Genomic DNA, 144,179 nt, shown 5'->3' on the forward strand with positions numbered 1-144,179 from the left:
ATGCTTTTCATCAAGATATGAGTGAAAAAATATCTATGATTCATAATTTCCTTGAGATACAAAGAAAAAACATCTATTATTGTGCGCCCACTGCCATATAATCAAAGTCTTAGGACACTGGCGTAAGAAGCCAGGTCAACATTTTTCCATTGAAAGAAATACTCATATTAGATAAATTTATAAAAAATAAAATCCAATTCGTTGGTTAAAAAGATAATAATTCGTTGGTTAAAAAATAATAATTATGAGTAAGATGCCTTTTGTTGTATAACACAGCCAAGAGGTAGAGGTGGGCCACTTTATTATTCGCGATCCTTGCTAACTTAATTCTCACCTTCGAAGAAACTGAAAGAGAGATTTAGACATGCCCCTGACATTTTGCTGAATATTTGAGAAACACCTATGTCTTCAAACTTATGATGTACTACCCTGGACCTCAATCGATCTATAAAGAAATACTAATGAAAATATCCTTAGTGCCCCTAATTTTTATCCATTATAGCCAAAATATCATGAATTTTCTTCCAAGAATAAGCAATCTTTAAGGTGCTTTGAACTTATAGGATAAAATTTTTTATATATTCAACCTCACCTTCGACCACTTGTAAAAAAAGTTTTGGAGTCTTTTCTGTACTCGTTTCTTTTTCTCTAACGCTCTTCTTTGGAGGTTTTGCGTAAATTTGGTTCCATTTGCAAATACAGTCCAACAATAAAGTTAACTGTATATTTAATATATAAAACATTATTGAAGATAGTGTATTTAGCTTAATTTTTCCTTAGATGATTAATTTTTTTAAAATCTTGGGGTCCGTAACTATACTGCTGTTGGTTTGATCATATAACAGTTACAAAGATGCTGATGTGTTGATGAGCATACAACACTTTTAGGTATACTTTTATGAAATGAGCACATGACCTCGATCAACAATCATATATGAAATGCATAGGAGATTTTATTTTTTAGGAAAAGTATTTATTGACTATGCACTTGACACACTATGTCGTTCACCTATTCATTAGATATAACCATCTCAATTCATGAGTCCATCGATTCGAATAAACGGATCCATTATCTTTTAATTTTCGAGAGTATACTTTATCGAAAAAGATGCTATCAAATATTGCATCAGATCCAATGTGATTTTTCTCTTGTTCTCTTAGTTGTATATATAGGTTGAAAAGGATAAGGTTGTTTAGGTCATTTTATTTTAGATTTTCAAAGTAGAAAAAGGTCAAGGTTATGTCATCAATTTGAAAACAAAAGGGTTAAATCCAATAGTCACAACAACATGGGCCAAACTAAAATTTATGAGAGACATCCTCCTCTCTTCTTCTCCAAAACTCCATTATAAATCTCCTTCACATTCTCCTCCTCTCTTTCATTCAAACAAGAACTCATCTCTCTCTCTCTCTCTATCTCTCTCTCCTACGATATTTGATCTTAAAGAATCATGCAATATGTACAGGACACACCTTTAGAGGTGACTGTAATCTCTGCAAAAGATCTGAAAGACGTAAATCTCTTCTCTAAGATGGATGTCTATGCTGTCGTCTCTCTTGCTGGTGATACTGCTACCAAACAAAAAACCCCAGTGGACAAAGATGGTGGAACAAACCCTAATTGGAATTTTCCTATGAAGTTCTCCATCGACAAAACCGTTGTCATGCAGAACCAAACTAGGCTTGTCTTTCAACTCAAATGCCAACGAAATCTTTCTTTATGTTTTCACAAGTTATGGGAACAATGCCTTGGAGATAAAGAAATTGGAGAGGTTAACATACCCGTCAAAGAGCTTCTCGACAAAATTGGAGATGGAAAATCTCCCCAACTCGTTAGTTCTCAGGTCATGAATCCCTCTGGAAAACTTAAAGGAACATTGAATTTCTCTTTCAAATTTGGTGAAAATGTTAGCGATACAGGGGAGACTGGTTGGAAGGAAACAACAGATGATGCGATTCTCAATAGGTCGCAGTCGGATCAGTACCAAAGGTATTTGGTTTCTCTCTGGATCGATTGGGTTGAATTGAGTTTTGTAAAATTATTTTATTTCAAAACATTAAGACATATATATATATATATATATATATAGATATATATATATATATAGATATATATTATATAATATATATATCAAATTTAAGTACAATTTGTTTTACTAAAGAAATGAGTTAATTATTTTTTCAAAAATTAACATCATTTTCTTTACAATTTTCAAACTTTTAATTTAAACAAGATGACACACTTTAAGTTCCAATATATAGTTTCACATGAATTTTTTTTTATTTACGTACATTTAGTTTCACATGCCAGTTGTTTCAAAAGAGAGATTCTATTTGTATTAATATTTTAACTATTTATATCCATGAAATTTTTATGAAATTGATGTTCTAGAAATGTTGCTTTGAAATTGAATAGTTATGAACTGTATTACTAGAATTGTATCTTCGTTGGATGTTGCATATGCGAGTTCATGATTTGAAAAATGCATTTCCATGATATTTAAACACATTCATGATGTTGAATCATGAATTTTATTTGTAAGGGAATTTTTTTTATGCAAAATTCTATTGTAAACGATGTGTTATTTATGGGCTTTTGCAGCTCACCCTTTTATTTTTATTTTTTTCCAGATATCGGTGAGGTTGCAACTTAAAGCTGGTGTGAAAGATTACATATTTTTAGTATTGGATATTGTTGTTAGCGTGCTCTGTAGCCATTAAATCATATCAATGTGGTTTGATGTATGTAATGTGGATGGTTAAATATAAATGTGTGGATTTGTGGATGTTAAATTTTTAGTGTGACCAAGGATGGATAATATTATGGAATGAGAATAAATATATGATACTCTCTCTCTCTTAAAACTATGGAACTTTTCCTGCCAGTAATCATGGAGTGCAGACCCTTAGAGATCACTCTAATCTCTACAAAATATCTCACAGACGTAAATCTCAACTCAAAGATGGACGTCTACGTTGTCCTTATGTTTCTCGCTGGTGGAACCAACCCTAACTGGAATTTCCCCATGAAGTTGTTCGTGGATGGAATATTAGCCAAGGAGAACCGATCAAATCTTGTCTTTAAACTTAGATGCCAATAAAACCTCCTTTTTTTTTTTTTTTTTGTTGAAAAGGTATGTGATCGAAGCCATTCAGATGAATAAATTTGGAGAGGTTAAAGTAGCCGTGAAAGAGCTTCTCGACAATCTTTGAGATGGAAAATATTCTCAATTCATCAGTTATCTAGTCAGTAAACTCTCCAAAAAAGCTAAAGGAACCTGTTATGGCGTACCCTTCTCCTTGGCACCACCTGATATGAGTGTCATTAACTCGAATTATGATTGGCACATGAGGTATCATTTATAGAGAGTACAAATCATGTTTGTGGCAACAGCTATCGTGAATGCATGTGGTCCTGCTACGCGGCTGATGTTGCAAGGGCATAGAACCGCACATCTTTTTCCTGTGTATCCCAGTGAAAATAATCTATGATTTTGTGTCCTTGTCATGTCAGCCGCGTACCCAACCATGTACCATGACCACGTGCATTCATCACGACTCACTAGATATATATGAGAATACTTCAATTTCTTACTGCTTTCACCTTTCATATTGGCTTTCTTGCCCTTAACTCACACAAGTAGCTCCTTATCTTTGATTGCTGATAATAGGAACGAACTTTTAGTGGATGCATGCTGACATGGAAGCACATTACTTTTTTTTTTTTTTAAGAAAAAGTTTCTTTCTGTTATCTGTTTTCTGCCCACATGTTTATTTTTTTAAATTTCAAATCTTAAAAGGATCATTGGGTCCACCTTGATTTTCAGATTGACAATCCAACAACACAAACATCTAGATTTCATGAAAATACTCATATTCAAAACAAAAAAAACAATTGTTTTTCGAGTTTGATCTATGGTGTTTAAAACGGACGGCTACCAAACATCCAAATTTAAAATTAAAATTCATCGGTAAAAAATAACTGTGTTTTTTTTTTTGGTAAAGTTCATATAATTTTATCCTCTACAACCCCATTGCATCGGATCATGATTTTGAATGTCACAAGGTGATCAGATCTGAAAGTTGCTTTTTTCACTATGAGTAGGAGAGAAAAACTCTTTTTTTTTTAAATAAATTAAGTGCTTCAACATCAACGTGCGTCAACTCCATCCACCAAAAGTCCGTCAAATTATCAACACTCTTATCTTTAGATGACTTTGTAGTGAGAGAACCTTTAATTGTAATAGTGTTGTACCCGTATTTTATACTTATGCAAATATTCGAGTTCATTTTTGGAGACCTCGCATTTTCATAGGTCCACGGCTATTGTATTTTGAATTTAAAAAAAGAAAAAAGAAAAATACCCATGTTAGTGACATTGGGATTCCTTTCAATGCACGTGGAGTAATGAGAATGTGGGGTGTTTCAAAATCGCACTCAAAACTGTAGTACAATTAGTCCCTTACTTAAGGGAGAAGAAAACTCAAACCATCTTAATGGCATCAAAGATTGGCACAACTAAAGTCGTGTGAGATCCTATCTTAGATTCTCACCACGGCCAACACAACAACCAATTAAAATATGAAATTCACATACCCTTCAACCTTAAATATGGGAATTTCTTTTTCTATCAAGCTTACCCAAACAAATCATCTCTTGTGGAAAACACGAATTCTAGTTCTAGTTAATAGCAGAGAACTCATTGGATTTATCAATGGAGAGGCAACATCACCACTTGAAATGATCGTCGCACCAGATGGCTCATCAACTATTGATTGTCAAAATGCATTTGATTGCAAGGAGATATTTCGATTGTTTGCTAAGAGGCTGGATAATCAGCACCAATGTTTTCAAATGCTGAAGCGTGCGGCCAGGCGCTCTCGATTAGCTAGTGCCTTGAGGTGTAAAGAGCAAGTCCAGATGCATGAATTTTTTAAATAAATATTATAATATTTAAAGTAACTAATATTGAAAATTTTGGATAACCATTGCATATTTCTCAATTTCAAAACCACACAAGCCAATTTTGAGTTTTAATCCATTACCATAAATAATTATATTTTTTATTTTTTATTTATTAATCAAAAGGTTTGTATTTAATACCTGATATATATAATATATTATATATATATATATATATGGGGACGGTTCGACGGACGTCTTTGGAAACCATGTAAGAAAACGATGTTTGTGAGACGTTAGATTTTGAGAAAACAATGGCTAAGACGCGTTCTGACGTCATTTCAAATGAGAATGTAAGTTTTACAATTTTTAAAATAACTCCCTCGTTTTGTTTTGTTTTTTTAAAGTAACTCCCTGTTTCTATTAATACAATTTTAAATAAAAACTATCTCTTCTCCCTCTCTCTTCATTGTCTCTTCTCTTCTCTCTCTCTCTCTCTCTCTATCTGAAATCAAACGAAACCCACAATAGTTTGGAGAAAACCCACTCTCTCTCTCTTACAATTGCACACATCCTCCCATGAAGACGTCAACAGTTTGGAGAAAACCCATGCTCTCTCTCTCTCTCTCTCTCCACCTTTTGATGATGTTCTTATCTTCCTTCTTTATATCTGAAAATTGTTCGTGGGTTTCATTTTATTTCCTTGTTCTAAATATGATTATTCATTTATGTAGGAGGATGGTGTGCAATTGTATGTTGGGCTTCCTCTGGATGCAATCTCTAGCTGTAATAAGCTGAACCATGTGAGAGGAATCAAGTACGGTTTAAAGGCCTTGAAACTCTAGGGGGATAATTGAGAAGGAAAACATAGGAAAGTATGATTGGTCAGGTTACCTTGATCTCGCGAAGATGGTCCAAAATGTGGGTCTTAAGCTTTGTGTCTCATTTTACTTCCATGCCTCCAAAAAATCATCAATTCCATTACCTCAATGGGTATCTCGAATTGGCGAAGCTCAACCTCATATCTTCTTCGCAGTTTGATCTGCAATAGGTAGAGAGACAGAGACAGAGCGAGCGAGCGAGTGAGAGAGAGAGAGCAAGCAGTCAAGGTTTTCGATGGCTCTCAGTTGTTCTGTCGAGACGAAAAGAAAGAACGAGAGTTCAGTCGTTCTGTCGAGAAGAAAAGAGAGAAGGAGAGTTAGTTGAAAAATCGTAAAATTCGAGGGATCTGTTTGAAATTTTCAATAACTCCGTTTCTTACAACTGAACTGACGTGAGAAAGCATCTGCGCCGTTGATATCCGTCTATCCAACGTCCGAGAAACATCAGTTTCTCATCTGGTTTTCAAGACATCCGTCGAATCGACAGTTCACATTCAAAGTCACTTTTAATGGGGTAAAAAGTTTCAAATTGAACTGATTTTTTTTTTCAGATGATCTTCCCATCTTAGAGATCATCCTCACAAAAAATCAGCTCAATCCAAAACTTTTAACCCATATTTTGAAAATTTATTAATGTTACATTGCTTTTACATATGTTTTCTCATGTGTCCCTTGAACCTGACCCATATATATATATATATATATATATATATATATATATGGGTCCCGTTCAGCACCCTAAGTTTTACCACACACTTTAACAAACGTGTTTTATCTTATATGGGTTAGAAGTTTTGGAATGGGCTGATTTTTGGTGATGATGATCTCTATGGTGAGGAGATCATCCTCACCAAAAATCAGCTCATTCCAAAACTTCTAACCCCATCAAAAATGATTTACAAAAAATGGACGGTCCACGATTTTTCAACGTGTAAACATGAGGCTAAACATTTGGGAATGGGCTGATTTTTGGGGAGGATGATCTTCTAATCATAGAGATCATCCTCACCAAAAATCAGCCCATTCCAAAACTTCTAACCCATGTAAGACAAAAAACGTTTGTTAAAGTGTGTGGTAAAACTTAGGGTGCTGAACATTTCCCTATATATATATATATGTGGGTCAGGTTCAAGGGACACATGAGAAAACATATATATATATATATGGGTCAGGTTCAAGGGACACATGAGAAAACATATGTAAAAACAATGTAACATTAATAAATTTTCAAAATATGGGTTAGAAATTTCGGATTGAATTGATTTTTTGTGAGGATAATCTCTTTGATGGGAAGATCATCTGAAAAAAAAAATCAGTCCAATCTAAAACTTCTAACCCCATTAAAAGTGATTTAGAATGTGGACCGTCGATTTTTTCCCAATTTTTGTCAATAATTTGTAAATCACTTTTGATGGATTTAGAAATTTTTGATTGAGCTGATTTTTTGTGAGGATGATCTTCTCATCATAGTGACTAGGGGTGCACATGGTTCGGATTGGTTCGGATTTTGGCAAAATTGGAACCGAACCAAACATGATCGGTTCTACAACTTTGGAACCGAACCAATCCAATTACCTTATAGAACCGAACCAATCCAATCCAATCTTAGTTCGGATTGGTTCGGATCGGTTCTCGGTTCTCATACTTAATATTTTCAATAGTAATAAAAATCATTAAAACATAATGAACTAATCTAATAGTAATAAAAATCATTAGTTGAGTAAACTGAATTGCTCCTGAACTTTAGAGTGAAAGAAATGTATCTTTAAATTAATTTTTAACTTTGTTCGAACAATCTTTAGATTAAAAATCAGGTATATAAAATTTCTATTTTGAAATTTCTATTTCTGTTCTGAAATTTATGTTTTTAAATTTCTGTTATGAAATTTCTATTCTAAAATTTTTGTTCGAATAAAAATGAACATCAGAAAGTTTCTATTTTATTCCACCTCTCCATTTCTCTGATTCATCGAAAATATAGAATTAAAAATTTATGTTTAAAATTTCTAATATATTATTTATGTTCGAATAAACAGGAACATTAAAAATTTCAATTAGAAATTTCAATTAAAAATTTATGTTCGAATAAAATTAAAAATAAATTTTTTGTTCTGAATTTTCTAGTATTCTAAAATTTCTGTTCGAATACATCAGAAATTTATATTCTTGAATTTCACACAGAGAATCCAAGAGAAACTCACACACAGTTAAATTTATGTTCGAAGGGAACATCCGAACGAAAACGAAGTCGTTTTCGAAACGAGCGAGAACAACGGCAACAAGAGAGAGAGAGAGAGAGAGTTACCTTTGTGTTTTCCGACGAGGTGAGGTAAGGGACGGAGACGACCGAGAACGGCGGCGAGGTTTCAAGACAAAGAGAGAGAGATCTCTGTGTGAGATCTCTGTGTTTTCCGACGAGGTGAGCGAAGGAGACGGCGGCAAGGTTGAGAGAGAGAGAAAGAGAGTCATCTATGTTTTCCGACGAGGTGGAGCGAGGGAGACGACCGGGAAGACGGCGGCTAGGTTTCTCGATTTACAGACTTCCCCCAAATTCGATTCGAAGGAGATGAGAGAAATAAAGAAAATAAATTTATTTTTTTAAATCATTATATATATATATATATATATATATATATATATATATATATTACGGTTCGGATTTCGGATTGGTTTGGTTTATTATATTCTTAATCCGGAACCGAACCGAATTAATCGGATTTTTTTTTCTTCAAACCGTACCCGAACCGTGGGTGTATTTAATCCGAACCAATCCAATCCAAAAGCTTCGGATTGGTTCGGTTCTCGGATTTATCCAATCCAATGTGCACCCCTAATAGTGACCATCCTCGCAAAAAATCAGCTCAATCCAAGACCTCTAACCCATATTTTGAAAAACCATTGTTTTTTCATATATAATATATATATATATATATATATATATATATATTACGGTTCGGATTTCGGATTGGTTTGGTTTATTATATTCTTAATCCGGAACCGAACCGAATTAATCGGATTTTTTTTTCTTCAAACCGTACCCGAACCGTGGGTGTATTTAATCCGAACCAATCCAATCCAAAAGCTTCGGATTGGTTCGGTTCTCGGATTTATCCAATCCAATGTGCACCCCTAATAGTGACCATCCTCGCAAAAAATCAGCTCAATCCAAGACCTCTAACCCATATTTTGAAAAACCATTGTTTTTTCATATATATATATATATATATATATATATATATGGGTCAGGTTCAAGGGACACATGAGAAAACATATGTAAAAACAATGTAACATTAATAAATTTTCCAAATATGGGGTTGAAGTTTCGGATTGAGTTGATTTTTTGTGAGGATAATCTTTATGATGGGAAGATCATCCGAAAAAAGAAAATCAGTCTAATCTGAAGCTTCTAACCCCATTAAAAGTGATTTAGAATGTGGACCGTCAAATTTTTGTCAATAATTTGTAAATCACTTTTGATGGATTTAGAGACTTTGGATTACGCTGATTTTTTGTGAGGATGATCTTCTCATCATAGTGACCATATATATATGGGGGCGGTTCAAGGGACATATGTAAAAACAATGGTTTTTCAAAATATGGGTTAGAGATTTTGGATTGAGCTGATTTTTTTGTGAGGATGATCTCTATGATGGGAAGATCATCAATAAAAAAAATCAGTCCGATCTAAAACTTCTAACCCCATTAAAAGTGATTTAGAATGTGGACCGTCGATTTTTTACCAATTTTTGTCAATAATTTGTAAATCACTTTTGGTGGATTTAGAAGTTTCAGATTGAGCTGATTTTTTGTGAGGATGATCTTCTCATCATAGTGACCATCCTCACAAAAAAATCAGCTCAATCCAAAATCTCTAACCCATATTTTGAAAAACCATTGTTTTTACATATGTCCCTTGAACCGCCCCCATATATATATGGTCACTATGATGAGAAGATCATCCTCACAAAAAATCAGCGTAATCCAAAGTCTCTAAATCCATCAAAAGTGATTTACAAATTATTGACAAAAATTTGACGGTCCACATTCTAAATCACTTTTAATGGGGTTAGAAGCTTCAGATTAGACTGATTTTCTTTTTTCGGATGATCTTCCCATCATAGAGATTATCCTCACAAAAAATCAGCTCAATCCGAAACTTCAACCCCATATTTGGAAAATTTATTAATGTTACATTGTTTTTACATATGTTTAAAGGACATATGAGAAAACATATGTAAAAACAATGTAACATTAATAAATTTTCAAAATATGGGTTAGAAGTTTTGGGATTGAGCTGATTTTTTGTGAGGATGATCTTTATGATAGGAAGATCATCCGAAAAAAAAAATCAGTCCAATTTAAAACTTCTAACCCCATTAAAAGCGACTTAGAATGACCGTCGATTTTTTTTCAATTTTTGTTAATAATTTGTAAGTCACTTTTGATGGAGTGAGGAGATCATCCTCACCAAAAATCAGCCCATTCCAAAACTTCTAGACCCAGTTTACAAGTTGAAAAATCGTGGACCGTCCATTTTTTGTAAACCATTTTTGATGGGGTTAGAAGTTTTGGAATGGGCTGATTTTTGGTGATGATGATCTCCTCACCGTAGAGATCATCCTCACCAAAAATCAGCCCATTCCAAAACCTCTAACCCATGTTTTGAAAAATGTTTGTTGCTGAACATTTCCCTATATATATATATATATATATATATATATATATATATTGTAAAAAATACAATTAAAGATTAATTATTTCAAATTTTCATTTGTATAATACTTAATACAAAAATTATTTATAAATGTACTCAACTCAAAGATTTTATTTGTATATATTATTACGTTATATTTTATTTTATTTTTAAGTATTCCAATTATATCCCATACTAGCAGTAACAATGAAATAAAAGTTTAAAAAAAAAAAAAAAAAACTTTATACACAAGTCTTTCTAAGATGGTAAAAGGTAAAGTGTAAGAAAAGAATAAGAAGAAGTTAAAAGAAGAACTGCAATATTCGGAAATATATATATATATATATATGGGTCAGGTTCAAGGGCCATATGAGAAAACTTTCGACGGTAAATAAAATTTTAAAATATGGGTTAGAAATTTTGGATTGAGCTGATTTTTTGTGAGGATGATCTCTATGATGGGAAGATCATCCAAAAAAAAAAAAAAAATCAGCCCAATCTGAAACTTCTAACCCCATTAAAAGTGATTTAGAATGTGGACCGTCGATTTTTTACCAATTTTTATCACTAATTTGTAAATCACTTTTGATGGATTTATAAGTTTCTGATTGAGCTGATTTTTTGTGAGGATGATCTTCTCATCATAGTGACCATCCTTGCAAAAAATCAGCTCAATCCAAAACCTCTAACCCTTATTTTGAAAAACGAAAGTTTTCTCATATGGCCCTTGAACCTGACCCTATATATATATATATATATATATGAATAATTTACCAAAACGGTAGAGTTTTCGAAATTAATTCCGAAAACGGTACACTGTAGCAATTAATTCGAAAATGGTAAATTTACCGTTTTCGGAATTAATATTTTTTACCAAAACGGTAAAAACAGTAAAATATTTTTTTTTATACCGAAAATACCCTTTTTTTGTTTTACATATATATTTACAATTTTAACCTTAAAAAAATGAAAATCCAACTAAAAAGATTCACTCTCTTTCGGTAATCCAACAATCATATGTATTTATAATTTTTTTTACCGAAATCAATTTTATTTTTGTAATTTCAGTCAAAAAATAAAAAAGGGCATTTTCGGTATCAAAAAATATATTTTACTGTTTCTACCGTTTTGGTAAAAAAAATTAATTCCGAAAACGGTAAATTTACCGTTTTCGGAATTAATTGCTACAGTGTACCGTTTTGGTAAATAAATGAAAAGTTGTGCATGTTTTGGTAAATCTGCCTATATATATAAGAATAAGAAGAAGTTAAAAGAAGAACTGCAATATCGGAAATATATATATATGGGTCCCGTTCAACAACAAACATTTTTCAAAACATGGGTTAGAGGTTTTGGAATGGGCTGATTTTTGGTGATGATGATCTCCTCATCGTACAGATCATCCTCACCAAAAATCAGCCCATTTCAAAACCTCTAACCCATGTTTTGAAAAATGTTTTGCCAAAATGTTTGTTGCTGAACATTTCCCTATATATGCCTCATGGATATTGAGGGCCAAACCTCAGCCGCTTTTATGTTTCAACCTGATGCGTCAGGGCATTTTTAATAAACCTCATTCTGATATGCGCCTTGAGGCATAAGCTTCACACGCCTTTAAAAATAATGATTGTCACCTTGAATGAAGATGTCTTGCTTCTTGTTGTTGGACTTGAATCCTCTAAAGAGGTATGGAACACCTTACAAGATGCTTTTGCAAAGGAAGCTCAAGAACAAGAATTTCATCTTACACAAAAATTAGAAATGTTCTTTATAGGTACATCATCCTTATCTGAATATATTCTCAAAAAATTTATGTAATATGCATTCATTTCAAAATGTGAGAAAAGCGTAAATAATCTAATATATAAAAGTAGATGACAAGACAAATCGATTATGAATACCAACATGGGCCATGTTAATCTTCTTTATATTATTCCCATTCATATATATTTCAAAGGATTTTGGACTTAATAATATCTTTCTTTTGTGAATTTGTGTGTATGAGTGATGGTAGAAAAGCCTTTTGTTTGGATGCTTGGAATTTGACATTTTATTGTGTGAGGTGAAGATCATGGATTTTAGATCTACCTAATTCTTCTCACAAGATGACCATGAGATGGTAATGTAGAGTCAAGATTGTTTCATTGAGGTTTCTGCATAAAAATTGATTAGGACTTTAATGAGTTGAAACCCTAAACCAAGGATAAGTGATCTCAACAAACAAAAGGGTTAAAGAGGATGGGAGCATGGTACTCCAATATATAGTATTACTTAACAATATTGGCCCAGAACGATATGAAACATTGACACCAAAATATTCATCAAAATGTATCAATTTGTATGATAATATTTTGAAATATTTCAATAACAATTTTCTCTGGAATATAAGAAATTAAATATTATTAGCTCATCATGCAATTCAACATTTATTTTTTTGATCAAGTTGTGGAGAAACTACAATCTTCTAAAAAGGTTTGAAGAAAACTATAACATTTATTTATCAATTTCATTAACTTATGGAGAAATTTGAATATTTACAATAATAGTATTAGAAAAGGTTAAGATAATTTTTAGGTTGATTATAGAGAATGGCTTCCTACCAGAGTAAAAGCGAACGACACAGGAAGCTCACTCCGGTGTCAATCCAAAGAGGGTATAGAATCTCATAAAAAAATTTAGATTTTTTAAGACTTCATAAGATGTTTTATATTTTTCTACAATCTTTTAGAATTTCATGGTCCTTCCAATATTCTTTAGGGAGAAATTTCAAGCTTCACGATGTTGATATAGATAACCGGATGAAATAGTAGAAATATCTCATTCTCGTGATCTCCAAACCTAAGTCTTTGATAAATTCTCTAATTTATATCTTATTATCATTTAACTATAGTTGTTCAAGTACAGAGCTACTTAGGGCACCAAGCCTCATCCTTCTTACCTTCTATAGTCCTAGAAGCCACAAAGGAGTAGAAGAAAGTCAGACCATTATCTTAAAGAAACAGAAAATCGTAGATCAAAAGAAGTCTTTCGAAAGAAGAGGATGACTAAGCCAGTACCAGCAAAAGAAAAAAATCAAGTCAACTATCGAAAGATGTTAACACGGACAACACCAACAAGGAGCTAGAAGTAAATCAAGCCCCTGCCAAAGAAAAAATCCAAGAATCAAGAGAGGAAACTTATCACATAAGTCAATGAGGTCATCATTGTAGACACCCCAATTTGAACGGCTCCCACTCAAAAAGACAAAAAAAAAAATTGATTTTTTTAGCAAATTTGTCAATGGGCCTAAAAAGCTAAATTGTCAAAAATCAAATTTTTGATCAAATCAAAAGGTCCAAAGACCCTTAAGTGTCTAATGGCCCCACAACAAGGCCTCACAAGCCCCTCACCTTCTCCATCTCCCACTGCTCCAATTCCAAATTCGATAACATCCTAAACCCACCTAAGACCCACCAATATTCCACCCCCCTAAAAACCAGCTGTTTCAAAAGAGAGATTCTATTTGTATTCAATATTTTAATTATTTATATCCATGAAATTTTTATGGATTTGATGCTCTAATGAGTAGTTTAGTATATATATATTCTTATGAAATTGATGCTCTAGATATGTTGCTTTGAAATTGAATAGTTATGAACTGTATTACTAGAATTGTATCTTCGTTGGATCTTGTATATGGGAGTTCTTGATTTGAAAAATGCATTTCCATGATATTTAAACGCATTCATGATGTTGAATCATGAATTTATTTGTGAGGGAATTTGTTCTATGCCAAATTCTATTGTAAACGATGTGTTATTCATGGGCTTTTATTTTTTTTTTCCAGATATCGGTGAGGTTGCAACTTAAAGCTGGTGTGGGCTTTGTTGATTGTTGTTAGCGTGCTCTGTAGCCATTAAGTCATATCAATGTGGTTTGATGTACAGAGTGTGTGGATGTTAAATTTTTAGTGTGAGCAAGGATGGATAATATTATGGAATGAGAATAAATATATGATACTCTCTCTCTCTCCTTTTTTTCAAATAAAGTCCTGCTCTATGGACTAAAAGGTCCGTGTTCTAAATTCTTTAATTTTAAATTATCAATCACATTAACTTTAAATGTCTACTTTTGTAATGTGGTGGAATCATAAAATTCCATACTTCTCATTGAATGGCCTTTGATTGATATTTTAATATTTATTATCAAGCGCAAACTCAATGAGTTGTTAAAGTTGATTCGTGATAATCCTCCACCCACTTAGAAGGCAAAAAGTAATTTTGGTATGCCAATCATTAAGAAAGGAATAAGGATATTCACCCCCCCCCCCCAAAAAAAATCTCTGACATATGCCTCGAGATACGCAAAAGCATAAATCTTTTTTTTGTACCCCTAGGCAAATGATCTACGGTTCTGTGTTGGGGCCGTAATAGGCATATGTCAAAAGGGAGGAGGGGGGGCATCTGATTATCACTGACTCTTAAAAAAAAAAAATTTTAAATCTTGCGTGCATAATATATAGTAGAGAAACACTTTTCTTATAGAGTTGGTAAGATTTCAAATCTTATTAAGGTTGTTGAACTCAAATGGATTAAGAAATTGGGAATCCAACAATACAGTCCTCTAGATTAGGGGTGTCAATGGGCCGGTACTAGTTCATTTCCTAAGGGACTTAGACCGGTAACCATTATATTAGTTCAATTTCGGTTCTTGTTGGTTCCAGGTCCGGTTCCAAAATAAATGGAACCGAAACCATCAAAAATCACGGGTACCCATCGGTTCTGATTCTCAAGAATCAAATGAGAAAAAAAGTTTTTCAAATCATTATATAAAAAAATTTTCCTTTTAAAAAATTAACATATTATCAACAAAATTATTAACTTAGTTATAATTTGTTATACTTAAGATACAAATTAATTATTTTTTTCAAAAATAAAAATTTATCTTTTTTAAAAGTAATCATTTTTTTGAGAGTAACTCATTTTAAGTTTCAATCGATAATTTATATGAAAAATTGAAGAATTTTATATAACTTGCATTTCTTCTTTAAATAAAAAATACCTTAAATCATATATAGTATGGAATGAAATGACAAAATAAATCGGTTCTTGGTACCCATTAGATAAAACCTAACGGTTCTGGTTCCTATTGGTTCGGTTCCATTTTAAACCCTGCTCTAATTGGTTCCAATAAAAAGGGATCCGAAACTAGGGTATCCAATTCCGGCTCCGGTTCCGGTTAAATGGGTACCCATTGACACCCCTACTCTGGATTTCATGGAAAACTCATATCAGAAAACAAAATTTTTAAAAATAATTTTTTGGGCTTGATCCAAGGTTTTGAAAACACATGGCTAATGAACTCACAAATTTAAAATAAAAATTTAAGGGTGAAAAATAACATTTCCTAAGTTTTTTTTTTCCAAAGTTTGTAGAATTTTGTCCTCCACATCCAAGGTTTTGAAAACACATGGCTAGTGAACTCCCAATTACTTACTCTATATAATATATAATAGGTAGGTATTGATAAAATATCTATAAAAAATAGAGAAATTTAGCTAATGTTGCACTTTTATTACAAAACTCCCTTGAAGTTTTCACAACTCTAATGGATCCGAGTCCGACTTTGTAGAGGGCAGTCTGCTTCAAAATTCTGGTAAACCCTCCTTGCAATATGACATGTGGCTTTTGAATTATTTCACATCCTTAATCTTTCATCAATATTTGGAATACCTCCTTGAAGCGGCCAAGTGTATTCCAATAAAGAGGGTTCTATCGAAATTTTGATGTGGACTGTCCGTTTCAAAGTTTTTTCTAATGGATCCTTACTTTATGAAGTTTGTCACTAAAAAAACTTGAATTGACCCGTGTCATTTTAAAAAAAAAATTAAATATCTATAATACATCTATTTCTTTAAATCGAATACCTATTATATCCTCTCACCTCTCAACACGGATTCTCTATCCAAAAATCATGGATCAAGTTCTAAAATACTATTTTTTTTAATCTAAGTTTTAACATGAAATCTAGAGGGTTATCGTGTCAAACTCAATGTGGCCATGTGGGCCCAAGGGAGTTTTTGTAATAAAAATTTAACAAATAGGTTGCCAGTAAATCTATCTAGATAATAATATTTCACGTAGTCTTAATTTAATAAAAATGAGATTTTCATTCACATAACTCGTATTAGAGTTATATCAAATTATTTTTATTATTATTTTTTATGATATTTTTATTAATACAACTCACTAAATATATCACTTAATTTGAGATTTATATAACTACTAGAGTTTGCTCGTGCCCTACCAACGGCATTGGCATCCTCTTTGGCATTAAAGGGGTAAAAGCAGAAAGATAGTAAAATTGGGTGGGTATTATTGAAAAGGAAAAGTGGATGGGAGAGGAAAGATAATAAAATTGAAGGGGGAAAAAGAGTAAAAACGATAAAGTTGAAGGTGGAGAAGAGGAAAGACAGTTGTACCTGATGGGACACTTATCCCTCACAAGTGGGCCCTACTGATGTGTTTTATTATATCAATATATCAATACAATTGAAAATTATAAAATAAAATAAAAAAATTCTTGTGTGAGTTTCTTTTATTCAAATCTTGGTTTATTTTCTTAATAAAAATTTTCACTCAAGAAAAGAGTTGCACTCATTGAAATTTTGAAACTATTTTACACTTTACTCAAAGTCTAACTGTCTTCTGTATAAAATTCTTCATTCACATTGTCAAAATCAAATGGGTTTTTTTTTTTTTTCAATTAGTATTCTCATATATATTTTAATGTATTATTTAATTCTTCAATTTATGAACTCTTAGACTATGCAATTTAATTATAATTATTATTATTATTGTTGTTGTTGTTGTTGTTGTTTTAAATTTAAAAGAAAAAGTAGCCTCTACATTATTTTCTCGTAAATATAATTTTATTAAAAAAGTATACCATTTTTTTTTATAAACATGTAGTTTTTCTTTGTTTCTTTATTGATAAAATCAATGAAAAGTAATATTTCATACGGTATTATTTTAATAAAAATGAGATTTTCATTAATAGGATTTTAAATGGAGTTCCATGAAATTAGGTTTTTCTATTGTTATTTAAGATGTTTTTACTAACATAACTCTCACCGAATAGATTGCGTAGTATAAATATTGGTAACATTTAGAGAAAAAGTATAGATTGGTAAATGATGTTTATTATCATAATAAAATATAAAGATTTTAGCTAAACCAAATGTATTTTTGTAGAAAATTATCTTTGATCTTTGATATTAATGATATTTTCCAATTTATGATAAATTCCTTAAATTTCATGCATAATTTGATGGATTAAATTGTAGATCTCAATTTTTTATCGATAGATCTTATGTCATATATTGTAAATTGATCTTTTCATAAATCAATTAATGTTTGAAAAGTCTTGGAAATAATTTGAAAGAAATTTTATCAAATTCGTACTGCTTTCTTAAAAAAAAAAAATTGGTTATGGTCGTGTATTTTTGGTGGCATCGACACCACTTTTCAATGGCACCAAACGAAATATGCTTTTGCAAATGATATTTTCGGTGGCACTAAAAATAACGTTCAATGACACCGAGTGCCACCGAATTCTCCCAGTTATAAAATTTTCAGCACAAGAAAATTTTTCACTATTTATATAATTTTAACACTTATTTTTATTAAAAATATTTAAGTAAATGCCTTACTTTATATTCTTTAATGAGATTATGGGATTACTCCTCCCCCTAACGTTTGAAAACAATAAGAATGTTTTAAAAATCCAAATCTCTACTTATCCAATCTAATTTTTTGTTCAAAAAACAAAACATAATTTACAGTGTTTTCGTCAAATTTTCAAATTCCGATATATTTTATGTTACTTTGAATTAAGCTACAAAAATTGCATGATGTCAATATATTTATTTAAAGTTTTCATTTCTAAAAACCCATTTTACATTTAGAGAACTTTAAAAAATCATTTTTTCCAACACTTAGCCAATTTTTCATAGTTTTCCACAATTTAATTATTTATAATTTTATTGTGTTTTTCGAGTCCTTTCTACTCAACTAAGGTTAATGTCTTAAAATCACAAATACCTTTTAGAAAATATATACTTTGATAAATACGTAAGATGATAAACAATTGATGGATGGATAATGAAAACGTATATTCTCGACTGTTTGACAAAACAGTAACTTCAAATGTATGTAATGACTTAGGCTAACACTATTGCATAATAGATAGATAGATGAATTAATATCTCACACGTTTCCAAGATTACGTGGAGATATGATGAATATATAGATTGATTAATTAATAGATGAAACTAGAGGGCATTATGATTATTTTATATATGTTCGATAAAAAGAAACTATATATATTAAAACAAAACTATTTTTATTTAGTAGAAAAGGGTTGTGAAAAATCTAGAAAAAATAATGTGTTGTTATATTTTCAAAAGGAATGGGTCAATCTAGGATAATATTTGATGTTCAATTTTGTTGGGGTAGTATGAGATACCTTAAAGAGTAGCATGACTCGTGAGGTCCGAAAATTTCCCTTATTCTTTCCTAGGAAATATTTGTGTGTAAAGTGGTATTTGTATAGTGTAGACAGGTCTAATGTTCACACGTCTTGCTTCTTATAGGCTTAGACACAGAGAGTTTGCTTTTAGGCTAGTTGGTGATCATTTTTAGTCTGTAATCGTCAAATGAATGAAAAACATAATTGGTCTGAGTATTTGGATCTTGGTCAACGGTCGATTCTGAACCAAATAAATAGTTACCCAAGTGTGGTAACAGCGACCGGTCACAATATCAGATATTAACGATGGGATTCCACATCGCAAAGAATTTAAAATATCGATAGTCCATGTCAAGACTATTGTATCGACGTGTTCTTCAACTCTCTTATCGATTACATCTCTATGTTCTTATTATATATTTTTCTTTTGCGATGATAGATAGACGTTTTACTTGAAAGGTATGAATAGATTATTTTCGTTATAAATTGATAAATTAATGACTATTATAATTGTTTACTATTTTTATTTAGACATTATCTGAATGTTATGTTATATTAAAGTTTGCATTATTTAAACTATTCAGTTTGATTATACGTTGCATTATTTAAATTGTTCAATTTGATTATACGTTGCATTTATAACTAATTGTTAGAATGACATTTATCCTACTGAGTAACTCTCTTATTACTCACCCTACCATTCACCTTTTTTCAGATTTTTTTGTTATTGAGAAGTCTATTTGTAAAGAGTCGTATAAGGAGGTTCGTGAGCAGTAACTTGTTGATGTCTTATCGCTGTTGTCCATTTGACGATTGTCATAGGATTGTAGCGGTTGTTATTATTATACATGAGATATATGTATTTGTTTGGAGACTTTGTAGTTTAATAGATTTATGAGAGTGAGGATTTTGGATCATGACTATATTTGATGATAGCTTCCGTTCACTCTGTTTTTAGATGTTAGTCATTTTTTGTTGCATTATATTTGTTTAAATATGAATTTTCTTGTCTATTGTTAAACATAGAATGAGTAATTTGTTTATCATACATTGAGATTCTAATAGAGGAATCTTGGGATTTCGGGGCGCGACAAAACTAATCCAAAATGCATTGGTACGGTTCGGTTCTCTATTTGGCCGGATTCAATGTACACCCCTAGTTGTTATAGGAATGGAATATTGTCGGCATCAAAATTTAAAGAGACCTTGCAACTCTTTAAATTATTGAAAAATCCCTAAAATTAGAGTTTGGCCTACACATCTTAATTAGGACCCATTGATTGAGACGAGTCTCATATATTTTGGATTTGGATTTTCGCAAATAAAACTCGTGATCTAAACAAAGTCAAGTAATCCACATATTAAGTACTGGGCCCTACACCCAAATAAATGAGTTTGGCCCACCAGTTATCTATAGAATCCTTAAAACTAGATTTGGACGAATTTACTATTGAGATGAACCAATCAAAACTCTTCAAGTCAAGGCATAATTAGAAAGCTAAATTTTTCCGAGTCTATAAATTTTAAATACCAAAGTCTTTCTCATTTGAAAGGAAACAGAATCACTTTCTCTCAGAAGATAGAAATCCTCTCTCTAATGAAAAAGAAGATCTCAAGTCCTCCTCTAGAGACAAAAAAAAGTTCGTCAAGAAACTCAGACTCCGATTAAAGAGAAGATCAAGCCTAAAGTCCTTCTTCAGAAGTCAAGAAATCATTCTAAATCAATAAAGTGCGAAATACAGAGAGAAGAAATTTGTATAAAGACTTTACAAAAGATCAATCACAACAAAATCGTTATCAAAGCAATCCTCTCAGTCGATCACGCACGAAACACGAAGAGAAGAAAGTTACACATGTCACCATATCTATTTTTGTACTTGATTGTTAATCAGAGGACAACACTGAGATTCGTACTCTTGTTTTTATGAAATAAAAAAAATAATCATTTGCGATCTTTTTCATGAATCTCAAGGTACAATTTTTAAATTTGTTATCAACAAATAGGATATGATCCTTAGGGTTAAGACTCAAACTTTCCACTTTCTTAACGCCTAGGTATTTTTGAAGTATTGGTTTGGGTCTTAACATTTTGTATCAGAACTAACTCACTTCTAAGATTCGAGTCATGGGGAGGCAATTGTGGAGAGTTAAAAAAAAAAAGGAAAAAAGGGTTTCTCTATAGTATGAATATGGAAGGGGTTTTTTTTTTTAAAAGAGAGAGAGAGAGAAAGGGGCTCCTTTATAGTATGGGATATGGAAGAGATTCTAAAAAAATGAGGGGAAAAAGGGACTCTTTTATAATCCAAAGTTTGATTCTCGGTTTGGCCAGATCCAATATGCACCCCTAGTTGTTATAGGAATGGAACATCGTTCTGGATCACAAGCTAAAGATTAAAGGCACATGCGTGGCCATTTGTGGGATTCCAAAATTTTGGTGTCCAACCACTTCTATTCCGTGTGGCTTCCTATTACTAATTAAACTCCTTTTCTTTTTTCATTAGTGCTCAAGGCATCTTCCTTCCACTAATCTTGAGCGTGGGACACTATTAGATATTGTCATGAAGAATATATTAGATTAAGAAAAACACTTTACTTATTAACTTAGTAAGATTTTAACTTAGCTTGAGATCAACTGGATTACCACATTGGGCAAGACAACACCACAACCCTCAAGATTTCATGGAAAAACTTAGATTAAAGAAAATTCAAAAAGAATTTTTTGGGCTTGATCCAAGGTTTTTAAAATGGACGGCAGCCCATTCACGGAATTCCCAAACTTAAAATTAAATTTCATTGGTGAAAAATAATATTTTACTGAATTTTTTTTCAAAATTGATGGAATCCTATCCATTGGATCATATTTTTGGATGCCACAAGTTGAACTAACCGGCCCTTAGTAAGAGTTGAAATGTTACTAAGTTAGAAAGGCTAGTTGGATTCATTGGCTGTGTTAACATGTGCCCTTATTAGCATTAAATACACTTTGGAGATAAGCATTTGAGGGTATTTTTAGTAGGAAGGATTTTTTTTTTTTTTTTTTTTTTTTGAGGTCATTGTAGGTAGGAAAGCTAATTTTAAAGGTGTATTTAATGCATCTTAATGCGAGCCCTTACTACACATGTTAACAAAACCCTAAATTAATTATATAATATAGGGTAATCTCCCAAAATGTTCCTTAAATGTTTATAATGAAGCTTTTATCATCTACTTGTCCTATTGGTGCACTTGCACACTATAATAATTGACTAGTAATTTCACTGAAGAAAACTGCTTAAGAGTTTGCTTCCTCATGTTGTGTGGTCAAAATTGGAAATTTTCCCTGCAATGTCAAAATAATAAAAAATAAAAGAACAAAATTTTAATCCAATTCGTTGGTTAACAAATAGTAATTATGTGTAAGATGCCTTTTGTTGTAAAACACAACCAAGAGGTAGAGGTGGGCCACTTTATTATTCGCGATCCTTGCTAACTTAGTTCTCACCTTCCAAGAAATTAAAAGAGAGTTTTAGACATGCCCCGACATTTTGCTGAATATTTGAGAAACACCTATGTTTTCAAACTTATGACGCACTACCCTGGACTTCAATCGATTTATAAAGAAATACTAATGAAAATATCCTTAGTACGCCTAATTTTTATCCATTATAGCAAAAATACCATGAATTTTCTTCCAAGAATTAGAAATCTTTAAGGTGCTTTTGAACTTATAGGATAAATTATTTTAATATATTCAACTTCACCTTCGACCTCTTGTAAAAAAAGTTCTGGAGTCTTTTAGGTACTCGATTCTTTTTCTCAAACCTTCTTTGGAGGTTTAGTGCAAATTCCTAATTGCATGGTTCCATATGCGAATACAGTCCAACAATAAAGTTAACTGTATATTTAACCTTCCAAAAAAAAAAACTTGTATATTTAATATTAAAAAAATTATTGAAGATAGTGTATTTTGCTTAATTTTTCCTTAGATGGTTAATATGAGAGCTTATTTTTCGTGAAGTTCACGAAATGTTAGGTCGTGTACAACTTTGATGAGCATACAACACTTTTAGGTATACTTTTTTGAAATGATTACATGAACTCAATCAACAATCATATATGAAATGCATAGGAGATTTTATTTTTTAGGAAAAGTATTTATTGACCAAGCACTTGACACTCTATGTCGTTCACCCATTCATTAGATATAACCATCTCATTTCATGAGTCCATCCATTCCAACAAATGGATCTATTATCTTTTAGTTTTCGAGAGTATACTTTATCGAAAAAGATGCTACCAAACATTGCATCAGATCCAGTGTGATTTTCGCTTGTTCTCTTACCTGTATATATAGGTTGAAAAGTATTTATTTTAGATTTTCAAAGTAGAAAAAGGTCAAGGTTATGTCATCAATTTGAAAACAAAAGGGTTTATATTCAATAGTCACAACAACAAGGGCCAAACTAAAATTTAAAAGAGACTTCCTCCTCTCTTCTTCTCCAAAACTCCATTATAAATCTCCGTCACATTCTCCTCCTCTCTTTCATTCAAACAAGAACTCATTCTCTCTCTCTCTCTCTCTCTCTCTCTCTCTCTCTCTCTCTCTCTCTCTCTCTCTCTCTCTCTCTCTCTCCTAAGATTTTGATCTTAAAGAATCATGGAATATGTAGAGTACACACCTTTAGAGGTCACTGTAATGTCTGCAAAAGTTCTCAAAGAGGTAAATCTCTTCTCTAAGATGGATGTCTATGCTGTTGTCTCTCTTGCTGATGATCCTCCTACCAAACAAAAAACCCCAGTGGACAAAGATGGTGGAAAAAACCCTAAGTGGGATTTTCCTATGAAGTTCTCCATCGATAAAACCGTTGTCATGCAGAACCAATCTAGTCTTGTCTTTCAACTCAAATGCCAACGAAGTCTCTGTTTATTTTGTCACAAGTTATGGGAACAAAGCCTTGGAGATGATAAAGAAATTGGAGAGGTTCACGTACCCGTCAAAGAACTTCTCGACAAACTTGGAGACGGAATATCTCCCCAACTCGTTAGTTATCAGGTCAGGAATCCCTCTGGAAAACTTAAAGGAACATTGAATTTCTCTTTCAAATTTGGGGAAAGTGTCAGCGATACGAGTAAAGTTAAGGGGAATTCTACTTCTTGGTTGGAACCACCACGTGATGCGGGTATGGGTATTAGCTCAGTCATTAGAGGCAGTGTAAGGTATAAGCCATAATTAGTGATTTTCGAAATAATTCGTGATTTATAATATTGGTGACTTATAAAAATAAAGGTAGAATATTTTAGATATTTTAAAATTTTGGAAAAATATACTGATCCTTCCAAAGGGAGAAATCAGGGAGCTAAGTTGCCTATTTTTTATTTTTTTTTTTTTCGTTTTGAAGGGAAACAAATTTAGATTATTTCTTGATTTGTGTGTCAATGTCATTCTTGCGCAAGGCCATCTTAAGTTCTGTTTGTTAAACTGAAAAAAATAAGTGCTGAATAACATTAAGCACTGAAACTTATAAGCACTAAATTTAAGTATCGAAAAAGTTGTTTGTTTAGATGTAGAATCTTATTGGTTACACATTGCTGAAATTAGTAAATTGTTTTTTTTACCCTTACAATCATATTATACATTATTTGCATGTTTCAAATGCCTATTTCTTATTAAAAATAATAAAATATATTATTTCTTATAAAATTAAAATACAATTCATTTTTAAATAACAAGTAATACTAAAATTTTTAATTTATAAATGATAATTTTTATTCCTAAAACTCCACAAATTTCAAATTAAAAATAATAATGTCATACAAGTCACAAAAATTAGAAATCAATATTGAAATAAATTGATTTGGGATGAATAATTTTCTATGGAAATGAAGGATGTGTAATTATAAAAGTATCCCACGAATTAATAAGGGCAACCAACACTATAGCCAATTTTTTTTGTCGTATGTGAGTTAAAGTTTTTGGACTGAACCAATTTTTGGTGAGAATGATCTATATGGTTTATAGATCATACTCACCAAAAATCTGCCCATTCCGAAACTTCTAATCACGTCAAAACTAATTTTCAAAAAAAATGGACGATTTTAGGTTCTTGAACTTGTTTTAATGGGGTTATAAATTTCAGGATGGACTGATTTTTGGTGAGAATGATCTCCTCATTGTAGAGATCATCCTCACCAAAAATCAACTTATTCCAAAACTTTTAACCCATATAAGACAAAATAATTTAATTATGGTGTAGGTTTATTAATTTGTGAGGTGCTTATATACTTATCCAAGGGATATAAGAGATAATATCCTTTTATGTATAAGGGCATACATGTCCATGTCCAAAAAAATGAAAGGTATACTTGTCTGTGCTGAAAAAAGCGAAATGCTTACCGCTTCAACACTTTTTTTCAGCATCAAAATAGTGTTGAATTTTTTTCACTTATTTTCACCAATAAACGCTGAAAATATGGAGTAAACAAATGCCCTATTTAGACAAAAAGTACTGAATTTTTTATTTTTTTTCAGCAATAAGCACTTTGTATTAGTCTCTTTCACCTTTATAGTGTCAATAGCGTCGTCTACATTATATAATCCAGTATTAAATCCAGAGGGAAATAGCAACGCGAAAAAAAAACTCATATTCAATGGACCATAGCGTCAAATTTTTCACTGTTGAATTTTATCTTCCAACGGATCGAAACCATCAAATTAATGGAGAATGGGAGAAATTCGACTGTTCTAGACCAATGAATTTAGGGAACATCACAAATTATCATCAAATTTTGTTTTATAAAATTCATGGGCCTTGGCCTGTTGACTTATTTGGTTTTAATTTGTTGGTTTATGTGTTTGAAAGGATTTTCCTAAGCGTACTGTAGGCTCTAGGGATGTTTTGAGGTTAGGAGTATTTTGGTAATTTGATCATTTTTTTAATGATTTTTATCGTGAAACTTCTTTTTGTCTGAAAAATGATGATTTCTATATTTTTGGGATTATATTTTCCTAACGTAGCGTGGTTTCTAAAGTTTTGTTAACTTGAGATACCTCATCCGAATTTCTGAAATACATCTGGTAATAAATAAAGTCTTGGAATAAACATCCATCATTGGGAACCGTTTCAATCGGGTTGACGAGTTGGTTAATCAAACGAGTGCAAAAATGGGGTGTCTACAATAGTTAAAATTGTTTAAGAATACATAAAGGGTTGATCTTCAAAGATGTATGAATTCAATTATTTAGAATTCAAGCTCTTTAAGGAAATAAGGTTTGGTAGCCTTTCTGTTGTTGCGGGTTCATATGATACACACGCATACACACACACACACACACACAAAAAGATATGAGAATTACAATTATACATACATGTTAATACTCCTTTGTTTCTCCTTTAATCTTGATTAGGGTTTTCATTTGAAACTAAACCAAAAAATTGAATTAAAATTATAGAAATTGGGATTTTGATTTGAAATCGAACCAAAATTTCAATCAATACTATAGAAATGAGGATTATACAGCGAGAGAGAGAGAGAGACCGAAAGCTCAACCTCAGAGATCAAAAGAAATAATTATAAATTAAAAAAAAAAAAAAAAAAAAAAAAAATCACTATGTGAGACCGAGAGTTCAAACCCTATACCAGAAAAATTTTAAGATTTAGGGATCGATTGAAGAGAAAAATCAACAAAATATGTACGAAAACATGATTTTTCTATCAAACAAAATCCATTTCTCAAATTTCAGGAGACCGACATCGGGTCAGATCAGATCTGGTTAAATTGAACCTTCACACGTTTGAGGGATAAAGAGAAAGAGATTGACAGAGAAAGACCTTAATTTGAAGATTTGTTTCAAAGGAGGTCTTAAGTTCAAGTATGAAATGAAAGAAAGGCAGAGAGACTTCCTTTTCAAGCTTGAGATGAGAGAGATCAGATTGTTCTGTTTTTTGAGTTTGAGATGAGAAAGATTAGACTGTTCTATTTTCGAGTTTGAGATGAGAGACAGAGCGAGTGAGTCGGTGACATCTAGTCGTCTAAATGACTCTATAGCGATGGTCAAAATCTGACCGTCACTAAAAGTCGTCGCTATAAGCCAATTTTCCTGTAGTGATATCTTAATATACTCAATTGTTTGGCATTTTTTTATTTATTTATGAGAAGCTCAATTATACGAATCCAACTAAATATTCTACCGATCATGCCGCATGAAATTAATATTGTAATAAGATACTTTTGAATGTAATAATCCACCTTGGTACTTCCATATGGTTTGATTTTAAGTTCTTTATTGCCAAGAAGTTCATACACGTACATCTACTTCACAATTTTACCATTTTGTAGATTTTGTTTTACATTCCCTAGGATACTTATTAATTTTTTTTTAGGATACAATCAAATTCAGTTGTTTTGTCATCTCTTGGAAACTCTGGACTATCTTGAAGAGACCCAAACACAAAGATTGTATGCTCTACAAGAGTGGATAAAAAGATAGGTCCAAAGTAAGAATTATTAACATCAACTTTTTTGGTGTTAAAATGAGATTCCAATTCAGTTTATTTATCAGGTCTGGTGATTATTCAAGCAATCACTATGCTAATGATTTAAACAGTCACAATTTCATTGGATGGGTTCGCTTGTGTTCCACAACGTGAAAACTGGAAAATTCGACAGACCAAGGCCCACGAATTTTACAAACCAAATTTCAACAGCCCAAGGCCATAGAAATTTTTTTATGTTCCCCGATTCGATGGCTTAGAGCCATCAAATTTCTCCCATCCTCCATTTATTTGAGGGTTTCGACCCGTTGAAAAAAAAAATCTACAATGAAAATTTTGACGCCTTGATCCGTCAAATTTTATGAAATTCGACAGCCTTGGACCATCAAATATTGGCTTTTTTCACATTGTGGTTCAAGTGAGATGGTTGCACCCTTTTAGATATAACTATACTACTGTTTTGGGATTTTTTCTATTTTCCTAACTTTTTGGTGAATTTTCCCTAAAAAATTTCTTTAAAGGTCCCTCTTTCTTGTATGTTAATTGAAATTACAAAAATAAAAGTTTAAACAAATCTCTCTCTCTCTCAATCTTTATAATTAAGTAAAAGTGTTAGTTAGAAATTGGATTTGATTTCGAGCATAGATTAAAGAGGGCATTAATCTATGGCTCAAAAAAGAAAAAAATTAAAAGAGGTCATTCTTATAAATATAAATTTAATATTTGGATTAATATTTTTCATCAGTATATTTGAATTAATTAAAAATAATTTCAATTGATCTTTCTCTCTTCATCATCTTTTTTTTTTATCTATTTATCCTCATTTAAATCTCACATAATCAATTAATTATTTTATTTAGTTGTTTGCTATTTTTTGAATTGTCAAAAAGAAGTTTTTTTTACTTCTATTCCAGATTTAGTTTAACATTTTCATTAGTGTTTTTAGGTTTTATTTTTTTATTTTTATTTTTATTACATGCAATGAGCTTCTTCGAAGATTATTGGTTTGGTTGGAACCTTTTTCATTTGTAATGTTTTCCAATTTTTATTTTTATTTCTTTTTAAATTTCAAGCAGTCACTACGTGAAAACTGAAAAATTCTACAGAAAAAATTGACGGGCCTAGGCCCACGAATTTTAGAAGCTGAATTTTGACGGTCTAGGACTTGATGTTCCCAGATTTGATGGCTTAGAGCTGTCGAATTTCTCTCATCCTTCATTAATTTGACATATTCAGCCCATCGAAAAAAAAAAATTTGACAATAAAAAATTCGACACCAATTCGACCTCTTAGTCCGTCAAATTTGGGCTTTTTTCACATTGTGAGTGTTAAGGTTTACATAACTACATTTTGTTCATTTAATGAAAATCTTGATATTAGGTTAACCACTTGTTTTTTATTTATTGGGGATATTGGATTAAATGAAATCAACTAATTGGATTTGTGGATTTTGTAATAGGGTAACTAACAATAATAGATTCATGTGTGGTAATGTTAATGATAAGTCATACTTTAATTAAGCTTTGTAAGACTTTAGGTCATAAATAATTTCTGATGTTCTTAACATCCGAAGATAATAATAAAAAAATATTTTAGCAAAAGAAAATTAAAATATCCTCAGTATTTTTTATTATATAGATAGTTCATTAATATTATTAATATATTAAATACCAAAAAGGCCTTATCTAGAGTTTTCGCCTTAGGCCTCAATTTGTATCGAGATGGACTTGGCAAAAAACTTGCTTCCTATTCTCAAAATCAGTAATCTTCAACCTCTTTGAGTAAAATTTTTAACATTCATCTTTAACCAAAAGATTTTTATCAACTTCAACTTTCAAACCTCATTGACAGTTTGGACTTGGACTTCTAGAGGCAAGGCAATATCAAAAGTGACATTTCTCGATACAGAGTGAGCTCGGCTGAAGGGGCATTGAATATTTCATTATTGAATTCTATTTTATTTTTGGCAGGTCAAAATTATCAAATTAGTAGAGGATGAGAGAAATTCAACCACTCTAAACCATCGAATCTAGATAACATCAAATTTTTCAATGGCCTTATGCCATCAAAATTTGATTTCTAAAATTTGTCGATCTTGACCCATCAAATTTTCCAATTTTCATTTAGTGATAGAAATATATTTTTATTATTTTTGAGAACTAACCAAAGTGATTTTAGGGATAATAAGATTTAGTTTTTTTCATTTTAACAAAAATGACCTTGATAATAATAAGATTAAGAATCAGAATGGATCAAGTAAGGTGTCCTGTCCTGATAGAACATGAATGATGTCTACATGGCATATTTTGGTTGGAGTTTAAAATGCATTGACCACCTAACCAAACCCTTTTCTACATTCCACCCAACCTAATGCATGTATTTAATATCCAACCAAAATGTGCCATGTAGAGTATGGGTACATGACATTGTTCTCGGTCGTGAGTCTAAGATTAAAGGCACATGAGTGGGCATTTGTGGGATTCCAAATTTTTGTGTCCAACTGTTCCTATTCCACTTATCTTCCTTTTACTAATTTGATTGATTCTTTTTTTTTTTTTTTAAATTAGTGCTCTGCCGCATCTTCCTTCTGCTGGTCTTGAAGGTCAGCATGGGACGTTGTGAGGTTTGACAACGAATATATTAGATTAAGAAAAATACTATAATTTTTCTTACTAACTGGGTAAGATTTAACTCTTATTAAGAGTTCTTAAGCTCAAATGGATTACCACATTGGCAATCCAACACCCCGGCCAGTCCTCTAGATTTCATTGAACAACTGAGATAAATTTCAATGGTGAAATTAAAATAACATTTTTGGAATTTTTTTTTTTCTTTCTTTGCAAGGTTCATTGAATTCTATCCTCTACAACCCATGGCATCAGATCATGTTTTTAGATGCCACAAGGTGAGTTCAACAATCCTTAGAGTAACTCCAACCAGTCTCTATATATCTAAATTTAGAGATAGAGACATCCGAACTTAGGTCTAATAGGTCTCTAAATCTCTAACAACCCCTCTATTTCACTATTCATATCACTTATAGATATCTATTTTGTCTTCATTTTTTTTATATATAAATGTCATTTTGATTTCCGATCTTTTCATAAGACATATAATTTTTTTTTTCTCCTACTTATTTTTCTCTCTTTCCATTCAATCCCAAATTTAGAGATTTAGAGGGATGACCAGTTGAAGTTCAAATTGATTTGGAAGAGAGCGTCTTCTTAAAATTTAGAGAAGACGACAACTTGGAGTTAAATTCTAGAGACAGGGTTGGAATTGCTTTTAGTAAGAGATGAAATCTTACTAAGTTATTAAGGCTAGTTTAATGTGGGCCCTTTTTAAGATACATCAGATTCAATTTGGAAATAAGAATTTGAGGGTATTTTTTTTTTTTTGTTGGAAATTGTTTTTTTAGGGCATTTTTTATAGGAAAACTAATTTTCAAGTGGGTGTGGGGAAACCCTTCAATGTCAAAAAAAAAAAAAAAAAATTTGAAATAAATAAACAAAATGTTAATCCTGTTCATTGATTAATAAATAATAATTATGATTAAGATGGCTTTTGTTGTATAACACCATAAAGAGGTAGGCCACTCTATTCAACTTCAAAACGATGCCTAGGTTGTTGTATTATTCGAGATGCTTGCAAAGGTTTTTTTTTTTTTTTTTTTTGGATAAGTAGTATTTCATTCAAGAACAGCACTAGGCCTGTCGAGGTGACCAGCTTAGTAAAACATTACAAATATGACACTACTCACGCGAAATACATCGAATCCCATCCCAATTATACATAAAATCCTCGAAGAAAATCCCCCTAAAAGAGATTTAGACATGTCCCCTACATTTTATTGAATATTTGAAATAACCCTGTATTTTCAAACTTACTACATATGATCCTTGACCTTAACCTATGAAGATATAGTAATGAAAATGTCCTTAGTGCCCCTGATTTTTTATCAATTATAGCCAAAATCCCTTGAATTTTCTTCCAAGAATATGCAATCATCAAGCCTTTGACTTTATAAGGTAAAATTCATTTTAGAATGGTGATAATATGACTCCTCCATGTGGCATACTCAATCGACTCCCCTAATGTGGGGTGTGTCAAAACCATAGACTTTATGCCTTGGGATACACAACCGCACATCGTCATAAATTTGTGCAGTTGTGTATCCTGATGAAAGAAAATCAATGGTTTCGGCACACCCCATGTCAAGGGAATCGATTAAGTATGTTATGTGGGAGAGTCGTATTATCACAACTCTTCTTTTAAATGTATTCAACCTCATCTTCATTCAATCATCTTTGGCCTCTTGTAAAAAAAAAAATTGGGAGTCTTTAATTTATCTGCTCGATTCTTGCTCTCTAATATTCTTCTTAGAAGGTTTTCTTTAAACTCCTAATCACATGGTTCTATTTGCAAATTCAGTTCAACAATAAATTTAACTGTAAATTTAATAGAATATTTACTTCAGATAATTGATTTTGCATTACTATCCAACGTTGCATCAAATGCAGTGTGATTTTCCCTTAAAAATGCAGTGTCATTTTGCATAACTATCCAACGTTGCTTGGATTACACTGTTCATAAGAGTCCACAATCCCAAAGGTCGTTGAATGCCCTTAACTATTTAGCCAAAGAGAGATTTCAACTTTCTATTAGAAAATCCAAACCGGGAGGTATAATCTTTTAGATTTTTAAGATTTTTGAAAAAATTTCTACCATCTTCAAGATTTTTTATGAACCCTTCCAACACAACATGAAAAAAGCCTATATTTGACAGATCAAGTCGTCAATTTTTATTTTTATTTTTTTTGACAGATCGAAACCGTCAAATTAATGGGGGATGGGAGAATTTGATGGCTCCAAGCCGCCGAATTGGAGAACATGAAAAATTTTAAAAGGTCATGAACCATTAAAATTCAATTTCTAAAATTTATGGGCTTTAGTCTGTCAAAATTTTTAATTTTCAAATAGTGCAAAGGAAGAAATCAGGGGTTAAAAAAAAATTGGACTATGTCTCATCCTCGCGCAGGGGTCATGCTAATCTTCCTTGTATTATTTCCATCCACCTTTACGTTGGCGTCAGGTACCACTAACGTCGTCTACATTATACAATAAAAAATTAAATCTAGAGGAAAATATACATGTACATTAGTGAAGGTTGTTTGTGTTGAAAAATCTATTCTAGAGATCATAACATACTCAATTGATTGACTTTTTTTTACTATGAAAATCTTTCTCCTTTTTTTTTTTTTTTTTTGATTGGTAAGCTGGAGTTGGAGAGACCCATCCCTTTTATTAAGATCAACTAGCGAATATAGTTTCAAGTTACATCATTGACAATGATATTTGCTAATTCTTGTGGGATTAAAGCATTATCCTCAATTACATAAAAGCAATCATCCCGAGCTCCATAACAAAATCATTGATTTTTAGAATATTTTTCCAAGCCCACGAAGCATTAGAAAAAGTTTGACAGCTCCATATATCTCCATGTCCGGCATATCTTTTTAACATCCATTCCGCGCAAAAAAAAATTTAGACATCCTCACTTTGTTACATTCTTTAAGGCTTCGAACACCTAAACCCTCATATTCTAATTTTTTCTTTTTTTAAAGACGCTTACAAGAATAGAAAAGGAAGCTAACCAATAGATTTGAAAAGAAGACAGAACCGATTTGATCAAATCTAATCTCCCAACATATGAAAGAAAACGAGATTTCTAACCCTCTAATCTTTTGTAAACTGTCTATCAGGAGTTAACATAACGAATGGGTTTGGCGAGAAGTGAAAGGAGGAAGCACTAAAGAAGTTCACAAGTCTAATTCACAATTATCATCTTGTAGATTTGGTTTTATAATCTCTTTCTTATTATTTTTTTAGTGTTTTCAATATGTTCTGCATTTTTCGCTCTTTAAAAAAAAAAAAAGTTCAATCACTAGAACTATTTTTTCAACAATCACGATTTGAATGATCGGGATCACTTGTCAAATCCCTCCTAGACTACATTTAAATTAAGAGTTCTAATTCAACTAAAACAAATTTTCCCCAAATCAATCATCTTGGTGAATTCTGATTCTGGAATCCAATATTACTTTTATTTTTTTCGGATTATAAAAATGAGATTCACCGAACAAAAAAAATGATGTGTTCGCATTATTCTTTATCCTAACTATAGAAACATTGTCGGGCAAACTACATTCTAATTCTAGATTCTGAAACTAATTTCAAAAAAACATTAGCAAAACGACAGTCTCGTAATTTGAAAACCAATTTTCCCAATCTGTTTCTGACAATCCAAAATCAGAATTTAGAATCAAAATGTAGCAATCGAAACCAAAGCCCCATCCTCCGCAATTAATCAAGAAAATAAAATAAAATAAAAGGAGCACCACGTATCAAAAAAATAAGGTAAATTCTCTTATCCACAATGAGATTCATGGAGCAATAATTCATGAAAATGTTTCTTGGGTTCTTCAAGTTCTAAATAACTATAACCCAAATCCTTCTCAAGTCTCATATTTTTCATCAATCTCCTTACCTTCTCTACATCACTCCACCTTCCCATCTCTGCATACAAATTAGATAACAGAACATAGTACGCGCCATTGTCTGGTTCTAATTCCACAAGCCTCCTTGCCACGAACTCGCTCAATACCAAGTTTCCATGAGTTCTACAACCAGCAAGCAATGCTCCCCACATTACTTTAGTTGGTTCAAAAGGCATACTTTCAATCAATTTGAAGGCCTCCTCAAGATACCCCGCACGGCCTAGGAGATCGATCAAACACCCATAATGCTTAACACCCGGTGCAAATCTGTACTTCCCATCAATCAAGGAATGAAAGATTTTTCGACCCGTTTCTACTAAACCTGCATGGCTACAAGCACATAGGACTCCAATTAAACTCACTTCATCAGCTTTGATCCCTTCTTGTTCCATCCTAAAGAACCAATACACTGCCTCCTCCCCACTCTTTGCAAGGGCAAGCCCTTTGATAAGTGAATTCCATGTAAACACATTCTTCTCACTCATGTTCCGAAAAACACTCAAACCCACTTCACTTCTTCCACATTTTCCATACATATCGATCAAAGAAGTACCTAAGATCACATCCAATTCCCACCCATTCCTTCTTATGAAATCATGTATCCAAATACCCATTTCAAGCGCCCCGGAGCTAGCGCACACGGATAATGCAATCACCATTGTTACAGAGTTTGGCACTACACCCGAAAATTGCATTCGTTCGAAAGTAACCAACGCATCATCAAGATTCCCGACATTCCGATATCCTTCAATTAAGATAGTCCATGATACCACATCTCTTTGTGGCATTTCGTCGAATAGAAGTTGACATGTACCCATGTCACCACATGACGAGTAGAGATTCAAAAGTGAATTTTGGACATAAATATCGTCTAAATGTCCTAATTTGATGATTTGGGTATGAATAGATTGACCTTGTTTGAAATATTTAAGGTCAGAGAGTGACTTGAGAATGAAAGGGAAGGTGTAGTTGTTAGGAGATATGGAGTTTTTGTGCATATGAGTGTATATAGAGAAAGAGGTTTGGGAATGTTGGGTGTGACAAAAGGCTCTAATGAGAGAGTTACAAATGAAGACATGGGGTCTATGGATTTGGTTGAAGAGGAGAAGAGCTGAGTCCAAGAGGCCTAGAGATTGACAGGCATTGATGAAGTTGAAGGTTATGGTGGTATTGGTGTGGAGGTTTAGAAGTAAGATTTGGGCTTGGATTTGGTGAAGTTGAGTGGGAGAAGTGCATGTGTTTATGAGATGCAGGATTTTGTTTCCTATGCTGTTGAATTCTGGAAAGGTCTTCATAGGTTATGTGTTGGAATTTATTATTTTTTTGTCAAAAAAAATAAATTATATAGAGAGGTGTGGCTTGTTCACTTCAGAGCTTTTGTGGAAAAATAAATCGAAAAAGATCAGATTTGCGCATCCGGGGAATCGAACCCCGGTCAGTACCGTGGGAGGGTACTATGATACCACTACACCAGATGCGCTTCTTGGTAAATTTTAGAAAATCTATTTATTTACTGTTTAAATCATCATCATCATTACATAATTGAAGTCTCTACCCCACACTACCCAAAGAAATGATTTTTCAGAGATATCATTTACACATCCGCTTTTATCATTTTCAATTTGCATTCCTTTAGGTTTTCGATTTTCCACTTTTTCAGAACTTTCAACTTGTAGGGTCAGCCATTCTTATAGTATTGGGGATTTTGTATGGGCTCCACTGTATTATCTTCTCTCTTCACCCATTTTTCTTCAAATTATCGTAGTTTATCGTTTATTTAAATTATTTATAAATTTTCTCAAATGAGTTCATTTCTAATTTTATCTTTCAAAATCTTTTCAATCATACATCTCAACATCCTTAATAAATTATATAAATAGAAGCAACTTCGGCAATCTAACAACAAAAGGGGGTCTTCTTAGCATTCTTATAAAATTGTATACAACTCCATTTGATTTCTCAATCACACTCTCAGTCACATAACCTCCTTCTATAGCTCAAAGGTTTTGTCACCAAAGTCGAAAAAAGAAAAAGAAATGAGAGAAATGGACATAAAATGCCATAAGTGAAAAAAAGATAAAATGGTTATCCATGCCCACGGACACCATATTTAATTTCATTGTTTGTCGAGCAATTAAAAAGGGTGTTGTGGCAATATAATCTCTCATTAATAATGGAACGTACACTTTTTTGCATGTACATAATCATAGCTATTATCGACAGATGATGGTATCTATGACAAATTTGGGGGTCCAACTCAAAATTAATTGGTGATGAGTGTAGAGTCCCAAGAGCGTATAAGGAGAGAGACAAGGCAATGAGTGTCTAATGTGAGACTAAACTCAACATGCCCCCACACATGTGGGGACAAACTGGATCGAAGCAGGTGGAGATATGAATTGGGTGACATGGAGGAGAAAAATGTATGCTTTGATACCATGATAAATTTGGTGATCCAACTCAAAATCAATTGGCAATAAATGGAGAGGCTCGAGGGGAGCTTATAAGGTGAGAAACAAGGCAAGGAGTGTCTGATGTGAGACTAAACAATCTACACAAACGAAAATGTACTCATTATTGTCATCTATTACGTTATTCTAAGTATTGGGATAAGTAAAATGAATCTTATATTTCATGTTTCACCTCGATCATGAGCTATATTTGTAATCAAGGCATGTGTCTTCATATTTTCAATCAAAGCCAAATTTTCCCTCTCTTAGGTGGAACTACAAATTAAAACTAAACCTGGTTGATTTATTATATCTATTGGATTTAACTTTTTCCAACATGGGCTTGGATACAACCATTCACTTGTTCTAAAGCCCATAATAAATAATTTCTCAACTTCAAAATGTTAAAAATCACTAAGATATCTATCTGATTTTTTATATAAATGTCCAACAATGTGGGGTGGTTTACCATGGTTTCATTTATGGTTCAGAAATTTACAACAATAGGTGACTTTAAGGAAAATAGATACAAAAAATAATTATTTTTTCCCCATCTTTCCTTAGTATTAACTATCAAAGCCAACTTCAAATTCAACCTCTTCTTGTTTTCTTGCCTTTCTTCAAGAAATCATTGTCTAGTGCTTGGGGCCTTCAGACTAGCTTTATCCATAAGCCGAGTAGGTATTGTTATTGGCCTAAATTAGATCGAGGAATTTGAGCCATTAACTCTGATGGTTCCTTCTCCACGAGTAGAGGAGGGTTGGAGCAATTATTAGAAATAATGAAGGAGAAGTTTTGACAGCTATTGCTGGATGTGAAGTTCCAATATCTGTCATTTCCCATAAGCTTTGGGGCATTTTCCATGGGATTAAGTTAGTAATCTCTAAAGGATGCTCTAAGATTCAAATCCAATCTAATTCCTTACTCACTATCCAAGTCCTGAAGGGTAGGTGGAACCCCCCGTGTAGTGTACTGAATGGTCCTTGCTATAAGGAACTTGCTTGATAGATTCAACGAAGTATCCTTCACCCACTTTTTTAGAGAGGTCAACAGGATTGTTGACATGCTTGCTTCTTATCAGAATAGTTTAGGTTGTACTAAATTAGATTATGAGTTGCTCTTTAGTGACCTTGTCTCTATTGTTTATCAAGATGCCTGTAGTGTCCCGATTCTTCTGTTGTAGCTGGTCTGGGTCTGTCTTAACCCTGCTGACCTTTCAAAAAAAAAAAAGAACCATCTTGGCTCATCGTGGAATTGGGTTTGGATAGTGTTATTAGGCCCATTTATTTATTAATATGGACCAGAGTAGGCCTGTCTCATGTCTAGGACCAGTCAGGGACCTCGGCCTGATAACTTATACCATAATTTTATGTATAATATATTCTAGTGATATTCATACTATTATAATAAGAAAACTTGCACTCCAGACAGCCCATAATTCAGCCTGAAATACTTGCAAGCTGGGTCAGGCTGAACATAGGTGATTTCATTTTCCCTGGCCCAATCATATGATGGGCTGGGCTTAGGCTATGATATAGGCCCAATTACCACCAGATTATTTACTGTCTAGCTCGGCCCATTGACATCCCTAGATGAGCACCAGCTTCAAAAGCCTGATGTAATTTTAGCTTGGGTGGACTATGGGTAAGTGAAATTGAACAAAGAAGCTATAATTTTAGATTAATGATAAATTGACGCAGCCGGTCTGTATCCCGAAGAAAAAGATCTATGGTTCTACGCCCTTGCCACATCAGCCACATATAGACCGCATATGTTTATAAAAAGAATTGATCCTACATTCCAAATGTTAGTCTTTATTCTCTTATAATCAATGTAAATGTTCTCAATCAATCATTTAATCAAAGTTAGGCATAAACTTACAAAAAAAATATATATAAACCATAATTCTTTCCCCTTTACCTTTAACAATATTCCCATAAAACAATTTTTTTCTCCTTTAACTTTAACCAAATTCCTTTTGCTTTGTGTATCTTACATCTCACAATAGAAAACTTGAAAACTATGGACAAAATTATGGTACATTTTAAAACCCAAAGAGGTTAATTTGTTGTATTATTTAGCTGTTGTAATGGAGAATAAGTTCACCAATACAAGAAAAACTGTTTGGCAACAAGATTAAAGTAATCCCTTGTTGTTGTTGAGATGGATCATTGCTTTATAAAAGAGGCAACAAGTATCTTTTATTGATCAAATAACTAGGGGGGATGCTCACATGGGTTGGCATACATGTGTGGATGAGAGTGTCTCTGTTCATGTGGAGCCTAGTTTTCTTTGATTCTCACCTTGATCAAGGATATAAAGTTGATGGTCGGATTGAGGCTAAAACATGTTCCCTGAATAACTTTATCCCAAAAAAAGTTAGAAAACAAAGTTGATCTGATATAGCTTGTCCTTGAACCTCAGGGGCGGAATGTCGGATTTCGAGAATCATTCAGATGGATATGTGTCATGTGATCGTTGCCTAGCAAAAAAAAAAGCGTCATGTGATTCGTAGCCAGCTCGACGGCCACGTAAGCTCCTATGTCACCCTGTACATGGGATTTTATTCTTATTTTTGAGTGAAAGATATCTGGTGATGTTGATGACATAGGATCGAATATAATTTTCGGGGAAAATGGTTTTCTAGGGAAAATTCGATTGGCAAATGTACGTATAATTGCTTGGATAAATTGGCCTAAAAAGATTTCTATGATTGTGAGGAGGGGGTTATATCATTCGAAGAAAAAAAAAAGGGTTTCCAAGAAAAATGATTTGCAATTCTCTAGTTAAAATATTTTTCTAATCTTATGCAAGAAATATTCTCCAACCCAATCCCATATTATGTTTTTCTCTTATGATTACTCTCACCTCCATAGGTGCAAACATTTTAAGAAAATCTGTTTTCTTAAGATCATTTGGACAGAAAAATACTTTTCTTAAGAAAATGTTTTCAATGCAATCACTTATTTCGGAGGGAAGGTATTCTCCCACACAACCACAAGGAAATGATTTTGTCATCCTCGCGATTACCATCACCCCAAAACGAAAATCCAACTCTTTTTTTGATATTTTCTAAGTGTAATCAATTATGGGCACAAAAAAAAAAAATTAAGAAATCCATTTTCTCAAGATCATTTCTAAAAAAAATTAATTTTCCTAAGAAACTATTTTTCCTCAACAATCATCATACATCTTAAAGGGAAAAGTATACCATGACGACCCAATAATTAAGAAAATAATTTTCTCGTCACGGTGCGAAAATTCTAATGTCATTCTCTCACAATTACAACCACCCAAAACTAAAGCTAACCCGAATTTTGACAATTTGCTAGAATGTCAATATTTTAAAAAGAACCCATTTTCTCACGAAACTTAATTTTCTTGAAAAATCATTTTCTTTTCAATCATATACACCAGCAATAGTAGTGTTGAAGAAGATACAAAGAGTAAGCTAGTTCTTGAGTGAGGTCCAGTTAGATTTAGAGGAATTTTAGTGAAGTTGACAAGAGGAGGGGCAGCAAGAGAGATCTTTGTATATATGGAGATGACTTTGAAGACCCTAATCATGTAATGTTAGTGTCAAGGGTCCTATTGGGATGGAGAAAAAGAAGCAGAGGGAGAAAGAAGAGGACCTATGATGTTGGCTACAAAATTAATGGATTCTTTAAAGTAGTACACCATATGTACCAACTTTCATTAACCACTTGTAACATTATAGGACCACTTCTAACTTTATAGGACTTCAGAAATTTTTGGGTCTAGGTGATGTTCCATCTTTACATGTTCAAAATTTTGGATATTTTCCTATTTTCAGTAACAATTTTATGGGGGTAGGGTCAAGTTCTAAGTGTTCTAATTAGTGTGGAGGACAGTAGTAGCTCACAGCTAGATAATAAACTCATAAAAAAAATAAAAATAAAGAGTCAATATTATACATAGAGAGCCTATGTTGCCATAACAATTAATCATATATTACCTCTTAGTGACAGTTAAAGAAATTTTGAGAAATCATCAGAAGTTAACGAAGTCGAAATAATTATGAGGGAATATTAAAATTGAATTAATGTTGGAGTGACCTCAGCAGGGCACATCTTGACGTGGTGGCGAGCACATGCCCATTGATGTGTTTTCTCCGAGATACAAATAAAACACATCTACAGACATGCATGCACATGTGCCACCATGTCAAGGTGTCTCCCGCTGAGGTCACTTTAGCACGACTCATTAAAATTTTATATCTCGTGACTCATATATTAAATAAAAAATTAAAATATATAAACCATAACGTTGTTCAAACCAAACTTTACAAATTAATTAAGCTTAAATATGTTGTTGAAAGAGTTGCAAATTAATAACTAGTTTAAAGAAATAATAATAATAAGTCAGACTTTGAAAGTGTACAAATAAGAGAAAGGATCCTAAAACTGAAAGAACAATAAGAGGAGGAAGAGGAGAATAGTTGCAATGGCAATCCAACAACAACTATATTTCAATTTTTTACTCGATCACTTTCTTACTCTCAGAACATCTCTCTTTAGAGATCGAAGAGCCTTTCTCACCTGATTAGATATTCGATTAGAAGCGGTTCTTCGAAAGAAAAAAAACCAAGAATAAGAATAAGAATAAAAACAAATGAAAAGGAGTTACAATCTATATAATAAAACACAACAGTGGAGACCACTTGTTAAAAGCATATATGATTTTGTGTGCGCCTCACATCAACAATGTGAGAATCAATGTACTCCAACACGACTCTTCAATAATACTTTTCTAATATTACTATATTTCCTCTTTTACCATTTTAATCCTAAATGAGACCCACTCCTTTGTCCCTTTTTCTAATAATACCCTTCCAAATTTATTGTTTTTCCTCCTTCACCCCCTAAACTCTCCAAGAGGATGCTTATGGTACGGCACGGATGAACTCCAATTACTAAATAAAATAGAATGCCCTTACGTCACAAACCTAGCCTTTCACTCGTGGCACTGGAACTAATCCCCGTGATCTAGCTCAAGTTAGTCTTTACTACACAAGATACTTTTCGATGAAAATTTGACCTAATTGGATAATCGACACCATCAGATCTACCACATTTATTTGAGTGGTTAAAGATGCAACCATTGTCCAAAAATGAATCCTAAGATCTTATGGTTAGGGTCTTATCATGATCAAGAACAGCTGTGCATCATCTATATGGATACATATGCCATACAGCAAATTAATTTCATGTCTTTCCAAAAATGGGCTTTACTTTCCATTCAAATTACAGGAGTACCTAAAGTCAAAGTACTTTGAGGGAGTGGGGGCCAGATGAGTTCAAAATTATAAGGCAAAGAGGATATGAATATTGGTCAACAGTTAGGCAAGTTTGGAAAACCTCACATTGTGTTTGTTTGTTCTTATTATAAATAAAAAAAAAGAAAACGGGGAAGAACCAGAATCGCTTTAATTGGTCCCACCACAAACAACCCCCAAAGAAGCCTAAAATGTCCATTTTTTTTTGGCCCTTTTTTCTTTGAGAGAAGAAAACGATTGAGCTTTACTAACACGCATCATAGCTTTCTACTTAGGAAAAGCAACATAGAAAATATCTATTGCGTGCAAGCTCAAATCATGCCACGTGGCACGCAGTATCAAGACCTACTCTTTGACAGGGCCCACACTCTGTCACTTATTAATTAGTCAAAACTAATATAGTCCGCAGATCTATTGGATTAGATTATCCACTTGAATAATTTGTGATTATTGCACCTCTATACTACTAAATATAAATGGGTCGATCAGCCCATCATAGCTAAATAACTGATCGGGTTGATCCTAAGGTTGTCAATTGATCGGATCATACCCTAAATCCAATTGATAGCAATGGGTCTAGATCAAGGATTTGGATTTTGACAAGGACCCAATCTCGACATGAATCCAATTTGATAACATATCAGATAAATTTTAGATCAACATCTCCCCATTTTATAATTCTGTTGCAACATATAAATGATAGATCTTATGTTATATGTGTACTAGAGTTCCTATCCTCTTGGGATTAAGGGGGTAAAAATGAAAAAATAAATAAAATCAAGGGGGTGCTAGTAAAAAAAAATTGAACTTTAATAGTAAAAGATGAAAAAATAATAAAATAAATTAAAAATAAGGTAAAGTAAAGAAATATAATAAAATTAAATGAGGTGAAAGGTAAAGATAATAAAGTAATCCCCACAAAATTGTAATTTGAGGGGATGTTTGCCCCCACACAAAATTATAATGAATGAGACGTTTATCCCCACACAACTGAAGTAAATTAGGCCTAGCAGTTGTGTTTTATTATATGTATATATATATATGGGAAATGTTCAGCACCCTAAGTTTTACCACACACTTTAACAAACGTTTTTTGTCCTACATGGGTTAGAAGTTTTGGAATTGGCTGATTTTTGGTGAGGATGATCTCTATGATTAGAACATCATCCTCCCCAAAAATCAGCCCATTCCGGAATGTTTAGCCCCATGTTTACACGTTGAAAAATCGTGGACCGTCCATTTTTTGTAAATCATTTTTTATGGGGTTAGAAGTTTTGGAATGAGTTGATTTTTGGTGAGGATGATCTCCTCACCATAGAGATCATCCTCACCAAAAATCAGCCCATTCCAAAACTTCTAACCCATGTAAGACAAAACACGTTTGTTAAAGTGTGTGGTAAAGCTTAGGGTGCTGAACGGGACCCTATATATATATATATATATATATATATATATATATATATATATATATATATGGTCCCGTTCAGCAGCAAACATTTTGGTAAAACATTTTTCAAAACATAGGTTAGGGATTTTGGAATTGGCTGATTTTTTGTAAGGATGATTTCTACGGTGAAGAGATCATCCTCACCAAAAATCAGCCCATTCCAAAACTTCTAGCCCCAGTTTACAAGTTGAAAAATCGTGGACCATCCATTTTTTGTAAACCATTTTTGATGGGGTTAGAAGTTTTGGAATGGGCTGATTTTTGGTGATGATGATCTCTTCACCGTAGAGATCATCCTCACCAAAAATCAGCCCATTCCAAAACCTCTAACCCATGTTTTGAAAAATGTTTTTTATTGCTGAACATTTCCAATATATATATAGGGGGGCGTTCAATGGCCAACTTTTTAGCAAACTTTTTGGCAAAACATTTTTCAAAACATGAGTTAGAGGTTTGGAATGGGCTGATTTTTGGTGAGGATGATCTCTACGGTGAGGAGATCATCATCACCAAAAATCAGCCCATTCCAAAACTTCTAACCCCATCAAAAACAGTTTACAAAAAAAGGACGATCCACGATTTTTCAGCTGGTAAACATAGGTTAGAAGTTTTGGAATGGGCTGATTTTTAGTGAGAATGATCTACTCACCGTAAAGATCATCCTCACCAAAAATCAGCCCATTCTAAAACCTCTAACCCATGTTTTGAAAAATGTTTTGCCAAAAAATTTGCTAAAAAGTTTGCCCTTGAACGCTACCCTATATATATATATATATATATAGGGGGGCGTTCAATGGCCAACTTTTTAGCAAACTTTTTGGCAAAACATTTTTCAAAACATGAGTTAGAGGTTTTGGAATGGGCTGATTTTTGGTGAGGATGATCTCTACGGTGAGGAGATCATCATCACCAAAAATTAGCCCATTCCAAAACTTCTAACCCCATCAAAAACAGTTTACAAAAAATGGACGGTCCACGATTTTTCAACTGGTAAACACGGGTTAGAAGTTTTGTAATGGGCTGATTTTTGGTGAGGATGATCTACTCACCGTAGAGATCATCCTCACCAAAAATCAGCCCATTCCAAAACTTCTAACTCATGTTTTGAAAAATGTTTTGCCAAAAAGTTTGCTAAAAAGTTTGCCATTGAACGCTACCCATATAGGGGGGCGTTCAATGGCCAACTTTTTAGCAAACTTTTTGGCAAAACATTTTTCAAAACATGAGTTAGAGGTTTTGGAATGGGCTGATTTTTGGTGAGGATGATCTCTACGGTGAGGAGATCATCATCACCAAAAATCAGCCCATTCCAAAACTTCTAACCCCATCAAAAACAGTTTACAAAAAATGGACGGTCCACGATTTTTCAACTGGTAAACACGGGTTAGAAGTTTTGTAATGGGCTGATTTTTGGTGAGGATGATCTACTCACCGTAGAGATCATCCTCACAAAAATCAGCCCATTCCAAAACTTCTAACTCATGTTTTGAAAAATGTTTTGCCAAAAAGTTTGCCATTGAACGCTACCCATATATATATATATATATATATATATATATATATAATCCATTTGAATTGGATTAGGATCGATCCAAGAGCATGGATTTCTCTAATGAGTCGGGATATTCTAACTCCCCTCAGACACACACCCCATGATGTGGTACAAACTAGAACCATTGATTTTTTTCCTCGAGATACACCATTGTACACCCCCATAAATATGTGCAGTTTTGTATCTCGAGGAAAAGAATCCATTATTCTAACACATGCCACGTCAAGGAGTATGCGTCGGAGGGGGGAGCGGCAGAAAATTATTGTACTTTTCTAATTGGAATAAATCAAATGTATCATGCCAGTTAAACTCTAGAGTTAAAATGGCATATCTGGTTAGTTTCGGGTCTAATAAATATCTAATCAATTCAGTGCCAATTTGGTATGAATCTGATCCATTAACAGCTCGAGAAGATCCAATCCCCATAATATGGTGATCAGACGGCCACAATTTGTCCAGACAAAGAAGATCATAGTTTTAAAACTCCTAGACTACTTGATTCCAATGTCAATTCGAGTTGAGTCACCTCACAAGTCGCCTTAGTCATCAAAGATACATATTAAATATTATTTTTTGAATATTGTAAAACTAAGATTTATTTTTATTATATTTTCCTCAAAAAAATAATAATTAATACAACCGAAAGGCCCATTCCATTTCAACTCGAGTTACTTAAAACAAGTCAAGCGTTGAATCGACTCGAAATTCAATTAAGTCACTCAGATGATTTTAAAAGTAAGATAATCCATAGTCAACTTTTATACAAAAGTTACAATATATATAAGTGTAATATATATATATATATATATATATATATATTTCTAGAAATTCTGAACCTTCATCTATTTTCTAGAAAAAAGATTCCTCTTGTGGGGCAAAGATGGCAAAAAAATAAAAAATAAAAAAAAGAGGGATTCTTCTCAATCCAATCCCTCCCACAAGGATGTTATGTGTGCCCCAAACCCGACCCAAACAAAATCCTTGTATCCTTATAGACACCCTACATGGGCCCCACATGAGGTAACGAAAGCCCAACACTCGGCCCAAACGTGTTTTTGTGAGTGCACCCTCCTCCTTAGACCCCATATTGTAGTCCAAACTTTGCCTATATATATCTACATCCATTGAATCACTCCATCATCCTCTTTAACACAAAACAACTACACTCACAGCTTCCATCTTAGCCTCCATGTCTGGTGTTTGGGTGTTCAAGAACGGCGTTGTTCGTCTTGTCGAGAACCCGGGGACCGAAACGTTGGAAGGTCGCCGTAAAGTTTTGGTACATAAGTCTAGTAACGACGTTATAACATCTTATGCTGTCCTGGAACGGAAGCTAACGGCGTTAGGATGGGAGAGGTACTACAATGACCCAGACTTGTATCAATTCCACAAGAGAACATCTATTGATCTCATCTCACTCCCTAAAGATTTCAGCAAGTTTAAATCGGTCCATATGTACGACATCGTTGTTAAGAACCGTAATATTTTCGAAGTTAGGGACATGTAGACCATTTTCTTCTCATCACTATGTGTGTTTCTCTGTCTTAATTTCTTCTTGTTTGGGTCTCTTCTTTGATGGAGAAATAGGTGGAGATTGTGTGTTAGGGAGGGCTTGATGTTATTGCTTTAATTTCTGTCTTTGTTTAGATTAATTCTTCTAGTTAAATTGTTCAGAAATGAAACATGGGTTTTGTGTGTTTGATCATTTTATCTCATTCTACTTAAAATGGGTTTTTGATTTTAGTTATAAAAAGTTCTAGTTTGGAGATGATGTTGGAGTTTTTTGCTGACATGGCAGAACTTCATTGGCTGCATGTTTTGCATGGCTGTTAACGTGAACTAAAAGTGAAGCTGATTTGGTGATGAGATGATACCTAATAAGTAGCTCAAATTATTCCAAACTAAACATGATTTCTGGGGCTGCAGTCCAGAATTCATCTCAAGGTGGCATGGCAATTTTATTTTTATTTTTTTTTTGAGATTAACAGCTTTAAGAACATCTAGTATATAAAAACCACCTGACCAACATGTAAATAAAATGAAAGTTTCTAACCTCAAACGACGTTTGAGGCTCTCCATTAAACGGATAAAGAGGAAAGATACAAACTTCCCAGAGATCACTTCAGTTTTCTAGAGATTAGTGTGTAAGCTCATCTAGATATACATTTTAAGATTCTCTCCCATCTCAATCGTTTTGCTGGAGAGCCTCAAGCCCTCAACTAACGTTTAAGGCTAATGTTTTGCAAATAAAATCCTGAACTACAGAGAAGAATTCTGGAGTACAACTCCAGAAACAGGTTATATTTGTGTGACTCTGTTCTAGGGATACTCTAATGGGAATCCCTAGGGAGAATCTTGCCATATCAGTGGTACGTTTGACGCTTAGAATCAAACGTGGGGTGAGTAAAAAATTTTCCAAAAATAAGGTGGTTCGATTTGAAGGAAAAGATATTGTTGGGCCTAAAGGGCAGAAAGTGAAGAGTCCAAATCACGTGAAGCCCTCCACCAAATTAGCATACCATTTGACAGGTGTCGAAATTCTAGTGGACAGATCTATTATTCTATTTTAGTTCCGATTTCTATGGCGAGGGTGAAGTCTCGCAGTCTTCACGGACAATGCTCGAAAAAGCAGGCCTGCCTCATTCATGACGTAAACGTATCATAGTCTTCACATGTATTTTGTACTCCGGTAGTAACATTATATAATACAACCTCATTGTTAGCTCTAGGAAAGAAAAAAAAATTGTACCCAAAAAACTAAATTATGTAATTAATCTTTAAGTTTTTATTATTTATTTATTTTATTTTTTTCAAAAAGTTTGATTTTGATTACATTTATGTATCTAAATCTGATTAATCTTAAAGGTTCAGACCTCAAAATGGAAAATTTGAATCAAATCCCATAGGAAAATGCTGAAATGACAAAAAGAATTTACTTCGATTCTTACAAGTTTGACGTGGGATGTGCACATAATCATAGATGGGTTTTCTCATGATACGAGTAAAAATCATTTATGATTATGTATGCATGTCCACATCAGAATTGCGAGAATCATAGTAAATCTTGTCACCTCAGCACAACTCAATCCCATATCATGCACTTTTATGGGTTAGAGGTAGGTATATAGCTAGATAGGAATAAGATCCATTTTGGATTATTCTAGATAACCGTTGGGTTGTGGATCGGATCAAATTCGAATTCATACATCTGCATGAGATGGGTATATCATGCCCAATGGGATCATTTTGGTACGTCTCAGCTGGACAATAGCACTAGACACATTAGCTTTCAAAAGATGTGAAAAAGCACTCCTCCCCATTATTTTACACGTGTCAGAAGATGTTTGTCCCACTTGCATGGATGTGTAAGACTTGAGGTTTGGTCAAGTAATCAATGGTGATGATGATATGAAATGTCCCAGGTAATATGATAGAGGTTTACAACATATAATCAGTTATATTTTCACATGTGCCAATAACACGTATGGACAAAGCATGTGGATAAGAGAAGCCTTATCAACACGTGTAAAAAATGATTGAAGAGATGATGCATGAAAGCTAGGGTTAGGGTTGTCAATCTTCTTCTTCCTCTTCTTCTTCATCTTCATCTTCTTGTTCGTGGCAGTGATATCTGAGCCCATTCCCTTCATGAATGAATGAATGAATAATGGGTAGTGGGCAACCCTTACTTACAAATGGAAGATGTTTGTTTGTAAAGGATCCATTGGAGAAGACAAATTACATGATCCCATCTTATCCACAAAGGATGGGGAAGAAAAAGAGATCCCTTTTTGGCCTTTTATGAGTTTGATTTTGATGGATATGTGCATTTGCTCATTGGTCTTGTCATTTAGTACACTTGTACATTAGGGTTGGTTCAAATCTTGCTGTCCCCATCTCATCTCATTTTTTATGCATTTTTCTTTCATTCTGATTATATACCCATGGGACTGACTACTTGCATATATATCACAAGTTGCCCATTGCCACCCAATCTTTAAATAATTAAAAAAGAAAAAAATTTAATTTCTTGTGTCAACTGTGCTAGTTGTGACTCCCAACGGTTTGATTTGGAGGTAAAACCAATAAGGGTTTGGTTCTTTTGATTGTCTGTTTGAAATTGGGTGATTTTCTGACTGATGTTATTGCACATCGAGAGACTTCCATTAGGTTGGGGTGTGCAACCATAAGAACTAATCTCATACGATATATATATATATATACTAATTATATCTCACTGAAGATCGGGGAGTCTTTACGATTTTCTTCAACTTACTTTATCCATCGCTCTTACTCTCTATTTGGTGTTGCTATTAATCACAATCATAAGTATTTTTTTCTCGATGTTGCAATGCTATGTATGGAGTGCAATCGATAGAAGATGACGATAATGATGAAAAAATAGAAGATGATGATGATGATGATAGTAAAGGGCAATTTCTTTTTGGGAGTGATGAAGAAATCCAAAAAAAAAAAAAAAGTGGTAAAAAACCCAGCAAATCACAAACTTTGGTTGATCAAGAACCAAAGTATTTTTTTTTTCCTTTTGGAGTGTAATCTTACGTCTACAATGCAATTGAGTTTAGGTGATTTGGGGAACAGAACCTTTGTAGCCCATCTTTCTTGTAGTGCTCCCTCTACAGGAGAGAGAGGCTCATTTAAAAAAATAATAATAATAACAACACAAGCCTCTACGAGTTCATGGCTTAGATTTGATTTTAAAAAATAAAAATGAATTTTTTTTTCAACCAAATCCAAGACTTTTAAACTGGACAGACACTATACTCCCAATTTTGAACCATGGGATTTTACAATCGCGTTAACATGACAATTTTCCAACCGTCCATTTGCACTACATAGGACTAGAAATAAGAAGAAATAGAGGATCCATTCCTAGAGATTTGCAACTAGTCAATTCTTTTTACTATTTATAACAACCGTTATTTTCAATATAAAGTATCAGCAATATGGGTCTTTTAAACCTTTGTGATACCTAATAATTTTAAAAATAAAAAAATAAAAATTTTAAAATGGGTTGTCTAAGAATGTTCTCAAGAACCCATTAACACCTCAATGAGTGTTTATTAATGTATTTAATTGCAGAAAACCAATTAAGGAGGTAGCTCTTTCAACTTTGGAACCCATTAACTCACTTGGGGGTATAACCAATATGATATAACTCTATTGTGGAGACAACAAATTTTATCGAACCAATCTGATACAAGTCTACCACCAACTGTGTAGAATGTTCGAGCCAATTGGCTACAAATCCATACCAGCCAATACATACCATTGGCTGTGAAACACATTGGGTATAATTAGTTATTTAATCACTGAGAATGTTAAAATATTAATATTAACCTATTATATTCGCTAGAAACATTAGTGAAACATGAATGTGAGAAGTTGGATAAAATAATGAGGAGATTCTAATGCTCCTTTACTTAATATAATTCACAATTAGGGCATAATAGGGGAAGCAAAGAGGGAGGGATCTTTCTTCATGAAGAGGGGAACAATCAAATTTTTGTTTTATTTGCATGCCTTGTTAGTTTAAAAATGTGCATGTAGAGTTCAAGACTTGATACTATGGTTCACAAATTTTGATAGCTAACCAACTTCATGTCACCTTGGTACAACACACGACACAACTATGTATATCGGTGTTAATTTTCATTCGCACATGAATTAATGTATATTTTATTTCAAAATGAGTAGCCAAGTGAGGATCTCTGATTCTCGCCTAAATCGAGTTTTCAATATTTCAAGAATTATTATGGTAATGATGGATAAAGAATATGAGCATGATTAAAAAGAAGAGGGAGAGGAACCAAAGGAAGAGGTATTGAACCTAAATTCATAGGAGATTTTGGTAAAACTATATATGTAATTAACTTTTTTTCCCTTCTAATTGATCCTCAATGTCCTTTTTATTAAATTTTAGAATGATGTAAAATGACAGTAATATCTTCTTTATAACTAGTCTCGTCAAGTTCGAAATTTAGTAACATATATATTACGAATATCTCAACAAAATTATTTAGTTTAACACGTCTTCAGCTCATTTCCTATGAATGACTCAACATTGATACTCTTGGTAATGATAGATATTGGATCCCATGACTTGTGGGATAACCGATAAAAATAAAAATAAAAACCCCTTCTTCCCAATCACCAATCGATACCCTCTATCTTCTCCAAAGTGTGCCGACGCTTATATGGTAACTTGCCCCGTGTCATCTAGGAATAGCTACCTAACACCCAAAGGTACATGAAATACACTCATAAAGCTCATACTCACTTTCTTAAGTTAGGGATCTTTCCTTTTCAGTGAGATGCTTAAAGAGTGTTTTTTCTAAGACCACACTACTACTAATGATGATATTTACCATTAATGGCATTATAAAACTTCTGGCACACTTTAGTTTATTTTAGGCTAAGCATGCTCTCAAATAAGAGTCGAGATCCAGAATGGTGTCTCTTTCCTATACATAAGAAAGGTGTTTACGTGGGACGTTTGGATTGAAGAACATACACATTAGGAGTCCAAGGTGATTTAAACTCCAACTGAAGCATGCCACATAAACACTTTTCTTCTTTTATAGGAACAGGACACCGTATTGGATCCTGAGTCCTCGAAATAAATATATTTGTTAAACATTCTTAAAGAATTAGAATAGCTTTAGTTGGGTGTATATTTGCAATATTTTAAAGTCATTTTTCCACTTAGTGCACTATTGTATCTCTGCGCCCGCCTTAATTTCATGTGAATCAGTCCCTCCATGAAAGTCAGTGCTTTACGTTTACACATTTGCTTCTATATTATATACAAAATACACATATAATAAGCTGGAATGGTTGGCAAGAGACGACTTATAAACTAATTTAATTATAAGTATTATATGATATATTAAGGAAAGTTTAAATGGGGTGAATAAATAAACTGACAAACAAGTAGCTTTCACATTTCTATATGTTTTTTTTGTACGAATTAGACACCAAGTTCTAAACGTTACTTTTGACAACCACCCACAATAGTCCTCAAATGGGCCAAATTGCACAAAGTCTGAGGTGACTTGACTCATTTTAGTTGGGAATTGGAGTTAGAAAAGAAAGTCCAAGATGTTTTCGGATCAGGTCGAACTAGATTTCTTTATAGAGAGGAGTGAGGAGTTAGGGCTGGGGATTGGCCGACAAACTGCCATGGTCGGATTATATGTCATATTTGAGCCGTCCTAAACTGACTTCCTATAATACTGTGCCTAACAATATGCTAACATGGCAATGTGCACAGAACCTTAGATTTTTTTACTCAGAAAGGAAAAATATTATGATTACGTGCACATTGTCATGTGCACGTAATCATAGCACAATATCTTAAGAAGTTTATTTAGGATTTCTTTTCTTCTTCGTTTTTTCTTTTCTTCTCTTCTTTGCACATCTATCTCATCACTCGATAGGGTTGAAATTTGGGTGGGTTAAAGAGTCAACCTAAGCTCAACTCAAATTGTAGAACCCTCAACCCGATCTTTGGATTAGACTTTAAAACTTATTAACCCAAGTTCAACTGAGATTGAACTTCTAAAATTGGATTAATTGAGTTCGAATTAGCTCAAGTGAGATAATTTTGAGTAGATTCAATACAAGTTGGACTCATTAAATAAATCTAATTTCATTTTGATCAATACATAAATTTTATTTTATATCTTAAAAAATAAATATAATATAAAAAAATAAAATCACTAGTAAATAAATTTGCACACAATCTCTAAATCCATTAATTTTTATATTATAATTGTTTCTCTTAATTTTACAAATATATTTAGAAAGAAAAAATTAATATTTTTAAATAAATAAATAATATTTATATGTAAATATATAGTATCGGATTTAAGTTGAGTTGGGTTGCCCTGAACCTCAATCCAAAGTCAATTCAAGTTGAGATTTCCTAGCCCATGCTCAACTCATTTTCCATATAACTCAACTTAGGCTTGCCCATTAATCAGGTTGAACCCGGGTTAGCCCGCGTTAACCCGCCCAAATTGCAATCCTGTCACTCTATCATCAGTTAACAACTTAACCATCTCTCTCTCCCTCTCTCTCTCTCTCTCTCAAATAATAAAATGCGCAAGATAAATAAAAACAAGAACAATTTAAGATAAAAGAGAGAACGACTTAAACGCAAAATGGTTGGTTAGGACCCCTATCGATAATTGACTGCTTTGGTGGGAGAGCATATCCTTTGTAGCTCATTTTTCATGTAGCTCTCTCTAACTCTTGTTCTACAATCCATAAAACATCACATTGAAGAAAAATAACAACTCAGTTATCTTGGATTCATGGTTTAGATTATATTAAAAAAATTCAATTTTTCTTTTAAACTCTTATCAGGAGTTTGAAAATATCTAGTCACTGAATTCTTAAATTAATACGATTGGAATTAACCATCTTGATGATGTGGCATATACTCAATGGTTGATAATAGTTACAAAGAGCTATAGGAAAAATAGGCTACAAAGGATATGCTCCCCTTCGATAGAAGTTTCAGTGGTTCTCTAAGGTATAATACACACTAAAGAAAACTCAAATGAGCTTATAATTAATTTTGAAAGAATTTTATTATTTTGTTGTGGGTTTGATTGCAACTTTCATAAATTAGGATAGTTTCTGGAAACTCTACCCCTATTTAAATTTATTTTTTTTCGGAATCTTCTTTAAATAAATGGACTCCACTTGAACTACTATAAAGCATTCCCCTGCTGTAAAAGAGCATTTGGAACTCATATAGCCCAAGTACAACTTAGAATTTTTCTTAGAGTCCTAACAATATTCTCTTTTTCTGTATTCTCCCTTCACAGAACCGTACAAAATCATAAATATATATGTCTTTGTGTGTCCCAAAGCAAAGGATCTACGGTTATATGAAGGGAACATACAAAGAATGTACAGAAAAAAGAGTCAAATTATCATGACTTTTTTTCTGATTGGAATTTCTTAAGACCTTGTGAACAAAAATGGGAGTCAGATTATCTCAACTCTTACTGGGATTTCATAAGACATGAACAAAAAATAAAACACTTAGGTCGTTAGAACTGTGATGATCTCCCCCTCACAATTGTCCTAGCACCCTCGTCCCCACTATCATACACTTTCCCAAACCTACATGGATTTCAAGGTGTATAGCATGCATTTTTTATGTTACAAATTCTTCATGGATAATCAGGATCACAGCCCTGCAGTGCTATAATTCTTCAAGGAATTTGAAGACTTGACATACCGCCTAAAGAGCTAAGTAAGTTATTTCTTCCTCAAAAACAGATTTGACAATCAGATCAAACTTTCTACATGGTGCCAAACCTCCCAAAAGGAAGAAACACAACCTTTGAAAATGACCTCTCACCAAAAAAGACTCCATCAAACCTTAACTATAATACCACTTCCTCGAAAGTGCAACTCCAATGCCAATTTTCTCTTAAGCCAGCCTTCGAACAAACCTCTACTCTGATACCACTTGGAATGGACTTGACCACTTGAACTCTTGATCCATATAAGTTGGAAGGGGGTTTAGAACTCATCTCCATCACTACGGAAATTTTTTTATTTCATAGATTTTCAAACTCAAATCATGACTTCACATTTAGACTTCTGAAGACAATTCCATCCAAGTTCTCAATAAATTAGCCTCAAGGCAGCTTTCCCGCAATAAAACAAATGTGCATCTATGAGAAGTTCAAAAATGTTGTTACATTCACAAATCCCACAAGATATATCATGAACCCACACTGCTTATTCTATTCTAAAAAGAGAACAATTGGAAAACAAAACAATACATCACTATATTATTGACCAGTAAGATCTGATTTCATAACTCAGGAAATGGGTACACTTTACAACTCCAAATCCACCCAACATTGCAGTTTAACTTGTGCCTCTGATGAAGATCGGATATCGTCGCAAAAGGGTTATAATTCTCACCAGTGAAACTAAAACTCTTCTCAGCTGAATTCTTTGGAATGCAGCATTGTGTGTAGATCTTTGTAATATATGGTCTAAATTGTAATCCTGAGAAATGCTAGTTGGTGCAATCAAACCCATGACAAATGGAAACCCAGATTATCACGACAAGAAGCAAGAGGATCCCGAGAACCACAAGCTTTATTTTCATGTTCTGAAACCACATTTTTCGCCGAACTTGTGTTCCTTGTTTTTTGAATTGTTGGGCCTGAAAAGATCAACCAACAGGGCTCTTTAGGACATGATGGGGGGTAGATAAAATAAATTGCAATTAAAAGTGAGAAATAGGAGGTCCTGCTAAGTAAGATGTCAAGCACCTGTGAACGCAGATCTTCAGTCTTATCAGCAAGAACGTCTAGCCTCTCCCCTCTATCAATAGCCTGAAAGGGACTTTTAAGGTCATATAAACGTCAAATAATAAAATGATACAGAACAATCACATTTTCACATATTAAAGAACGAGGCTTCAAGGGATGTGATGAAGGGAAAAGAGGCGATCTGACCAACCCCTAAACAGTCTGGTTGATCATAATCTTAACTCAGGTGTTCTTTTTGGATCTCAAGTCACCTTAGGATTTTGGACCAATTAACATCTATCCCCAGTCATGATTGGGCCTTCCCTAAGACATGATACATATCCCCACAAGTTAATCAAAGGCTCATTGGTTTATATGGAAATAACTACCATCATACATTTCTATGACTCCACATGTTGGTGAGTGACATTCCTGCAGTACTCACACACTGATCACCCAGCTGGATAAACATTTTGTTCAATTTGCATAAAATAAAGTGTGAACAAAATGAGAATGCAGTGTACCAAATCTATGTTTTATTTAGTCAAAGAAAGAAATCAAACAGTCAAGCATAGTAAAAGAAACAGCTAAATCAACACTTAATTAAGGAACACTTCCAACAAAAAAACATTGGACAATTTTTTATGCATTCTAAGTTAGGAACTATATGGGCACGGAAGAACTGCACAATGACACCAAAGGGCCCATCCAGTCTAACAGTCGTTTTATGAGTTGCATCAAATCTTGATGTTGATAGATTCCAAAGGATAATTAGTGTCCAACATGTGTGCCACATATAAGTGTACCTATGAAACTTGGAAATCAAGTAACTGGTTTGTCTCTTTTGTCCCCATACATTTGAAAAGGATACAATTTTCCTAGATAGCCTCTGTGTGTAATCTCATGTTTCATGGTCTGATTGGTGCTGGACGGTCAAACAATCCAATTACAAGTGACTTTGGTTGTTTTGTTGTTTTCTTCAGCTTTGTAGATTCTTCCTAGCTTTTGCATGGGGCTACCTCAGCCACCTTCTCGAGTTAGTGTGGCCCTTAGAACCATGGAAGTTACTGGAAAGAGTGTTCTACCATCTTTAACTTGTTCTTGACTTCCAAAAAGTAACTACGGACTTTTAGTATACATATGAAAGTGGAAATTCACTACTCTGCTGGGAATAAACCTATTCCATTACCATAAATATGAGCAATCATCTTTACCAAGGATGAACCTCAGGTTACAACTTACAATCATCTTCACTTATCCTCTTAACCATCAGGAATATTGGACCTTATTTTAATTTTTGGGAAATACATTTCATTTTGTTTTAACCCAACCGGATACTCTTCCTAGTATTATACAAACATTTCAACTACAAGACAAATCAATAAAGTGAGATGAGCTAGTATTACTTGCCCAAGTGGTCAAGAGCTTAAATTTGATGTGTTGCAAGCGGATGAAGCCTTTTGGAGTATTGGTTTAGGTTCTTAACATTTGGTATCAGAGCCAACCCCACATCTCAAGTTCAAGTCACAAAAAAGGCTACTTGGGAGAGCTACGGACTACGGTAAAAAACCCTGAGAAAAGCCCCAAGAAGTGCACAAGGGCTACGGGCTACAAGAAGAAAACCGACAAAATCCCCGAGAAGTGCCCCACCCACAGTGAAAGCCACCGTGGACATTGGCTGCAGAGCGTGGTGGTTTGCTATGTGCCTAAGTGGTTAAGGGCTTAAATTTGATGTGTTCCACTAGGCCTTTTGGAGTATTGGTTTAGGTTCTTAACAGCCAGTGATTGCCCAAAATAGTCACATAAAAAAAAAAGGAGAAAAATAAGAACTTTAAACAGACAGATGAGACAAAATGCATAACTGCCAATGTGATGGAATAAGATACCTTGTCTATATTTTCAAGCATAATACTTTTAACTTCTGAAACTTGAGCCTTCACTTTTAAAAGCTTCCCAATCTCATCAGCATGATCAATTATATACTGCATGTGCTCTTTCATAATCGGGCTGCAATTAATCAAGGCCATATTTATTTTTAAACAGAAATTCTTAAGCCACAATCACCATTCAAGGAGCAAAAACAGAGGGTTATACATGCATCTTCCTTAAAATGCAGAATTTTATACCCAAAAAAGGGAAACTAAAAACTAACCCAAATTCCTTATTGAGACTTTTGGCAATAGCTGTATCAGCTTTACCACCTCCATATCTCTTCTTGAAATCTGCTTTCATACGTTCCAAAAAAGCTATTGAAACCTGTTTCCCTACAGAATCTTTGGCGACAACACAATATGCTGCAAAACCCAGAGAGCAATATAACATCAAGAAGTTTGAAGTAGGAAAAAGTTAACCTCTTTAAGACTTCATGAATGTAATCAATCGAATCTAAACAAAGAAAATATAGAAAATCAAAATCGAAAGAATCCTTGAGTAGCTGTCGCAGTAATTAAATAATCGGAAGAATGCATAATATGCGAGAATTTTTAGCTACACTAATCATCTTATCTTTTCGTAGACATTCAACTCAATAATAACAATAACAATAATGGTAGATATCTACATCTAGTTAAAGCAAAACTTGGGTGCTTTCACCACCACAATTGACTAACCAATAATTGTTACAAATTTGAAAAAATAGAAAATACTAATATATTTATTGATAGGCCGAATTTGAGGAGGCAAACCTCTATACATCTTGCCTCTTCAAGAGGCCAAAACCTCTAAAAGTATTTCTCCTAAATACTTCTCTTCTCCCACAACATATATCCTTAAAACCTTAATTATAACCTACATTCTAAAGATAAGATTATCAACTAAATCAATCATAATCTCAATCAAATCTTTTTAATTCTAATTGCTAAATAGAGATCGTAAGTTCATAACAATAAATTTCTAGAGTACATCCAACCGTGATTTTAAAACTGGTTTTGACGTCTTGTCTTGTCCACAAATGACTGAGTAATCTCGGGCGAGTTTTCCAATACATTTGACACGTCTCATTCACAATGAAAAAAAAGAAAGTGGGTCTTAAATCTCATCCGATACATTGACGAACGTTGGTGGACGATACCGATCAGACGAGTTGTCTCAGTCTCGGACGAGATCTAAAACCATGCATCCAACAATATCTCTTTGTCCCATAATTCAAATATGTGAGTGGGTGGAAAAAACAAGTCTTTCTCCATCAGTGTTTATTATGGAGTATTCTAATGCTTTCCAGGATTAATCGAAAAAACAATAACTCTAATAGTTTCTATCAATTACACGCTTCACTCAGTTGACACTATTCAAACACCAAATCTAGAGACAAATTATTGCTAAAGGTTAACCTAGATTCTAAGCACCAGAACCGAATGAAGATCTATTATGACAACTACAAGCTGAAACTAAAAGATCAAAATTTTAAAGTTTGTGTGAGGAATTTAAGCTAATCTCTTGGAATTCTAGGGTTTTACTTAAACAAATGTAGTAGATCCAATTCACCGCACATCAAATTCTATCAAAATTCATTTTAAAAATAAAAAAGAATAACAACAATTCTGAAGCACACCAAAGAACAGATCGATAAAAAAAAATTAATAATAAAATAAAATAAAAAAGCCTAAAAAGCTGCACCGTACCATAGCCATCTTCGACGAGGAAGTTGAAGGTGTGGTGATCGCAGTTGTAGGTGAACTTGTTGTTGGAGGATGGGAGCTTCTGAAGACACTGAGTCGCGATTGCAGGGAAATTACCAGTGAACTCGGTGTACTCAGCCAAGATCATCGTCCCTCGAGCCACGAAGCTGTAAATGAACGATTCCTGACTCATCTTCTCCTTCTTCCTCTCTGACTCAGTCCCAACTCGGAGAACCACCAATACCTGAAAGATCAGATTTTGACTTCTAAGTAATCCGTTTCTTCTACATTTGGGATTAACTTTAGGTTTTCAGTCTCTTTCGCTTTCCTAACACAGCACCCAAAAGTTAAGCTCTTTACAGTACAAGAGTGAGAGAGAGATAAGAGTCATAGAAATAGAGATTATTCTTTTAAGTGGCGGCGACTTTAGGCTTTAGCACCAAAAAAAAAAAAAAAATATATATATATATATATATATATATTTTAGGCAAAAAGAGGGGGAGAGAGATTTTATTGGCATGTCAACTTTTACTAATAACACACCAATCATTTAGAAATTAAACTATTAAAGAGACGTCTCAATTAGGTTGGTGTGTTAATAGAAGTTCTCAATAAAATATTGGTTGCTGTTTGCTCAGCTGGAAAAGAAGAAAGAGAAGCAACCGGGAGAGGCGGTGAGATGCTTTCTTTCAAAATAAAGTCACGTGAGACAGAAACGGTATTATCTGTAACTCGATCGAGTGGACTCTTGTTAACGACTCTTTTTTTTTTTTTTTACTTCTTAGAGGAGTATAGATCTTGTACTTCCCGAGTTTATTATCAAACCAGCTCCACATCTCTTTATTTTAGGATTACTAAAACTTAAGCCTTAAAGGTGTAAAATGGGCCGAACTAGATGGGCTTTCTCTAGGTTTGGGCCAGGTCGAAGAGGAGAACCCAAAGCCTGAGCCCGACTACAGACAGGCTTTATGTCAAACCATTTTACAAAAAGAACAAGAGAATTAAAAGTGAAAAGTGGAGGGTGGGGTGCATAAGAAAAAGTTCGGATTCATAATTATTCGATGGAGTTGCAATTTGATTAATTCGGTGGGGAAGAGAGAGTGTCACACCTAATTGGGTAAGGTATCAGTGCGAACTTAAGGTGGGGCAATTCTAGGGGCGGAGCCAGGATTTTCTTGTAGTGGGAGCAATCTATAGTCAATGCTAACTTTGAACAGCTTTGAAGTCGAGTTGTTTTGGGAAGAAAATTCAAAGGTTTTTATTTAAAGATTGAAGAAAATGGTATTTAGGTCATTTTCAATTAATCTATGAGGGAATACCGAAATCAAGGGGCAATATCATCTTTAAAATGATTAAGGGAGGCAGGGGGGAGAGCAAAAATTGGAAGGAGGTGAGAGAGTGGGGGCAATTGCCCCCACTGACTCCTTGCTAACTCCTCCCCAGCACTTCCCCATCTTCTCCCCATGGTCACATGGGCATATCCTAGTTCAACATTGGTTAGCTTGAGGCGATCCAAGAGGGGGTCATCTTAAATTCTTGTGTGCGGTTGTGTACGTCTCGAGATAGTGTTAGTGACGGAGAGCTGACACTACAACACCCATAGGGCCTCGGGGTTCGTTATGTTCACTCACTATACCCCCTTTTAGGTCTTGTGTAGGGCAAATGTGTGGCATCCTCGAAAGGCCCAGGGTAGGAACTTGGGCTTCTTATTAAAATTCTTCATCCACAAACTTCCTAAAAACCCAATCTTATTCTTTAGATTTCGATATTGTAGGAAATAAAAATTTTAGGGTTGATAATAAAATTGTAACCCTATTCAGAAAAGAAATGGAGAGAGAGAGAGATTAATTGACATATTTTTTAACCATAAGGGGTTAGCTAAGATGGTAAGGGTGACTGGGTGTGCTCCCCAAGTAACACCTTCGAATCCTATATGCCCATTTAATTAAAAGTGACTATATTTAACCGTTGAACATGTGTTAGGGTTTAGATTTAGGGGGATTGTTGGTACATTTAGTATGTCAAAGAAAAAAAAAATTAATGTATTTTTTAATTGATAACTTCGTCATAATAACTTAGAAACCTTTTAAAATATCAAAAATGTAACTTTATCTATAACATACTACTAACTTTCTAATCCAATTTAAATACTTAAACTTAAAATCACTTTTAATTATAACATAAAAATAAAAACAAATTTAAAATAAAATCTAAAAACAAATTAAAAATTAAATAAAATAAAGACTTCTTTTAAAGTTAAAATAAAAATTCTAGTAGAAATTAAAAAATAGAAATCCTACTAAAACTAGAAAATAGAAATAAATCCTGATAGAATTAAGAAATTACTTAGGACTCTCCAACTAAAATTATAGATTCCTAAATCATGTAGGTATCCTACATCACTTGAGTAACAATGATAGATTCTAATTTCTTTGCTCCTACACTAAATTATCTCGTCATAAATATTACGATAAAAATTAGAGTTCTTTCCATTATTTTTATACAAATTCTTGTAATTTGGGACCCACCCAATAAAAAAATAATTATTTCTTTATCATGTATCAAAGCCCATCATTCAATCAGGCTTCCTTCACCATCCTCGACCCATATTTCTTTATGAGTAAACTAAGAGAAAGAAGCGAAATGTCAAGTTACAAAAACTGCTAAATAACATGTGACGTTTTACAAAATGATAACACTAACATATGGAACATTATAAATTAGAAGTAATCATTAAAAACCAGGCCGAAGTAAGATGAACAACTAGTTTCTCAATCAAAACAGTGTGGAAATCAGTTTTCAATCTCTATCGGCATCTTCAATTTCTTCGTCCTCTGGTACACCTCTAAGATAGAGAACATTATTACACCTGCAATTGAAATACAACAAATTGGAACGAAATCAAGCTTAAAACAACAACGCTGGCATCACCTATGCCAATGTATTTAATTAAGAGTCGTGATAATCTGACAAATGCCTCCATCACAGAACCATTGATCTTTTGCATCGGGATACACAAGAAAAAGATTTATAGTTCTTTGTATCCCAAGGCAAATGATCAACGGTTCTGTGATGGGGGCGTATGTTAGACGGGAGGCGTCAGAAAATCATTATTCTTTAATTTATCATATTTTTTAAACTAATACAGAAATACCTCTCATTTTCAAATGATAAGTAAGGAAGAAAGTAGGTCATATTTTAAGGCTGGTTTCACATGTTAAACTCTCTAAAGAGAATGAGAACGTACAAAATCCAAATATATACATACATACATTATATATATATATATATATATATATATTATATATATATATATATATATTATTGTGCATTTGAATTTGAAGAAAGCAAGCCATTTTCGCCAAACCCATATTCATGAACACAAAAGTAGCAACACATTTGCAACCAAAAAATTAGGCTGAGTTCTCAGTGAGCATTTAAATTTGAAGATAATATTGTGTGTTTGGACATCTTGAAAAATATAATGAATCATGAATCCAGTCGACACTCTACGATTTAAGTTATTCATACATTAAAGTACTTCACATACACACACACACACACAAACAAACAAACAAAAAACAAAATACCTTATGAGGATCTCTCCCAGATTTCCAGTGAATTGCCCGTCAATGTATTCTTCAGTGTTGGCAAGCTGAAATGAGAAGAGGAGGAACCCATAATTAGAATATACAAAAATACCAAACAAATATCTGGAAAAAAACTAATCTAAGCAAAAAGGCCGCCTTAATCAATCAACTAAATGATGGAAGGGAGATGTACACAAGTACCTGTAAGTTCATGTATGAATCTACTGAAACCAGATAACCTGAAATAAGCCCCCCAAAAAAACATTAGATGTTAACTATTATTTTCATTTAAGCATGAATAACATCGATGAAGAAATTCAAAAAAAATCATAGAAGAAAGTACCCTTGTACTCCATTCCCCACTTGAGTTTGACCATGACAGGCTTGCCAGTCAGATTGTTCAAGAAAGGTTTTGGGTTAACAGGAACAGCACTCTGCATAGACTCATTACCAATTACAGAATCAGCATCACAAAAACTAAGAATAAATAGTAGTAAACCATTTGTAAATGATATTCCTGACAATCGATCCTGACATTGCATGGCACAGGGGCCGAGCTAGTAAGGAGGCAGTGAGAGCACTTGCCCCCACAGTACTTTGAGATACCCCTTATTTTCAACTAATTACATACCTTATTTGCCCCCCCCCCCTCACCTCCCTCCAATTTTTGCCCCCCCCCCCCCCCAAATCCTCAACAAAAAATCTCTGAAATTACCTCGACTGAGCCTTCTCTCATAGACTAATTGGAAATAACCTAAATATCCTTTTCTTCAACTTCTAACAAAAAATCTCTGAATTTCTCCCCAAAACTATTCATCTTCAAGTGTATCATTCACTATAGTTTGCCCCCACTACAAAAAATCCTAGTTCTGCCCTTGGCATGGCATGAAGTTAACAGACTTGCATGACAAAACAGAGATTCATAGCCTAAAACAATCACAACTTCATGTAAATTAAAGAGATCTAGGATATGCTTGTGACATGAAAATGCTAATTTAATGAAGATAAAACTGAGAATCTTCCCTTACACATACATGAGGAAAACCTATTGAGTTTGAGGACCAACCTCCCTAGGCTAAATTTTATATCTGGAGAATTCACTATATTTTCTCTGACCAACCAAAGAATGTACTTCATATTCCAGCAAATTGTGCATGTTGTCAAGCGGGCAGATGCATATGAACTTATTAAAGTAAAAATACTAAGTCATCAATGCAGGGGCAGAGCTAGTAAGGAGCTGGTGGGGGCAATTGCCCCCACAGAACTTTGAGACACCCCTATATTTTTAACTAATTACATGCCCCATTTGTCCCCACTCCCTCACCTCTCTCCCCATTTGCCCCCACACCCTCATCTCCCTCCAATTTTTGCGCCCACACCCTCACCTCCCTCCATTCAAGTTCTTCAACTATACAACTAATCATAGCTTGCCCCCACAAAAAGAAAATCCTGGCTCTGCCCCTGCATCAATGTGTTATCTATTTTTAGTTTGATCAATTATTGACTTTTTTCAATGATAAATTTTGGGTGATTTGGCTATACCCCTGCATGCTATCATTAATATTTGTGATATCCTAGCCAAAAACTTAGGGTTTTCTCTAAAAAATCTATCATCTTCAAGCTCTTCAACCTCTAGGGCAAATTAATTTTAACCTATTCATCTTCAATCCATCGTCTTCAACATCTTGTAGAAATCCTTGATTTTTCTACCCTACACTCATAGCCTTATCCCAAGAATTTGGGATCGCTAAAACAAATCACATTTTTCCATTTGTTATTATGTGTTTATATTTTCTTTCACTATTTCCAAGCGTGTTATTTTGGGTATTCCTCACTCTTTTAGAACCTTCAACTTGTATATTTCTTCTGATTGGGCAGTAATCAGCCTTCATTGAACATGCTCAAACCATCTGGGTCAACTTTCTTTTAATTTATATCCTATTAGAGCTACTCCTACATTTACTCGAACACTTTCATTTATAATTTATCTCTTTCGTAGTCTTTCCATTATTTGCCACTTTCAATTCTTTCTCAGAGTTTCATTCTTGTATTCTTACAGATAGGTATTATGATGCTTTTCTCCAATCATCCAGGGCATCTTTTTAGTCTTTAAGCCTCGATGATCTCCAAGTGCACAATATCAATATGAAACATGAAAACCCCTATCCTCCCAAGAATACCCAAGAACTACATCATGTTTCTTTCACCACCCAAGCTGCACTTATTCCTTGCTTATGCAATGGTAACGTATGTATAAAAAACTAGAAGAAAAAAAAAATCACAGATGAATAAGCTGTTTCTCTCTCTTAATTCCCACCACTATTTAAAAATGGGTCATTGCTTAGACTCCAACATTCAAGAATTGCAAGATCCCAATTTGAGTAGCACCTTATGAGTATCTAATTTTTGGTAATCATTATGAAGGATACCATGTAGCTCATGCTCTTGAGAAAAATAGTTTTAATTACTTTTTCCTTCATGCCCAAGATAACAGTGGATAAGATAAAAGTAAGAAACATATAAAACAGACAAGTTATTTATTTCATGCACATTGATTGTATATGGATCAATTCCCACAAAGAAACATCCAGGAACCGTATGATAGGAATGTGAGCAGCACCCTGAGTTTGAGGATGAATAGTTTACCTTCTACGTTGGCAAAGGCATTCTGGTCATTCCAACCATGTCACCACTAGTACTATTCAATAGCCCCCAAACATGGGTCGATGATGTAAAATCCTCCATGACATTAAAAAAAAATAATAATAATAATAGACCACACGTCTCTGTAACAAGGACACTACATTCTCGAGATTTGATTTTGGGCTAGCTATTCCTTTGGTGCAAGTTGAATAAGGATTTCGAAGCTGTTTTCATTGAGGACTCTGTCTTCAAGTGGGAAGCGCCTTGTTCTCTGTAATGTAGTTGGATTAGTTTTGGTTGTTTGGATGTTTTCCTTCCTTTGGTTTTGTTTTTCCTTTTCTTGGTTCTCTTTGTACCTTTGGGGGGTGGAGCATCTCGGCCTCCTCTTCTTTTCTTTAAAATAAAATTGTACTTATCAAAAACAAAAACAAAAGCACGGACACTAGTACATTCTCCAAGATGTGTAGTGTCACATCCATGCAAGCACATGGTCACATACCTTTCCAAACGTAACTTGTTTTATTCTTAGCCATTATCTTTGGGGCATATGATTTAATTTACATTAGTTATTCACGATACGTTCTTTTTGTGCCCAAAGAAAAAAGTATTTAAAATAAAATCATACGGATGGGTCAACATATCAAGTTTGTGGGTATCAATATAATTGAAATTTACCATTGGTACTGGAATTATGTCCAAAATATATTCTAGAATGATGATTGTTTGGATCCCCATTATTAAGCTAGAAAATATAGAGAGCTACCATTGGCACCCCACTTTTACTTATTACACCCAAATTTCTAAAATTATTTCTCACTCCCCAATTAAAGATTAAAATACACTATTGAAACATTACAAAGGTTAGGCTCAAGTTATTATATCAACATTACAAAACGTTATCACACTCATTCAGACAATTTCAGTACTTGTTTACAATTAGGATTAAGGCTCATATAAAATCCTAAACCTAAAAAAAATAGAAATCTAACAAAAAAATGAGAACGCTTCTATTGGCACCTCAACTTTTACTTATTCTAAATTATTCACTTTGTTTTTTAATTGGGGTGTAATAGGTCAAAGTTGGTGTGCCAATAGAAGCTCTCAAAATATATTTTAAAACCCTTTTAGGGCAAAAAAAAAATTCCTAATTCAGTCTTCAGAAATGAAAATCCAAGCAGACCCATTATTTCTGAGACTCAAAAATAACTCTAACACAATTTTAGTCACAACGAACACTTTCTCTAAAGACCATGTTCAGGATCATCAAAAACGAATCTTCACAGATAAATCTTGAAATTTTACTTCAATAAAGAATAATCTTGAACAAAATCACTGAAAATCTAAGCAAACAAACTGAATCAGAATATGAAAAAGTTCAAAAATCCTACCTCTATAAAACTCAATTTCTTCCAACTAATATAATAGAAAACAAATACCTAAACGATATTTCTGCAAACTATCAAAAAGAATATGAAAAAGAGAGAAAATAACATACCGCCATTGCTGCTCGCGGAAACTCGATTGAATTTTCCTGAAACACGAAATAATGTGAGAAAATTATCAAATTTAATTTGAAAAAAAAAAAAACACGAAGAAGAACACTGCTCTTACCTTTCCTTCTCGGCAAGAGGGTTTAGGCTGTGTTTGGATTGAGGGAAGGGGAGGGAAGAGAAACTCATTAAGGGAAGGGAAGGGAAAGGAAGGGAAGGGAAGTTTCTCTTCACCCTGTTTGGATTGAAAGAGAAGAGAAGAGAAAAAGTCAAGTTTCTACTGTTTGGTTAAGATTCATAAGAGAAGAGAAGAGAAATTATTACTGTCAAATGACAATTATACCCTTCATAGTCTAAAAAACAAAATTCTACTTGTACAATGATACAAAATATAAACACCTAAACTCATTTGACCTTCTTTGTTCTAAGAAATATTTTAAAAATTGAAACGGTCGGGTTAAATTAATCGGATCCAAAAATGTAATATTAAATAGATATTTTTTTATTTCTTTCCAAAATAAAGTAACTTCAACTTCAAAACCATGATCCAATGCCATAGGATATAATCTACAAAGAAGCTCCTTTTGTAATTTTGGGTCTTAAAAGGTTCAAAGATGATGAAGAGAAGCTCAATAAATTCATCAAAATGCATGTATTGAGGCTCTTGAAGGTGGACATGATTGTTGTCTCATTGAGCTTGAAAGGCAGGAAGAAGTCACTTTGGCTCTCAAGGTGCTGTTTTTATGCCTAATAAGTTCTACTTTTTGTTTTCTTGAATGATTTTATGATAAATACTCGAGATTTCTTACTTTCAAGGATAATTTAAGGTTTTCTTAAATGGTTTCAGATTTTTCAACTTGTAGTTTAATGCACCAAGTTTTGTCTAATTGTAATTCGTCCTTCGGATTGTAAGGAAAATCCACAAAATCAAGGAATATTTGCTATAGTGTACTTAAGAACATAGTGATAAAAATCTGAGTTTTTTTTTTTTTTTAATATCTCAATTAAATCATGATTTAAATAGTTATCGATTAAATCATCACAAAGTTTTTGAAAAAAAGTCATGATTAACCAAGATTTAATCGAGGATTTAAAAAAAAAAATCACATAATCATTTTTGTTTTTTCTTATCATTTTTACTTTTAAAGTTATCCAATGTTTTCCCGACTGTTTCCAAAGCTTTCTCTTGTCAAATTATTCTCAAACCGTGACTTTGTCACTGTGGTTAAGAACCATGTATAGCTAGTGTTCAAGTTCTGGTTTGTTCTGCTTGATATTCCATTTGTTTGTCAAGCTAATTTACAAATGTAATTAAAAATGAGAATTTCTATTTTCACACCAACCCTTTAAGACTCCAATTAATGGAATTATAAATGAAATACCTAGTAGCAATACAAGCATACACTAAATATCTCCTCCTTGAAAGAAGAAAAAGAATGAACATTAGAAGATTACAAATACCCAGAGAAAGATGAACAGGATGACAGAGATTACCTTTTGGGTAATTGTTAACATTCATCTCAACCCATTGTTGACCCCCCTGTTCCTCATTTTAGTGTAAAAATTGTTTGTACTCAGACTTCAACCTCAACTCGTTATCTCCTTCTAAGCAATCTTAAAATCACAAAGAAAAAGATAGGATATTTGGGAACACATAATAACATGATTTCTTAGAGAGGTCTCAAAAGGTATTTGAAATCAATCATATATCACTTTGGGGAAGAACAACAATATTTCATTGCTACAAACTTGAACTACAGTGTATAGACATGATTTTTTCCGTGACATTGGAATTGGAAACCAAACATGTCTCAACAAAAACATTTAAGTTACAAGTTTGTGTATACATTGCATTCCCAGATTAAGCTCTACGCCTGCTTCCCCATAACCACCATAATTGTTGCCATTGCCAGTACCACAAGAACAGTTCATGTGGCCGAGTCTTTCCATAGCTATTTCCCTCGATTGGATTTATATGGATGCAATGAAACAACTCTGATAGATTTTTCACCATTGCCAACACTCTTAACTTGATCGTTTGCATCAAACTCATGGCCGAGCTTCCAAATGGTTCTCCAATATCGGGATTATTTTCTGGACTTTTCTTACCTTCAATTCCTGATGTAGATTCGCCCATGTTCTTGTTCATTTCTGGAGTAGAAGTAGAACAACCACAATGCAATCAGTATTTAAGAACACAAATATGAAAAAGAGTTTATAAATAGCATAATTTTATATAACTCCATAACCTTCTCTTTCTTCATCACAGCTTCCTAGACATTTTTATCAGAGGTCAGTGAGGCAACAACATTCTACAAACAGAACAAAACCACATCATTCGGATGAGAACATGAATCACATTGGCCATCTGTAATCAGTTAACTTGATCGTTTGCATCAAACTCATGGCCGAGCTTCCAAATGGTTATCCAATATCGGGATTATTTTCTGGACTTTTCTTACCTTCAATTCCTGATGTAGATTCGCCCATGTTCTTGTTCATTTCTGGAGTAGAAGTAGAACAACCACAATGCAATCAGTATTTAAGAACACAAATATGAAAAAGAGTTTATAAATAGCATAATTTTATATAACTCCATAACCTTCTCTTTCTTCATCACAGCTTCCTAGACATTTTTATCAGAGGTCAGTGAGGCAACAACATTCTACAAACAGAACAAAACCACATCATTCGGATGAGAACATGAATCACATTGGCCATCTGTAATCAGTGAATCATTCTTTTCCATTCAATTCTATCTAGATCTAAATCTTACGTCAAGGCACGAGTCTTTGATATTTTGGAACAACTCATAATTTATGTCACTTTCAGCCTTCTTCTCTGTTTAGAACCTTCAACCAGCATTGCTAGTCTTAGTTAGACAAGCCAAAACCATCTTAATTGAATTTTTTACCTCTTCTAATAAGGCTATTACTAAATTCATCGGGTTGTTCTCACTTTTATTTCATCTTTCCTAGTCTTTCCACTCATTTATCTCGATACCATCATTCCTCCTACAGCCATTTTAGATGGGCCAACTTTCTGCGGCCTAAAGAATATTTCGTCATATTGTTACGATGTACAATTTTCGTTTTCCCTTTGGTTTAATCAAAGTACACATCAACTCCAATTAAACTGAAGGAAATTATCAGGGATACAAAATGTGGACCAATCCTTCTTTAATGGTTGCTAGTCAGAAATTTCAGGTCCATCTAGCTAATTGGAGTGAGTTCCAGCTTCTCCATCATATTATGAATCATGAATCCAATCGACACTCTATGATTTAAGTTATTCATACATTAAAGTACTTCACATACGCACACACACAAACAAACAAACAAAAAACAAAATACCTTATGAGGATCTCTCCCAGATTTCCAGTGAATTGCCCGTCAATGTATTCTTCAGTGTTGGCAAGCTGAAATGAAGAGGAGGAACCCATAATTAGAATATACAAAAATACCAAACAAATATCTGGAAAAAAAACTAATCTAAGCAAAAGGGACGCCTTAATCAATCAACGAAATGATGGAAGGGAGATGTACACAAGTACCTGTAAGTTCATGTATGAATCTACTGAAACCAGATAACCTGAAATAAGCCCCCCAAAAAAACATTAGATGTTAGCTATTATTTTCATTTAAGCATGAATAACATCAATGAAGAAATTCAAAAAAAATCATAGAAGAAAGTACCCTTGTACTCCATTCCCCACTTGAGTTTGACCATGACAGGCTTGCCAGTCAGATTGTTCAAGAAAGGCTTTGGGTTAACAGGAACAGCACTCTGCATAGACTCATTACCAATTACAGAATCAGCTTCACAAAAATTAAGAATAAATAGTAGTAAACCATTTGTAAATGATATTCCTGACAATCGATCCTGACATTGCATGGCACAGGGGCCGAGCTAGTAAGGAGGCAGTGAGAGCACTTGCCCCCACAGTATTTTGAGATACCCCTTATTTTCAACTAATTACATACCTTATTTGCCCCCACCCCCTCACCTCCCTCCAATTTTTGCCCCCCCAAATCCTCAACAAAAAATTCTCTGAAATTACCTCGACTGAGCCTTCTCTCATAGACTAATTGGAAATGACCTAAATATCCTTTTCTTCAACTTCTAACAAAAAATCTCTGAATTTCTCCCCAAAACTATTCATCTTCAAGTGTACCATTCACTATAGTTTGCCCCCACTACAAAAAATCCTAGTTCTGCCCCTGGCATGGCATGAAGTTGACAGACTTGCATGACAAAACAAAGATTCATAACCTAAAACAATCACAACTTCATGTAAATTAAAGAGATCTGGGATATGCTCGTGACATGAAAATGCTAATTTAATGAAGATAAAGCTGGGAATCTTCCCTTACACATACATGAGGAAAACCTATTGAGTTTGAGGACCAACCTCCCTAGGCTAAATTTTATATCTGGAGAATTCACTATATTTTCTGTGACCAACCAAAGAATGTACTTCATATTCCAGCAAATTGGGTATGTTGTCAAGCGGGCAGATGCATATGAACTTTTTAAAGTAAAAATACTAAGTCATCAATGCAGGGGCAGAGCTAGTAAGGAGCTGGTGAGAGCAATTGCCTCCACAGAACTTTGAGACACCCCTATATTTTTAACTAATTACATGCCCCATTTGTCCCCACTCCCTCACCTCTCTCCCCATTTGCCCCCACACCCTCATCTCCCTCCAATTTTTGCCCCCACACCCTCACCTCCCTCCATTCAAGTTCTTCAACTATACAACTAATCACAGCTTGCCCCCACAAAAAGAAAATCCTGGCTCCGCCCCTGCATCAATGTGTTATCTATTTTTAGTTTGATCAATTATTGACTTTTTTCAATGATAAATTTTGGGTGATTTGGCTATACCCCTGCATGCTATCATTAATATTTGTGATATCCTAGCCAAAAATTTAGGGTTTTCTCTAAAAAATCTATCATCTTCAAGCTCTTCAACCTCTAGGGCAAATTAATTTTAACCTATTCATCTTCAATCCATCGTCTTCAACATCTTGTAGAAATCCTTGATTTTTCTACCCTACACTCATAGCCTCATCCCAAGAATTTGGGATCGATAAAACAAATCACGTTTTTCCATTTGTTATTATGTGTTTATATTTTCTTTCACTATTTCCAAGCGTGTTATTTTCGGTATTCCTCACTCTTTTAGAACCTTCAACTTGTATATTTCTTCTGATTGGGCAGTAATCAGCTTTCATTGAACATGCTCAAACCATCTGGGTCAACTTTCTTTTAATTTATATCCTATTAGAGCTACTCCCACATTTACTCGAACACTTTCATTTATAATTTTCTCTTTCGTAGTCTTTCCATTATTTGCCACTTTCAATTCTTTCTCAGAGTTTCATTCTTGTATTCTTACAGATAGGTATTATGATGCTTTTCTCCAATCATCCAGGGCATCTTTTTAGTATTTAAGCCTCGATGATCTCCAAGTGCACAATATCAATATGAAACATGAAAACCCCTATCCTCCCGAGAATACCCAAGAACTACATCATGTATCTTTCACCACCCAAGCTGCACTTATTGCTTGCTTATGCAATGGTAACATATGTATAAAATACTAGAAGAAAAAAAAAATCACAGATGAATAAGCTGTTTCTCTCTCTTAATTCCCACTATTTTAAAAATGGGTCATTGCTTAGACTCCAACATTCAAGAATTGCAAGATCCCAATTTGAGTAGCACCTTATGAGTATCTAATTTTTGGTAATCATTATGAAGGATACCATGTAGCTCATGCTCTTGTAAAAAATAGTTATTTATTTCATGCACATTGATTGTATATGGATCAATTCCCACGCAGAAACATCCAGGAACCGTATGATAGGAATGTGAGCAGCACCCTGAGTTTGAGGATGAATAGTTTACCTTCTTCGTTGGCAAAGGCATTCTGGTCATTCCAACCATGTCACCACTAGTACTATTCAATAGCCCCCAAACAAGGGTCGATGATGTAAAATCCTCCATGACATTAAAAAAAAAAATAGAACACACGTCTCTGTAACAAGGACACTACATTCTCGAGATTTGATTTTGGGCTTGCTATTCTTTTGGTGCAAGTTGAATAAGGATTTCGAAGCTGTTTTCATTGAGGACTTTGTCTTCAAGTGGGAAGCACCTTGTTCTCTGTAACTCTGTAATGTAGTTGGATTAGTTTTGGTTGTTTGGATGTTTTCCTTCCTTTGGTTTTGTTTTTCCTTTTCTTGGTTCTCTTTGTACCTTTGGGGGGTGGAGCATCTCGGCCTCCTCTTCTTTTCTTTAAAATAAAATTGTACTTATCCAAAAACAAAAACACGGACACTAGTACATTCTCCAAGATGTGTAGTGTCACATCCATGAAAGCACATGGTCACATACCTTTCCAAACGTAACTTGTTTTATTCTTAGCCATTATCTTTGGGGCATATGATTTAATTTACATCAGTTATTCACGATACATTCTTTTTGTGCCCAAAGAAAAAAGTATTTAAAATAAAATCATATGGATGGGTCAACATATCAAGTTTGTGGTTATCAATATAATTGAAATTTACCATTGGTACTGGAATTATGTCCAAAATATATTCTAGAATGATGATTGTTTGGATCCTCATTATTAAGCTAGAAAATATAGAGAGCTACCATTGGCAACCCACTTTTACTTATTACACCCAAATTTCTAAAATTATTTCTCACTCCCCAATTAAAGATTAAAATACACTATTGAAACATTACAAAGGTTAGGCTCAAGTTATTATATCAACATTACAAAACGTTATAACACTCATTCAGACAATTTCAGCACTTGTTTACAATTAGGATTAAGGCTCATATAAAATTCTAAACGTAAAAAAAATAGAAATCTAACAAAAAAATGAGAACGCTTCTATTGGCACCTCAACTTTTACTTATTCTAAATCATTCACTTTGTTTTTTAATTGGGGTGTAATAGGTCATAGTTGGTGTGCCAATAGAAGCTCTCAAAATATATTTTAAAACCCTTTTAGGGCAAAAAAAAAATTTCCTAATTCAGTCTTCAGAAATGAAAATCCAAGCAGACCCATTATTTCTGAGACTCAAAAATAACTCTAACACAATTTTAGTCACAACGAACACTTTCTCTAAAGACCATGTTCAGGATCATCAAAAACGAATCTTCACAGATAAATCTTGAAATTTTACTTCAATAAAGAATAATCTTGAACAAAATCACTGAAAATCTAAGCAAACAAACTGAATCAGAATATGAAAAAGTTCAGAAATCCTACCTCTATAAAACTCAATTTCTTCCAAACTAATATAATAGAAAACAAATACCTAAACGATATTTCTGCAAACTATCAAAAAGAATATGAAAAAGAGAAAATAACATACCGCCATTACTGCTCGCGGAAACTCGATTGAATTTTCCTGAAACACGAAATAATGTGAGAAAATTATCAAATTTAATTTGAAAAAAAAAAAAAACACGAAGAAGAACACTGCTCTTACCTTTCCTTCTCGGCAAGAGGGTTTAGGGTTCTAAAAGGAGAGAATTTGAGCTTTGTATTTTGCTCGTAGCGATGTAAATAAGCCGGGCAGGATTCATTGGGCTAAGGTTTCAATCGGGTCGTCATGTCGGGCAGTGAGAAATGTAGGGCCCAAACTCAACCAAAAGCCCACTTAAACTGGGGTTTTGGTCCGAGTCTATTGGGTTGGGCCTAAAAGAGATACTAGGAAAAATGATCAAAACTGTGATAAAAAGAAGAAGACCGCTCTTATCTTTCCTTCTGGGCAGAGGCTTTAGGGTCATAAAAGGTGAGAGAAATTGTTCTTCGTGTTTGTTCGTAGGGATGTAAATGGATCGAGCCAAATTCTGCTACATTGGGCTCGCGTTTCAATCTATAATCGGGCCTGATGTATTGGACATTAATAGTAATCGGACCGGGCTTTGTAAGAGATGTAATAATAGGACTTTAACATGACAGAGAGACTTTAGAAAATCCTAAATGAAAATAGCTAATTTACCACAACATACACTGAAAATCGATTGATTCCCAAAATGGTGCATTATTCAAATTAATTCCGAAAATGATAGTTTACCATTTTCAGAAATAAGTTTTTTTACCAAAACGGTAAAATAAAAAATGAACAGTATTTTTACAATTTGCATACTAAAGATACCCTTATTTTTTGGTATGAAAAAGGGTATTTTCGGTATGAAATTAAATTTAAAAAAAATATATTCATTTTATTTTTTTCCATTTTGGTAAAATAAAATTTATTTTCAAAAATGGTAAATTACCATTTTTGGGAATTAATTTTAAAAGTGTACTGTTTTGGGAATTAATTGATTTTGGGGCTCCGTTTTGGTAATTTCCCCTTGAATTAAGGAGTTGAGAGCACTGGCTTCTCTGAAAAATGGTTTGAATAGAAAATGCAATCCCTACCATTGAAACTCGAGATCCAATGGTTGGGTAAAATAAATATCACAAAGATATGCCATGTACATTAAGAAAAACTATGACCGTTGGATTTCATATCTTATTTTATCAAAGATTGTGTGTTTTACATGAGTCATTATTCATTTGTCCACTAATCCTGGCCCTTAATTGGAATCATATGACAAAGTCGGGGTTCAGAAATAATTCGGCAAGAGAAAATTTCGGAAAAAGTCGATAAAGTTGGGAAAACATCGGATAAATTAAAAAGTATAAAAATATATATATATATATTAATAAGTTTAAAAAATAAAAGGAAAAGAAAGAGTATGTATTTTATATATTAAATGAAAAAATACTTAAAAATTGCTAAAAGCAAAAAATCTATGACTTTTTGAAAAATTGAGATTAAATCTCGATTAATTGTGATTTTTTGAAAAAAATCAGGATTTAATCGACAACTATTAAAATTGTGATTTAATACTGTTTTTTTTTTTTTTCAAAAAATCACAGTTTTTTTGTCACTATGATTAGAATATGCACATGTTAGCCTATAATAAGGGTTAGGACTTTGATTTGAACTCACAAAGGTAGGGTTGGGTTCAATAATTTCAAAATCCGAATAGGGCTAAGGTTTAATAATGCCCAGTCCAACCCAGTGATATATCAATATATAGTTAGTTAGTTAGTTAGTTAAATGCATGTTTTTGTGTTAAAACTTAAATAAAAATAATATATATTTTATAATTACAATTAAACTCTCAAATATAATCATCAGTTATTAAATAAACATGAATTTCAAATTTGATTAGATAAAATTCACGTTAAAAAAAAAACACTTTTTTGTAAGTATTTGTTTATTAAAAATATTGAATTGAACATTTTGGTCATTTTTATTTGGCCCGAACTTGACTCGAATTCGTTGGGATTGGGTTAGGGTTAGGGTTCAATCAACTTAGGCTCAATAGGGATATAAGGTTGGTTTAAAGTAGAGCTCGTCTCTTTAGGGTAGGGTTAGGACTCAACCAAGACACCTTGGATATGATGATATTTTTTGTAATGAGTAATGATTTTCTACTCCGCCACATGGCATACTCAAAATACTCTCCTGATGTGGCATGTGCTAGAACCATAGATCTTTTTTGCTTCAGGATACACAATTAGACATATTTATAGAGGATGTGCATGTGTATCCCAAGGTAAAAAAAATATATGGTTGTAGCACATGTCACGTCAAGAGAGTATTTTGAGTATGCCAAGTGGAGGGGCAGATTATCACGATTCTTTTGTAATTTAAAGACTAACTAAAGATTATTATTTGGCATTCAATACGTAGTGAATCAACTTTGATTATTAGAGTAATGACTTTCTAACTCCCCCCCCCCCCCCCCGTGTGACATACTCCTGATGTGGCATGTGCAAGAATCATAGATTTTTTTCCTCGGGATATACAACTACACATATTAATGGAGATGTGTATCTCGAGGCAAAAAATCTATGATTCTAAACATGCCACATCAAGATAGTATTTTGAATATGCCACATGGGGAAGTCAGATTATCATAACTCTTATTATTATTATTATTATTTTTCCCTTTTTGATTAAACTATTTATCACACCCACTATGGCTTAGCTAAGATGGTAAGGCATGATTGGGTTTACTCCCCAGGTCGTTTCTTCAAGTCCCTATATGCCTCTCCACGTAAAGTGGCTACTTACCTACTGTAACATGTGACAGGATGGAATGGTGCGTGAGACTTAGGTAAACTAACCACACCTAAGGTGGGGAAACTCCCTGGGCTACCAAAATAAATAAATATATGTATTGAGTGCTAGATGCGGACATAAATGAGTAGAATATACTTAACGTGAGCAAAACATGATGAAAAAAGGTCCATCACTATTGGTGCTAAGAAAGTATAGAAGAAGATAAGGGGATTGAGATAAGCACCATTAGATATGTACACTTATTTGGGATGAGCACTATGTGGGCATAGAGATGCATACAGGACAATTTGTATCTTCACACCAATTTTTTTTTCATTATAGTACACAAATTATATGATTAAATTAGTATCCAATAGGTAGGGATAATATATAATAAGTGCACGTAATATGGAAGATTGAGATGGGAAGATAATTCTATGGATTACCAAGGAAAAATGCACTGTAATTTGGGAAAAGTATGGTTTTCCTCCCATCTTAGTCAAATGTTTGTTGAACAACATCAATTATAATTTGATTTCTCTACGAATCACAACTACGATTTATGCGATTTATGCTTGCAACCTAAAACTAAAGAAAAGGAAACTTACATGCAAGTTTCTCGGATTCTTTTATTTATATATTTTTTTTTTCAAGAGTTGGAGAGAATGAGAGTTTAAAATCCAAATAAAGAATGTCCCTTCTAGATGAGTCATTCGGAATCAATGCACCTCAAATATCAGAGAACACTATCTCTCTCCCTCTCTTAAAATTCTTTTTCTTCAAAGAAAATCCTTTTTTTTAATGATTTTCCCCTCTTAGAATCTACCTATAGATTTCTTCTTTCTCAAAGAAATAAAATTCTAAATTCTTGGCCAAAATCTAATAACAAGACCTTAGGATTCTTCTTATTTTTCTTTTAAAGGAAAATCCTAGTATTTATCCTTATTCAACATGTTATATATAATCCTGGAATGTTTTGCAACATCATATTTGATTTAGACCATTGTTTAGTAGCAATCATGCTTCCTTGTCATTTTTGCAAAGACAATAATATCATTTTTGTATCTTATGCTTTTGCTTCTTTTTTTTGGTTATATAAATTGGTCTACTTGTTGTTGTAAAGGGGCTTTAATAAATGTTTTACTCTTCCATCAACATCAAGACGCAACCTTTCTCTTCTTTTCTTGTCTTAGGTACATTAAAAATTGACTGATGATATTATGTCCGCTAATAATGATTCTATAGTTCATTGCAACTATGGTTTTAAAACTCATCCGAGACTGAGATGTATTGCTTGAGTTAACTCGGTATCAAATCTGAACGAGGCCAACTCACAAGTCTTTTTTTTTACCGAGACTTAACTCAAACGTATCGAAAAATTCGTCCAAGATGACTTGGTATCAGGCTTGGACGAGACGAGATGCAAAACCGAGTTTTAAAACCATGATTACAACTCCATATTATGCTCTGATGACACTTGTGTTCATGCCCATCGATTTGAACTCACCATATTATTAAATCGGATGGTTTAGATCAGATCACCCCGGGCGTCTGATGTTGAGTTAATGGATGAGTTATTACTAAGATCAAAATACTTCTTGAAAACAGAACCTACTAGTTAGGCTAGCTTGCTTTAATGGATCCATTCTCCATCTCTCTCTTTTTTCTTTTTTTCTTTTTTTGAAAAGTAAAGATCAAAGAGCTTACAATCTTTGTAGAATGGCCCATTGGCATCCTCTCCTGCAATATCTTTTAATTCACTAAAGAAATCATCTTAGCTGTTAAATTCACAGGAGGGCACGTGGGCTGCACGTGATTCTTAGCTTAGAAATATTCCATCAAGCTGATTTTTGTTGTATAGGTCAACCAAGGAGTGGGTCAAAAATTTATTGGTCAATGGCTGAACGAATTTAACTCCAATGATGTGTGGTGTGACCCAAATTATAAAATCTCATTTCAAGGCAATGTTTTGATATGGAAAAAAAATATATATCAAAACGGTTTTAATCGAGACATTCAAAAGCATTTTAAAACATCCCGAGGCATTAAATGTTCATGAAATATTTCATGTTTCATTCCTCCATCGACAGAAATTGGGGTGTTCTACTGAATCATTTTGAAACAACACAAAAATTTAATCCTTAGTGTGATCAATTCATGAGATTCCTAGTGAGATAATACACTCAACTTGAAATTTATAGAAGATTCGCGATCCAGAAAGGTGTCCCGTTCCTATTGCAAAATACAGTGTATGCATGACACATGTTTATTGGAAAACAAACACATTGGACTGTGTGCTATAGAGAAAAATGGTTTGGTTAAGAGTCCAATGTGTCTTAAACTACTACCCAAACACACCACGTAGACACCGTTCCTATGCTTACACCATCCTATGTTGAGTTTAGTCTCACATCGAACACTCGTTGCCATGTCTCTCTCCTTATAAGCTCATAGGCCTCTTCACTTATTGTGTCAATTGATTTTAAGTTGGACTCTCAAATTTATCATGGATTCAGAACAAGCCTCTCTCCTCCACGTCACTCAATTCATATATCCACGTGCTTTGACCAATCAAGCCCACACGTGTGGGGATGTATTGAGTTTAGTCCCACATTGAAAACTCATTCCCTTATCTCTCTCCTTATAAGCTCCTAGCCCCTCCACTCATTGCCAATTTATTTTGAGTTGGACCCCCAAATTTATCATCCAGGATTGTGACTCTTTAAAGAACTACCATCACTTAATGGGAATTTGTATAATTTATTAATTTCTAGGTTGAGATTATAAGATATTTTGGAAGAAAAGGAAAAAAAAAAAAAAATTACCAACTTTGGCCTGTTTGTGAATCCAAAATCAAGGCATGCTCTGAAAATTCTAAACCTTAAACAAGTTCAACTCTTCTTTTTTCGAAAAAAAAACATTTTAAAACAGAATCAATTTAAATATATGATAAAGATCAAAATGGAACTTTTTATTTAATCAAATAGCACAAAATCATTCAAGAATTAATTTTGAACTAGATTAGTTCTAGGCTTGGCCCTGAAAATTTGATGTTTCCAAACAGGTAGTATTGCTAATTTGATGGAGACAATGAAAGATGCTTGAAAATGTCCTGTAAAAAGAGAGGAAGCTTTGCTTTGAAGAAGGGGAGAAGGGATTGGTGCAAAGTGTTGCCTTAATAAATCAGTTACCACAAAAAGTTGTAGATTTTGATATTTCTTCTCTCTTGACCTTCCGATCTAACGTGCAATCAAAGCAACACACCTTGAATATAAATAAAGAAACATCTCCACTAATTAGCACTCCCATCACTGTCACCAACTTTCACACACACCAAATATTCCAATATATTATTTATTAACTATAAATACATCTTAACTACTCACCTTTCTAAGTTTTTATTTTTTCTTAATGCCCTTCTTTTCTTGAAGAAAAACAAAGATGCCCTCTTTCACTTTATTCAAAAGAAATTTTATAATAATACTTACTAGATCAAAAATAAAACGGATGGATTGATCATACATGTATCACCTCGAGATAAGTATCAATAATAAAAATGTGTAAAAATAAAAAAAAATAAAGTAGAATTCACTATCAAATATCCTGTGATGGATGCAGCTTTGTAAAAGAAAAAAAAATGTAATCCACTTCAACTCAGTTCCAACGATTGTACTCGGATTTTTATTTTCCATAGAATTCAGAATATTGGAGTAGTCCAATCATTGATATAAAGAATCCCAAGGGAAAAAAACAGTTTAGATATAGGCAAATCAAATTAATATGGTAAACCACAAATAGGGTGATCAGTTGTATTACAATTCTAGAATTTTATGAAGAAATACTACACTTTATCCTTTATTTATTTATTTTTCTACTTTAGAGTGCATTTGGTAGATCCCCCATCGATGCAAAAAATTGAGGAATCAAAGCCAACGGTATTTAAAAATAAATTCAAAAACATATTTCTTAGAAATAATCACGTACATGCAAAATATGCTTTAAATCATGAATATAGCTTAGGGAAAAATGGGTTACCATTTTTTTACTTTAGGGCGCACGAACAAACATCTCGTAAGTTAGCATGACAACAAAGTCGTAATGCCAAACATACTAAAAACCTTCTAAAATCAATAATTTTTGTGGATGTATGGTATATATGGATGATATTAATATGAGATTTGGTGATTTATTATTATAGTTTAATATGAGATTTAATGATTTAATATGAGAACATTACTTAGTAGGAACAATTACACATCTCGAACCCTGGCCCAACAATTTTTTTTTTTTTTTTTTTAAATTATCGATTTATTCCCAAACTCTGACATGATAGTAATTATACTCTTCTCAACTAATTATATCATATAATATGAAATACATAGATTTGTTGTTTTAAAAGTTATGTACTAAGTTGTTGAACTAATGACATTACGACATGTGTACTGAAAAGTTACTAAAAATAAAGCACTTCAACTATTCCAAAAATTTTCTCCCGAAATTTTCTCTTAAAAGTTATGTGTACATCTCACGTCAGACTTGTGAGAATCGCAATAATACCCTGTGTCATTCCAGCATTTTCCTTATACTAAATATATAAGTCAATGATTTTTTTTCAAAAATAAAATTATATCTTATTTAAAGGTGATAAATTTTAGAAGAGATGACTAAATTTAAGTTCTAATCCATTTTTTTAGAAAAAATTGAATAACTTTATAAAACATGCATTAATTTTGATATAAAAAATATATATATATATATATATATATATATATCTTAAATCATCTATAATATAAAAAGAAATGACAATATAAATCGATTCATTATTATCCATTGGATAGAAATTAACGATTCAAATTCCTATTGGTTTGATTTCATTTTAGACCTGATTCTAATCGATTCTAATAAAAAGAGAATCGGAAATGAAATTTTCGATTCTAGTTCCAATTCGATTTCAATTAAATGGGTGGGTACCCATCGACACCCCTATCTCGGAGTACTTAAAAATCATTCTTATTAAACCTTTGGGTTCGTGTCCGTAAAATGTTGGTGAACGTTTTAGTGTACCAAATCAGAGCCTTTTTTTTTTTTTTTTTTTTTTTTCTTTTCTTTTGGATACATATCAAATGACATAAATAAAGTTCTTGGAGGCTTTTGTGTTCAATGAACCTGGACTCTTTGGTAGGAGTCCGACTTTGAATCGGACAGCCCCTTAAAAATTTGATGAAACCCTCTCCCTTATAAGACACGTGGTATTTTAATTTATTTCACGTCCCTCACTTTCCATCAAAATTTGAAATACCACCTTGAAAATGCCATGTAATCCAAAGGAGGGCTTCCTTACTTTGAATTGGCTCCCCACACAAATCCAGAATTAATCCACTTGACTAGAATGTTCCGAAACTTTCTGGAATGGATTAGTTAATATCAACCGTCCAATCAGGTCGATTTTTAGTGAATTAAGTGGAGATCTTGGATATGGTGGGTCCCACCACCATGCATGTTCATCAATACGTACACGACCACATTAACAAGACTCCAATCATGATTAACTGTTTGATTACAAGGAAAATATTTACCAAATAATTTGAGTTGCCCCCTTGAAATTTTGACCTTCAAACATTGCCTCTCTTTGACTGACCTTCAAAGTTTGACTCTCACTCTCACTCTCACTCTCACTCTCTCTCTCTACTTTCTTCTTCATAACGTCTCCTCACGCTGAGTTATTTCCACTCTCTTTCCCAACTATCTCTCTCTAACTTTTGTATCTCTTTCTCTCTCTCTCTCACTTTAGTTCATCAGTTTCATGCTTTTAAACGTGTCCGCACGCTGAGCAATCTCTTTTACCCTATTCTTCTCTACACTCTACTCTCTCTCTCTCTCTGTTCGTGTGTAATGGCAGCAAGTGCAGTTGTAGAAGCATCAGAACCTCTGAAATACCAGGTGATTTTTTATTATTTTCACACAAACCCATCTCTTCTTTTTCATCAATTTTACTTCTTTAACTGTTTCTAACCTCTTCTTCTCTGTTTTCTAGAAATGGGTCTTGAAAGTATCTATCCATTGTGAAGGTTGCAAGAGAAAAGTCAAGAAAGTTCTACAGGGCATCGATGGTATTCCTTCAATTTCACTATAAATCTCACATTTTTCTATCTGGGTTTCCTTTATATTCTCTGTTTCTTTTTCATCATTTTTTTACTTCTTTATAATCTCTGTTTCTCTACATAACATCGATGGTATCAAACAAACCCTCATTATTCCTTCAATTTCTCTTAAATATCATTGTTTCTCATCTGGGTTTTCTTTATAATCTCAGGTGTTTATACAACAACAATCGATTCCCAACAACACAAAGTCACTGTAACAGGGGACGTTGATGCGGACACTTTGATTAAAAAACTTGTTAAAACAGGCAAACGTGCTGAGCTCTGGCCAGAAAAAGATGAGAAGAAGGAGAAAAAGCAAGGAAAAGGGAAGAACAAAGATAAGAAAAAAGACTCAAAAAGCAGCGAAGAAGACAGCATTAATGGGCAGAAAAAACCAGAAGAGAACAACAAAGTTGAACAAAATTCCGATAAAAATAATGGAGGAAACAAAGATTCGAAATCTGACGGAAAGATAACGGAGGATTCACAGACAGAGAACGAGTCTCCAAATGGGGCTGGTGATCAGCAAACCGGAGGTGGTGGTGGCAAACGTGGTAAAAAGAAAGGAAAGAAAGGGCAAAATGGTAATAAAACTTCAGATGTTGTAGAAATTTCTGTTGATACGACGGCAAGCACTGGAATGACTCAAACTTGGGGCCCAATGATTCTCAGTCCCCCACGTCAGCATGTATTTCCATATCCATCTTATGGTCCACCTGTACATGTTGCAAGTTACACTACAACCTATCCTACCAATAGTTATTCTGCATCGTATAGTGATCCATCACCACCGTACATGTATACCACACATCATCGAGATTCTTATGCACCAGTGACTCGATCACAACCGTGGGATTCTATCGAGATACATAGTGATGATGATGAAAATGGGTGTTGGATTATGTGATGGGCTCATGATGAGTGATATGGAGATACATAGTATGTATTAGTTGTATTAATGTATTATGGGTGGGGGTAATTTTGTAAAATGAGCATAAAAAATAAAAATATATTATGGAAGAAATTAGGGAAATAAGATGGGTTTTGTGTTGGGGTTTTTGTATTTTGTTGCTTTTGCTTTTGTAATATTAGCCTTGTAATGCTTAGTTGTTTGTTGGATTTAAAAGAAAAACTTTTATTCATCTCTTTACTCTCTTATATGTGTTGTTCACTTCTTAGATATGTTCAAAGAGAGAATTTACAATAATACAATGTTGCATTCTCCATTAGAGTAATAAGAAGAATTTACTTAAGAGAGATTTAATTTTCTTGTAACACTCCAAATTATATGTAAACAATCATTTAATTTCAAAAGGATGGTGTGTTATAAGTAGAAGTTGGTGTGCATTTGAATCTCTCAAAGTTTATTCGAGAGCAAACCCTCTCGAAATTGCATCAAATCGCAAATTATACTAAAGTTACCCTTTTTATTCATGGGATTTATGCTTAAAAGAACAGAACGAATTGAATCAATCCTTCCACCAGTCACGTCACAAATAATATCGAATGTTACTTTCGTTGGTCTCCATTTTAGTGAAATTATTTATTAGGTAATTTAAAATAGAATAATGCTAGAGAGACCTCAATTCACACCTTGTTGATGTGGAGTTGTGTACGGAACCATAGATGCTTTTCATTAAGATACAAGTGAAAAGCATCTATGTTTGTGTACACACCTTTACATCACCAAAGTGTGAATCAATGTCACTCCAACACAACTCTTTAAAATAACAATAAGGTATTGGTTCGGTTTGAGGTCAAATTGAAATCGAACCGACATAGGTCATTTCCATTGAATAAGAATCAGAATTGAACCAAATTCCATTGGAATCAAACCAACCCAAACCGAACTAAAGTCGATTTGGTTCGGTTTGATTCTACTGATTGCTAATATTCTATAGATTATACAAAATATTTTTTTTAATGAAAATAAACATAAAATTTCATACAATAATTACTAATCTATCCATAAAAAATCATTAATTTATCCACAAAAATTACTAATCTATGTCCTAACTCCTAAACTAATTCATAATTCTTATTATTATTTACATATATATATATGGGTCCCGTTCAGCGCCAAACATTTTAGCCATTCATTTTTGTCCTACATGGGTTAGAAGTTTTGGAATGGGCTGATTTTTGGTGATGATGATCTCCATTCCAAAACTTCTAACCCCATGTTTACAAGTTGAAAAATCGTGAACTGTCCATTTTTTGTAAATCATTTTTTATGGGGTTAGAAGTTTGGGAATGGGCTGATTTTTGGTAATGATGATCTCCTTATCGTAGAGATCATCCTCACCAAAAATCAGCCCATTCCAAAACTTGTAACCCATGTTTTGAAAAATGTTTTGCCAAAATGTTTGGTGCTAACCATTTCCCTATATATATATATATATATATTGCATAGGAGTTTGGTTCTCAGTTTGATTTAGTTTTATACAAACTTCTTCTGAGAATCAAATCAAATTGATCGGTTCTCCATTTTCTTAATTTGAAACTGAATCGCAAGTTGTTCCAAATCAAACAAAACCAAACCAAAGCTATCGATTCTCAGTTTGAACCAAACCAAGTTGCACCTTATTAAAGATCGGGTAGCGATTTTTTTTTTAATCACTACATCTCATCCTATTTCTTTCGAATGTCGGAGAGAAATTTTTAAGGAGATAACAACCACAGTCGAAAGGGTGAAAATTCATGTACGCCACACCACATAAACTTCTAACAACTCTTGATCCAATCATAGGTGGGCCAAATCCTAAATGAGCTCTTCTTGTTAATGGCTAAAAAAATTGCAATTAAGCTTCTACATTGCTGAAGACAATGTGGGGTCTTAACAAGAAGTCTTTAGAGAAGCCATTAAACAAATGGTGTGTAAATGGTGTGTCTATGGCATTATTTGGGTGTGTTATAAGAGAATTGGTGTTCCCATTATAAGATCTCTTTAAAAAGGGCACCTTGTAATGGTTGGTCTCTTTAAAAAGGACCCTTTCTTGCTTGTGAGGAGGGTATTAAATGACACTAGAGATTTTGATTTTATTTTTTTTGAAAACCTTCTCTTTCACTTATCCTCTTGCCTTTGAAGGTGTGTCTTCTTTGTGGAGGATTTTTTTACTTCTTTTGAGTGTGGAATGTTAACAGATTCCCACTAATCTATATGGCTGTCTGTGGCTTTTTCTTTCTCTTTCTCCAATCTCACCTTCCCTCCCTTGTGGTGGGGGTGTCAAATAAAGTAAATAATTCAGATCAGTTTCCCTTGCCTCTGACTAGTGTTAACTGATTTGACTGTTATAATTTGATCAAGAAATTAGAAGACCAGTTTCAAGGTGAGGATTCCGAGATTTAATTAATATCTTTCCTTCCTACTTATGGGCAAATTATCAAAACCTTATATGTTAATTCAATGTCATTTAGGTAAATATATGGATTATCACAAGTGGCATACTCTAAATAATAATTTAGGCTATGTTTGATAATATTTTTGAAATCTAGAAACTAAAAATCAAACTTCAGAAATTTCATCCAGTATCTCTCGACACTGATTCAAAATTTTTGAATTTCGATTCTGAAGTCTAAAATATGAAATTTGAAATGAAACAAATAAAAATAAAATATTTGAAGTCTAAATTTTAAAGGTGAATCACCTCCATTCAGATATTAGAAGTGTTATCAAACACACACTTAATTGTTATTTGATCAGGAAATTAGAAAATTAATTTTAAAGAGGGGCTAGATTTGGTTAATGTCTATCCACCTTATTTAGCTTGGGAAAATTACCAAAACCTCCTCCATTTAGCTTATGTATAATGCATCTCTTAAGAGTCAATTCAAGGGTAATTTGATCATTTAAGTAATAATATAGGGTAATACCCACATTTTAAATAATAATGTTTAGTAATTGAATTAGTGGATGAAAAAGGAGAAAGTGATTAAATAATATTGAGCAACCTTTAGAGCCCTAAAAAACCCAGCCATCATCAGTGTTGATGCATGAACTCTCTAGAGAATGATGGACCCACCAAAACTCACCTTTCTCCATTATAGCATATTCATAGGGGATCATTCCCCTGGCCTGCATACATCTTGAAAAGAATATGTAGACCTATCCTTTACATACATTATGACCAGAATTAATACCAAAAGCCAATCTTTTTAAAATTCTACAAAAACTTTCTTGATTTTTATTCTCCTACAACTTGATCCTATTTTCCAATTTTAGATTTAGGTCAAAGGGAACTTTATTTTAATTTTTTATTATTATTATTTTAAGCTCATGTATCATTTTATGGGATATGGAAATGCTATAGAAAGTGAGTTTTTCTCCCATACCTGCTGGTGTTGGATCATGGTTTTAGATCTCGTCCGAGACCAAGATGACTCATCGAGACAATCTCAAAGACCTATTTTGTTCTAATTCTAAGGCATTTTTTTAAATCTCACCCACGATGACTCACCCTCGTTCGTGAATGAGACGAGTTGTCAAAAAGAGTTTTAAAACCATGTGTTGGATGGAGAGATTTTGGAGGCCTCTTTTGTGAGGGGAATGATTAAATAGAATCCAGAAAAGATCCGATTTTCTTTAACAATGTTCGTTATAATTTAAAAAATCCTAATAATATGACACATCATGTGGCATATTCAATCGACTCTTGACATGGACAAGTTCAGGAATCGTAGATCTATATGCCTCAGGATACACGATTGTCTCGAGATACACTTTTTATGGGGAAGTGCAATCATGTATCCCTAGACATACAAATCTACAGTTCTTGAACTTGTCACGTCAGGGATTGAGCACCTGACGAGTCATATTGATATTATCACAACCCCAATGTAAACGGGAAAATGACTTTGAAGGACTCTTTACCGAGAATATGTACTGAATAGCCCCCTAGTAAAGAATACGGATCATTTAAATCCTATTTAATAAAATATTAGCCTATTAAGAATCTTTTGAATATTTTTTTAAAGAAAAATACCTGAAATACCCTTTTAACAACTTTACAAAGTGTTTAATCTAAAAATATAGGAAGTCAAATAAAAAACTTGGACCAATTTATTTAGTTATTAATATTTATATAAAAAATAAAAAATAAATATTTTATTTATTAAAAACTAAATTCAATATAATTTTATTTGACTCATTTATATCGACTTGCTAATTTTTAGTTAAATCAATTCGATGAACATTCAAATCAAATTTTAAAATTATCTTTTAATTATTTAAAATTATTTATATATTTTAAAAAATCTAATATACATAGATCAAATCGGTTTGATGATGATCATACTCATCTCCATCATCATCATTGGTGTAGTCATCATCATCTATGTGATTTAAATATTACTAACTTTGGTAAGAGAGAAACACGTTTTTTTTTTTAATTGATCTATAAGAAATAACCATATTTGACGGGCTTGTCATTGTAAAATATAGGAGTAGCTCAAATATTCTCAAATAAACATGTTTCTTTAAACTTCAAAAATTATTGAAAGGGCAATTATGGTATTTTTGTTTCAAAAAACTTTTTTAGATTAATATTTGATAAATTAGGTACTAAAGAGTCCATAATTTATTTAGAAAGGACTTTTTTATATATTTTTTCAAAAAATAGGCTTTTGCCGTCATTGTCCCAATTTATTCAAATCTTCCCAATTTTTGTATAAAGACAGGCCAAGGCCAATGCTTTGAATCATATAATTCTGAATCCCAAAGCAGCTTTAGCAAATGACCCTCCCTTTTGTACAAGTTTTGGTCCCATTGGACCCAAAAACCTATAAAAGGAACAAGCATAGTTAACTTGGTATCGGAGCTGAATGAGACCAACTCACAAGTCACTTTTTTTATCAAGATTTAATATCTTACATTCAATTTTTTTGTTTTTTGAACGACACGTCTCCAATGTATCGAAAAACTCGTCCGAGATGACTCGGTATCAGGCCTGGACGAGACGAGACGTGAAACAAAATTTTAAAACCATGGAACAAATAATAGACATTAACAGCCCCAATTAAAAGGAGAAATCTGATAATTATTGGACCAGGTCGATAACCGATCCAAAACCTTAATTATTGGATCCAAATATAAGACAATGACAATAGGATCAGGATTGATGGGATTAATATATTAAAAGGCTACGAATGATTAAAAATAAATAATGAAATTTGGATCACAATTCATTCAAATGCACAAACCAACTGGAAAACCCATTCGATCGATGGGAGCGGTTAACCTGTTTTAAACTTTAAACTTCCACCTTTTATTTTTCATTAATTTAAATTTATTTGAAAAAATTAAATTTATTTTTTATACCATCTGATATCATGGTTTGAGAAAGATTGATTTAGTGATTGAACTACTGAGGTAGTGGCCAACCATCTCTCGGGAACATAGTAATTCAGTGTACGACATAAAATCATTACGGGATTAATTCAAGTATGACTCAGAATATACATTTAGTAGTTCGTTTAAAAATTCGATACGAGAATGATTCAGATATAATTCAATTTCAATACTTTAAAAAATTTTCAAAAATTCGTATGTATACATATTAAAATTTTCATTGTACTTATATCCAAATATTTTTATATCTCCCTTATCTTTTTAAGATTTATTATTTTTATATCTTATTTTCCAAAATCGCTATCAGTACCCTTCATCTTTGAACTCATCCTTGGTAAATTAAGAGCATAAGATATTTTTAACAAGTGAAAAAAACTAATGATTGATTAAAAATTGAGAGATTCGATAACAATCAATGATTGGTGCAATAACAATCAACAATTAGTGATTGTCTTTTAATGACGAAACCTTTAGTGTAAAGAGAAAATAATAGAAATATTATCATGCAATATTGAGATAGAAAGTTTTTTATTATAAAAATATAGGTTATTTTGTGTTTTTAACCTTATTTGCAGAAAGTATTTTTGATTTGTTTAATCTGAGCAAAGAATAAATCATGAATGATTCGAAAAGATTCAAAAAGTCGACAATTCTTAATAAGAATTGAATTTGATGGAAGTTTTAATCGTTTTGTGTCATTCAAAAAATTTGGGTATAATTTGCGAATTATTCGAGCTCTACTCTGGCACCACAAGAATTTTACAAAACTTAAGGACAACATCATTACCCTAATCAAATCAAAACAAAAAAGACACCAATCGAAGAAAGAAAATTACCAGCAAAAGATGAGTAGTTGATTATTAGTACTGCAAATATTTTATAAAGATAAAATAACAAAAAATGTGTATGTATATGAGTCTATATGAGTCTCTTTACTATGTTTTTCTCATTTTCCGTTTTTCATATAAATCTCCACACAGTCATCAAGTAGAATAATTCACAACTCCCTCTAAAGAGAGAAAGTTGCAGCTAAATACCCGGATGAATTAGGGATAAATCCTTTACCAACACACCGTCATGCCTTAAGCTAATCATTGTTGTTTATGTTCAACTATCGAACCGTGGCAATCAGAACCATTAGATGCCCCTATGGTATAGAAGACTTTTGTCAGACCCTTCTTTGTTCGAATCGAAGAAACCTGAACAAATCATATCAGAATACATCAATAACACGGAACATTATTATCTAAACCCATGGAAAATATCAAACCAATTGAAATTAGAGTAGGAGGAATCGTCCCAATTTGTCAGGCTGTTTGCCGACAAACATAAAACAAAATAGCTGTAAGGATATGTCCTTAGATCCAAGGGAATGGTCACTCCTAAATATCTGTATTACATCTATGTTCTGAAAAATCGTTCATGCATGAACATATCTTAATTGTAAGAATCGTGTTTGAATAAATTAACACAAATATGAAGATGTCTTTGCAAATTAAGAAAAAAAGTATGCAGGTGTCTTTTTGCGAATCAAATGAAGGCCTGAATCTAATCCGTTAGCATGTGGAGGTGATATACCTTTCATTCATCAAGAAATTGGCATTAAGATAGCTTCTCGAGGTGATCTACTTTGTTGCAAAATTGGGGTAGAGTGGATGAGAATCACCTGGTGAAGGTGATGTAATTCCATCTCGATTAACCTTGATGTCCAATGAAGGTGAATGACCACCACAGTTCAGTCACTATTTGAGTATGATAGAACTCTCAAAAGTCTTAAAATTCAAGTGAAGTTGGAAGAAGACTTAAACTATGGCTAATGATTAGGGCCAAGACTAACAAAACGATGAAATTTTATTTGCAACACACAAGTACAAGAGATAACATGCATTTTGATTAATAGAATGGTCCTTTGTGCAAGAATAATAACAAATGGATCTGAGCATCTCATTTGTTTGATTAGATTTAATATGTTATTTTTCTTTCAAAGGGTAGAAAAAGGAGGCTAATAAAATGAATCAACCATGTTGGTTCCTTCTTAGCCAACCGTAAAATAACAATACCAAGGTGAATCGACTATGTTCCAGATAGAATGGAATGCCATCAATTAAAATAAAATAAATTACAATACATCAAATTGATGATGAACATTTATCATCACTAATAGTAAGGGTGTCAATGGATAGTTGAAAATTCAAATCCGATTTGAATTCGAATTCAGATAGTTTTATATGTTCGAATCCTTATCGGATACGAATTCGGATATTAACATTTCGAATCCGATAATATCCGATTCGAAATAATATATAATATATATTACTTTATTTGATTAATCTTACATATAAATAATATAATATATTTTATCTATTTATTATATAAATATTATAACATATAATAAGTTTTTTTTAATATTGAAAAATCAGTTGGACAAGGAAAAATTATGTTTTTTTTTAATATAAATTATTCGAATTCTAATCGGATATTATCCGATATATGATAGGATAATCAGATTTAAATTCAGATAGAGTTTTAGAACATCCGTCAGATTCGAATTCAGATATCAAATAAAAATTTCGGATTCGGATATTCCATTGACAGCCCTAACTAATAGGAAAATTGGGGTAATTAACAAAGGACAGTACCTTCAAGCTCCCGATCTCTGAAATACCAGCAACATGAGTCCCCCCACAAGGGCAGCCAGGATTGTTACTGAACTTGACAATACGAGGAGTGCTGCCCTGTATTAGTAGCAATAATAGATAAGAACTAGTTAGTTTTTGCCCAGAACGTATTGTGGCATTTGCTCTGGAAATAGAATAATAAATGACTGAAGAAGTAAACAGATGATGCAACCACCTAGATGTAAGACATGATATGAGGTGCCAATCCATAGTTGCTCGGAAATGCATTTCCCTCAAGGTTGGGTTTTTTACTAAGGAACACGATAGGGAAATGGTTCCCCCCACCCCCAAAAAAAATAATAATAATAAATAGATAAATGCCCTATTTAAGAAATAATCTTGCACATTCCGCACTTGTATCACCTTTTGTTTTCCCTCCAGTTTCAGAACATTTCCAACTCGTCTCTCGTACCGCATCAAATAAATTTTTAGGGTAGTTCGTCATTTCTTATACCCGTAATCTTGCAATTATGTGACAAACAAACTAACAATTTCTTTCTCAGAAATATTTATCTTAATCTAATTATTATTCCCGTCAAAGAAAATTGAACATGCTATTGTCAACAAATTCCTTAGAATTTGAACTTAAGATCCATGTTGTTGATCAACAATAGGGCTAAATGAATTAAAGTACATTAGAGGCAGCTCTTTTTTCTAGAGCTGTAGCATAAGTCTGAGAACTGAGATGATGTGTTAGAACATTGAGAACAGAGAAGTAATGGTTTTAGAAAAATTCCTCAATTCTGACCTTTGGAATGTAATCAGGGAGGTGCCCATCACACAACTCCGAAGCTTCCTCATATGGTAAAACAGCAGCAAAAACCTGTAGATTGGACGCAAAATTGACTCAAATCAAATATTAAAGAGAACATGCGGCTGAAAAATGCAAAACGGTTTACTATAAAAATTTGAAGCAGACCTTCCCTCCTTCAGAAATTAATGCATTTGCTTCTTGCTCTAGCTCCTTCTGTTTGCTTTGCCATTCATTCTGTGGAACTGTGCCTTTGTACTCAACAAATGGCCTGAAATTATGACTTTAATAAATTCTCAGTCCAAGTAACCAAATCTTCACGGAGAAAAATAGCTTTCTCTATAAATTAAAGGATAATGAAATTGGAGTATTTCAGCACAAAGGGGAGAAATAAATAAATAATTGAAAAACAAAAAGATATGGCTAAAAAATATAATAATAACATCAACCAATGAAGGTAACCCAAGGACAAGAATTTAAATCAATTTTTTTTCAGCTGTGAGCATGTAAAGAAACCTAAAGAAAATTTGAAAGAAACTCCAGAGATATACCAAACTTTCTTAGTCAATATCTACACTTAGCATTATGTATCAGTGTGGCTGCTTGTCCCATGCTTCTCAGGGTTATGGGGATCATGGGCTGGAAGCCTCACATAAAAATTGCTACAAAAACAGAAACAACTATAAAAATTATATTTTTCAAACTTTTTTTTATGGGTAAGCTGGACTTGGACCCACGACCCCAAAGGTGCTTTGCAATATGTCAAACCAACCGAGCCATGGGTCTAAGCCCATTTTTTTCGATCTTTAATATGCAATTGGCACAAAAAGCTGATTTAGGCCCAAAGGGATAAGAAAACACTTAAACATCAAAGTTTAAGTTTTACTATTGCTTTAAGATCATACCCATCAGGGAAATGGTAAGCCTTGGTTGGCTCTAAATGAGCCAAACCCACATTCCGCATGCATATATCAAGCAAATGTCCGGCTGAATGCAACCTGCATAAAATAAAATAAGTAAACGAATAGATTTAAAAAAAAAAAAAATACAAGTTAACAGCCTAAAATAAAGAAGGGTCAGACTTGTGGGTAGAGTGGAATGCTTAGTGTGAAACTCAAGTCTGTTTGCAAAACTCATCCGAGAGGTATCATCCGAGTCATCTAGGCATGGACGAGACAGACAAGTAAATTTTTCGGATTGCAAAGCCAAAGCATATGGAAATATGAACTGGGTGACGTGGGGGAGAGAAAGGCCCACTTTGATACCATGATATATTTGGGGGTCCAACTCAAAATCAAATGGCAATAAGTGAAGCGGCCGGAAGTTTATAAGGAAAGAGACAAGGCAATTTATGTCCGATGTGGGACTAAACTCCACAATTACGAATAAACTTACCACTCCATTAACGCCTAGTATTTTTGAAGCATTGGTTTGGGTTTAATTTTGTCTCTCCACAAAATCAGATAACATTTTTGGAACATTGGTTTGGGTCTAACATTAGTCTCTCCATGAAATCAGATATCATAATTCCAGAATTAAAAAAAAAATAAAAAATAAAAACATTTTGGAAATTAAATAGAATACTACCTGGAATTAAGCTGGCGCCGCTGTTCATCAACAAACAAGCAAACTTCTCGCCCTTTCTCGAGTTTCAAATCGCATTCACCACCAGAATTCTCAAAATAACCATAATGGAAGACCTATCGAAGAAAGAAACAACAAAATTACGAATTAGAACATTTTAAGGGGGGAAAAATCATGAAAGTTAAAAGTGTTAAACTGAATCAGATTGACATAAAGAAAACCGATCGAATGTCTCACCAATCCATCTTTCAGTCTCACATCTTCAACTACGAACTTGAAATCCGATTCAGCATTTGAGATGAAACCAGTGTCAGACGGCTGACCACCTCCTTGAGGATAGAAGATCGTGGAATCCAAGATCAAAGCACTTCGACCATCTTCTCCCTTTAAATTGAAACTAGAATTTATTTATAATAAAAATAAAAATAAAAACGAGGGTTTTGAAACCCTAGAGAATTCTAGTGTTTGAAGTCGAAGAAGAAAAGGATGACCTGTAAATAAGAGAGGAGAGAGGCCTTCGTGTGGAGTTTCCACATGTCTTCGAAGTACGACAGCTTCGTCTCGCTTAAATCCATTTTTGGCCTCTTTGAGTTGCAGTTGTTACAGTTGAACCATGGTTTTTAAACTCGGTATTTGGTCTCGTCTCGTTCACCTCTGATACCGATTTGACTCGGACGATACGTCTCGTCTCGTCGAGTCGTCTCGTTCAACATTAAAACAATGGTTTTTAACCATTTAAAAAATCTGAAAAATTCAGGAAAAATTCAAAATTGATTCCTATTAAAAAAAATGAACCCCTCAAAAAATATAAAATTAAAAAAAAATTATAATATACCTATCAATCAAATTCAAGGTAATTAAATAAGGGTCCCGTTCAATGACTAACTTTTTTGCAAAACATTTTTCAAAACATGAGTTAGAAGTTTTGGAATGGGCTGATTTTTGGTGAAGATGATCTCTACGGTGAGGAGATTATCATCACCAAAAATCAGCCCAATCCAAAACTTCTAACCCCATAAAAAATAGTTTACAAAAAATGGACGGTCCACGATTTTTCAACTTGTAAACATGGGTTAGAAGTTTTGGAATGGGCTGATTTTTTGTGAGGATGATCTCCTCACCATAGAGATCATCCTCACCAAAAATAAGCCTATTCCAAAACTTCTAACTCATGTTTTGAAAAATGTTTTGCCAAAAAGTTAGTCATTGAATGCTACCCATTAAATAAAACACATGTTTCCTAAAAATTAGTATATATTTCTAATGAAATTTTCATCAAAAAACTTCTAAAGAAAAAATAAAACAAATTATCAAAAATACATTTAAGTATTTATCACAAGAAAGTAATAATATCACTCAATAGCTATTGCTTGTAAAAATAAAATAGAAATTTTCATTTTTTACTTTTTTTTCACAAAACTCGGTTGTCTCGGTTAACTCGGACGAGATTTTGAAAATCTCGTCCGATACAACTCGTTTGTCTCGCGAGTTAATGTAAAATCTGTAATATCTCGGATATCTCGTTTGTCTCGGACGAGTTTTGCGAAAATATCGTCCGAGACGACTCGCATAACTCACGAGACGCGTTCGTCTCATAACTCATTGTGAGTTGGTCTCGTTCACCGCTGATACCGAGTTAACTCGGGCGATACGTCTCGGTCTCGGACGAGTTTTAAAACCATGAGTTGAACACTCAAACTTTCAAACTTCCGACACACAAGGTATTTTACTCATGAGTAATTGTAAAAAGCACCCCAAGAATTAATGAGGGCAACCCACACCATAGCCGACTTGATTTATCTCATATGGGTTCACGGGCATCCACATCTCGGTCAAATAGAACTGTACGTGATTCTCTCGTGAATCGCCTTCAGCAAGGTATGGCATTCAACGTCTGAACTGAACCTGTACGTGATGTTAGTGAACTGATTTTTGTCGATCTTCATGAAAAGAAACTCGTCCTCACAAAAAATCAGTCCATTCCCAAAATTCTAACCCCATTAAAATCGATTTGCAAAAAAATTTGCATAATTTATGATTCTTGAACTTATTTTAATGGAATTAGAAGTTCGAAATGAACTGATTTTTGGTGAGGATGATCTCATCATCATAAAGATCTTACTCGTCAAAAATTATATCATTCTGAAACTTTTAACCCATATAAGACAAAACAATTCGACTATGGTGTTGGTTGCCCTTATTAATTCGTGGGGTGCTTTTATAATTACCCTTCCCTCTTTATTCTTCATAGAGTAATGTGAAAGAAATCCAATTATTAATAAGGGCAACCTGTGCCATAATCAAATAGTTTTGTCTTATATGAGTTAAAAGTGTCGGAATAAACTTATTGTGAGATCATCCTCACAAAAAATCAATCAATTCTAAAATTTCTAACCCCATCAAAACAAGTCAAGAATCGTAAATCGTCCTGTTTTTGTAAATCGATTTTAAATTGTATTTTACCATTTACCCCTATTTTATGTTTTTTTTTTATTAATAAATAAATAAATTTTAAAACAATAATTAAAAGATTCTTGTTGTAGTGATCTTAAGATTGGATCTCATATCGCATATTTTGACGTGAAAGTGGATACGACTCATAAATGCTTTTTCAATCATATCTCGATGAAAGCACTTTTGGCTCCCAACCACTTTCACATCAGGGTGTGCAATGTGAGAACCAATCTTGAGGTCACTTTAGCATTATTCTAATTAAAATGCCCCTTCCTAAGTATTCATTGAACTCGTTTTTTGACAAGCATATTTTTTGCTTATAAGAAAGAATAACATTTTAGAAAGGGTTAAATGGTCTTTATAAAATGAATATAATTATTAAGCTGATGGCAATTCGACGAAAGGGGGATAAGTAAACCCCTTAAATAACTAAAAGGGAGGTAATTATAATTATCAAAATGTTAGGGGGTTAAAATAGAATTATGTCAAACTACAGTCAAAGTGTAATTTACCTTATTATTATTATTACTTTTCGATTAAAAAAATAATAGATTTTATTCATGATTGATGATCAGGGCCTAGAAAGTCTATTTTGAGGTCCTAATTACAAAGACTTTAGGGATAAAATATGCATTAAATCCCCTAAATAAAGATGATGCATTCATAGTCCATATATTTTGTTATTTTTGAATTTGTTTTGATATCTGCTTAATTGTGCATATTTATTTATGAAAGGTCTAAAATACACTCAATTGAAGTATAATTCAGGAAATAAAAGAGTAAGTAATTGTGATCAAGAGCTCTAAACAAAGAACTAGATCACAATCTAGGCTCATAGGTCCCCACAAGAGCCGCAGCGTGATGAAGCCCTATGGCGGCATGGTGAAGTCGGCTACAAAATGCCTCGGGATTCGTCAAACATTATGACGACACTATTTATGACCTAATAAAATAGGGTTTAGAATTTTTGTTATACAAAGAGTGTCCCAAACCTAAAAAACTCTAATCTGGTCTGTATACATAGAGACCAAATCAAGTCAAAGATATATCTTATCTTCCATCTTCCTTTTTTAGTTTATAGGTTTTTTTTTTTATATAGTTTTTTTCTTCAAGTATTATAATCGAGGAGGAACGACTTGCTCATTCAAGATCAATAAAAAGCAACATAACTCTTTTTCTCTCTCAATCTCCTTTTTTATGCTTTTATATGCTCTTGTGATGATTTGTGGCTAGATTCTCTATTACAAAAGTCGATGAAACCATGAATAATATTGTCGTAGTCAATTTATTTATTTATATATGTGTTCAATGGTTTACATATGATGATGATTTACTAAGTATAAATCACCAGATTTGATTTGTTATTCATGATTTTGATGATTTAGACTTTTGATAAGTTCAAGCTAAATCATACTGAATTAAAATATCATGTTCACATTTTTTTTATTTATCTTATTAAAACTTAAATCATGAATTTTTGAGTTACTAATTATGTTTAATAGAATCATTCTCCGATCCAATAACATTAAATTGTTAGTTGGATTGAAATAAAAACAAATACATATGAATTGATGCGATGACTTGTTTATAGTGGATTTTACTGATCTAAATCTTTAAATTGTGATATTATTTCCGTTTCTTTTACTGTTTTTAATCTAGTATAGGTTCTTTTTTAATCAATTTTTATAGGTTACTTCTAAATCTAATTGTTTTAAGTCAAAAATGTTGAATCAACGCTGTCTCTATGGATCGATCATTGCTTACCAAGACTTAGTATTGTGTTATCTATTTTTATTAATAACCCAATTGAAATTGAAATCCCTTGCATAAGTAAATGAGTTCTCTTAAATGTTATGTTGGTAAATTTCCATTTAACCTAAGATGGTAAAACTTAGAGAATTTTTTTAAAATTGAATTGAATAAAAACATTAAATTATATTAAAAAATAATTTCAATTTATGCTTTGTGGACTCCAAGCCACAATTCACAATAAAAATTATTCAGAGAGTTTACAATAATTCAAGGGTTTGTTAACAAAATAATTCATAAAATTAAAAAAAAAAAAAAAATTAAAAGAATTTCTTCTTCTCAATATAAAGCTATTTGCTATTGGAATCATTACTAGTGCTCCCAAAGGTCTTGCGTCTACATGGACTGAATCTCAAAATTGTACAAGGTGGGAAGAATATGCTTCTATCTTTATATCGTACATGGGAGGTGTCAATGGGTAACCCATTTAAGCATAATATTTGAATCAATTTTTGAAAAGAGTCTTTTGCAACTAAATTAATTGAGAACCAAATCAATAAAAACCGATAGGAATCAAGAATCGAATTGTTCAAAAAGTTGAAAATTTTCTATGGTTCTGATTACACGAAAAACCAAAATCGAACGATTTTGGTTCCTTTAGAAACTAAACCGGAACCAAACCATTGACAGCCTTAAATTATTTAGGTGAAAGAGACAACTTAAGTGTTTATCATTCATGTTGTTGCCCATAATTCAAATCTTAATGTTGGGAAAAAAATTGCAAACCCATTAATAATAAATAAATAAATAAAGATTCCATTTTGAATAATTATTTGGACTAATCTCACAATTAGTACCATAGTCTCGATAAATTTAGAAAAAAAAACGCATATCAAATTTGATACACCTCACTACACCCTGACATTCTTTTTGAATTATTTGTTAATTATGCCCATTCCACCAAACCACCCCACAAGCAAGAATAAGCTGAGAAAATGAGAAATGGTTGCAAATGCTCATAATTTGGTAATTATTTATAATTGGGTCCTGATAACATGACTCGGTAGTCGTCATATTCAAATGACTCCATGACGTGGACAAGTTCGAGAGTCGTAGATCTGTACGTCTCATGATACACGATTCCCTTGGAATAAACTTTTTTATAAGGAAGTGCAATCGTGTATATTGAGGTGTTCAGATCTATATATGATACCCGAACTTGTCCACATCATGAAGTCATTTGAGTATGCCACCTGGCGAGTCATATTATCAAGAATCTTTATAATAAGTTTTATAGAAAAATATAATAATAATATCGGATATATGACCATTTCATAAATATTAAAAAAATATTATTTTGACAAAATAGATAGTTAATTTAATAATTTCCTCTTTTTTAAACCTCTAAGAATCTCTTGCCCACCACTTACCATTAAAGGCAAAAGCACATTGCGTGTGTGGTATGGGAATCGAATCTACCTAAAAAGTAAATTCGAATCAAATATGGGCGTCTAAGAAAATTAATTTGTTGATATGATAAAGTGATACAAGACCAACTTATTTTCTTAGCTTTCTATTTTTATTTTAAAAAATGACTAATGATAAGTTGACGCGGTTGAACCATAGATCTTTTTCCTTATGCATCTTGAAGAAAAAGATTTATGATTCTGTGCACTGCCAAATGAACCGCGTTAGTTTGTCGCGACTCTTAAAAAAGCGTCCATTTATATAGAAAATTAATTTTGAATAATTATTTAAAGTGTAGCATTCGACAAACAATCTTAGGGAGACAACGTTGGGAGACAAAATTTGTCCTATATAACTTATAAGTTTGGATTGGGCGGATTTTTTGTGAAGATGATCTTTATAGTGAAGAGATCATCTCACAAAAATCACTCCAATCTGAAACTTCTGACCCCATCAAAAGTGATTTACAAATTAATGATAAAAATCGACGGTCCACAATTCTTCAACTTTGTAAATCATTTTTTATGGGATTAGAAGTTTCAAGAGGAGATCCTTATAAAAAATCAACCCAATTTGAAAATTTTAAACCATATAAGACAAATTTTGTTTCCCAACTTTGTCCCCCTAAGATTGTCTTCCGAACGCTCTCCTAATTTAAACATTTTAAAACTTGAACCAAATCCAAAATTTGTTGAATTGGTGAAACTAGGTCGAACCATTTTTCAATTTGGTTAGACCAATTTACTCTATCAAAGAATTTTAAAAATTATGTATGTTTTACTTTTAGTTTATTATTATTTGAACTAAATAGGTTCTATCACAAATTTCGGTTTTATCTTTACTATTATAATGAGAGAAGGCCGAGTAGAAGTGGTTGGAATCAAAAATTTGAATTCCAAAATTGCCATCACTTTAACATTTAAACTTTATATAAGCAAGGACATTTTTGTCAAAAATTTAGAAAATCACAATCGCTCCCTAAAATCACGTTTGTTAGTTTTGATAACTACATAAATTAATTTCTTACTATGTAATCTTTAAAATCACCCTTTAATTAATATTTTAAATTACAGATAAACCCTTTAGATACATATGCGTTTGCAGATGTCATCTTCTAGTTGATTTTAAATAATAATAATACTTGATTTTTAATATAAACAATAGTTTTAATACTTGCGAGACCAAGTCTTCAAGATTTTTCAGAAATGTGACTTACATGATTAGGTTTCTAAATAACTTGGGGCCTGTTTGGATTGACTTCTCAAAGTGCTTCTGACTCTTGCGGGGAGTCAGAAGCACTTTCTCGATCATTTGGACATTCGATGCTTCGGAAGAATAACTTTTTAAAAGAGTACAAATAATACTTTTTGGAGAATTACCGTAATTGATACTTCTCGTTTTGGCTTTTGTAGAGAGCACATGTTCTGTCAAAAAAATATGGCGCGATTCCAATTTTACCCCCAATTTCAATCGTTTTTTTTTACCTTAACTATACGAACATACGACATAACAGACGAGACTCCATCTTCACACGGGAAACAGAGAGAAGACTCTCATTCGACAGAACCCTCGACTGAGTCCTCGAGAGTGATCTCTCTACCTCCAACGGTGTCTTCTCCCTCGGGCAACTACGGTGGTTAGGTCTCCATTAATGTAAACCCTCAACGGAACCTTCTCGCTCGACAGAACCCTCAATAGAGCCATCGAGAGTGATCTCTCTCCCTCCTACAGGTCTTCTCCCTTAGGCGACTACAGTAGCTAGTGCTCCATCAACATAAACCCTCAAGGAACCTCTAGAACCCTCAACAGTGGCGAGATCTCTCTAATCTTTGATACCTCGATAGAACCCTCGACTGAACTTCGACAGAGAGAGGTAACCTCTGGTCTAAACTTTCTTTTTGTAAGAGTTCTTTCTCTTATATTTTTTATTTTTTATTTTCACTTTGAAATTCTCAATCACTTCCCTTCAAATCTGTTTTGTAAACAGTTGAATGATCTTGAATTCTATTTGTTCTTCAATGAATTGAGTCCAATTTTGTATCTTTCAATTGGGTATTTCTTCTACAACTGATTCTCTAACCATTCTTGAATTTACTTATTTATTTATTTAATTTTTGGTTGAGTTGAGTCAATCTGAAGCTTCCTTTGGGAATTTCAGTAAGGGTTTTGGTTTTAAAGTTGAACTGAGAACATCTATTTTGACTGATTTGAATCTTGGCTATTTAACATTTTGTAGATGAGATACCCACTTTTGTGTATGATGATACAGGTTTTATTATATGATAGTTGTTATATGTTTTTATACAGATTTTATTTTTCATATGTCCAATATTTAGGGAAGGTTTTGTCGAATTAAAAAAAAATAAATTAGAATAAGTATATTTTGAGTATAAAATAATGTTATAATGTTTTTATTTAATAAAAATAGTAACTGTTATTTTTTTTGAGCATATGTTGTTGAATTATAATGTTAAAAATAGTAATTATTACATATAAGGGTATTCTGGTCATTTTAACAGAATACAGAATAGTTTCCTAACACAAAACTCTGTGAGAAGTACTTCTGGCAATACTTCTCAAATCCTGCATCCAAACGTACAACACGTATTCCGTTACTTGAGACAGTACTTCAGAAAGTATTTCTGGAAGTACTTATGTTTTAAGTACTTCTGACTCCTATATCCACACGGGCCCTTGGATTCTCTAAAAGTCCATTCCTACTGAAATCCTAGTACAAATTAAATATGAGAACGAAAAACGATCAATTACTTGTCAATTTTCTTGATGAGTTAGGATTAATTATGGAACGAAAGGTGTAAGGTATGCAAATTTATGATTGTTTTTTTTTTTTTTTTTCGTTTATTTGATTTGATTATCATATAATTCCAAGATTTATAGATTCAACTTACTAGGTAAGGATTGTCCTTTCAAATATATATTCGAACAAACAACAAATAAGATTTGTGATTTTCTTACTTCCCCCCCTCTGACATACTCCCCCTCTACTCTCCCGACGTGGCATGTGACAGAATCGTAGATTTTCTTTTCTCAAGATGCACAACTTAACTTCCCCATAACATATGTACAATTGTTTATCTCAAGGAATAAAATCTACGATTTTGTAACATGCCACGTCAGGAGAGTATGTCAGAGGGGGAGTCAGAAAATCATTATTCAACAAACAAACAAACTTATTTCAATATTTTTAATTATTTAAAATATTTTTATATGTAAATAATTTTAATATATTTAATTTATTAATGTATAAATTATACATTATTTAATGGAGTGACCATATAGTTCAGCTGGCAAGGTATCAAAATAAATGAAAAATTAATAAAATAAACAAATAAATAACGTGAATAATTTTAGAATATTAGAAACGGGACCACTAGATCAACTATTTAGCCGACTTGACATCCACAACGATGACGAATCTATCCTATCTCTACAGGTCCTGACGGCCTTACTATCCCACGTGATATTCTGCCACGTCGGCAGACCACATACAACCCCTCTCTATAAATACATGACCAAGTTGCCCTTTAAGCCGAATACCTTACCAAATAAACTCACAAGAAAGCAAAAAAAAAAAGGAAAAAATGAAAACCCAACATTTTACTAGTGACACACCATTGATTCAAGAGACAAAGAAGACTGTTGGAGAGAAGCTGAAGAAGGTTTATGAAGTTGTGAAAATTTCTGTATCTAGTAGTGTAGCACAGAAGGAGTACTATGGAAAATCTGTTTCGAAAGAGATGGAGAGACGAAACGCCGAAGATCCGATTAGAACTTTAATGTTCTTGGGGTCTTGGAGTCACACATAGACTTCAATTATCATCCTCATCGAACGCCTTATTCTAAGGATTGAGGTTTGATGGAATGAATCTCGTTTCGATATTCAATTCTGTTCAGAGTCAAGTCTTCTATTATTGAAAATATGTTCATATCTATTTTCATTATCTTAAATCTTCGCTCGTTTTACGAAGATATCATGGTAACTAATTAGTTGCTTATCTATTGTATATATTTACAAGTAATTAGCTGATATATCAAGAATAAATTTCTCTATATTTAAAGGACATGTTATGATTACAATTTGTGTGATTAGCTCTTAATATTATTGTTTTATGATGCAGATATTATTCTTAAATTATCGGTCGTTTGCATATTTTAGTTTAGTGGTGTGTGAAAGAAAAATTAGAAGATATCGGATTACAATACAATATGTCAAATTATTAGATAATTGAATGGAAATATTTTAGCCGATGACAAATCCTTGGGATATGGCTATGATGATGATGACGTATCCTCGAAAATAAATCTGTGTTTGAATTGAGAGAAATGGAGATAAGAAAAAATTAATGAATTTCTCTCAATTTCTATGGTTTGGATTGTTAAGTAGGGAGAGAAGAAGAGAGAAAAAAAGTTGAGTTTTCTTTCTCTCCAAAAAGTGGAGAGAAGATAAGAGGAGATAAACCCTTTTAAAATATTTTATGATTCCAACTCTATTCCTAAATCTCTTTAAATATATTTTAAAATTTTAAAGTTATTTCAAGTTCTCTTAGTCAATCTAAACATGGTGGAGAGAAATTAATTTTCTCTTCTCTTCTCTTAATGAATTTCTCTTCTTTCCACTTCTCTCAATTCAAACATAGCCTAAATGAAAAAAAATTTTGTCACTCTACATTTTTGGATTGAAACACTTCCCCCACACCTCAACACATGCCACGTAAGCCACAATCTAAAGAAATTTGAAAAATGAGATATTTTAGGCATCAAGCCCTTGGAGTGGGAGGAGGTTTTCAATCCTCCACCACGGGTGCATGGGATACAGACTCTTTTGAAAACAAACTCAATAAACATAAATTATAGAGTATTAATAGTAATTATCTTGCTTACAAAAAGAAAGGAGAGGAGCATGATTTCCTTGACGTGTGTATAATCTTCGCAAAAAATCGGCTCATTTTGAAACTTATAATCCTACAACTTATGATTCAAAGTTTTGATAAAACAGACATCTAGATTGTTTTAACCCCAATCAACTTTTAAAAGGATTTAAAATTTCAAAATTAATTTATTTTATATGATGATAATCTTCATGCATGATCATGAAATCTTGTTGAACATTTCCGAATAATCTACAATTCATTTTGAAACACTTGATTTAGGGGTTTTTCCCCCTTGTTCAGATAGTAGATTACATGTGAAAATGATTTTTTCTTTGTTTTATTGAATTGTTCAAGAGGGGTGGGTTAGGGATTCCTCATAATTCTAATTTTACAAGGGATATCTACTTTTCTTCTTAAGCCAATGTGTTGAATCTCCACATCTAAATATTATAACTGCAAACATCAAAATTAAAATGAAAAATGAGATTAGTATCATTCCTCTCTTGATACTATAAGTAGGGTTACATCCCCTCGACCCCAAGTGCACAAAAAGGAAAAAAACCTAAATTTATTCTCTTTAATTTTTTAGAATAAGAAAATGGAGTTTATGCATGTAAAAGAACCCTTCCAAACATGGTTTTAAATTTCGTCCGCGATTCATCCAATACATCTCAGTATCGTCCACCAACGGGACGAATAGACAAGTCAAATGTATCAGACAAGATTTAAAATCACAGTTCATTTTTCTCATTGATGAATGAGACAAGTCAAACATATCAGAAAATTCGTCCGAGATGACTCATTCTCATGCATGGACGAGACGAGACGTCAAAACGAGTTTTAAAACCATGCTTCCAAATGACTTCGTTAAAGATTAAGGTTGTTAATGAAGGAAATTGGAAAAGAAAGAAGAAGAATAAGAAAAGGGAAGAGACAAGGTTAATATTGAAGGGTATGAAAAAATCAAGGTAGAAAAGAATCCAAATCCTATTAAAAGATGAAAAAAATTGGTGTTTTGATGAAGAAGATGAATTGTATGTACATACTTTTAGTTTTGGTAATATTAATTAGAGAAAATTAATGCAACCCCCTCCCCCTCCCCCTCCCCCTCCCCCCACACCAACACACACACACACACACCCCCCTTTTTAATATTTGTTAATATCATCTAGGTGGCACCTTTATGATAAGAATCTCTATTAGGGTGTTGCTCTTGCAACTATACCTTACATTATACTTTGGAAAATGATTTTTATCCAAATTTTCACTAAAACACTGATGAACTCTTGAAATATAAGAAATTCACACTCCATAAGGAACCTCTCTACATGTTCTTTGTGTGTGTTTGTGTGGAGTCCGACTTTGAAGTAGGCAGCCCACTTCAAATTTTGAAGGAACCCTCCATTACAAGACATTCCATCATTTTGAATTTATTTCACACTCCTACATTTTCGTCAAAATTTAAAACACCTCCTTGAAAATGCTGTGTGTAATCGAATGGAGAGGGTTCCTTCAAATTTTAAAGCAAACTAACCGCTTTAAAGTTTTTTTTTCTCATGTATGTGTGTGTGTTTTCTTTAAAAAATCTTGAATTTTATATACTAAAAAATAATAGTGCATTTAAATATTGATGATTATTTCAACTGAAAATACATGGAAGTAGAGAAAAATTATCAAAATTTTTTATAAAAAAAAAAAAAAAAAACACGCACACACACAGACACTCACAAGGAAACTCTCAAACTCGATTAAATTTCAATTGTTTAAAATATATTATGTAGTTATTACTAATTTAGTAAATGCAACCAAATAAAAAATTGTTTAGTTGTGGCTAGTTGGAGGCTGTGAGGTTGATAAGGCAGCAACACTAATGGAACTAGTCAAGCCATAGGTAAGACGACAGAAAATACAACCAAACTAAAAGCATAAATGATGCAAATTAAAATTGATCTACACACAAACATAGCCATTATTCTATTTTTCCAGGCACAAAATAATCAAATAAAATAGATTTATGATGTATTTGATTGCACATGAAAAATAGGGTGAAAAATTATCTCCCATGTGTTTGATTAATTTTTGCCATAAAAAATGAATTTTCACAGTCCAAAAGTCCAATAAAGTGTGGATTTCATTTTTTCACCTATACTCATAGACATGAAAAAATGAAATCTATCCCCAATTTTCATTCTCGAATCTAATCTTATCTCTTCTTCTTCCCCACCATGATTGTCTATTGTTGTTGTCGCCATCTCTGTCGCTTACCATCCCCCTTCTCTTCTTCTTCTCTCTCTCTCTCTCTCTCCTCCTCCTCCTCCTCCTCCTACTTCTCCGCTTGCACCAGCTAAGCTCTCTTCTTCTTCTTCTTCTTCCTCCTCCATTTTTTTTCTGTTACTTTTTTCTAGATGTAATCAAACACCCATTATTTGTTTTTCCAACCTACCCATTTTTCACCATCATTTTTTCATGAAAATTGAATTTCCATGCAATTACTTTCTTAGAGATATTGTCCATTAAGTTGTGCATTTAGAAAGATCAAATAATGATTAAGTAAAATAAAGACAAAATAATATGCCAGGTCATCGTGTACTCCACACTTAAGATACTTTTGAACTTGGTTCCCACATTTTCACTCACTCTACTATTTGGTCACCAAAATGATTGAAAAAATATATATTTTCTACAAAAATAAAAATTTTCAAGAAATTGCTCCAAGGAAATAAATGCCTTACCCACCAAGGGTTTGCACAATGGTAAAGAAGCAGTTTAGCTTATACCTAGGTCGTGACTTCGAGTCTCTTTATGCCTATCAAATAAAAAAGTTGTATGCCATGTGTGGGTTAGTGCACATAACCTTGGATTAGTCCTGTCGGATATGTTTTGTGTAGGATGAACGGGTCAGGCAAAACCTGGTTACGGTCTAGCTTATTATGTACGAGGATACAAAGATATTAAGAAGTAAAATAAAATAAATACCTTGAATATAAAATTATGAGATAATGTCCATAAGAGAGTTTGTTTTTGAGTAGTGTTGGAGTCATCTCACACTAGAACCTCATATCGCACGTCTTGACGTGAAAGTGGATAGGAACCATAGATGTTTTTCATCGAGATACGAGTGAAAATCATCTATGGTTTCCATACACTATCACGTCAAGAAGTGCGATATGAGATTCCTGCTTGGGGTCACTTCAACATTATTCTTTGTTTTTAGTTTCGATTGTGACCCTTGTTAGCAATTTGGAATTTAACAAAAATTTGATTCGTGAAAAATTCAAGTTATATTTAATTTTAGATTGCAAAAATCCATTCTAAAATTCGATAAATGGAAAATATGCATCATACTTGTATTATACATTTCATTTCAAAAATCCGTAAACCAAAAATTCGGACATATGATAGTGATGTTAAAAGTTATAGTGATGATGAAATTGGTGAAGGTTATGATAATAATGAGGACATTGAAGTTATTGTTCCATTGATTTTCAAAAGAATACCGAAGTCAAGGGATAAATCAATAATTTGAAAAATTAAGATGTAATCTCAAATAAATATGAAGGGTTATGTCATTACATTTTTAAAGATAAAAATGACATTTGTCACGTAAAAGAGTGGATTCCTCCAAAATTTTGAAGCATGACCACTTTAAAGTTGACTTGTATTACATGACACAACTTACAAATTTACACTTTGCAACATATAACAAGTTATAGTAGCATTTTTTTCTATTGAGTTTTATAAAAATTCGTAGAAGTCATAAAATTCATATAAAATGGGTTTTATTATTTTCAAACTTAAAATCCGTGAATTATTGAGAATAGATCAGTAATCTTGAGAATAATACTTTCATTAAAAAAAAGAAAAAATTGGTGAATTTTTGAAGAATTAAACGGGAGATTGCTAACAAGGGATGTGACTTGTGAGGGTTAATAATGAGACAATTGTTCAAAAGGAGATAAAAATTCGTTTTCGTCTGGATGACATGGGAATTTTATTTTCTAGAAAATAGCCATTCTTCATAAATTAATTTCTGAAGAGAATTCACAATGAAATACTGAATTGTTCTTCTTTTTGTACCTGCACTGTATTCTAATGGCAGTTGCGAATGCCGCACATTTCATCCAATTTCTTCCTTCGTCGGACACTAACGAACCAGCAAGTGATCTCTCTCCTTCAATCATGCAAATCCATGAACGAGTTCAAGCAAATCCACGCTCAAATCCTTCGAACAGACCAAATTACAAACACCTTCATCGCCACAAAATTGCTAGAATTCTGCGCCATCTCTGCTCGAAACATAGATTACGCTCTTCGAATTTTTTATAACATCGATCACCCAAACACCTACACTTGGACCACCATGATCAGAGGCTTTGTGGAGATCAAAATCCCACAGAAAGCCATCGAATATTACACTCTAATGAGATCACTAGGTGTCGAACCCAACAAATTCACCTTCCTTTTTATCCTAAAAGCTTATTCTTTGATACCCAGTTTCGAGAAAGGTACAATTGTTCATGCCAAACTCGTAAAAATAGGGCTTTACTTCGACCCATTTCTTCGAAATGCACTTATCCATATGTACTCTAAATGCAGAGACATCAGTGCCGCTTATCGTTTATTCGAAGAAGTGCCGACGAACAATGTCGTTAATTGGAATACTATGATGAAGGGTTGTTTCGATTTTGGCGATATCAACAGTGCACAGAAACTGTTTGATGAAATGCCTGAAAGAAATGTTGAATCTTGGAATGTGTTAATTAGTGGGTATTCTAAGTGGGGTAACGTCGATGTTGCTAGATCTTTCTTCGATTTAATGCCCAAAAGAGATTTATTTTCATGGAGTGGGATGATTTCGAGTTATGTGCAGAGTAGAAGGGCCACGGAGGCTTTGGAGCTTTTTAAAGAAATGCAAAGTGTTGGGGTTTGGCCGGATAGTGTCACCATGGCAAGTGTTCTCTCCGCTTGTGCTCAAATTGGGGCGTTAGATATGGGTAGGTGGATTCATGCTTATGTTGGTAAGAAAAAACTAAACCATGACGTTTACTTGGGTACTTCTCTTGTCGACATGTATGCTAAGTGTGGATGCATTGACATAGCCCTTCAAATCTTTAATAGTATGCCGCATAAGAATGTTTGTTCTTGGAATGCTATTTTATGTGGGCTTGCCATGCATGGGTATGGTTCCAAGGCATTAGAACTATTCAAACTGATGGAATCCGCACGAGTGGAACCCAACGATGTAACTTTCGTTGGGGTCCTATGTTCGTGTAGTCATATAGGCTCGGTGGATGAAGGTCGTAGGCAATTCAGACGTATGAACGAAGAATTTGGCATTACACCAAAGATTGAACACTATGGTTGTTTTGTAGATATTCTTGGACGAGCCGGCCTCATTGGCGAAGCTAAAGAGCTTATAAGAACCATGCCAATGGAGCCGAATATAGTTGTGTGGGGAGCTTTGCTTAGTGCTTGCAAGATTCACTGTGTCACTGATGTTGGTGAGGATGCAGTAAGACGTCTACAGGAATTAGCACCAGAAGATGGAGGAGGTTATGTGCTACTATCTAACATATGTGCAGCTGAAAATCGGTGGGACGAAGTTGCGAAGATGAGGAAGATAATGAGGGACAATAGAGTTGAAAAGAAGATCCCAGGATGTAGCTCCATTGAGGTAAATAGTGTGGTTCATGAGTTTCTTGTAGAGGACAAGATACATCCCAAGTGGAAAGAGGTTCATGAAGTCATAGACAGGCTAAGCAATCACCTAGAAATTGAGGGCTATGTGCCCAATCCCTCCTTGGTCTTGTACAATATTGATGAGTAACTTTGGTTGTCTAGCTAAAATAAGCAATGAAAATTGTTCTAAAATGCAGTTTCACATTAGTAATTATTTATTTATCTTGATTTGGGTATGATGTGGGGGACTCTTTCAGCCCTCATCTAAGTGCTAATTACAAGTTTGAGGCCCTCATCGTCAACTTCTAAATGAAGCCACTCGAATTTTCTCCCAAAAATATCTCATCTTCAAATTCTTCAACCTCTATGTTAAATTCTTTTTAACTTATTCGAGCTCATCTCCAATCCATTATCTTCATCCTTGTGTTAATTCTTGTGTTTGGATTGAGAGAAATGGAGAGAAGAGAAGAATGATGAGTTTTCTCTCTCCAAAAGAGGAGAGGAGAGAAACCCTTTTAAAATATTTTATAATTCTTACTCTGCCCCTAGATCTCTTTTAAGACATTTTAAAATTTCAAATTTGTCCCAATTTCTCTCTTGTCAATCCAAACATGGTGGTGAGAAACTGAGTTTCTCTTCTCTTCTCTCAATCCAAACAAAATTAGAAAAGATCGAGATCAAGCGATATGCCATCAAAACATGAGTTTATCTCAAATTTTCACCAAACTCGAAGGAATACGTCTAACCTTACATTGAAAGTTTGATTTTTCAGGGTCTTTGATTTCTCCTAAGAAATGGGTGGAAATATTTTTCTCCAAAAAACAATTTCAGAAATATGTTAAAACACATTTTCTAAGGAATATCAGTTTTTGCCCGGAACGAAAAATATTTCCATTCATGGGGAATATTTTTCTGCCCCACCTCATAAGAAAGTTTTTTCCAATCTCCTGATGTTATCATCTAACGACTACCCACAGCCCCCAAAACGAAAATATTTTCCCACTCACAACCAATTTTTTATTTTCAAAGAATCATTTTGGACATTTTTTTTGGCAGAAATTATTTTTCCCTGAATGCATTTTCTGTACAATTATTTATGTGTTCGTTAAGAAGAGGATGGGCCAAAAAATCCATGAAATCTGTTGGCCCAATGGATTTTAACATGTGGCATAGTTATCTACCCTCCACATAAAGAATTTCACTCTTACTAGGGGTCCTTGGGCTCACCTCTTTACATCTAACAATAAAGTCTAGAAACCCTGATGATGCCACGTGTCCTCCTACTCTTCCCGCGCAAGTTAGCGGTTTATTTCGCCTCATATAAGCTGGAAAAAGGATGGAAGAAGAGAGAGAAGGTAGAAATGGAGCTGAGTTTAAGCGGGAACGCTCTGAAAACCTTCACACGCTCAATAACCTGCCTCGCACGTGTGGGTAACGAGCTCGCTATTCAAGCTTCTTCGTCTCAGGTACCTCTCCAGTCTCAACTTTTCCATGTAAATCCATGAATATAACATTTCAAGGTTCAAATTTGATAATCAAATATAAAATTCGTAACCAATCCAACACCATTACATGATTTTCAATGTTTTTGGATTAATTTGTTTTTAATTCCATCTATTCTTAAGTCTTAACTTACTATCAGTTTAGATAGATTATTTACACTGGCAATCAGATGACATTTTTGGAATTAGGGTTTTATTATTGTTTCTAGGGTTTTGGAGGAACTCATTTTGATTCCAATTGGATTATAATTGACTTTTAATACAAGTAATTGAAGTCGAAGTTGACTAATTGGGTATTATTTTTAAGGCTGATTTACCAAAACATTGGCTAAAAATTGTGTTTCAGTTCCCATTTCATTTGAATTCTGAAAATGGGAAATCACCGTTTGGAATCAATTTTTAAACAGGAAATTTTTTAAGTACCCTTCTAAAAATGTGCTGTTTAATAATAAACTCTAACGAGTATTTTAGCACCCCATTCATTTCGATTCCACAAATTGTAAATTACCATTTTCGGACTTAATTTTTTATCTAAGTTCAATTGCAAAAATGCCCTTCTCAAAATGTGCATTTTATTAATAAATAAAGGGTATTTTAGTAATTTAAAATAATTTTTTTCCTGTTTGGTAAAAGATTAATTCAGGAAACGGTAATATACTGTTTTTGGAATTAAAATGGTTGCTGCATTGAAATGGGAATCACATTTTTTTCTCTACTTTTTTGGTAATTTCTCCTATTTCTAACTCTTTTTTGGTGCAGCTTGCATTTCACACTCTCAATTCATCAAGGTCTGCCTATCAATCTATAACATTTAAGCCTGATTTCTTTGATGTTTTTGTGATTTCTGCGCCACAAGTGAAATGTAGTGTGCTTTTGAAGGTAATACAATTTGCCATTATTAGTGTTTGATTAAATTAACTATGTTGTGTGCTAAGCCAACTCCTCTAACTAGCTGTGTTTAGGCTGTTTGTTCTGTCTTAAGGACACCCGTTACTGGTGTGGATAGCCTCTGTGTGCTATTGCCTAATCCCGAGGCATCAAAAGTGCAGTGGACTTTAGATTGCCATAACGGTATTCCACCCCCCTGTAACTTCTTAATTTAGTTTATTTGTATGTGTTTATATAAGCCAAAGGGTGCCTTATATTATACTTTGAATGGTACATTATGTTGTCCTTTTTTTTTTTTTTGTTGTATTTTTTCAAAAAATAAATAAATGAAAGAAGTGTTTAACCATCTGCTCTATTGGACCCATCGCACAGATTGGCTGGCCATAGTAACACATAAATTTATGGAAAGTTTCTTTCTCGTTGTTTCATTTTCTCTATTTTTGAAGTATCTTATCAAGAAGTGGTTAGGATTATTTGATCGAACTTTAAGCTAGGACATTTCCTTTGTAGTGTTAACCAACCAACTACTACAAAAAGACTGATCTGTTGGAGAGGGGGAGAAATCTGTTGGGATTATTTGATTGAACTTTAAGCTAGGACATCTCCTTTATAGTGTCTACTACAAACAACTGATCTGTTGGAGAGGGGGAAAACTATGAATATAAGAGGTTCACTAGGGTTAACTAGGGTATGACACCCGAGAGTGGAGGAAAATATACACTCAACAGTCCCTCTCACCCATAAGGGTGGAAAGAATCGAACCTAGCACTCTGACACCATGTTAACCAATCAACTACTCCAAAAGACCGATCTCTTGGAGAGGGGGAAAACTATGAACATAAGAGGGTCACTTGGCGTAACTGGGGTATGACACACTCGATAGTGGAGGAAAATATACACTCAACACTCCCCCTCACCCATAAGGGTGGAAAGAATCGAACCTCTGGCCTATACAAACCAAGTGGTCTGATAGCTTGTTAACCAACCAACTGCTCCAAAAGACCAATCTGTTGGAGAGGATGAGAACTATGCATATAAGGGGATCACAAGGCTTAACTGGGGTATGACACCCCCGAGAATGGAGGAAAATATTCACTCAACATGTAGGAGGGGAGGGGGCATCAGTTGAATGCTTTGAACTTTTGGATTGATGAGAATGGGCCTCAATAGCAGGAGCTTCTATCTAGCGTGCCACTTCCGCATCAAAATCACACTCTCGCTCCCTCTTTTGGTCATAAAATAGTTCAATTTCCAATTTTTTGGGACCCTCTTGCTTCCAACATAGGGCCACTTCATGGCACTTCTCATAACTAAGGAATGAGCACAACATGCATAGTGCGTACTCTATAACTATTTCCATTCCATGATGTTCCTTAATTTAAATACCCATTTAGAAGTTTTACTTTGTATTAGGAAATATGTTATGCAACCGTCTGCACGATTTACTAAGACCCCCTATACCTTACATGTGGCCTACCAACTCATCAATCTGCTATGTTCAATTGGTGGGAAACGTCCAATGAACTGTCATCCAAAATTTTTAGTCTAACAATCCTAACTACCCCTTATATGAACTTTCTTTTTTCCTAACCATTAACTTAATATTTGTGGGCATTCTTGTTCTAGAATTTGATTTGATGGTAATGACTGCCGATTGACCATTCTTAGGTTTTCTTAACTATGGCTGATCTACACTTACAATTCTAGCAACCCCTTTCTATGAACATTTTCTTGGCTCTCAACCTAATTTTTTGTAGCCCTTTTTTTGATAAGTACAAATATATTATAACAGGCGGCTGAGATGACCGGCCTAAGAAGAAAGTTAAAAGGCAAAGCAAAGCAAAACCCAAAAACACACTACAAACCGTCTGTATTACAAACCCAATCCCATCTTCCCACAAAGTCATCAAAGAACACCCCCTTAAATTATTATTTTTTGATAAGTATAATATATTGAAAAAAGACGAAAAACAAAATACAAGGAAGCGAGAAAGTCTCACAAAGAGAAAAAAGAAAAAGAAAACTACACCATCATTGGTTACATTAAGAGTTCAATCTAAAAACAAAGTCATCAAATTTAATCCCCTCGAACTCTATGTTCTGTTTTGACCAAAGGTATAAAAAACCCAAGATCTCCAAGAACCCTGCATGATAGCTTCTAACCTTACTGTTGAACACCCTGTTACTTCTCTCGTTCCAAACCCCCCAAGCAATAGCCTAGGATAACATAGTCCTTAGGAGATGTTTTCTGGTGTGGAAAGCATTATTGGTCCACTCTTCTACCTATGAGGAGAACTTATGAGGAAATACTCAATGAATACGGAATAAACGAAGGAAAGTTGACCAAATTTTATAAGAAAAGGAGCAATAAATTAAAATATGATCAACAGACTCCCTTTCCCTCAAACAAAGGGGACAACAATTGGTGGTGATCCAACCCTGAGCAATCAAATTATCCATCGTAAGAATCCTCCCGAAGGAGGCCAACCAAACAAAAAAGGAGATTTTAGAGGGAACTGACTTAGACCAAATGATGGATCCCGAGATGGATCGCTCTGCAAGGAGTGAGCTACTTATGGAATGACCTAACAGAGAATCTCAAATCCTTAGCCCTTGTCCATTCCCACCTATCATGTTCACTTTCGTTGAGATGAAACGTATGCAGGAGATCAAGGAAAGATGTAACCTCAGTTAGCTCTCAATCATTAAAGTTTCTCTTGAATCCCAAATCCCAAGTAGGACTAGACTCGTTGCGAATTAAACACTGCTGGATTGAGTGGTTCTTCTTAATAGAACAAGCATACAAAGACGAAAACTGAGTTGCCAGAGGCGACGTGCTGCACCAACTATCTTCCCAGAATCGAATTATATCCCCCAAACCCGCTTTGAACCTAATCCCTCTGTCGAAATCCTTGTTAACTTTAAGAACCCCTTTCTAGACACTACAATCATACGAGTCTTTAGACTCGCCGCTATACCAGCCTAGCCTCTTATCCCCATACTTAGCCATAATAACCTTTTTCCACAGACTACCCCTCTCCTCATCGAATCTCCAAAGCCACTTTCCTAGAAGTGCTTTATTAGCTAATTTAATCCCACTTATGCCCAACCCCCCATTCTTCTTGGGCAAGCATATCACCTTCCATCTAACCAAATAATACTTCCTCTTACCGCTCTTTTCATTCCACAAAAAGTTCCTCATAATTCCAATCTAATTTCGACGAACATTGGAAGTGTGAACAAAGATAGAAAGTAAACCGGGATACTTGTTAAGGCGCTTTTGATCAAAGTTACTTTCCCTCCTTTCGATAGATAATTGGCCTTCCACGTGCTCAACCTTTTCTCCAATCTCTCAATCACACCATCCCAAATTTTAATACTATTATAGGGTGCTCCCAACGGTAAGCCCAAATAGGATGTGGGCAAGGTATTATACCCACAGTCCAAAGTTGTAGCCATCAAATGAATATCATTCACATCTCTTACCTCGAAAAGCTTGCTCTTCTGTAGATTAATATGTAAACTTGACATTGCCTCAAAGCAACACAATAAAACGCGAAGCACCCTCACCTGGTCCCTCGAATGCTCCAAAAAAACTAGTGTATCATCCGCAAATTGTAGGTGAGAAATCAGTGGTCCGTCATTCACCCTCAACCCCGATAGTTTACCTAAATCTACTGTTCTTCTAAGAATCTTCCCAAGGCTTCAGCTATAATAAGAAACAAAAAAAGAGATAATGGGTCCCCTTGCCTCAACCCTCTCAATCCTCTAAAAAAGCCTGCCGGACTCCCGTTGACAAGAATCGAGTAAGTCACTGTTGTAACACATTTCATTATCCAACTGATCCACGTCGTTCCAAAACCCATCCTCCCCATCACATACTCTAAGAAGTCCCAATTCACATGATCATAAGCCTTTTGCAAATCAATTTTCCCTATCATCTTCTCTTTCTTGTTCTTAATCATAGAATCAAGACATTCATTTGCCATTAGAACTCCATCTATAATTTGTCTTCCCCTAATGAAAGCCCCTTAAGCACCTTATATCAAAAGAATAAAAGACCCAACATAGATAGCTCTATATCTTGGAAAGGAAGCTCGTTATTCTCGAAAATCCCTCAATTTCTCTCCTTCCACCCCCCCAACAAATGGAAAATGAGGTGAGAATAACCTTTTGGGAGACGAAAAACTAGATCCCCTCCGAAGTCAAGAACTAACTAAAACCCATAATGAGATAGGAAAGCATCCGGCTACTCCGAATAAGGACAGAAAATGAGCAAAAATCTTCTGACTCAAGGAACAGTGAATAAAAATGTGATCCACATTTTCATCATTCTCTTTACAAAGAGTACAAAAGCTTGGACTGATAAAACCTCCCGTCTTTAACTGATCAGTAGTAATAATTTTACCCAAGGACGCCACCCACATGAAGAAAGAAATTTTCGAAGGAACCTTAGCTCCCGAAACAAACTTCTTTGGGAAAGGATTTGCATTTGTTTGGCCGATGGACTCGTAAAAAAATTTGACTGAGAGGCAACCCTCTTGACTCCCCTCCCACTCAATGCCATCCTCACGGTCCATTCGCCCCACAAGGGACTCAACTCCTCTAGCCATTCTTGCAATGCCATCAATCTTCCAATCAGTCAACAATCTTCTAAACCCAAATTCCCAAGAAGATTCATTACCCTCTCTGTGAATTTTTTGTAGCCCTCTCAAGTTCAGCCTTTATTGGATGAGTAAGACTGAGTGCCCAATTGGATGCCTAGTTATGAAACTGTCTGGATTAATGACTTGGTGGACAGCATTTATGATAGAGGATGATAGGTTGCATTCTAAGCAAAGCAGTCACGTATATCTACTATATTTTATTGTTAATTGGCCCTTTAAATGTGTTGATACTGTTTCATGGAAAGAATTTTTTGTGAAATATGGTGCAGGTATGAAAAAGGCCTATTGGCTTACTTGCAACATTGAGCCCGACATACAACATCTTTCCCTTGACAGGACAAGATTTCCGAGTAGTTTTGTAGTGAGGCCTCGTGATTTTAATAGATTGCTAGCTAATTTCCAATCATCCCTTCAGGAGATTACTTTTATAATGACCGAACCAACTTCCTTACCTTCCGATGCCGCAAGTGAAATAGGAGGGAAAGCAGTTGAACTTAGAAGTTACATAGACCCAACCAAAGGTAGATTAAATATTTGATGTTTTCCTTCCACGACCTCAAAGTTGCATTGCAATTTGTCAACCAACTAAGTTTTGGGTGTAGTCTCCCATGAGATTTAGTAAATATTTACAATTTTGAATTGCAGATGACAGTGATACAGCCTTACACACTCAGCTCTGGATTGACCCTACTGAAGAGTTTTTGCAATATAAGCACATTGGAGATCCTGTGGACATAACGTTCGCAGTGAAGGAACTAAAGGTACTGCAGACACTCTTCCGAATCTAATTATTTCTCGTGTAACCTAGAAAAAGATTCACATCTACATCATGAAAATTTTACTATTATCTACTAATGGATGCTTTATGCCTTCGATAACGTTATTTTTCCAATATAGTTCATCTATAAGCGTATTTGTGGTGGGTGGTATCCCCATTTTCATTGATGTGAAGCATTTAATATAACATCCTTTGTTTCTTAATAAATGACAGGCATTTCTTTCCTTTTGCGAGGGATGTGAAGTTGACCTTCACTTATTTTTAGAAAAAGCTGGCGAGTAAGATATTCGTAAATCTCATTTTATTTATTTTCCAAAAAATGCGATAACTATTTCGTGGAGCTTAGAATTGAATGGAGAAACAGGATTCATTCAACCAGCTCTAGAATGTTGGGATATGCATTGATGATAATTTATGGATCACCCTCTTGGGTAAACTTTACCACCATAAATCACACAAATTGGAAGACAATAAGCATTCTATTAATTGCTTGATTTTGATGACCATTACAGTAATGAATTAATGATCATCAAAAGTTCAATTTTTGGAGGGTCAGGATAATCCGATTAATGGTTCAAAAATATTACCTATTTTGAGTTGGGACAAATTGGTTTTGGGGAACGAACAGGCCCATTCTGATGGCGCCTAATTTCGGCTTAGACGATGGGTCCAATTCAGACTTCAACACAACACTTGTCCTAGCAACCATGCTTGTATCGCAGCTTCATGAAGGAAATCCATTAGAGCACCCCCCAGCTGCACCCTCCACAGAGCGTGGTCATGATGATCAGGGAGAAGCTTCCCAACAACGGGAGAGGTCTACTAGAGCTGCAGTATCCGAGCATCCATCTGATCACACAAGAATCTGGTCTGAACTTTCAGGTAATTATTTCTCCATTATTTAAATGCCAACATATTGTATGATATATCCAAAATCTTCAACTTACCTGTTTATATATAGGTAGTGCTGCCAAAAGCACCGGTGGTGCTGACGAAAGACAAGGTCAAGCGCAAGGAAGTGCAAATGCGAGTGGACAGAGTGGAATGCAAAGGATTAACCCAATGGGTATTTCAAATACAGCTTCTGCAAGAGGAAATGTTCCCAATGTTCCGAATCCGTATCCTGATTTTTTTAGTAGAGCATGTTATGCATGATAGTCTTGATGACGTAAAATTTACTGGTTCTTATTTATTTCATGAAGTAAAATTAGTAATTTTAATGGGGAAAGGTTCAATCTGAGTGTTAGACTGGGGAATAAGTTTAATACTTAATGAGTATTCAGTTTTATATTTTCTCATCTTTGGAGTCTACATTGTTAGGCTCGTGTTAGGGGCACCCTTATATTTAGTAGGGGCACTCACATTTTATTTCCAGCTTATTGAGTTTAGCAGGGGCACCAACAATCGTATGGGCACCATTAATCAGAAAGTTTATTTTAGGCAGTGTCAACACCATTAAGACCCATGTCGACACTAGCAAAAATTTTATTTAAAAAAAAAAACTCCTATGTCAACAGCAAAGATCAGAAAGTTTTCTTTGGTAGTGTTGACAGGATGTAGCCAAAATTTTGAAAAAACGCTTGGGCGCCTAACTTAAGCAAAAAAATCGGTTTTTCAAAAATACGTGGGCACCCAAGCTAAATTGCTGGGCACCTTTTAACACTGGCCACATTGTTAGTAAAAGGGCTGAACGATGAAGTTGTTCCCACTAGATGAGGTTGGGGATGCGAAGATTAAGAGTCCAAGATAATGTAATATATATTATTTTTGTTGTGTGTGTGTTCATTACATTCAGGTATGCTTTCATATAATTCTTGAAAAGTTTCTAGTAGACTCCCCTATGAAGAATGACAAGCAATTTCTCTTAACTAAATATAGAAGTCGACATCCAATGGATATTGATCATGTAGAAGGACCTCAACCTCAAGGTTAGTCGAAGTACTTGCTTTGAATGATAAAAAATTTAGAGCTATAATGTCTCCTTCCACTAACTTCAAATCTTCCCATTTTCGTCCTTGCAGATAGGCCAGAAATGAATGACCAAGGATGGTCGCAGCATCATCCTAGTAATTGGGTTGGTGCAGATGAGGATGATGACATGGATGAGAGTGAACTGTGTGTTCAATCGACTCCTCCATACTAGGAACAATGCTTGTCAACTACCATTTTCGCTCTTTATGTACCCAAAGTTTTCCATTGTAAGCCATTTTTTTTCTTTTTCTTCGACTAATTTTTAGCTTTTTTCCCTATTTGATAAGGTTTAAATGATGTTGGTTGATTCCTAGTGTTCTTATTGTTGGACCAATTATCATGTTTATCTCCAACTATTCTGGCTCGGCAACATTCCTATCGGTTTTAGATAGTTTAGGTGTGAAAGAACTTCAATTTGGTTGCAAAGGGCAGATGGACCCATCTGTGTTCAACCATAACAGCTAGCTTAGCTGAGGAAACTGTGGTGTATTAGTTCTCTTTTCTTTTGATTGGAAGATATTTGTTTGACATGAATCAATTGAACACATTTAACTTACAATGCTCTTCGAATGATATTTCGATGTATTTTTAATGATGTCGGGGGCTGACTTCAAGCACACAAAATCACTAGACTGCTAATAGAGATATCTTATTCATGAATAATATTTCAAAAAGATAATTATAAAATTCTTACCTTATTGAAGAAACTTAAGAAAGCTGTGCCTATAATTTTTCTACTGTATTTATTTGTGGTGTATGATTCATGACTGAAAATAAGAGAAAATTTGTAATTAAGTTGAAAAAATAAGGTTTACTCGAGATGTTTTCAACTTTATCGAACAAAATGTAATTAGTACCAAGTTAAGGAGTCTCTCCAGTAAAAGATTCTTGAAATTATCTAAGAGATTTCCTTGGAAGTGGCTTTGTGGAATCCTACTGTAATTGGATTGTAAAGAGCTTATATGGGGGTAAACAGCTTTCATTTCATGCTATCTTAGCCAAACAAAAGAAAATGTTGTGCTCTTTATTCCAAGGTCTCAAGTGTTGATTGTCGAATATGAATTTTCCTTCAGCAATCGAATAAAAAAGATAGGATTTGGTGCAGCTTCTGAGGACCAGATTCCTGCTTTTAAAAGTGATTTTTTGAAGTCAAATCATCATCTGTTGCATGCAATTTCTTGATTCTCACATAATCCGAATACAAAAGTGGTTGCCCGTAGGAGGGGTGGAGCCAGGATTTTGCCCATGTGGGGGGCTACTAAGAGTAGAAAAAAAAAAAATTGTGGGGGCATCTTAGAGTGAAAAATCTTTTATGGGGGCAATTAAGAGCGAAAATATTTTTGTGAGGTTAATAGTTGGTGGATTTTTTTTATCTGTCGCAAGAACTCATTAATCTATAGATTTAAAAAATTCTTGTGGGGGCAAGTGCCCTCATTGTAAATCCACCCCTGGTCGGCCGTGACATTAATTACAACTATTTTGGATGAAAATTCCCTCAATTTCTAAATTAGTGACCAAGATACCTTAAAGTTTTTTGGGGGATTTTAAATAATTCACTAAAATGGCCAAAATTATTTTTGTTAGATCTTTCATTTTCTTTAACAAATATAATAGGCAAGTTAAGGGAGAGAACATCAAATATTTTTCTATCATGAAAACAACAAATTAATTAGTAGATGTTCAAACACAAAATCTTATTTTTACATGGGTAATAAATATTCAAATAATTAAAAAAATTCTATCATCACACATTATCTATATCTATAGGGTTATGTTCACATGTGCCCTAAGGACACATGTAATTATTCGATGGGATTTTCAATTTGGTTAATTAGATAAATTTGTAAAACTTTCTTCAAAATATTGATTTTTTTTTTCTTTTATTTCTTACCAAAATTCTCTAAAAAAAACCCTATTTTGTTTTTGAGATATAATGTTCAAGAAAATAAAATTTTGAGGTTGAAGGGTAATTACCATATTTCATGATCAATCATGTGATTGATTAATTTGTCAATTCATTGAATTAATCGGCAAATCTTTTATTCAAAGAATTTTATATATTTTTGAAAAAAAATCAGAAAAGCTTGTGACTATTTTTGTGTGAAAAATGTCTTTTGAGAATATTTTAGATAGTAAAATAAATTATGGAGGTGTATTTAATGCATCTTAACGCGTGTCCTTAGTACCATGGTTACAACGACTTGTCCAAGTCATATTGATATCCTAACAAGATGGATTTACACGGTGTCTCAAGATTCATCCCATCTCACAAGGCAAACCAGATGACTTCAAAATCTTGAACAAATCAATAAAACTCGGCAAAGTCAATTGAGATTTTGTATATTTTATGAGAGATGATATTGGCATTCCAAATTTTATTTATTACATCCTTATTAAAAATAAACAAAATAAATGAATGATTGAGAATAAATAAAAGTTGGGGTGCCAATAGAATCCCTCTCATTTTGATTGTTAGGATTTTATATTTGACTAATCATATTTATAAACAACTATTGAAATTAGTTGAAGTGAGTGTTATAATGTTTTCTAATGTTGAAGAATAATTTGAGCCAAATCTTTAAAGTGCTCGAAAAGATGTTTCTAAATCTTTCATGGGGTGTAATAAGTAAAAGTTGAGGTTTCAATAGCAGTTCTCCATTTATTAAAAAATTTATTTATTTTCCAGAAACGAGTTGACTCGTCCGAGACAACGCGTTCTCTATTATGAAGAATGAACAGCACCCTATCTATGTTCCAGAAGGCTTTTAAAAGGGATGAGTTTGCAGTCCTAAAACCCTAAACCTAGATTCTAACTGGCTTTCTATACATCTTCAAACCTCAAACAACATTTAAATTCTGGGGTTTCAAGGAATGTTCTACACAGATTAGTGTTTAATCTCAGGTAACTAACTGCAAATCATTTAAATTCTAGGGTTTCTGATCTGTGTTTTTTTGTTCTTAGTTATGTGGTTAGCTTTTGATTCATATTGAAATTTTGGATAGATAGACATGTTTTTCCTCATTTATTTTGATTTTCTTGCTAATTGATTTTGGTTTTGGGGAGGGGTTATTTTGTTTTGGTTGATTTTTATCCTTTAAAAGAAAAAAAATGATTTTTTGTTGGATAGCCAAGAAACTCTTCATTTCTCAAAATATATCATCTTCAAGTCAAGATTTTTCTTTTTTGTGGTGATTTTTGTCTGTTATATTTTTTCCCCCTTATTTACATTTGATATTTTGTTTTCCCCATTGATGTGGGTCTTTGTTCGTTGAAGTTTTGGTTAATTCAGATCTTTAAAGTTTTGGGTCGTTTTTGTTGATTTGGGTCTGTTTTTATATTCTCCCCTGTTTTGGGGTTGAGTTCTCTATCTCGTCACCTTGATTATTTGATTTTGGGATGATTAGATTCCCACTTCTTTTTTTTCCGAGTAGAGATTGATTACTTTTAGTTATTTTGCAGTTTCTGTCAAATTCCCAGTAAGGAAATGGAGACTGGAAAGAGTCATGCCAGGAGGGACCGGTTGCTAGAGATAGAAGCAAAGGTTCGAAATTGGTGGGATGAGAAAGACATTTTCAGAGCTGAATCGTGTGAAAAACCTCCCGAAACAGGCCAAAAGTTCTTCGGAAACTTTCCCTACCCTTACATGAATGGTTATCTCCATCTGGGTCATGCATTCTCGTTGTCGAAGCTTGAATTTGCCTCAGCTTATCATAGATTAAGGGGTGCCAATGTACTCTTGCCTTTCGCTTTTCATTGCACTGGAATGCCCATCAAAGCCTCTGCAGATAAACTCACTCGGGAGATCCAAAAATTTGGATACCCACCCGAATTTCCTACCATACAGGAGCAGATTGTTAACACGGAGTTGGAGATGGAAGAGGCGAATGAAGGGGGGCAGACTTTACCAGATAAATTCAAGAGCAAAAAGTCCAAAGCTGCTTCAAAATCGGCAGGAGACAAGACTCAGTGGGAGATCATGAGGAGTTATGGCCTATCTGACGATGAAATTTTCAAGTTTCAAGATCCATACCACTGGCTTACTTATTTTCCTCCTTTGGCAAAAGAAGACCTCAAGGCCTTTGGCTTGGGTTGTGACTGGCGACGCTCATTCATCACAACTGATATGAACCCATTCTATGATTCATTTGTTAGGTGGCAGGTAAGCATAGTAACCAAATTCTCCGACTTATTGACAAAGTCGCGATCAAATCATGACTTTTTCAATAAGACACGACTTTTATGGATTTTGTGATTAAATCACGTACTTCATGATTAAATCATGACTTTTTTAAATTAAATTGGGAAAAAAAAATGAAAGGTGAGCTTGATGCATTAGTAAGAGGATATGACCTTGATGAAGATAATGGTTACAAGTTTACTGATAAAATGTAAGATAATGACAATGGAAATGATAATTACATTGATTTTTGTATTTTGACCGGTATAATATATACCTTGAATATGTTTAAGACCCTGTGGTAATTTGTTGTGGATGGATGGATGATATCTATATGGGCTTCAGTGATTTATTATTGTAGTTTAGTGTAAGGATTTGATGATATAATATGTTAACATGAACTATTATGAATAGTTACACAACCTTAATCCTAGCTCGATTTTCCCCAATTATTTCTTAGAGCTGCTATTGCCACACCAACTATGTGCAATTGTTTGGTGATTTACATAGGAATTGATGTAGCAATAGCAGCTCCCCCCCCTCGACTTTATCAAATTTTCCGATATTTTCCCTTGCCGACTTATTCCCAACTTGGTGACTATGCAGGTGAGGAAGTTGAAGGACATGGGGAAGATTGTCAAGGACAAGAGATACACCATCTATTCGCCCTTAGATGGTCAACCGTGTGCAGACCACGACAGAGCCTCGGGTGAAGGTGTCCAGCCCCAAGACTACATCCTCATCAAGATGGAGGTGGTTCCACCTTTCCCGCCTAAGTTGGGAACTTTGGAAGGAAAAAAAGTCTTCTTGGCGGCAGCAACGTTGAGACCTGAGACCATGTATGGGCAAACAAACATGTGGGTTTTGCCTGATGGGAAGTATGGAGCATTTGAAATCAATGAAACCGATGTGTTTATTGTCACACAGAGAGCAGCCCTTAACCTTGCATATCAGAACTTTTCTAGGATTCCAGAGAAGCCAACTTGCTTGGTTGAACTGACTGGTCGTGATTTGATTGGTTTGCCACTAAAGTCCCCTCTGGCATTCAACGAGATCATATATTCGCTCCCTATGCTGACAATCCTAACAGACAAGGGTACGGGGGTCGTGACTAGCGTGCCAAGTGACTCCCCCGATGATTATATGGCTCTTCATGATTTGAAGTCAAAACCAGCTCTCAGGGCGAAGTTCGGTGTGAAGGATGAATGGGTCTTGCCCTTCGAAGTCATACCCATCATAAACATCCCAGAATTTGGAGATATATCCGCCGAGAAGGTTTGCATTGATTTGAAAATTAAGAGCCAGAATGAGAAAGAGAAGCTTGCAGAAGCGAAGAGGTTGACCTATTTGAAAGGTTTCACCGACGGAACAATGCTCGTTGGAGAATATGCAGGGATGAGAGTCCAGGAGGCAAAGCCGTTAATCAGGAGTAAACTTCTAGACACCAACCAGGCAGTTCAGTATAGCGAACCTGAGAAGAAGATCATGTCAAGATCAGGTGACGAGTGTGTCGTTGCTCTCACGGACCAATGGTACATCACGTATGGGGAAACAGAATGGAAGAAGAAGGCAGAGGAGTGCTTATCCAACATGAAGCTCTACTGTGATGAGACACGACATGGCTTCGAGCATACCTTGAGCTGGCTGACTCAGTGGGCTTGCTCCCGGTCTTTTGGTTTGGGGACTCGTCTTCCATGGGATGAGCAGTTCCTTGTAGAGTCCTTATCTGATTCCACTCTTTACATGGCATATTACACCATTGCTCATATGTTACAGAATGGAGACATATATGGGTCTGATACTTCTGTACTAAAACCACAACAGATGACAGATGAGGTCTGGAATTATGTGTTTTGTGAGGGTCCATACCCCAAGTCTTCTGACATCTCTTCTTCTCTTCTTAACAAGATGAAGCAAGAGTTTGAATATTGGTACCCCTTCGATCTTCGAGTCTCGGGTAAGGACCTAATTCAAAATCATCTTACGTTCTGCATTTATAACCACACGGCTCTCCTACACGAACGTCATTGGCCCCGTGGCTTCAGATGCAATGGGCACATCATGCTCAACTCCGAGAAGATGTCCAAGTCCACCGGTAATTTCATGACATTACGCCAATCTATTGAGGAGTTCTCGGCTGACGCCACACGATTCTCTCTAGCCGATGCTGGGGATGGAATGGATGATGCAAACTTCGTCTTTGACACTTCGAATGCTGCAATCCTAAGACTCACAAAAGAGATCTCATGGATGGAAGAGGTTCTGGCTGCAGAGACATCTCTGAGAACAGGTCCTCCATCTACTTATGCCGACCGTGTATTTGCTAATGAGATAAATATTGCAGTTACAATGACTGAGCAGAACTACAATGAGTTCATGTTCCGAGAAGCACTCAAAACAGGGTTTTATGACTTCCAGGCTGCCAGAGACGAGTATAGGTTCTCATGCGGAGTTGGTGGCATGAATCGTGACCTGTTGTGGCGGTTCATGGATGTTCAAACACGGATGATCACGCCAATCTGCCCACATTATGCTGAATATGTGTGGAAAGAGCTCTTGAAAAAGGATGGGTTTGTTGTAAATGCTGGTTGGCCCAATGCCGATTCACCAGATCTAACCCTCAAGAGAGCCAATAAATATCTGCAAGACTCGATAGTTGCCATGCGGAAGTTGATCCAAAAACAAGTATCTGGTTCAAAGAAAGCTAACAAAAAGGGGGTTCAGCAACCCTTGTGAATGAAGAAAACAAGCCAACAGTAGGCCTGATATATGTGAATGAGCAGTATGATGGATGGAAAGAGGAGTGCTTAAGGATACTTCAAAGCATGTTCAAGAGTCAGACTCAAACTTTTGCACCAGATCAAGAGATTCTCAAGGCGTTACAGAACAGCACCATCGGGAAGGCCGGAGATTTTAAGAAGATTCAAAAGCTTTGTATGCCTTTCTTGAGGTTCAAGAAAGATGAGGCAATCTCTGTTGGGGTCCAGGCCTTGGATTTGAAGCTACCATTCGGTGAGATAGAGGTCTTAAGTGAGAATGTGGAGTTAATTAAGAGGCAATTGGGCCTCGAGCACATGGAAGTTTTTTCGGTGTTGGATAAGGATGCTGTTAGTAAAGCTGGGCAGCACGTCTCATTGCTAACGCAGAATCCGCCATCTCCCGGGAATCCAACCGCCATCTTCTTGAGCTAGTAAGAATCTTCATTTTGGGATCTTTAGTAGGTTACGTCATTATGATTTCCTCATCAGTGCTATGTTGTTGAGTTATTTTTATCATAAAGTGTACTTGTTTGATATTTGCTCTATACAACGATCATCTTAATGATTTGTTAATAGAAACACGAAAATAGCTATAATTTTTAGGGTTAAAAGCACATAAGGTGGTGTCTCCCTTCAGATTATTTCTTTATCTACAGGAAGCAACTTTTGAAAGAGGATTGGTATAATAATTTCCGCAAAATCTAATTTATTAAGTTGGTAAACTTAATCCGGGTTTTATATTTATTTTATAAATATACTTTTATCAAGTTAAGAAATATAGAAATAACTTCTTATATTCACTTTTTAGAAATCTACCATGTGTGTAAATATAACAAAAATATTATATAATATATTGTACAGACTCATCTGCATTTTGGGCTTCTCAAAGTTGCCTTTGCAGATGCATGCTCGTGTCAGACACCAATGCACATTTTCATGTCCTCATTACATAGTTCTGCATATATGACATACATATATATGTGGGTTTGAGTATGCGCTTCAGAAGAAAAGCATTAGATACAATCATGTAAATGAGTTTCATCCTCACCCTTATTGGATCTCCATCCCATTATCCATGTCACTTTGTGGTGCATCAACACATCCATGTGGATGGCTCAATTCGGAGGGCCCCTTTTGGATGGGGAAGGACCAAACAATCAGACTGATTAGATGTCTCCTAACTTTGAGGCTGATTTAGCTTTACGTCTCAAAGTTCGCCTTTCAATCATCAACAATTCAGTGACAAATATTGGTCAGATTTCCAAGACACAGCAAATCAATTGAATTTTGGGTCAGGAAGTTGGTTTGCCATGCGTGCATTAAGATGATCGTTGATGTTTTTATGCCAAGGTATGTTAATTGCACTAATTCATGCCGCTGTTTGGTTTAGCATGCAACCATTAAGTTCCCATGACGGCATGGCCCTTAGCCAACAGCATGTATTTTCTTTATAGTTAAACATATAAGTCGGATGTATTTTCTTTAATGTGAAATGTGCTGTATTTTTCTAAGCTGACCAAATTTATTCATTTGAGCATAGATACTTAATTCAGATACTTAAAACTTTACATGTTGAACCCTTTAAATCCTTTTGATCTGTTCTCCCTAAAGTGATGAACGCTCCACTCTCATCATTGGGTTATTGGGTGAAGATGGTTTTGAACCTTGGACATGCTATCAGTGCACTCTACTACCATCATAACAAGTAGGCATTGATGTAGATAGGTTTGTCGATACTTATCTCAATGCCTATGATCGAGTCAAGAAGCATCACAGAAAGAAATCAGAAACATTGACTGAGTCAAATCAGTTTGACTGACTCAACTCGATCCAATCTTTGACCAGTCCTCAAGACCTGGTCCAACTTCTTTTAGGACTCTCTTTTTTATTGAGTTTCTATTTTATAAGTTGTTTAACTGGTCTTAGTTAGTTTCTATTTTAATTTTTGAAAGTTTCTTCTATTAGTTAGTTTTTATTTCAATTTTGGGAAGTTTCTAATTTGTTTTATATTTAAAATTCGTTTTTATTTTTTAAGTTATAATTAGAAGTTCTTTTAGGTGTCTAAATTGAGTTCTAATAGTATTAGAAAGTTAGTAATATGTTATAGATAAATTAGAAAGTTATTTTTTGATATTTTAGAAGGTTTTTAAGTTGTTATTGAGTTATCTATATAAGGAGCTCCAATAAACAAATTTAGCAGTTAGTTTTTTTTAAGATTGAATAATAAAAGAAATCCGCCCCCCCCCCCCCCCCCCCCCTTTTTTTTTTAAGTATAAGAGCTCAATATTGGTTCTTAATTGTAGTGTTTGCAATTGATTCCATCAAAATCTCGAACCTAGCTTGAAGATTCTAGTCTGTTATGCTCAACATAAAGATTCTTCATTACTCCTACTTCTTGAGATTCTACCCTAGAATCAGAATTTTAACATGAACTCTAGGTTTATGTGTTCTATCCTACATCAAGCATCTTCAAATATCTTTCACATTATCACTCAATAGTCGGGCATAAATACTTAATGAATAGGCCGCATTTGCAAATTTTGGTATAAAAAAATGGTGCAAGTTACTGGATATGCCCTGCAAATCTGTGTTTAGTTAACCTTGCTTATGCATTTGTTTCTTATCCTGTTCCAATAGTCCTATCTCTTAATGATTAATCTGTTGGTGAAACTTCCTTTATGAATTGTCCCGTAAATCCTTTTTACAATTAGCATTCATATAAAATTATCAAGTAGGCCCATTTATGACTTTTAATTCTTGAATTTACATTCTTTTGTTGTTCAAAGATTGTTTGATACAAGAAGAGAGGGTTTTTTTTTTCAACATATAGACAAAGGGAAAACAAATACAAGTAGTAGATGGAGATGACCTACTAAGACAGAGAAACAAGAAAAAGAAACAAAAGTCAAGAAGGAGCAATGGCTCTGAAAGATTACAAACAAACTCCCAACGGACAAGGAAGTCCTCAAAGAAAACCCCTTTGAATTCCTTGAAGATCTTACACCAAAAATAAAGAAATCCAAGAATCGACAAAAATAACTCATGACTAGAGAGAGCCTTCCGTTCGAACATACTAGCATTTCTTTCCTTCCATAGGCCCCATGTAACCGTGAACAGGGTTAAACTCCAAAGTAACTTCTTGGACAGGTGAAAGCTCACCCCCAACTAGGACCACTCCTCAAAGACACCTCTCACCGAATCCGGCGCACAACACTCCACTCCAAACAAGAATACGAAATGAACCCACACCTCCTTTGCCCCAAGGCAATGCCCAAGGAGATGGTTGGCTGACCCCTCATTTCACAAACACAAACAACAGTAGTTCAACCGCAAAATCCACTTCTTCTCAACTGGTCTGGAGTTAGGATTCTTTCCTTAACAACAGTCCACACAAAGAAAGCTACCTTAGAGGGCACTTTAGGACCCCATACAGCCACATGGGGGAAGGAAGCATCTCCACTTTTATTTAAATCTTTGTAAAACTCTCTCACGGAAAATAACCCTTTGTTGTTAGTAATCTAAAACCTCGAGTCATTCCTGATCACCCCTCCAGACATGTTATCAAGCCGCTCTGACAAGTCCGAAACCTTTGGTAATTCCCAATTGTTCAAAGGCCTTCTGAAACCCAAGTCCCAAGTAGTACCTCCAACATCAACCCCATGAAAACTTGTAACCAGAAGGTTCCTTTTCCTAGAGAAAAAGAAGAAGGTATTAGAATATATAAAAAAAAGAGAAATGAAATATTTTTTCCACTTTTGCATTATGAGCTAACTGCTTCATGCATTCAATGATCATCTCTAAAGAATGTGTTGGAAGATTAGCAGTCTTGAGTTTCGACGGCCCTTTAGGGAATATTACCTAAGTCCACTTTCTGTTGTTATTTGTTCTGATTTTTTAAATGTGGTTTCGCAGATGTCTCTTTGACCTGTTTTAGATACAATGACCGATGGATTTAGAAATAAAGGTCTTCTGTTCAATTCTGAAATAAACTGAATAACTAAGAGGTAAGGGTTTATAACTATCTGGGTGTATAATGTTACAACTGTGTAAAAATATCATTGAGAGAAGCATTATAGAATTAAAAGTGTATGTTAAATCATAGTATGCCTACTAGCTATTGTCCTCGTCAACTCCAAGGTAAATTCCAACCAAGAACATGCACAAGTCTTGACAAAAATGGTTGTGGCTAAAACTCCAAATGAAATCTATAAAAATAAACTTACTTCATAATTCTCAATATTCTCCTTAAGCAATGGCTCTTTTCTTATAGAACACCTTAACCTACTGTCCTAATTCTATTCCAACTTAACAAATGTGAGAAAAAATCCCTAAACTCTTAAAACTCTCAGAACTACTCTTATCCAAATATAATCTTTAATTTTCCAAAAAGATATACCCATTATAAAACTTAGGTGAATTTACAAGCATTTTTCTTCTTCCTTCCCAGCTTCTCTGGTAGGCCCATCTATTCTAGCGAGAGGATTGTTGTGTAGTATATTGCGGGGTGCATCAAACTCTTGTTCAAAAAAATGAATGAATCGGATTACTTTTGCATATCTTCCATTAGCCTATTTGATGACCCTTTCCCCCAACTTGTAAAAGGATTTTTTTTTTTTTTCCAGCTTTGTTAATGGGTTCTTCACATTTTGACAGACTGATATCAATCTCACCAAGCAAGCAAGGTACATTGTGGAACATCTGTAGGTTACTCAGAAGCCAATTTGCATGAACTCATCTTTAAGGTACTTGGAAAATGTCTAGATTTGCTGCCATCCCTAAAAAAATTCCTCTTGAGAGTAACAAATTTCTTATTTCTTTGTACTGTTTTTTCTCTCCACAGGTAGATTGGAGGTGAAGAAGTTTTCAATTTTTTTGTTCGTAATAGTCGTTAAGTTTGCAATTTAAACCTGTCTTATTAAATATTTAATTAAATCTACTTTTGAAACTTTGCTTGTGCCCCCACCCAAGAGGTGAGGTTTCTTAGATTGAACTATTTTATCAATGTGAGTTACTTATAAATTTGCTTCTAGGAGTGTGCAACCTTAAGAAAGAGACTTTTGATCATATTGATCCATTTTGTGGCCTTGTGAGAGTAGTTAATTCAAGTGTGTAAAACTTGTAACTTTAAAAGGAGTTGTGCCATTTTGCTACCATGAATATTTTTGGTTATCTTAGTAAATACTGCTCTTTATCTATCTGCAAGCCCAGCTTAGCTTTTGTAAGTTTTCCTCTTATCTTGGATAAGTTGCTTGGGTCTGTTTGATTGAGTGGGTTTCTTTTTCTTGGAAATTTTGTATATATTTTTTTTAAATGAATTATGTTGAAAATTAATAAATTCTGCTGTTTCATTTGAACCCAGGAAAACTTCAAAAGGAGAATTGGGTTTCAGTTTGGGGGGTGAAAAATCATATATTGGGGAGTTGGGGTGGGAAGGCATTTTTCTCCCACACTTTGTTCAGATTGAAAGAAATGGATTGAAGAGAAACCCATTAAGTGAAGAGAAGAGAAACTCAAATTCTCTCCACCATGGAATGATCTCTCCACCATGGAATGATGGGAGAGAAATTTGGACAACTTTGAAATTTTAAAATATCTTAAAAGAGATCTAGGGCTGAGTTGAAATTATAAAATATTTTAAAAGATTCTCTCTCTCTGTCTCTCTCTGCTTTTGTTGAGAGTGCAACCTCACATTTTTTTCTCTTCATTTCATTGTTCTCCACTCTTCATTTCATTTCTCTCAACTCAAACACAGCGATTGAGTGGAAAATTATTTGGGGAAAATGTGCAATCATTCAAATCTCCGTTTAGCCAGAAATTTGTACCCGCAAAATTTTGTATTTTTCTTAACAGGATTTCTGAGATCATACAAACATTTGTGGTAATTTGCCGTGACAATCATGCCTCCATGGTGACAAAGTAGGGGTTTAGGAGTAATTCAGAAAGAAAAAAAAAATTGGCACAAATCGATAAAAGTCAGGAAAACATCGGAGATTAAAAATATTATTTTAGTATTAAAAATATGTATTTCATATATTAAATGATAAGATTACACTTAAAAAATAAAATAATTTGTGATTTATTAAAAAAAATCGTTCATTAAATCATGATTAATTTATGAGTGTCAATGGGTATACACTTAACCAAAATCGAATTACTCTAGTTCCAATTCCCTTTTTATTGGAATTGATAGGATTCGGAACAGAACCGTTAGGTTCTATCCCATGGTTACCCACGGCCATGGGTATCTAGAACTGATTTATTTTAATTTTAAAATAAATGCAAGTTATATAAAGTTCTTCAATTTTTCATGTATAAATTATTGATTGGAATTTAAAATTAGTTATTCTTGTAAAAATTTATTATTTTAAATAGGATAAATTTTTATTTTTGAAAAAAATCACTAGCTTGTATGTTTAGTACAACAAATTATAACTAAATTAATAATTTTGTTGATAATATGTTAATTTTTGAAAGGCAAAAAACATTATAATGATTTGAAAATTTTTTTTCTCATTGATTGTTGAGAATCGGAATCGATGGATACCCGTGATTTTGACGATTCCAGATCCATTTATTTCGGAACTGACAAGAATTGGAATCGAACCTAAATATATTGATTATGGGTCTAACCAGGGCGGAGCTAGTAAGGAGCTGGTGGGGGCAATTGCCCCCACAGAACTTTGAGACACCCCTGTATGTTTAACTAATTACGTGTACCATTTGTCTCCAGTCCCTCACCTCTCTCTCCATTCACCCCCACACCCTCATCTCCCTTCAATTTTTGCCCCAACACTCTCACCTCCCTCCAATCGTATTTTTCAGCACAAATAATTTTCCCACCATTCAAGTTCATCAACCATACAAGGAACCGTAGTTTGCCCCCACAACAAGAAAATCCCGACTCCGCCCCTGGTTCTAACTTCTAAGTTTCTTGAGAATTGAACTGGAACCGGCCATTGACACCCTTAGATTAATTGTGATTTTTTGAAAAATTTAGTGATTTTTTTATAAAAAAATTGTGATAGTCAAAAGGTACCTATTTTTATAAAAAAAAAAAAAAAAAAAAATATTATAAATAAAAAAAATTCAAATTAAATAATTATTTATCAAAAAGTACCTATTTTTGTGAAATTAAAAAAAAAATCGAAATCGTAATTTTTTTTATTAATTTTTTTTTAAATTCCCCACTTGAAGTGGCGCAATATTTTAAATTTTTTTTAAAATCTCTACCAATTAAAATGACGTACTTTTTTTTTTTTTTTGTGCAATTTTTTTTAAAGAGTACGACTACCCTTACTAAGGGTCCTTGGACTCACCTTGTGGCATCAAAAACATGATCCAATGCTTCGAGATTATAGAAGAAAAAATTCTATGAATTTGAAAGAAAAAAATTTTTTAAAAAAAAAAAGTTATTTTCACGGTTGAATTTTAATTTTAAATTTTTGAGTTGAGCAGAAGTTCATTAGCCATCCATTTTCAAAACTTTATATCAAGTCAAAAAAATTGTTTTCTTTTATTTATTTATTTTTATTTGAGTTTTTCGATGAAATCTAGAGGGTTGGAAGAAAGAAAAAAAATTATGTTTTTGATGTGTTTATTTTCACCATTGAATTTTAGTTTTAAATTTTGGGGTTCAATTAGGGGTGTTAATGGATCGGTTATTAAAGAACGTAGAACCATAATCATGATATTTAGTTGATGTTGGTTCTGGATCCGGTTCCAAAATAAATGGAATTGGAATCGGAACCACCAAAAATCACAGGTACTCATTAGTTCTGATTCTCAAGAATCAAATGAGAAAAAAAAAGTATTTCAAATCATTATTATAAAATATATACAAATAAAAAAATCCTTTAAAAATTTTAACGTATTATTAACTGAGTTATAATTTGTTATATTAAAGATAAAAATTAATAATTTTTTTTTTAAAATAAAATTTTATCTTTGTTAAAAGTAATAAATTTTTAGAAGAGCAGCTCATTTGAAGATTCAATCGATAATTTATATGAAAAATTGAAGAATTTTATATAAGATGCATTTATTTTGAATAAAAAATAACTTAAATCATCTATAGTATTGAAAGAAATGACAAAATAAATCGATTCCAGATACCCACAGGTAGGGATGCAACTTGGTTCGATTTGAGGTAAAATTGGAACCGAACCAACATAGGTCGATACCACTAAATAAGAATCAAAACCGAACCAAATTCCATTGGAACCAAACCATCCCAAACCAGGTTCTACGGGTTGCCAATATTATATAAATTGTAACATTTTTTAATGAAAAAATAAATATATAATAAAAATAAAATTTTATACAATAAATCACGAATCTATCCATATAAAGTCATTAGTTTATTCATGAAAGATCATTAATCTATGTCATAACAGCTAAAATAATTCATAATAATAATTATATACATATTTTGCATAAGAGTTCAATTCTTGGTTTGGTTCGATTTTATACAAGTTTGATTCGAGTATTGCAAAAGTATTTCTCTATAATAAAAAAAAATGACACTTTCAAGTGGTATTTTTTATTTTTATTTTTTTGGCTTTTTTAAAGGGGAAATTATCATAATAAAAAAAGAAAATTTGACCACTTTAAGTGCCGAAAATTAATAAAAAAAATAAAAATAAAAACATTGCACTGCTTCAAATGGTGAGATCGTTTTTATAATTTTACAAAAGTAAATATTTTTTGATAAATAATTATTTAATTAATTTTTTTTTTTTTTTTTAATTTTCATTAGAAATCATACTCTTTCAAAGAAAAATGCAATTATCAACTATTATAAAAATATAGAAAAAAAATTTATTTGTTTGAAAAAAGATTTTTCAATTTTAAGAAGAAAATATTCTTCAACCGAACTCCAACACAAACTTGATTCTTGGTGAAATCAAGCCACCTTTTCAGTGTCTCCGTTCTTAAAATGGTGAGTCCGAAAGTATACATTTCATGCAATCAAGAACCGGAGTCAAGTACTTACCCAACTCCCAGGAGTACAACATAAACACACCACTCTCCATATTTGCCACGTGTAAGCCTACAACAAAAGTTTTATCTAGTGGTATGAGATAAAATTGGAGTGCGATTTTGTTGACGAACAGTTTGACCAAATCTCCTCAACACATCGCTGGCACCTGTCCTCCCACGTGTTAGTCTTATAGACATTCATACTCCCACGTGTCAACTATTCAACAAACCAAATCAAACCGGTCCAAGAGAAAAACCCAATCTCCTCTATAAAAAACCCATCCGAAATTCCTCAAAACCACACTCTCTCTCTCTGTATTTCTCTTTCATGGCGTCTCAAGATCTGAAACAAAGAATCAAAGATGAACCCAACATTAACACCACCACCACCAACAATAATAAAACCAGAAGAGAGAAGAAGATGGCGATGGCGAAACGCGGACTTCGATCACTCGCAATCGCTTTTGTGATCCCAACTTCTCTAACCTTCACAACACTCTACCTATTCGGATCGGGTCAAAATTACTACCAAACCTTACCCAAATCGTTTTGGTTCCCTCCTCTATGGGCCATACACTTGGCTTATTTGGGTTCATCTTGTCTCATGGGCTTATCAGCTTGGCTTGTTTGGGCCGATGGTGGGTTTCATAGACAACCCACCACGTTACCTCTTTATTTGGCTCAACTCGTTCTGAGTTTGAGTTGGTATCCGGTTGTGCTTAGAATTGGAGCGATTCGGTTGGGTTTGATAGTGTGTATGGGCATGTTTGGTGCATTTGTTGGGTGTTCTAGAAACTTCCGAGAGGTGAATCCGATTGCTGGAGATCTTGTAAAGCCTTGTTTGGCAATGGCAGCGTTCCTTGTAATAATGAATTATAAGCTTCTTTAACACTTTGAAGTTTGTTTGTAAATTAATAATGTTTGAAACTTGAAAGTGTGTTACGTTACGTGTGGTGTGGTTTTCTATGTAATCTCGTTTAAATGATATAAAATTGCTACTTTTTCCCCATGTCCTATTCAAATATATTACGTAAATTCTGTCTCTTTTTTGTGTTAAAGGTTTGAGGAAGTTGCTTAATTAACTTATAGTCCATTTATGAGCTTTTTATTTCCTAATGCCCCTCACAATCACTGACTTTGACATTTTATTGGGGGTGCATCTAGAAAAAATAAATATTTTACCAATTAATTGTTAAAATACCAGCCCAAAACGAGTCATCTCAACAATGAGACAAATGAATCATGGTTTTACATCTCGTCCGATATGTTTTGACTTGTTTATCTGTCTTATTGGTGGACAATACCTAGACGTATTGGATGAGTGTTTGAGCCGACTAAAGATAAGAATAGCGTATTGGATGAGTGTTTGAGCCGACTAAAGACAAGAATAGTTTACTAATCAACAATGACGAACTTACCGATCCACGGCCTGAGCACCTCGTTCATCAGCCTCATGAACGTACTGGGTGCGTTCGTCAACCCAAACGGCATCACCAACCACTCGTACAAACCATCCTTGGTGTCGTCTCAGTCTTAGACAAGATTTAAAACATATGCATATGATGCGGTCTATTAAGTCATTTTTGGTGTTCTTGTGAAGGCTTATTCTAAAATTTTGAAGTTGATAAAATAAATCATGGTACTCCACCTAAGGGTGTCAATGGGTACCCATTTAATCAAATCCGAACTGGAATCGAAATCGAATATCCTAGTTCCGAATCCTTTTTTATTAGAATCGATTATAGTCAGGTCTAAAATGGAATCAAATTGATAGGAATCTGAACCATTGGGTTCTATATCCAATGGGTAGCTACGGGTACCTGGAACCGATTTATAAATGTATGTTATATAAAATTCTTCAATTTTTTATATAAATTATCGATTGAAACTTAAAATGAATTACTTTTCTAAAAATTCATTACTTTTAGCAAAGATAAATTTATATTTTTGAAAAAATAATTAATTTATATCTTAAGTATAAAAAATTATAACCAAGTTAACAATTTTGTTACTAATATGTTAATTTTTTTAAATGAATTTTTTTTATTTATTTATTTATAATGATTTGAAATACTTTTTTTGTCATTCGATTCTTGAAAATCGGAACCGATGGTTACTTGTGATTTTTTACGGCTCCTGTTCCAATTGTATTTATTTTGGAACTGGACCTAAAATCGACAAGAACTGAAACTGAGCTTATATGATGGTTATGGTTCTAAGTTCCTTAGGAACCTAACCTGAACCAACCCATTGACACCCCTAACTTTACCCCATCTCTCTAGAGTTTAAGTATTATATTGTTGAAAGTGATTTCATATATGCTGTCACTAATTCAATTATGTTCTTTTGAAATAATTCTTATTTCGTTTGGGTAGTTTAATAGTTTATTTAGTAAATTTTTTATTTCTTAATGCTTCCTCGACCTCACCTCACGTTCTAATGTTTTTGAAGTATCCAAACTAACTTTTTTTTTCTCATCTTCTTCGCATACTTAGGTTATTCAACATCAATTGAAATCATTTTTGACAAAAAAATTTCATGAATGACAAATGAAAATGACATACTCCTAATTTTGAACATTTTAATATATTTTTTAATTCATTTCAACAATTTATAACTAAAAATGAATAATGAAGTTGAGACTCAATTTTTTTTTATATAGTCGAACTCTCTAGTTTTTATTGTCAAGCTCACCACTTTTAATTTATTGTTGAGTTCAACATTTTTATTCTCAAGCTCAACACTTCTGATTTATTATCTAGCTCACCATTTTTTTTTATTGTTGAATTTAATAATTTTAAAAAAATTGTTGAACTCAACAATAAAAAGTGATGAACTCGACGCTAGTAAAACTCACTTGTTTTCGTTTTATAAGTTTTTCCAATTAAAATATATGAAAAGATCAATTAAAAACTTGACATAACGGCTTGTGTAGATGATTTCAAACCAAAACAACTATAATTGATTGATATTCATCGAAAAAATGAAGTTAAACGATTGAAAAAATTATAATCTTTTACATACATCTTTGAAATGTTTGAAAAGAACTTATCAAATCATTTCCATTGGAATATAATATCTAAAACTCGACTGGGATGTCAAAAATTCAATTTTTTTTTATAACAAAAACGATAAGTTTGAAAGTTAAGACAGTTTCGACATTTCAATTATGAGAAATATGGGGATTGGGGTTAATTAGAAAGAAAAGTTTTACTAAACGGACTATTTAGAGAAGCCCTAAAATTTAGGGAATAAGTAGAAATAAGTCCCTCCTCCGGGGTCCTTTTAAGTAATTTTTCCTAAGTAATAACATGAAGAAACATTTTGTGGCAGAGTTTGTCTCATTCCACGACACGCTTGAGTGAGATCCTGTACTCCCGAGAGCTGGTTCCAATTCGACTCTCGTTCACCTTTTCATGCCAGTTTGGCTGCTCCAATAATCTCTGGTCATTGACCAAGCATATTTTGAAACGTGTATAAAATAGAATTCCAAAGAAACTCCTGGGTGTACAGTATCTTGAATAAAAAACAGTAAAATTTGTCCAAAGTTCGAACAGATTCTCTCTCTCTCTCTCTCTCATCTTCTTTCACCACCGACGTTGCCCCTTCTACTGTAACAAATCTCAAATTAGGGCCAGGGTTTTAATGGAGAAATCCCTAAATCCTTCAATCTTCAAATCAGATCCTGAGCTAAATTCACGATCACGACCCTTCTAGAGTTAGGGATTCTGATCCGAATCGATCCATCCATCGATACAGAAGAGTAGTAGAATCGAAGATCGAATTTAACAACAAAAATGCTGGAGAGATTCGTGGGAACTTCTCGTGTTCGAAAGATCCAGAGAGCTCTTCGTCATGGTAAGATCACCATTCTCTGTTTATTATTAACCTTTGTTGTTCTTCGTGGCACCATTGGTGCTGGAAAATTCGGAACCCCAGAACAAGATTTTATTGAGATTCGAGACCATCTCTATTCTCGAAAGAGAGCTGAACCTCATCGTGTTCTTGAAGAAGCCCAATCGACCGATTCGACAACAGAAAGTAACAATTACGCCACTTTTGATCTATCGAAACTTATGGTCGACGAAGGAGATGATGAGAAACCTGATCCGAACAAACCCTATAGTCTAGGTCCCAAGATCTCAAATTGGGATGAACAGAGATCAAACTGGCTTGAAAAAAATCCTAATTTTCCTAATTTTATTGGGCCTAATAAACCTAGGGTTCTTTTGGTTACTGGGTCTTCGCCAAAACCATGTGAGAATCCAGTTGGGGATCATTACCTATTGAAGTCTATTAAGAACAAGATCGATTACTGTCGGCTTCATGGAATCGAAATCTTTTATAATATGGCACTTCTTGATGCTGAAATGGCTGGATTTTGGGCGAAACTGCCACTTATTCGGAAACTCCTTCTATCTCACCCGGAAATTGAGTTTTTGTGGTGGATGGATAGTGATGCAATGTTTACAGATATGGCATTTGAGGTACCATGGGAACGGTACAAAGATCATAACTTTGTCATGCACGGGTGGAACGAAATGGTCTACGATCAGAAGAATTGGATTGGGCTGAATACGGGAAGTTTCTTGCTTAGAAATGGGCAATGGGCGCTCGATATTCTTGATGCATGGGCACCCATGGGTCCAAAGGGGAAGATTAGGACAGAGGCGGGGAAGATCCTCACGAGAGAGCTCAAGGACCGGCCTGTTTTCGAGGCTGATGATCAGTCGGCCATGGTTTATCTTCTAGCTACTCAGAGAGATAAATGGGGCGATAAGGTTTATCTCGAGAGCGCTTACTATTTGCACGGTTATTGGGGGATTTTAGTTGATCGGTATGAAGAAATGATGGAGAAATACCACCCGGGTTTGGGAGACCACAGATGGCCCCTCGTCACCCACTTTGTCGGTTGCAAGCCATGTGGGAAGTTTGGTGATTACCCAGTAGAGAGATGTTTGAAACAAATGGATCGCGCTTTTAATTTCGGTGACAATCAGATATTACAGATATATGGTTTCACCCATAAGTCGTTGGCTAGCCGAAGGGTTAAGAGGACTCGGAATGAAACGAACAATCCTTTGGAGGTCAAAGATGAGCTTGGGTTGCTTCATCCCGCATTCAAAGCTGTCAAGGTATCATCCTCTTCTTGACTCCGTCCCCGCCATCTTTAGCTACAAACTTGAACTTGGCAGATCCACAATTCCATTGCTGTTGTTTCTGTTCCTTGTTAAATCATAATATGTGTAGTGTTGTGTATGTTGTTATTTATGTCTTCTGATAGTTTTGGAGATTGTTTTCTTCTTTCCTTCTTTTTTGTTATCAGTGTTTAAATTATAATGATTCTCAAAGGAAACAAAGCCCATTTTGTGTTTGTAATCCTGCAAATTATTTTTTGCTTCTTAAGTGGAGTTTATCTTTTGCAAGGTGTAGTCCTCGTGGTTGAATGCATCTAAGTGGGATATGTGTACTCTTTATGTGGTTTTACACCATTGTAGTGCCTACTTTTTTATGGGTAAGCTGTGCTTTTAACCCACGACATCTGAATTACGAGTGCAACAGATACGTCATGACTTGTATGTTGGAAAAACTCCAACCTTCAACCCTGGGATGCAAAATCAATTGAAGAGAACAAACAAGAAAACTATCTCAAGAAATCAATTTCAACACAAGTATTTATGTGGAAAACCCTAAATCAGGGAAAACCACTGAACCACACCGATTTCACTACGCTCAAAGCTCCCAAAAAAAAAAAGGTAAAATGTTTCTTGCCCCTGATGAATTAGGGTTAGCAACCTCCTAACAAAAAAGCTCAACGAAAAAAACACGTGGATTGATTAATAATAACTCCTTATGGATCAGTATCGTCAAGCTCCACAAGCCATCGTATTGCAACCACTAGATTACTTTGTGACTTTGTGGCATGAACAGTATATCTCAGGGAGGTATTTCTTTGGGTTGCTAATAATTAAATGATTTTATATCTAAAATAAAGAAAATAATCTGTCCAATAATACCACTCACTGGTAAATAGCGCAATACTTCTTCGTGAATCTCCGCTATTTGAATATGGAACATCATAACAACGAATAGGAATGAAACGGCAATAGCTCCTATATGAACTACTGGGGAAATCATAGCAGAGAAGTCGAGACCTAACAAAAGAAGTAAACGTGAAGTGTCACGAAAGACTGGGATGAGAATTGGGAAACGAAACGAAATCTACCGAATTTTAGCACATGCAACCAACCAACCAGAGACCAAATCAGTGCAACATCAAAACCCTTTGATTGCTGCTTGAACAAGTGATTTGTTGCCATTTGTTCTGCGTTTGTAGGTGAATGAGCCATTAAAATTTTTAGTTTGTACAGACAACTCACTGCTCTGTACCTTGGCATACATTGTATCTTCAACAGGTTTGGGTGTCTAGTGTTCATTGGTCAATTAAGCACATCGAGGCCCAACTCAACCCAGGCCAACCCCCTTGTCAAGCTTGGGCTGATCAGAGAGAGCCTCGTATTGGGCTCAGACTAGGTATACCAGCCTGGAGATAGGGTGTCACCATATCCTCCACACAACAATAGCTCGTCTGGAGATACATTTTATTTCGACGAGCTGCACTTTAAAAAAGAAAAGGTTATCATGATAATGTTGTTTGGTTGGTATGGTTAGGCAACATTTCTTTCTGAAAATTTGTTCATACTTCCTATTTAGTGAATCTAGTACAGTTTAGCCATAAAATGGTCCATGGAGAAAATAAAAATATAAGTCTCAGTGGGTCATTTTTCAGCCTGTTTGTTGTAACAAAGTAACCATCCACACAATGTAATAAGTTGCTGGCAGGGGCGGTGCCAGGATTTTGCCCATGTGGGGGCAACCAAGAGTAGAAATTTTTTTGTGGGGACAACTAAGAGTGAAAAAAAATGGTTGTCGGAGCAATAGTGGCTGATTTTTTTTATCCGCTGCCAAAATCTGTCACAATAGCTCACTAATCCATAGACTTTGAAAATTCTTGTGGGGTCAAGTGCCCGTGCCCCCACAGCCCCTACTGTAAATTTGTCCCTGGTTTCCGGCACCACTTCTGTAATTTTTTGAGCAAAACATCTAATATGCAAGATAGGCTCTGTGTAATGTAGTAGGACTGGATTTGGAGGGTTTTGGTGGTTTTTCTTTTTGGTTTTGTTTTCTCCTTTTTCTTCGTTCTCTATGTAACCTCAGGGGCCTCCTCGGCTTCCTTTCCTTTACTTTCTAATAAATTTTTTCTTACAAAAAGCAAAAAAAAAAAAAAAAAAATGCAAGATAAGTTGGCAAATGACGCATATTCTGCATAATTGGTCAAAACATGAAAAAATATGTTGTCCTAAACACCTTTATCATTTTTTTCATTATTCATAAGTGCCAGATTTGAAGAAGAAGATCCACCTAAACCTATTTGAGAGTGAGATTTCATTGCACATAAATAGTTGAAAATTAATTTAATTAATTTAACTTTGTTGTGATGATGGGATCCAACGAAATCTAGAATCCATGTCTTTCTTTGGTCTCTCTTTTAGTTTGCTCAAATCAATTGTCCTAGTTTTCTGATGGCCACTGCCACAGATGTTGCCCTTAATGGTGAGTTACGTGGTTAGCATGTATTTTGCGCCATTGTTTTATCATTCTTATTTGCTGATATTCATCTTATGGATTCATGTTATTGTTCCACTCCATCAGGTACTCGGTTGCAACAATTGGTATCAGAGTTAACGAGGCAAACCAATAGTTCATTATAATAGGGTCTTAGCTCCTATTATTTCTCTGTTCAATTTTGTCCAGCGTCACATCTTCTATTATATGATTGAAAGTTCATATCTGCTTTCACTTACTCCGTCCACGAGTGAAGGCATTAGGGTTCCTCCAAAATTTTAAAGCGGGTTCGCCACTTCAAAGTCTGACTCAGTTGATATTACCGTTTAAAACAACATAACTGATAGAATATTGTTGAAGTGACCTCAAGCTGGAACCTCACATCACACATCTTGACATGAAAGTGCATGGGAACATAGATGCTTTCATCGAGATACATGTGAAAAGCATCTATGGTTCCTATCCACTATCAGTTGTCAATAAGTGTGATATGACGTTCCAGCATGACTCTTACTGATAATGGCTCCT

At 33.9% G+C, this 144,179-nt stretch overlaps 13 protein-coding genes, 1 non-coding gene and 2 pseudogenes across 22 annotated transcripts; 9 read left to right on the forward strand and 7 right to left on the reverse strand.

Moving 5' to 3' along the window:
* The first annotated feature begins 1,369 nt into the window (after positions 1-1,369).
* LOC147395960 (protein SRC2-like) lies at positions 1,370-2,850 on the forward strand. The gene is made up of 2 exons (XM_086450983.1): positions 1,370-1,990; positions 2,632-2,850. Exons 1-2 carry the CDS (start codon positions 1,452-1,454, stop codon positions 2,639-2,641), a joined length of 549 nt encoding a protein of 182 aa, XP_086307109.1. The 5' UTR covers positions 1,370-1,451; the 3' UTR covers positions 2,642-2,850.
* A 20,770-nt stretch (positions 2,851-23,620) lies between these two features.
* On the forward strand, positions 23,621-24,193 carry LOC147395961 (protein SRC2-like). Its single transcript, XM_086449754.1, has one exon. It carries the CDS (start codon positions 23,621-23,623, stop codon positions 24,191-24,193), a length of 573 nt encoding a protein of 190 aa, XP_086305880.1.
* Positions 24,194-32,462: 8,269 nt separating this feature from the next.
* Positions 32,463-32,559, reverse strand: LOC147395962 (U6 spliceosomal RNA; annotated as a pseudogene).
* A 1,299-nt stretch (positions 32,560-33,858) lies between these two features.
* LOC147395963 (pentatricopeptide repeat-containing protein At5g66520 pseudogene) lies at positions 33,859-35,356 on the reverse strand (annotated as a pseudogene).
* Positions 35,357-35,422: 66 nt separating this feature from the next.
* On the reverse strand, positions 35,423-35,493 carry TRNAG-CCC (transfer RNA glycine (anticodon CCC)). The gene has a single exon. It is a non-coding gene; the product is annotated as a tRNA-Gly (tRNA).
* Positions 35,494-45,879: 10,386 nt separating this feature from the next.
* LOC147395965 (flowering-promoting factor 1-like protein 1) lies at positions 45,880-46,463 on the forward strand. Its single transcript, XM_086451061.1, has one exon. The coding sequence runs from the start codon at positions 45,948-45,950 to the stop codon at positions 46,263-46,265; it is 318 nt and encodes a 105-aa protein (XP_086307187.1). The 5' UTR covers positions 45,880-45,947; the 3' UTR covers positions 46,266-46,463.
* Positions 46,464-54,394: 7,931 nt separating this feature from the next.
* On the reverse strand, positions 54,395-59,103 carry LOC147395966 (vesicle-associated membrane protein 724). The gene is made up of 5 exons (XM_086451191.1): positions 58,689-59,103; positions 57,221-57,362; positions 56,955-57,075; positions 55,090-55,152; positions 54,395-54,980 (listed from the first exon to the last, which is right to left on the reverse strand). Exons 1-5 carry the CDS (start codon positions 58,876-58,878, stop codon positions 54,831-54,833), a joined length of 666 nt encoding a protein of 221 aa, XP_086307317.1. The 5' UTR covers positions 58,879-59,103; the 3' UTR covers positions 54,395-54,830.
* A 2,226-nt stretch (positions 59,104-61,329) lies between these two features.
* Positions 61,330-66,651, reverse strand: LOC147395967 (putative small nuclear ribonucleoprotein F). The gene is made up of 6 exons (XM_086451635.1): positions 66,530-66,651; positions 66,414-66,449; positions 62,619-62,709; positions 62,477-62,514; positions 62,276-62,340; positions 61,330-61,554 (listed from the first exon to the last, which is right to left on the reverse strand). Exons 2-6 carry the CDS (start codon positions 66,417-66,419, stop codon positions 61,485-61,487), a joined length of 270 nt encoding a protein of 89 aa, XP_086307761.1. The 5' UTR covers positions 66,420-66,449; positions 66,530-66,651; the 3' UTR covers positions 61,330-61,484.
* A 1,446-nt stretch (positions 66,652-68,097) lies between these two features.
* On the reverse strand, positions 68,098-73,988 carry LOC147395968 (putative small nuclear ribonucleoprotein F). 5 transcript variants are annotated; one of them, XR_015180766.1, is made up of 8 exons: positions 73,924-73,988; positions 73,807-73,842; positions 70,104-70,194; positions 69,962-69,999; positions 69,762-69,826; positions 68,871-68,912; positions 68,658-68,720; positions 68,098-68,559 (listed from the first exon to the last, which is right to left on the reverse strand). XR_015180766.1 is itself a non-coding variant. In XM_086451309.1 (7 exons), exons 2-6 carry the CDS (start codon positions 73,810-73,812, stop codon positions 68,873-68,875), a joined length of 240 nt encoding a protein of 79 aa, XP_086307435.1. In that variant the 5' UTR covers positions 73,813-73,842; positions 73,924-73,988; the 3' UTR covers positions 68,098-68,720; positions 68,871-68,872. The 5 variants fall into 5 exon arrangements, 1 of the variants encoding a protein (XP_086307435.1); XR_015180769.1 differs by adding an exon at positions 69,011-69,073 and having other exon boundaries at positions 68,098-68,720; XR_015180768.1 differs by adding an exon at positions 69,011-69,073 and having other exon boundaries at positions 68,658-68,912.
* Positions 73,989-82,291: 8,303 nt separating this feature from the next.
* LOC147395969 (uncharacterized) lies at positions 82,292-83,845 on the forward strand. Its single transcript, XM_086449171.1, has 3 exons — positions 82,292-82,500; positions 82,595-82,670; positions 82,874-83,845. Exons 1-3 carry the CDS (start codon positions 82,453-82,455, stop codon positions 83,608-83,610), a joined length of 861 nt encoding a protein of 286 aa, XP_086305297.1. The 5' UTR covers positions 82,292-82,452; the 3' UTR covers positions 83,611-83,845.
* Positions 83,846-89,881: 6,036 nt separating this feature from the next.
* Positions 89,882-94,669, reverse strand: LOC147395970 (threonyl and alanyl tRNA synthetase second additional domain-containing protein). 3 transcript variants are annotated; one of them, XM_086451661.1, is made up of 8 exons: positions 94,554-94,669; positions 94,300-94,446; positions 94,066-94,178; positions 93,384-93,476; positions 92,647-92,749; positions 92,476-92,550; positions 91,689-91,784; positions 89,882-90,248 (listed from the first exon to the last, which is right to left on the reverse strand). In XM_086451661.1, the coding sequence occupies exons 1-8, from the start codon at positions 94,635-94,637 to the stop codon at positions 90,141-90,143; spliced, it is 819 nt and encodes a 272-aa protein (XP_086307787.1). In that variant the 5' UTR covers positions 94,638-94,669; the 3' UTR covers positions 89,882-90,140. The 3 variants fall into 3 exon arrangements, with proteins under 3 accessions (XP_086307787.1, XP_086307786.1, XP_086307788.1); XM_086451660.1 differs by having other exon boundaries at positions 92,647-92,761; XM_086451662.1 differs by lacking the exon at positions 93,384-93,476.
* Positions 94,670-108,595: 13,926 nt separating this feature from the next.
* On the forward strand, positions 108,596-110,539 carry LOC147395971 (pentatricopeptide repeat-containing protein At3g62890-like). 2 transcript variants are annotated; one of them, XM_086450559.1, is made up of 2 exons: positions 108,596-109,642; positions 109,997-110,539. In XM_086450559.1, the coding sequence occupies exons 1-2, from the start codon at positions 108,730-108,732 to the stop codon at positions 110,449-110,451; spliced, it is 1,368 nt and encodes a 455-aa protein (XP_086306685.1). In that variant the 5' UTR covers positions 108,596-108,729; the 3' UTR covers positions 110,452-110,539. The 2 variants fall into 2 exon arrangements, with proteins under 2 accessions (XP_086306685.1, XP_086306686.1); XM_086450560.1 differs by having other exon boundaries at positions 108,598-109,129; positions 109,221-110,539.
* A 1,083-nt stretch (positions 110,540-111,622) lies between these two features.
* On the forward strand, positions 111,623-120,643 carry RAD9 (cell cycle checkpoint control protein family). Of its 2 annotated transcripts, XM_086450557.1 has the most exons (10): positions 111,623-111,769; positions 112,565-112,684; positions 112,768-112,876; positions 117,630-117,881; positions 118,006-118,121; positions 118,352-118,416; positions 118,767-119,020; positions 119,100-119,256; positions 120,017-120,066; positions 120,160-120,643. In XM_086450557.1, the coding sequence occupies exons 1-10, from the start codon at positions 111,665-111,667 to the stop codon at positions 120,279-120,281; spliced, it is 1,350 nt and encodes a 449-aa protein (XP_086306683.1). In that variant the 5' UTR covers positions 111,623-111,664; the 3' UTR covers positions 120,282-120,643. The 2 variants fall into 2 exon arrangements, with proteins under 2 accessions (XP_086306683.1, XP_086306684.1); XM_086450558.1 differs by lacking the exon at positions 117,630-117,881.
* Positions 120,644-122,841: 2,198 nt separating this feature from the next.
* Positions 122,842-127,478, forward strand: LOC147395973 (ATP binding/leucine-tRNA ligases/aminoacyl-tRNA ligase). Its single transcript, XM_086452384.1, is given in 4 exon segments — positions 122,842-123,011; positions 123,570-124,269; positions 124,894-127,000; positions 127,003-127,478. Coding segments are annotated over 3 exon segments (3,258 nt in total). The 5' UTR covers positions 122,842-123,011; positions 123,570-123,594.
* An 8,834-nt stretch (positions 127,479-136,312) lies between these two features.
* TSPO (TSPO(outer membrane tryptophan-rich sensory protein)-like protein) lies at positions 136,313-137,034 on the forward strand. The gene has a single exon (XM_086449732.1). The coding sequence runs from the start codon at positions 136,354-136,356 to the stop codon at positions 136,912-136,914; it is 561 nt and encodes a 186-aa protein (XP_086305858.1). The 5' UTR covers positions 136,313-136,353; the 3' UTR covers positions 136,915-137,034.
* A 2,548-nt stretch (positions 137,035-139,582) lies between these two features.
* Positions 139,583-141,451, forward strand: LOC147395975 (xyloglucan 6-xylosyltransferase 2). The gene has a single exon (XM_086450802.1). It carries the CDS (start codon positions 139,823-139,825, stop codon positions 141,176-141,178), a length of 1,356 nt encoding a protein of 451 aa, XP_086306928.1. The 5' UTR covers positions 139,583-139,822; the 3' UTR covers positions 141,179-141,451.
* The last annotated feature ends 2,728 nt before the right edge of the window (positions 141,452-144,179 follow it).

Source organism: Akebia trifoliata, chromosome 8 (assembly GCF_017979445.1).
Source record: "Akebia trifoliata isolate Shusen 1 chromosome 8, ASM1797944v1, whole genome shotgun sequence".
Taxonomy (NCBI): Eukaryota; Viridiplantae; Streptophyta; class Magnoliopsida; order Ranunculales; family Lardizabalaceae; genus Akebia; species Akebia trifoliata.

Bases quoted from the DNA above. Each gene is read 5' to 3' on its own strand.
- LOC147395960 (XM_086450983.1), top strand. From the start codon at position 1,452: ATGCAATATGTACAGGACACACCTTTAGAGGTGACTGTAATCTCTGCA.
- LOC147395961 (XM_086449754.1), top strand. From the start codon at position 23,621: ATGGAATATGTAGAGTACACACCTTTAGAGGTCACTGTAATGTCTGCA.
- LOC147395965 (XM_086451061.1), top strand. From the start codon at position 45,948: ATGTCTGGTGTTTGGGTGTTCAAGAACGGCGTTGTTCGTCTTGTCGAG.
- LOC147395966 (XM_086451191.1), bottom strand. From the start codon at position 58,878: ATGAGTCAGGAATCGTTCATTTACAGCTTCGTGGCTCGAGGGACGATG. The intron at 57,076-57,220 runs GTTAGTTTTTAG...GATTAATTGCAG, and splicing joins AGTCTCAATAAGGAATTTGG to CCCGATTATGAAAGAGCACA. The intron at 54,981-55,089 runs GTGCTTGACATC...TGATCTTTTCAG, and splicing joins CTGAAGATCTGCGTTCACAG to GCCCAACAATTCAAAAAACA.
- LOC147395967 (XM_086451635.1), bottom strand. The intron at 62,515-62,618 runs GTACTTTCTTCT...GGCTTATTTCAG, and splicing joins GTGGGGAATGGAGTACAAGG to GTTATCTGGTTTCAGTAGAT. The intron at 62,341-62,476 runs GTACTTGTGTAC...TTCTCATTTCAG, and splicing joins ATTCATACATGAACTTACAG to CTTGCCAACACTGAAGAATA.
- LOC147395968 (XM_086451309.1), bottom strand. The intron at 70,000-70,103 runs GTACTTTCTTCT...GGCTTATTTCAG, and splicing joins GTGGGGAATGGAGTACAAGG to GTTATCTGGTTTCAGTAGAT. The intron at 69,827-69,961 runs GTACTTGTGTAC...TCTTCATTTCAG, and splicing joins ATTCATACATGAACTTACAG to CTTGCCAACACTGAAGAATA.
- LOC147395969 (XM_086449171.1), top strand. From the start codon at position 82,453: ATGGCAGCAAGTGCAGTTGTAGAAGCATCAGAACCTCTGAAATACCAG. The intron at 82,501-82,594 runs GTGATTTTTTAT...TCTGTTTTCTAG, and splicing joins CAGAACCTCTGAAATACCAG to AAATGGGTCTTGAAAGTATC. The intron at 82,671-82,873 runs GTATTCCTTCAA...TTATAATCTCAG, and splicing joins AGTTCTACAGGGCATCGATG to GTGTTTATACAACAACAATC.
- LOC147395970 (XM_086451660.1), bottom strand. From the start codon at position 94,637: ATGGATTTAAGCGAGACGAAGCTGTCGTACTTCGAAGACATGTGGAAA. The intron at 93,477-94,065 runs GTAGTATTCTAT...TATTTTATGCAG, and splicing joins CGGCGCCAGCTTAATTCCAG to GTTGCATTCAGCCGGACATT. The intron at 91,785-92,475 runs GTCAGAATTGAG...CTACTAATACAG, and splicing joins TCCCTGATTACATTCCAAAG to GGCAGCACTCCTCGTATTGT.
- LOC147395971 (XM_086450559.1), top strand. From the start codon at position 108,730: ATGCCGCACATTTCATCCAATTTCTTCCTTCGTCGGACACTAACGAAC. The intron at 109,643-109,996 runs GTAAGAAAAAAC...GTTGTTTTGTAG, and splicing joins GTGGATTCATGCTTATGTTG to ATATTCTTGGACGAGCCGGC.
- RAD9 (XM_086450557.1), top strand. From the start codon at position 111,665: ATGGAGCTGAGTTTAAGCGGGAACGCTCTGAAAACCTTCACACGCTCA. The intron at 111,770-112,564 runs GTACCTCTCCAG...TTTTTGGTGCAG, and splicing joins TTCAAGCTTCTTCGTCTCAG to CTTGCATTTCACACTCTCAA. The intron at 119,021-119,099 runs GTAATTATTTCT...GTTTATATATAG, and splicing joins AATCTGGTCTGAACTTTCAG to GTAGTGCTGCCAAAAGCACC.
- TSPO (XM_086449732.1), top strand. From the start codon at position 136,354: ATGGCGTCTCAAGATCTGAAACAAAGAATCAAAGATGAACCCAACATT.
- LOC147395975 (XM_086450802.1), top strand. From the start codon at position 139,823: ATGCTGGAGAGATTCGTGGGAACTTCTCGTGTTCGAAAGATCCAGAGA.